Below are 139501 nucleotides of genomic sequence, written 5' to 3' on the forward strand. Positions count from 1 at the left end.
ACATGAAATAATCAACATCATCAAAAGACATATTGTTTGTCCTGTCTGTAATTGTGCCAGACCTGCAAACCTTTTGTCCATTACCATTTGGAAGGTTGAGTTTCATCCAGCAGCGGCTCAGCAGTCAGGCTAACAGCAACCAGGGGTTACAGGCTCACAGCAGGGTTCCTTCCCATCCAATCTGGCTCTATAAACCCTGAAACTCAAGAGAAATGTGCAGCAAAAGGTCTGTTTTGCAGCAGTTTGGTTCTGAAAGCTCACCATGACGACTTATTCTTGATAATTCTGGAGATCTGGGTCTTTTGGGCCAGGATCTCCATTTTTTTTGCTGGAGACCCTGCCGAAGGGGACCCCAGCTTTTCTTGTCCTCACAGAGAGGGGGCTGGCAAGTCACACCTGGTTATTCACCAAACTGTATTTCCTTCTCTGGTAATCATGTCAGGATGAAACATGGGCCCTGGTTCCCAATGTCCAAAAGCCGTGATCATGGCATATGGCACAACACCTGACTTTAAAAGGTGTCATATAAATACAGACTGTCTATTTATTCTCAGCCTTTACGGAACCAATTCAATCTCCTCATTGTGACCCTCAATAAAAACTCAAGAAGCTCTAATAAATCTCAGATTTCTGTTCTGAAAAACAATCTTAGATCTGAATTGGGTGTTTATCTGTTGGGACTTGCTGTTTATTTCCCAGTAACCTAATCAGCCTAAAGTGTCAGCATGAAAACTGATCTCACATAAGAAAACAGTTTCGTTTTAATGAAAGCTGTGAGTTAAAATGGTCTGACTGGTTTCTCTGAGCCTTTATCTCTCTGACATCAGTCCTTGTCAAGAATAACCTCAGGAATCTTTCAGCAACATTTTATTATTACCAAATGAGTCAAATAACAAAGTAAACAAATTTCCTAATCTTCCTTAAGTAGAAATTTTTGCTATATTTACTTTACTGGAGTGATTATTTTATACACCTTTTTACTTCTACTACTTAAATGTTTTTACAATTATCTCTACTTTCTACTCCTTAAATAAAAAAAATAAAAATAAGTCTCGTTGGCTTTCATTCTAAGATACATTTTTTAAGGCCTGTTGGTATTTAAAAAAACTAAACAACAAACAATAAAAAAATGTGTTTCACCCAGACAATTTATTTGTGGTTGGACTCAATAGTGCACCAACTTGCACTTCGCCACATAAAAATATAAAATAGTTTTTCAAGATGACGCAAAGTTAAATTTCACACTGTTTGCATTAGTTATAAAACTATGAAAATTATGTATAAGGAAGTTAACATCCAGAGATGTATTACTTTTAATTTTATACTTTAAGTAGTTTTAAAAATTGTACTATTACATTTTTATTTGAGTAAAAATCTTAAGTTGATTCTCTAACTTCTACAAAACTGTTTCTAAACAGTATGATTTATACTTCTACTTGAGTAGTAAACATTAATACTTTTGACACCTCTGATTATTATAGGAACTCTGATTTGTCCCATCATCAGTCAGCTGACATGTTTTTGCATTTTAAGCATGTTTAGTTGGTGATGAAATCCACCAGCTATGGTGGAACAGGACAGGTGAGCGACAGCAGGATGAAGCCTTCCTGGAATACAGCACCAGCTCCTTTATGATCTGAGGCAGCTCTGCAGCTCCTCCAATGACTGACTGATAACAGCTGAGAGTAAACACTTCATTCATTTCTTTCAAAATACGATGGAGACCAGTTATCAGACCTGTCTCCTCCCAGCATTTCCCTCCATGGTACCAAACATGCTTATAACATGTAACAAGATGTTCACATGAGTTTGTATATTCTTTTTAATTCTCTGACTTTAATTTTTTTCTGTAGAAAAAAAAAATCAATTTACAGAAAATTTGGTACTTCAAAGCTGCCATTACCCAAAATATCCACTAGATGAGAGTAATGCATCATGATTATTAGACTATTAGAACACCAAACCTTCACCACCAGAACCAACAGAACCTGGACACAACTGTTTATCCTCTGTGAACTATTAGCTCCTCCCAGAGCCTCTGTCCTCTATCACGTCAATGAAGGTGTTGAGGTGTCAGAGTCTCAGGATGAACAGTTTTCAGGACGAGTCCAGAGTGACAAAGACGTCCTCAGAGAAGGACGAATCAGACTCCATGTCTCCAGACTGAGGACTGAAGACTCTGGTCTGTATCGGTGTGAAGTGGAGTTTGATCGTCGCTATGGCTCTAAAACGTGTCGCCTGAACATAACTGGTTAGTAGAAATAATCTAAATGTATTTTTCTTTCTACTGTGTTGATGAACAAACATCTCCATCTTCTAGATGAAGCCTCCTGAATCTCAGTTTGAAACATGAACAAGTAGAAATAAATATTTCTGATTTCTCTCCAGCAGCTGCTGATCAGATCCAAACTCAGAGACCAACTTTGACTCCAGAACCTGAGAGACGAGGAAGGACCTTCATCTTCATCCCACTGGGACTGACAGCAGCTCTGATGGTTCTGATCATGATGAGGATTTGGTTCAGAGAGAAAAGAAGAACAATTCTGGTTACAAAGACTGAATTATTTCCAAGCTGCTCAGTTGTATAAATATTAGATTTAATCTTTCTGGACCCAACCAACCAGAACCAATGATCTGTTCTGTTATTCTGTCTTGAACAGCTGATGGAGATTGTTACTGAGCTCAAAGATCTTTATCTGCTGCTTTTATTCTGTTTATGTTGGAAATTATTTCATGTTTATTGATTAATTTTAATCTAAATGGAAAGTTAATATTTTCTTCACCGATAGTTCAAAGCAGTGATGCTGTCTGAAAAGATGGTGGCGCTCTAAGGTCACTGACCAAAGTCTGCTGCTCTGTGACTGTAACCTAATTTTGTCAGGTGACACAACAGTTGTGCATAGCGGAACATACCCGGCTGAATGAAGCTGAATGAAGATTTCTTTTGTGTTGTTTTTTTCTGACCAAATGAGCTAATTTCATTGGCTAGAAGCTGCTCGACTTCATCAAGTGTAGATTGCTTTGGCTTGAGTTTACCAGAAGGTCAACACATTTGCAGGGGAATGTTTTGCAGCTGAATTTTCACCAGATAAAAAGTTTGTGGAAGGAATTCAATGTATAAAAAAATTATTAAGATTTAGTGTTTAAAATTCAAAGGTAAAAAAAAAAATCTGTTTAAAATTTGGTGTACAAAAAAAGTCAAATTCCAATGAGACTTTATTTCAAATTATCAATAAGTTTCCAGGTAGACTTGATTTGGATAAATCTATCTGCATAATACTTTAAGAAACATATTTCTTCCATCAGATGATTTTATTTTTTTATTTTTTATGGTTTCAATATTTAAAGAGTGGGATTGATAATAGACATTTACATACACATATAGCAGATTTAGCCTTTGATTAAGAACTAATCTAACCAGAGAATCGTCTCCCACAATAAGATGGCTGATGGCTATTTTTAAGTACTACAAATTATTTCAAACAAATTTACATATTTTAGTTTGACATTAGTAGAAAAAGTAGGATTAGGGGGATCAAGTGAATAGACGATCTGAAATACCAGAAAAGGAAGCTTGCTGCAGAAGATTTATTTTAACTGGACTTCACTCAATGACTCAATCGGGTCATTCTTTTTCTCTTTTATTTAGAATATTACCAAAATCACAGTAGGTGAAAACCAAGAAAACACAATGGTTAAAAAAACAAAACACAATAAGCCAAAAATAACAAAATGAAATTACTCTTTCAATAATTACTACATCAACATATAATAAGTAATGAAACATGGTTATATCTGAGTTGGGAGTCTATATAAATGCATTCAATATGATGTCATTTCTTCCGAATGCATTATTTGGAAATACAGTTTTTATATGCTTTGTAGCAAAGTCAGCATTCAGTCCCTTTTCAACTACTAAAATTGCATGCATTAAACACAGTGACACTTCTACTCCTATTCTATTGTTTCAAAGATGAATTCTGGTCTGAATAAGGAAAATGAATCAGATCATTAAACATGTATCAGGAAAAGCTAACTTATGATATAAGGTGAAGTTATAACACAAATAGTCAAAAGAAGTACATATTTTCAAAAGGATGATAATCAAAAACTCAAAACCAATCTGAAAACCTAAGTCAGAAGTTGCAGAGAAACTTTCAGAACAAAATGTAATTCATAAAAGGATAGTTTCATATTTGAAACTCAAATATGGATTTAAGTAAAGAAATCATCTTATATTGTAAAAAGAAAAAGAAAATAAATGCTGCTCTGCATTGATAACGGTTGGCAGGTAATGAACTTATGCTTATTAGATTAATAAGCAGTAAATATACAATGAGTTTTGATTACCACAGCGTTTCAGACATTTTTTTAACAAGAGGTTTTAACATTTTCCTTACTGATTTGTCAGGACCGTTACATGTAGCCTCAGGGCATCTTCGGCTAGCAAATCAAGGAACTTATTCAAAAGTTTGTAGGTTAGGACTGCGGAGAGGGAGAAAGCTATTGCACTTCCAATTAATGGAATGCATCTGGAACCCTCTTCTACTACCTCCAGGGAAACACAGAATGAAAGCTCAGCAATAATTTTCATGATGAGATCTTTAGTTATTTCTACTCCAGACAATTGACTTTTCAGGACAGCTTTCAGTTTTTTGTATGGTATGCCTGTTCTGACAGATAGCCTTTTTAGAGATGGGATATCAAGACCAAACCCACTCGCATAATAGGTGACAGTACCAACCAGCAAGCTCAGATCAACGGCAGCAGACAACCCAGGAACTGGAACTGCTGCTGCAACACCTGATAAAGCTGTCAAACCCCATAAAACACGCTGAAAAATCTCTTTCTTTTTCATGATGAAATCTGGAGAGAAAGTTTGGGCATCCATGTTGTTTTTAGGAAGATCTCTCTCAAAGGCCTAAATCAGAGCATCAAAATCATACAGATGAATCTCTGGGTTGGACACCAGGAAGATCTCTGGAGACTCAATTCCAAGCTACCTGTAAAAGAGAAAAAAGGAAAAAAAAGTTTTTACACATGTACACTCATTCTGCCGTCATAGTGAGGACCACATGTTGACTCCCGTTGACTCATTGCTTAATTTGTATTTTGCTTAATTTTAATTTAATTTAACTTAATACTTTTTTGTAGCTTAATATTATCTTAATTTAACTTAATACTTTTTTGCCCTGTAAGCTGCTGGTAACCTTAAAGCTGAAGTCTGTAAGTTTTTAAAAATCACTTTTTTGTCATATTGGCTAAAACTGTCCCTATGCCCAGACAGCAGTACATGTGATATGTAACCTGTGAAAAAAACTGCTTCAATTGGTCCCGCATACTGCCTGTATTGCAATCTGGAAAGAATAATTCGGGACGAGTCAAAACAACCAATCACAGCCAGAGGAGCGTCTGATGGAGTGTCAATCACAGCTCACACACGCTGGGGTGGGGCATGAGTGAAGCAGAGAGGGTGGGGGAGTGGCGTGAAACCTGTTTTTCTTCAAATTTTCAGTCGAAGTCTGCTCTCTTCTCAATGTTACAGACTGCAGCTTTAATTTCCGGCGGGAGTCTTCCCAAGGGATCCATAAAGTTCTGCCTAAGTCAAAGTCTAAGTCTACTTCCAATGATTTACATTCATTTTCAACCCTTTCTATTCCCTAACCCTAAAACTAACCCTAAACCTAACCATTACCAATGCATACCTCACCCTAACCCTAACCCAATTGACACCTTAGCCCTAAACCTAACCATTAACAAAAAAGCACGTGAGGACCAGCAAAATGTCCTCACTTTGCAACAACTGCTCCTCAATTTGATGGTGAAATTAAAAGGGAAATTAATGAGAGACATCCACTTCAAATGTAAATTAGTGCTAAGTTTTTTCTTTCTTTTTGCATCTCAGAAAATATTGTCGATGTTTAAGTGAATAAAGTAAAACCTTTTCTTATTTTTTAAGATCTCTTCAGCAAGTTTACCATAATTTTCTCTGAACGATCAGCTGACATGATGACAAAGAAGTCAAAGGTCTTGCATCCAACATCCTTCAGGTAATCCTCTGCTTTAAACGCAGGGGTTCCAATTACAGGAAAGTCCAAGATGACATTGGGATACTTAGGATGGCGGTAATCGATTGCCTCCTTGGTGATTTCTATGACACCAGCAGGTGCAGCACTGTCATAAAAACCTTCTGATGCGACAGAAAAGCGAAAATAGGAAAGTAAAACCTCATATGTTGAGCATATTTTGGTGGGAGGTGCTGTTAAGGCACAACAAGAGTCCATGAGCTGCTAATTAGCTTGAAATATTGTTTCTGTTTACAAAAGACTTAATTTAATTACAACACCTTAAAATGTTTGATATGTTTATAACAGAAAATGTTATCCAAGAGAACAAAGTTAAAGACAGTGTTTAATATGTTGTACCTCACAATGTAACAGGTGTAGATTTATCACCTTTGTGGTGATGGCAATAATGCTGAAGATCAGTTCAATTGTTTTTATCATTGTAGAGTCATACTGGCAGCTGAAAAAGCAAGGTTCCGTTTTATCGTAGTTTTGGTTTTCTTTTTATTAATTTTAAAGTCTTAAAAAATTTGTTACAGAAATCACTGTATGACTTATGTGTTTAAGTATAATAAATCACAAATTTGATCATATTTTTTTTTAGTAACAACACATAATATTGTTTTTTTAATTTTCACACTATTTTTAGCCGTATATAATAAGAGCGAGCCCTCTGTGCAAACCAAGTACTTGCATAGTTTTCCTCTGCGATCTAGACAACTGTTGGAAAGCAGCGTAGTCCTGGAGATAACATGAAGTAGGAGAAGCTTAGCTCAATTCAAATCTCTTGAAAGGGTATATCTGAGGTTATTTTGGAGTTTAACAAAATATATAATCAAACACTTTTGAGGAGTGGTCATGAAAAAAAGGGGAGGAGCCATGAACAAACCCCTCCTTTGAGCCCCTGCCACCCCACTCCAGGGCCAAAAGTAAAAGAAAAAAAAATATTTAAATAAAAAAATAATCTGTAAATTTGAAAATAAAAATGAAATTTGCAAGCTTGACATAAAACAAACGTTGTCAAGACTCAGAAAATAGGACCCAGAATTCATTCAGACAGAACAGGTTTGTGTAAAAGTTAAATGCTTTATTGACTGCTCTGCATTGTGTGGCTCATCTGCTGGGGCCAGCTTACTGGATTCTCTGTAGAGATAGATACTCAGGTTAGTAACCACTAGACTCAAACGCAAAAGAGCAGAAGAGTCTAGAGGCAGAATCCAGAGCAGGTGACGAAGCAGATGTCAAGACCAGAAGATCAGTGAGACACAGAGGTCCGGGTACGGGTACAGATCCAAGGTTGTTAACTGCAGTTTGACATTGTGGCCACCCACCACAAGTTCCATCATGAGACAGAATCTGATCAGTTGATGACATCCAAAGCTAGAACCTTGTGAGAGTCCGGTGAAGGAAGAAACTTGATGCCAAGTCGTCTGGCAAAATTCCCGTCCATATACTCAGTATCTGCTCCATAGTCCACGAAAGTGGACAGGCTATGACAAGCAGAATGAACAGAGAATGATACAGGGAGAAGAAAATCTGGGGAGACAGATAGTCTGGCTTGGCCCAACAGGATTTCCACTTCCACTGTAATCCCAGTTTACCTCTCCACTGCAGTAGAGGCACAGTCTACATTTAAGCACCCATCCCTCTCCTCCCTGGAGAGTCAAGTGCTTCCTAGCTGCATCGGGAAAGAACCCGGGGTGTGAGAAGAATTGAATGCTCCAACATTAGCCAAAGATGTGGAAGAAGGGATTAGTAAGTGATTGTCTGGCTCTCCGCTCTCTGTATCGTCCGAGGGCACGAAGATCAATCTGAGAAGCTAAATCCTTATGCTGCTTCAGGTACCAAGGGTGGTTCTGTTGGAAAGTCCATCCTTGATCCTGTCATTTAATACATTAATGAACACGTCCATGAGCGTCTCCTCGTTCCAGGGGCTCTCTGATGCCAGCAAGTGGAAGTCGATTATGTACTCAGCAACAGTCAGATCTCTCTGTTTTAAAGACAGGAGTCCCCTTGAAACTTCCCTGCAGGGGAGAACTGGGAAAAAATTAATTCCATTAATTCCTGAGAAAAGACCCGATAAGATTTACACAGGCTGGGATTTTTTTGTCACTCTGACGTTCCCCACATCCCGCTAACAAAAAGATTACGTAAACTACTTTAGCTTGATCAGAGGAAAATGCGAAGGGCTGCAGCTTAAAATGGATCTCCCACAGGGTCAAAAAGGAGCAATATTCCGGATCACGTCTAAACAACTCAACAGATGACAGACGCGTCTCATGAGTGATAGTATTAACACCCAGTGGCGTATAATAAAGCTATTTATATGCATAAATCAAGCGGAACAATATGGAGATAGCCGGACTGCTCCACTTGTGAAAGTGAAATCTGTTGAGCTCTTTTTGGCATCAAGACAATTATTCTTATTGCCACATCGCCAGACAGGACACTGTTAAAAAAAAAGAAAAAACACCCAGTGGCATAGAATCTAAAGCTGCAGTGAGCAGGGGGAATAGGGGCAGGCAAAGCCTGATTGCGCAGATGATAAAGAATCTCTCGAACACCTGATTGCAATTGAGTCATGCTCAGCTCAACGCCCTCACACCACTGTCTGCTGATGGGTCCATGTTTGGCCAGAATATTCTGTCAAGGCACAGAAAATAGGACCCAGAATTCAGGCAGATATAACTGGATTGTTGACCTCTCTGGATTGCACTAATCATCAGCTGGGACCAGCCTGCTGGATTCCCTGTACAGATAGATACTCAGGTTAGTGACCACTAGACTCAGATACATGAAGAATGTTTTTTTTTCTTTTCTTTTGAGCAAACTTTTAGTTTTCAAGTTTAAATATTTTTCTTAGGACCAATTTTTTTAGGTATGGATCTGTTTTTTTATGAAACCAACTTTTTCCAGGTGTAAATATTTTTTGATATACTTTTTTGCCCAAATTTCGCTAAATACGAATTTTCTAAATCTTCTTATCTCTTGAAAACTTAAAGCTACAGTGTGTAATTTTCAGCGACATCTAACGTCCAGACTGCAGACCGCAGCAACATAAACATCTCCCCCCCACCGCTTCTCCCCCCCAACAGTACGGCGAGCGTTACGGGACAAAATGTCTTCCACGACGTCCGCATCACCTACCTTCTCAAGTGGTGAGGTTTGTTTACGTAGATAATTTTACAGATAGTATTTCATTAGTCTGTGTGTTCAGTACCGTCTCAGTTCATCTCTCTCAACTTGCCGTAGTTACTTTCGAGCGTAATGGGCGATCTCGCAATCGCTAGTTTGTTGGCTCTGCGCTGCCGTAGCACAAAGATGTCTGCCTCCATGGCTGCGAGACCCGCTCCTATGTAATTATAAATAACGAATTCTAAGGCAACGCAAATATTAAGGTTAAGAGGCTGAGCTCGTAGATGATGATAAATAACATAGTTATGTATAATATATTACATTTCTGACTGTATATCCCTGTAATTATTACACACTGTAGCTTTAAAACATCAGACAAATGAATAGAGATGAATTACATAATGTCATGGTTTTGGTTCTGTTGTGCTTTACTTTGTTCCATGTTTCCTGGTTTTGTTGGTTTAATTCCTGTTTTGTTGTGGTTTCTAGATTTATGTTAGTTCTCAGGTTTTTCTGTTTTCCTCTGTTGTCCTCTTGTGAGTTTTTCTTTCCCCTTGGCTTCCTCGTTGTCTCCTCTCACACCTGCTCCTCATCTGCTCATCAGCCCTGCCTTTGTCTTTGCCAGCTATATATTCATGTCTCCATGGTTCTGGTCTGTATTGCATTTTTAGTTGGATTTTTGGATTTTGCATCTATTATTTGTGTTTGCATTAAAACTACAAGAAATCACCTCAGCCTCTTTGCCTCTGTATTTGGGTCCTCTAAACCACAACCAAAATGTGACACATAATTGCATGAATCATTAAATCTCAAGTAATTCAGTCAATTCTGTAAAAAGGTAAATATTGATTGTGATAGAGAAGAAAATATGAATAAATAAAAGGTAATTATATAACAAAACTTCATCATACTTCACACAGTAAAACACTGATTTTTCACATTTTTAAAGAAAGTCTGCTGTGATACTTCCTCCTTCACACTAATGATGACATAGTAAAGTTCCCCATTGATAAAACCAAAACCCATCGCCATCCTTTTCTGTCTAAACCTCATGTAGTAAAGAGATAACCTCTATCTCATCCAGAGTCTCCAGTTCAGCTTCAGCAGCAGAAACTAACAACCTGCTTCCACCTCTGACCTCAGAGGAAATCATATTTTCTTTAATCCAACCTTCAGAAAGTTGTTGTGTTTCTGATACAGAAGCTAAACTGTGGAGCTGTTGTTCTGATGAGACAAATGTCTGCTCCATAATAAATGTCAACCTTTGATTCACTCCTACTGGTATTTCGCATAAATGGTTTCTGAATTTTATCGTCTGTGCAACTTTGTTTGATTACAAAAATGTGGACTATAGCTTCATCCTAAAAAAAATGTTTTTAAAAGGATGTGTTTATAATGTGAGATTAAGATTAATTACTGAATAATACACAATAAATGGATGATATGAAGTAACAGGATTTATTTTCAACAGTCCACATTCTAAGGACTCTGAGGGCTGCTACATCAGTACAACAGAGATAAAAATGATCTACAGATAAATTGCTGATGATCCTGTTTGAATTAATGCTGTAGTGTTTTCTACTCATTTTTTCTACATCAGTCTGCAGATTGGATCATGGAAAGACAGTTTTACATGCCGTTTTCTACATTTGTCAATGCAAACCTTCATCTCATGCAAATCATATTCAAATCACAGATCTACAGATGACTTTTACTTGCAAAGTTTCCTTTATGTTTTATCTAAGTGACTTGAAATGTCATCTGGTTTCACTGCAGCCTGTAGACTAAAGCCTTCATGCTTCGGTTCAGAAACACAGAAACACAAATGTTTCTAAAATAGGCTCGAATACAAAACGGGAAAAAAAAAATTGACTACTTAATTAATGTGGGGGATTTTAATGTACATGTACAACCCTGAAGACAAGGGTGCAAAAGAACTGTGTGATATACTTAGAAGTTTTGGTTTGACTCCATATTTCAAACAGTCAAAACACAATCAATTGCAATATTTTAGGTGTGGCCATCTAAAGGTCTAAATATTTCCATGTTTTTGTAACTTCTGTTTACTTTTAAACCATTTTTCCCACTGATCTAATCACCAAAGTAAATGTTGTAAGGAAGGGTGTTATAACTTTACCCTTCCGCTATCGCTCTACCCTGTAACTCAGTAGTTCAGCTGATTGATCATTTCTATTCTAAAGTTGCAGACACCATTGCTCCTGTTAAAGTGAAAATTGTCTCAGGGAAGATGAAATCTCCATGGAGAAATGCTCCAGCAGTGACAGAAGAGAAAAGGGAATGCCAAAAGCCGAACCACTATGAAATCTATAAAGAGACAGATATAATTTACAGCTAAAGGATGCAGGAGAATCTTTCTTCTCTGATTTTATCAACAAAAACATCAACAATTTGAAGTTCTCTGCAAAGCATTGCTTCGCATGGCAACTGCCTTCTTCTGATGAAAACAGATCAACTCAAAACGCAGACTCCCAAGCAAGGTACAAACCCAAACATTGCATGATGTAGGTTTGCTGCAACAGAAACCTTTGGTAGCGGGTCCTCAGACAGTTCAGACAGCGATCTGCTGCAACTTCATTGGGAATTCAACAACCTAACTCAGGTAATCAAAAACAACGTTGGTCATACTGAATGGATTTGAATTTAGAGAGGGAAAACATAAGCAATATTTCTATCATTAAAAACAGCTTAGCATACCTGGGTTTTGTGTGCATTTTATAAACATCATGCTCTGTCAAGTCCAATTTGGCTTATTTGATTATTCAGAATTAAGAACCCTTCATGCTCACAATGTCTTGGTCCAGTAGGTTCCCTAGAGTCTGTTTAAATTGATATTTGACATGATTGTTCACCTTTGGTCACAACCTCTCCAACTTAAGCCTCTGTTAATATGTTCAGGGTTATTTTAGGAGAAAGGAAAATAAAAAGCAGGAATTGTAGCAATAGATTAGTGATTTTTCTTTTAAGATCAAAATTATCTTAATATTCTAAGTAGGTGTGTGCTACAAAAACTAGGCGCTAGATTACGCTTATATATTATTTTTTATGTAAACAAGCGCAGATCTGGAATAAAGAATGTTTATGTTATTGTACTGAATTTAAGTAATTGAACTGTATATATTTGTATCATAATATAGTACGTAAAATTCTGTCAATAATAATGTTGCTTGTGACAATATTCACCATTGTACGTCTTTGTAAATCAAAGTTTTTGTTTTTTCCCACTGATACGTCGAATATGCAACAGCTTGTCTGTTGTAGCCATCAATAGTCAAAACTTCCAAACATACCAGGCTTTTTATTTTGCTCTAAAGGAGGTCTATGGCTCATATTTTCATCATGTTAAGGAGTTAAACTTAAATTAGGATCAGACCACCATCTTCCTAACATGTTTATAACAATATATTTGTACTTTACGTTTTCAAGAATGACCAGTGAACAAAAACATATCCCGCATTTTTTGCTGATTGACAAATTAAGGAGCTCTTGCACCTGTAAAAGTTAGTGCAATATAACACAACAAACAGCACATAATAATAATAATTAGACTTTATTGATCTCACACTGGAGAAATGTACCTCTGCATTTAACCTTCCCCTTGGCGAGCAGTGGGTTACCCCTGTGCGCCACACGGTGAGCAGTGTAGAGTTAAGCGTTTTGCTCAGGGGCCGAGAGTTATCAGCACTTTATCCTGGATTGGTAGGCCTACTCTGTCTTAAGCCACTCAGATTGAAATTTTGTTGTTTACTCTGATTTTGATTTATTGTCCATAACAGACTGTTATAGATAGTAACATAAGCATGCTTATGTTACTAGAATGGCCGACTGGGGTTCAAGGAGACAGAAGCAGAGATACAGAAAGAAGTAAAGACACAAAACACTTTTTGGGGGTCAGAAATGTAATTTTTATTTTGTTTTATGTTTATCCTCTTTAAACCGGGTCGCCGGCGACCCAGTGGATGTTAAGTAGGGGTAATAACTCAGAATGCATAAAATTCCACCGGTAAAATTTTGACCAATATAGCAGTGTTAATTTTGTCTTGTTTTTTTTGTTTAGCCTCAGTCACAATGACAAAAATCAATTTTAGTCTTAGTCATATTTAGTCGTTGCCTTCCCGATTTACTTTTAGTCTTAGTCTAAATGACGAAAATCTATTTTAGTCTTAGTCAAATTTAACTCATTTTTGTCATTTTAGTCAATGCTGTAAATAATAGAACTTCTCCACACACTGCTTCTCTTTTTCTCTATTTTATTTATATAACACTGTGCAGAATAGAACTTCTCCACACACTGATTCTCTTTTTAACATATATCCCACTGTACACAATGAACTTTTTGTTGGCTTGTTTCATCATATATAGACAATGTCTTCATCCTCAATGGTCCTTGCAGGCAGGCCTGAACGCCTAACCCACTTTGCCACTGAGTTCTCCAGGGCTTTCTGCTCTTTGGCATCAGGTTTGTATGGTGGGGGGGCTCCCAACATCTCTGCAACAGACTTCCCCTCCTTCCCCAACCTCTGATTTGGCTGTTGTGTCACTGTGTCAGATATCTAGTGGGGAGGAAGAAATTTAAACGATTAATATCCAGTGTATCAGTAGAACATCTTTCTTCTATGACAGAGAGACAGACAGATACAGGCACAGGAAGGCACACACCGTTCCCACTTCAACAGGCCCACCCGGTCCTTACCTTCTTCCACATGGCAACATGTTGCCACCTCAGATGTCGCTTGAGATTCTCTGTGTTCTTTCCTGCCCTTTTGAAGCCACAGACTCTTTGGTGACATCCTTCCTCCAGTGTTGTCCTTTGCATCGTAAACGAAATGGCTCCATACATCCAGGCGTTGTTTTAACCCAGCCCCTCCAACAAACTGTTCACCTGCTTCCGAGCCCCGCGCAGTGACTGCTAAGTTGAGCTAGGAGTATAAGCCCTGTGCTATTACTGACTGAGCGGCGTGAGGCGCTGTGGGACAGGCGCCATGTAGGGACAAACAGGGCAACAACGCGCAACCTTCTATGAAGTTCACGAAACACTTATATAAACAATTACAAATTGATTATACACAATTACATTTTTTAATGTCCATTCGTCCATGGCTCGTAAATTTTGTCTGGTCTTAGTCTCATTAACGAAAATTATTTTTTATTTTCGTCATATTTTTATTCTCTGGAAACAATTTTTGTGTGTCATCACCTCGTCATTGTCACAGGAAAAAGGCGCGTTGACAAAAATACTTGCGTCATCATCGTTCGGGTTGACGAAATTAACTCTGCAATATAGACATGTTTGCTTAGCATCTGGCCAATATTTACTTCTAATACTTATTTCCTCGGTTGTAAGCCTGCAATGTTTGGTATGGTTCTTTAAATAGTCTTCTTATCTACAAGACACGTGTCTGCATCTTTTTATGACGCGATTTGAGCAAGATATAGTCCCCGAAATCTCACCTCCGGTTCATTTCAAGTTCATTTCCTGTCAGCAGTTGACACGCGTTATGATGACTTTATACTCTCTGGTGTTATTGGTTAAGACCACTTGGGGTATTGGTTTTTGTAGCCAATGAAATAAGGTTTTGAATGAACCCAAATTGGTGTAGTTTATTTAAAGGGGTACCGCAAGACAGGCTTGCGCTAGAGAGAAACACAGACACCAGCAGGAGGAGCCATTGCATGCCGCTCCACACTGACACCAAAAGTTCAAAACCCCACAGCTCTGGAACTGTTGTTGTTAGAGGTCTGAAATTTTCCGCATTTGTGGTTGACCTGATGTAGAACAAATTTAATACAATGAGACATGCCTTTTCTTAAGAATGTCTTTTGTCATCATGTCTTTTGTTAAAAGACAGTAAGCAATTCATGGCATGGATTAGTTACATAAATAAGATAATAAATTAGTTCATATTTTAAAATTAGTCTAAGAAAATCCATGTTAAAAAGCAACTAAAAAGAGTTTGGGTTTATAATAAATCAGAGTGAGACATCACTTTTTGTCGGAGCTGTAAGTTATTTTCGTGAGGTAGTGAGTGCTCTCTATTTGAAACCCCAATTTACAATTAATACAATACAAAATCCTCCACAGAGTGCACTATACAGGTCAAAGATTATTCAGGATGGGATTTGCGCAATCTAACATCTGTCCACAGTGCACAGGCAATCAACTTGATAATTATTTTCACGCGTTATGGTTATGCACGCCGGTTCAGAGATTCTGGGTACAGGTATGTAAGGATCTATCACTGTGCCTGGGTTGTAAAATCCCAATTTCCCCTCCAGTATGCTTGCTGGGTGACTTTGAGGGAGCTCTATGGGAAAAAAATCAGTTTGCATGGCATTCACTGCATTATGTATCGCAAAGAAAACTATCCTCATGAATTGGAAAAGTAAGGATAAACTCAACATCAATCAGTACAGAGATCTGTTGTTGGATCATATTAATCTTGAGACAGCATCTGCATCCCCATCAGACCGATCTCTCTGGGCTCCCTTGATCGGCTCCATCACTTAGTGTAGTGGGGGGCTGTGGGGTGCGTCTTATGGGGCGCGGGGGCTAGTTCGGGGGTCCTTGGGTCCTGGGGGCTCGGGGGGGTGCTCGGAGCGGGGTGCCTGGCGGGTCTGGTCCAGGGGACTGTTGCCCCCATCGGGGCAGAGTCTGGGGCGCCTCGGGGGGGTCTTGCGGCGGCCGCGTGCGGTGCTCTTGGGGGGTTCCGTGGTGGCGGGCGTGGGCTACTGGCCTGGTAGCTGTGCTGCTGCTGGGTGGGGCTGGGCGCCGGGCATCGGTTCTTTTGTGGTGCTGGCCGGGGTGCTTCTGCTCTGCGGGGCGTCGGGGCGTGCCTCGTCTTTCGGTGCCGGGTTTCGGTGGTTGACCGTGGCGCTTGCCGTTGTTGCGTTGTCCGGGGGGGTGCGTGGGTGGTCGCGCCTGTGGCCGGGGTTCGTGTGTGTCTGTTGTGGGCTGGTTGCGGGCGTCGGGGGGTCCCTTTGGAGTGCCCCCGGGTCGGGGGTGTGGCTTCGCTCTGTTGGGACGGGTGGCGCGTGGTGCGGTGCATCGTGCGCGGTTTGAGAGTGGAGGGTTGCTCGGTGTTTAGCGGCGGGGGGGGGCGGGCCGTGGCCGGCGTGGCCGTCCTCCTATCGCCGGCCCGTGGGCGGTGCGGGGCCGGAGCGGGGTGGGTCATGCTGCTTTCGCGCCGGGCGCAGCGGGAGCGGTGGGGTCGCGTCTGCTGCTTTCTTTTTGCTGCTTGTGCCGGCTTCTGGCGGCTGGGGCGGCCTTGCTGCTCTGGCTCTCTGGCGTGCGCCGGGTGGGGCTGCTCTGTCCTTTGCTTTGCCTTGCGGCTGTGTTTGCTGTGGTCGGTGGGGGCGGAGTGGTTTCGTTGTGTTTTTGGGTGGGGGAATCCGCCTGGGGGCTTGGTTGGTGCCGTCGGTTCGTCCATATCGGCCTTCCGGTGTTGTTTCTGTTGGGGCCGCTCGGGCCCCCGCATGCCGGCGGTGCGCTGCCGGAGGGGTTCCTGTTCGGCGGGCTTGCTTGTCTCCTGGGAGGGCAGGCATGTTGACTTTTCTGGGGAGGAGCATCTGGGTGGAGGGGTCCTCGCGGTGTGGCGGTGGGTGTTGGGCACTGGCTTGTTTGCGGCCGTTCTTCTTCAGTGAGGGGGAGATTATTATAATTTATTTATTATTTTTTTATGTGTGGGAGGGGGGGTGTGGGCGGGGAAGTCGGAGCTTGGAGTGGGGCTCGGGATTTGCGCTTTGCTGTGTTGTGTGGCTTTCTTCTTCTTCTGATTGGTGTTGTGGGACCGGTGTCGGGGGGGAGTCGTTCGGGGGCCGGTGTCGGGGCGCTGGCGGTTTTTGGGCATTGCCCGGCCCTACTGCGGGGTGGGTCCTGGGGTCTGGGATCCCTGGGGTGCGTTGCCCTTGGGCAGGGGCCCCGGTGGGGTTTCGGGGGTTCAGGTTCTGTGGGGAGTGCTGCTTGGGGTCTGGCCCGGTGTACGCCCGGCTGTCTGCCCCTGCTGCCACGGCCTCTGGTGTGCCGGGATGCCTCGGGGCCTGTTGGGCTGGGGGGGGCATGGACATTAACACCTATGGCAAATGCTTACCCCCTCCGGGTTTGCACTCTGTAAGTGGGGGAAGGGGAGGGAGGGGGAGTAGGTATGATCTCGGCCTGGATGTCTTCTGTCGCTTGTGTGGTGAGTAGGTTGATTGTTATTGTAGGGGAGGGATTAGATCTCCGGAGGGGGGGTGGGGGGTGGTGATAGTGGGAAGAAGATCTTGGAAGGGCTTCGGGTCTGGCTCCCTGTCTTGGTCCTGGTCCATGCTGCCCCCTGGTGGGGCTTCGTCCGGGGTGGGGGCTCTGCGTGTTGCGCGTGGGCTGGCCGGCTGGGGTTGTCCCCCCCCCCTTATTTATTTATTTATTATTATTATTTTATTTTATTTTTTTTATCTTTTAATTATTATTGTTATTATTATTATTATTATCATTTTTTTTTATTTAATTTTATTATATATTTTTTTATTATTTATTTTGTTATTTATTTATTTATTTTTTTGGATGGACAGGACGGGGGGAGGGTGGTGGTGTCGGCTCCGTGCCCGGCTGGCTGGTGGGTCCTGCTGCCGGTCCCGTGCCCCCGGGCTACGGTGGTGAAACTGGTGGGGGCCCCCTCTCTGGAGGGGCTCTCGGGGAACAGGGGGGGCCTATTGGAGTCAGCGGGGGAGCTGGCTCCCTGGGAGTGCAGCAAGCATGCCAGTCCTTTGCTCCCCATCCCCGAAATGCTCCCTCTGCCTGCTCCATCACTCTGCCACACATGTAGGTTTTTGGGGAGGGGGTCGTTACTGGAGGGCCACACCTTCTGATGACGTCCCCCACCCCAATTTTATTTTGCATTTTAGACACTTCCATCTACATCATTTTCACAACACACATCTATGTAGGGCATTTTCGGGGGGTGGGGTTTTTTTTTATTTATTTTTTATTTTTTCTCCCAGGTTGGAGTCTCAACCGCACCCTCTCCCAAATACATCTCAAGTCTCCGCTAAGTGCGGAGCCCATTCCCCCCGTCCTGCTCTCCCTCCGCTGGCTGGCGTCGGGGCTCACCGGTGCACTGGTGGAGCTCGGGGCCTGGGGGTGGATGCCCGGGGGGCTGCTGGCTCATTCCTGGCGGCCTCTCCGCTGGCCCCGCCCGGCCGGGGCTTTGCTGGGGCTCCTGTCTGGGGGTCGGGTGCCCTTGGGGCCTCGGATCCCTGGGGCCCGGGACTGGATCCACTTCGGGGTGGGGCTGGGTGTTGTTCGGGGATTTTCGGTGTCGGTGCCGGTGCCGGTGCCTTCGCTACGATGCCGGTTCCTGGGCGGTGTTTTTTCCTATGCCGGTTCTGTGGTATCGGTTCGGGGGGGAGGGGAGCTGCACGGCATGGTGGGGTGCGAGTCTTGGGTCCTGTTTTGGGCTCCGGTTTTTCTGCTCGCATTTCTCCTCTTGTATATTTATTTTAATTGTAATTATTAATTCATTAATTAATTAATTAATTTACTTATTTACTTATTTTTTCTTTTTTTTTTCTTTTTCTTCCTCGGTGGGGCGGAGTGGTTGCGGGCGGGTCGGTGTCTGGTGTCCACTGTCGCATTGTGGGGGCTCCTTTTTTTTTTTTTTTTTTTTTTTTGAGGGGGGGGGTTTGGCATGTCTGTTTTCTCGGGGGGCGGGCGGGCCTGCTGGGTGGGGGTCCGGGCGGCTCCGGCGGGGGTGGTGTTGGGGGGCCGGTGTGGGCAGGCTGGCTGCTCTGATTGGGTGTTTGGGTGGGTTTTCCCTCTTGGAGGCATGGCAGAGCTGCTTTGTTCCCGCTGATCGTGGCGGGTGAGGCTGCGGGGCGGGTGGGGGTTGGAGTGGCTCTGGCCGGCGCGCGTTGGGGGGCCGGGGCGGCGGAGCTGCTCTGGCCGCGTGTCAGGGCCTGGTGCGGGCGGACGTGGCTGTGCTGCTTTGGATTCGTCCGGTGGGGGAGCGGCGTGGTTCGCTCCGCTCTGGCTTTGTGCTGCCCCTCGGGCTGCTGGGGAGGGGTGGTTGCGCCAGCTGCGGTCTGCTCTTCTTGCGGTTTTGCGCCGGGCGGCTTTTCTGCTCTTGGGTTGATTCTGTGCGCGGTGTGTTGCGTTGCGCGCTGTTGGCGTCAGTCTTGGTGGGGTGGGGTTGCGCTTTTGGCCGGGGGGGCGTCTTGGGGGGTGCGGTCGCGGTGGGTGTTGCGGCCGGTCGCCGGGGCTTGGTGCCGGGGGGCGGGGCGTGTTTCGGTGCTCTGTGGGGCTGGGGCGTTTCGGTCGGTGCCGTGGGGGGGCCGGTGTTCGGTGCCCGGCCCTACTTCAGGGTGGCCGGCTGCCGGCGGGGCCCGCAGACTCGTCCCCGCGGCTCCCCGGGGCGCCAGCATGGCGGTGGTGGGGGGGCTTCTTCGTGGCTGTCTCTCCTCCTCCCTTGGTGGGGGTCTGATTTCCGGGGCTGGTCCCTCCTTGGTGCCTTCTCTTCTGGGGTCCCTTTGGGCGCCTGGGGCTTTGGGTCTCCCGGCGCTGGGGGGTGTGCCTCTCTGGCTCTTCACAACCACTATTGAGCATTTTTCTATGGTTAAAACTTTACATGCACAAGTTCACCCTCACAAACAACTACAGGTGCTAGGCTTTAGGTACTTAGAGATTCACTTCCAAACAGAAAACCCACATTCATATCTTCAGGTAACACAGAGTACATGTCAGACTTAATAATATTACTTTAGCGATAGTTTCAAGATGTTGCTTTATTGTATATCTCGTACCGTGTCTTTTGGTTGTGCTGTTCTTTTTTTCATCTCGTTACAGGTGATGAAGCAGACTGAAAATGTTTTGTCATTGTCTCCTTCCTATCTCCTCTTTCTTTCATCTTTTGTCCTTTTTTTTTCTTTTTCCTTTTTCTTCTTCTGTTTTTCTGCTCTACTTACATTGGAGTGTCCATATGAACTGTAAAACTCCCTGCATAATTATAATAAAGCAATTTATATGCATGAAACAAGTGGAGCAGTAAGGCAATTGCCATACCGCTACACTTGTGAAAGTAAAATCTGTTGGGCTCCTTTTGGCATCAAGACAATTATTCTTATTGCCACCTTGCCAGACAGGACACTGTAAAAAAAAAAAAAAAAAAAAAAAAAGAAAATATCTTATATAACGTAAAATATCTTAATATCGTATTTTTTCTGTGGAGAATCCAATTTCATCAAGTAAACAACAGAAGCTGTTCATGTTGAAGTTAAATGTTGTTCTACACGCTTCTGCCTTGGAAGATATTCGTCTTTGTAAGTATTGCTTTGCCCAGAAAGCACTTGAATATGTGTTAAAAATAATTTTGTGTAACGAGTATAAGAAATGTCTCAGATACATTTTTGTTAAAGTTGAGCTAACTAAGTGTAGAATGTGCTGATGATGTTCAGATACGAATGTTGGTCAGTGATTTGTTTTTTCTTCTGTGTATATTAGTTACAAAATTAAACACAAGATACAAATGCAAGAAAGAAATGAAAACCAGATTTTTGAATAAAGGTTCTTAAAAGAATACAAGAAAAGCAAGCCTTGTAGGGAGAACTTTATTCATTTTGTTCTCTGTCTGTCTAGCTTCACATTATCATGTGTTGTGAGGACAGCACATCTTTCTTACTGCTGTTCAGAACAGTGTTGCCAACTCCTCAGAAAGGAAAGTAGCTATTGGCTGGGCTATAAGTCGCTAGAAGTCGCTGAATGACGTCATTGTCTAATTTGCATAATATATATATATTTTTTCAACTTTTTCTTTTTTCCCTTGTGGTCCACTAAGGACCTTAAAAATCATGCTAAAACATGAACATTTTGAACCATATTTTTTTTTTACATTACATTAACAATCTAAATGGGAAAAAATATTATAAAGAATCAATGACAATGTGAGCAAATGGTAATTATTGTTTTTTTTTTTTTTTTAACTAATAAGAATTCCCTGCACACACACAGGCCCCGTCCACACGAAGTCAAAACGAACACGAAACGCTAATATTTTCCAAAACGTTTGTCGTAAAGACGGAGACGTAAAATAAATGTCATCGTCCACACGAATGCATGAAAACGCTGCAAAATGTATGCCAGGCCTGTAAGTGGCGCTGTGGTGCCAAAGCAAAAATAGGCGACGAAATGTTGGGCACTAATATTTATACATGGTTGCCCTGCGGGTCCATTTTCGTGGTTCAGTCAAATTCAGATGCTGAACTATGTGGTCGATATTGCTCTGTTCTTCCTGGAGATATTCCAGAAGAAGAAGATTCTGTTGTAAGCCCGACAGCAGGGTGAGTAGCATGAGCAGCAACCATTCAACACAGTACGGCGCCATTGTTGTTGTGATACTGTGTCGCGCATGCGTGTTTAGAGGCGACGCTATGACGCATGCGTGTAAAAAAAAAATGCGGTTAGAGCTTAAAGATGGAAACGCGAAAACGGCGTTTCAAAATCTTCCCACTCTGAAGGCTGAATAAAAAAAAGATCGTTTACAGACCCCCGAAACGCCGTTTTCGTATGGATGAGAGGCTGGTTTGGTGAAAAATTTGTGCGTTTAGGCCAGGGTTCGGCTTCGTGTGGACGGGGCCACAGTCTGTGCTATAAGTCGCTAGAAGTCGCTGAATGACGTCATTGCCTAATTTGCATAATATATATATATTTTTTCAACTTTTTTTTAATTTAACTTTTTCTTTTTCCCCTTGTGGTCCACTAAGGACCTTAAAAATCATGCTAAAACGTGAACATTTTGAACCATTAAATTTTTTTTTTTTACATTACATTAACAATCTAAATGGGAAAAAAAGACTATAAAGAATCAATGACAATGTGAGCAAATGGTAATTATTGTTTTTTTTTTTTTTTTAACTAATAATAATTCCCTGCACACACACAGGCTGTGCTTGCCTGCTCACAGAAAGAGTGGATCATGGTCCTGTTGGTCAAGGCTCTCTATGGCAGGTTCAGCAACTGAGGGAGCTGACTCCAGAGTGATCAACCTGTGCCGTCAAACCCGGCGCATGCGCGCGGTTCTTTTGCAGTCTGGACGCTGAGGGTAACATGCTGTGTCTCTGACTGTAGCGTTGAGAGGGACTCCTGCGGAAGCGGGAGAACGGGGTTGGGACGGGGGAGGCGCCCCACGGCAGACACCAGAAAAGTCGCTAGATTTGCCGCTACTCGCTTTTTTGAAAAAGAGTCGCTGGAGGGGTCTGAAAAGTCGCTAAATATAGCGACAAAGTCGCTGAGTTGGCAACACTGGTTCAGAAAAGACATATCATCCAAGTATACAAAAAACAACTTTGAGTCATGTTTGAAACGATGCAGTTTGGTCTGTGTTCTACCCATCCAATTTTAATTTCTATATTCAGAAACTAGAGGGTGTTGGCTTTCAACTAATTTGGGCTGTACAGTTCCTAAGTTATTTGCTTTTCCATTTGGGTATGTCAAACATTTACAATATCGTATTTTTGTTTATCTCTAATCAATGAACATAATTTTTTAATCTGGGGTTTTAATGAAAATTGTGTTACAGATTGTAACAACATACAACATGTAACAACAATAAACAGTCCTAATGAAATATATAGGCCGATTCTATTTTTTGGGACTTGGCTCTGGCTCTGGCTTTGCTCTGGCTCTGAAAAGGAAAAATAAATTAAGCTATATATTCTCACATCAGCAAATGAAAAATATAATTCAAACAAACAATTAGAATGAAACATCCCTATTATTTGTCCAACATTAATCTGTGTCCTGCTTTTATAGCTTATTTTATAATAGTAGTCACCAAACTAAGGCAAAAAATATGATTTCAGTTTGAATTTAGAAGTACATATGAAGACATCAACAAAAGATTTCTCACCTGTCACGTTCAGGAAAAAATTAATTGTATTCAAAGTTCCTTCATGTGTTTTAAGTTCTATGATGTATTTCCTTGTGTCGTCTTTTGTCACATTCATCAAAGTCACGTTTAAGTTTCCTGATGATTCATTACAGGCCGTGGCAACCACTCTGCCCTCATATCGTGGATCAAGAAAAGTGCTTTTGCTTTTTGGGGGGTTTTGATTTCGGCAATAGGACATACCTTTATCAGCTTGTTTAATTGTTAGGGAGTTGTTTTCGTTTACAATGTTCTCAAAGTTAAAAGTGAAATTAGACCCAGTGTCAATTTGAAATGATTTGGAATTGTTTTTGTCCAGAAAATCTGCCAAAAAAAAAGAGAATAGACCATCAATCAACTTATAAGCTGATACATTCCAGAAAAACATTTGATCTAATAATTTAACACACAACCCCAACTTTGCTGGTGAACGTCCATCTGAGTGCTGACCATCTCATGATACCAAGGATAGACCAATACATTAACTGGCCAATGTTTTAGACAAATTGTACAGAATGAGGCATGGGTACATTTTTTTTTTCATCTTGTCATTTTCATCATGTAGATAGAGGAGGAGAAAGCAATATCAGCATAGATAAACACACACCCCAAAATTGGGGTAAATTAAATTGTCTTTTAAAAAATATTGTTTTATATGAAAATTAAAGATGGATTTATTATATAGATGCATTTCGCAGATTAATATGATTTGAGTTTTCTTTTTTTTTTCTTTTTTTTTTAGATCAAGAGTATCAAAACCCAGTTCTTGAGGATTGAATATCTGCAACATTTACAAGTGTCCCTGGTCCAAATTAATGGAATAAATTCCCTTAATCACCACCTCTGAAAAATAAACTTATACATTAACTCTTGTAAAACAGCTTGTAGGGTATTGACTCTTGCTGTGACAAATATCTCACTTGCACTGGACCATCTTGGCCATTTTAAAAATACCCGCAAAGCGTCATTATAGGCCACCTGCAGCCTTTGCAGGTTGATTTTTCTATATGTAGTCCACAGCAGTGTACAGAGAGGTACAGAATGCATAATGTATCAGAGGTACAATATGCATTAATAACCTCTTATTAACCCTTTTTTTTCTTTTTTATCTTTATTATATTGTATAGTTGGATGTGTGTATATATTATATAAAACTGTAACTGGAGCGTGTAACAAAAGCAATTTCCATCTGGGATTATTAAAGTATTTCTGATTCTGTAACCAAAATAGTTTTAACAGACTAAATGAGTGTAATTATATAGCACTTCTTCATGTCAGAGGACTTGACCAAAGCGATTTACAATACATTCAGTTATTCACCCGTTCACACATACACACTCACACACTGATGGTGGCAAACTACATTGTAGGCGAAGCTGCTAGATTGTTTTTTTGAACCAATCTATTCTTAGATTATATCCAAACTCTATCCAGCTGAAGGCAACTCTCCTACAAACTCGCACCTCTTGACTGACTACTGAGGCTGCTTAAATGCCTGTCGAAGTTCCAGGCATGTGGTATGGTGGGGTAGTGATGTCATCGATTTTGTCTTCAGATGTAATAGATTTTGGCCCCTCCCCTAAATGAAGCAAGCCCCGAACCCTCGGCTCATCTCATAACATCACTACTGAGGTGCAAATCTCAATGTTTCTGTCCCTTCATGCAGGTCGTCAGCGAGGTTTTGTCTTTGCTATTATTCAAGTTGCTCAGGAATCTATTGGATAGTCAACCAAGATTACAATTCCTTTGCCAAACTGGTCATTTCACTAAACCTACGTTGTTTTAGTTGCAATTTAGCCTTTCTTCAAATTGTATTTCTATCTCAATGTTGGACCAAACCATCATAACAATAAAAAAGAAAAGAAAAACATTTTCCTAGATCTAGCCACCCCATATTTATTTATTTACTGTTCCTTCACAAACCTAGGTAACAATATGCTACATTAAATAATGACGATTGTTTTAAAAAAAGCAACATTTTTTTTTATTTTTTAGATGTAAATCAGTCTACAGAGTAGCTGGACAGAGAACTGTGAAAGGAAGCCGTGCTGTGCTGACTTACCCTTTGTTAAATTAATGCCTGCCTGCCTATTCAGCCAGCTGAGTAATAGCAAATTGGTGTCTGCTATCAATCAGAGCCAAAAATCGTATTTTTTGTTTTGTGTTTTTAGGGTTTTCCCTCCATTTTTTTCTCACCTTTATATAGCTTCCTCCTTTTATAGTGTGCTTTGGTAGAGTTTAGAAGCAAGAACACACAATCTTGTAAAACTTGTTTCACCCAGTTGAGGACATAATCTCTCTGAAGGCACATAGAAAACTTGCAGGGAACTATTTCTAGCTACACACCCTCTGTTGTTCCTAAATGCCTATAAGCATGAGCCTATTTCAAAAGCACCTAACCAAATAAGGCCTTTCACCTTACATGTGAAACCGCAAAGTTTTAGTTTTAGGCACGAATAATGAAAGCTGTCCGTTGAATTTTGTTGATCAGAAGACTTTGTTTACTAGATTTTGAAGTCAGATTGTGTTATCTAGACCTGTCCTCAAATAGTTTTGTCATACTTTTCTTACTTACTTTAAGTCTTTAAGTGTACTGTAAAAGTCGGTTTGTCAGACAAGACAATTAAGTTAAGACAGGTTTTTTGAGTTGCACATTTCCAAGAAAGAAAATTCAAAGTAGTGTCAATGGATAGAACATGATAAAAGCAATATGTTCCAGTGGCGTAATAAAGGAAGGGAGAAAACAGCAAATGTTATATAATAATGTTTAAGTTAAAGGCAAGTCTTAACATATTGGTTTTTAATTGCTATTAAAAGCAACTGAGGGTTTCAGCACTTTTAGAGTTTTCTGGGAGCTTTTTTCAGTTTATTTGAGCATAAGAAATAAAAGATGCTCCTCCATGTTTGGTTCTGGTGTTGGATATACAGACTGGCTTTTAACCATAAGGCTTTCAAAGTCTGGGTGACTGACGCACTGCCAATTTTTTCTGTAATTAACAGAAATTTGGTGATTTCTAGACACGGGGAGTGCATAGCCAGTATTTCAGAACTGGGGTGATGGGCTAGGATTTACTCATCAGTTAGCGCAGCATCACTCTGGATCAACTGCAGTTGTCTATATATAGACCTGGTAAGACACCGATGAACAAACGGCTTGGTCCTTAGACATCCATCTGGAGAAATTCTTTAGGTTATGAAAGACAGGTGATGTTACTGTCTTTATCTGCCTCTGAAGATCCAAAAAGAATAACCTCTGTTTTGTTTTCATTTGTTTTAATATAATGTTGGAACATCAAGGCATTGATTTCCTCTATGCATTTACCTAGCGCTTGAATGGGTTCATAGTCACCTGTTGACATTGTATTTTAGAGCTGTGTGTTGGCTGCATAGGTATGGTAACTTATTTTATTTCCTTCAGATTTGAGTCAGGGGGAGCAGGATACTGAAAAAAGGGACCCAAAGATGGACCCTTGGGGAACACCCCATGTGATCTTTGTCTCTGATGCAACTTTACCTACTGACACAAAAAAGTCCCTGTTCATGAAAAGTTAAATCTATCCAGTGCTGCTTCATTAAGTCTGACCCTGTTTTCCAGGCGCTTCAGTATAATGAAGTGATCAACATAGTTGAATGAAGCACTGAGGTCCAATAATACCTGCAATGTGGTTCTTCCACTGCCTTTATACTGAAGTCAATGAATATCTTGACAAGGGCAGTCTCTGTACTGTGGTGAGAATAGAAGCCTTGACTGGAAAATGTCAAAATGGCTGATCATTGTTAGTAACTCTCTTAAGAAAAATAATCTATATAATAATATATCACTATTTAAAATGGGAACATTTATTAGGCTTTTTGGGGCGGTGATGGTTACACAATCAAACAGCTGCTTAAAGGAGTGGCCTTTTCTATCACTTCTTTGAGCATTTAAGATCCACTCACTTCCTCAAAAACAGGTTTTATTTATCCATGATCAAGGAATTGTGTTTTAAAAGACAAAAGTGATCTTGGTAGCTCTTAAAACTGTTTTCTCATTGTGGTTATTTTGCTAATGGATTGTTGCAGTCTAAGTGAGGATGGTGCAACACTTTTCTAACCCAAGAAGACCAGTTAGACTAGTTATGATTGTATGTTTTGTTACGTGGGAAACTTGACATTACATCTACACAATGATTAAAACCCTGGAGGATCAATGTAAAAAGTAAGTTAAAGATTTAGTTTAAGGTCATCCTCTTTAAACACCATTACCTGGATGACTGACATTTATATTTTTTTCCTATTGCACAGTTATAAAGAATGGCAGCATAATTTTTACAGCAGTAACAATAAACAATACTTATTTATCAAAGAACAGAGGGTGTGAAACTAAAAAGGTTTCCTGCATAATGTCTGTGAACTTTGATTTGTCTTCAGCTGTGTGAAGAAAGGTTTTACAAGACTGTCAAAATAAATTTATTTCTTTGTTTTGCCATTACTTCTTGATTGTTTTTGGAGTAAGAGGCTGTTTTATATTGCATGTATGTACAGTAGAGATATTTTCAATTGCAGGTACATTTCTGTGGCTCACAAGAGTTCCCTGCTTTCAATTAGCAAACGGCACATTTTAGTTTTCTATGGGGATTTGTGCTTTTTAAGATTTTATTTTCAATTGTTAAAAATATGTGAATGTTTGTTATTTCTTGTACCTTCAACACTGTTTGTAGAAAAATGTCAACAAATTGTGTTTCTATTTCAGTATTGGACCAAATCATCATAACAATTATAAAATAACATTTTTAAAGTTCTAGCCACCCTATATTTATTTACTTACTGTTCCTTCACAAACCTGGGTAACAATAAAAGTGACTTCTACTTAAAAAAAAGCAACCGTTTTTTTTTTTTTTTTTCATATTACAGATTTAAATCAGTCTAGGTAGCTGAACAGAGAGCTGGGAAAGGATGACTTACCTTCTTTTGTTATGAGAAAAGCGTTCTCACCATTGATGAGAACTGTAAAACATAAAATCAGTGGGGAAAAAAATAATTCCAGAATTAATGTAAGATTTTAAAATTGATATGCATGTATAAAATCAACACATTATAAATACATAAACTGTCACTTATGAAAGCTAACCAAAACCAGTCACATTTAAGTGTCCAACCACACTACATATAAAACCACTAACATTATTACAAAAATTATTCACTGAACATAAATGTTATGCAAGATTTTAACCACTTATGAGAAAACTTGAGAGAACTTTATACTTTATATACTGAATTTAGTTCAATTACACTCGGTAAATACGATATGCAAAATTTAACATGAGAGATTATGAAATGGGTTAAATAGGAAACACCAAGAATAACAGCTTACCACAAAAAGATCCAAACATTAAAAGCGTTTTTTGTAGGCTATTCATTTTATTATCAATTTTTTCTAGGAAGAGTAAAAGTAGTCAGCCTTATTTATACTAAATTAGTTGACCCTCCCACTAATGGGAAGACAGGTACACACCTTTTTTTTTTTTTTTTTTCAATTTCAAAATTTCCTCCCACTCTGCTTTGTCATGACTTATTCCTGACTGATTTATTAGCAGGTATGAAGTAACATGTCCTGTCATCAGGTAATCTAGACTCAGAGCTTCATTGCTATATTCACCTTATTTACTCGCCATTTTTAGAAAATCTCAAGGTGAGATGCAAAGAAACAGAATCCCAAATGAAACAGTGTTATTTGTGCCTTAGCATAAAAGCCAGCTCCATAGGTTGTAGAAAAGCAGTAGAAGTAGACATCAATTTGTGAGGAGACGATTAGTTTGCTGGAACATATGGTTTTGATATAACTTAGTTGGATTTAGATATACCTAATAAAATGACTGATTAAATTGTGTGACTCCTTTCCTGCCTGCACTAACTAACTAACAAAACCAGTGATTTTGAACCTTTTGTGAGCCATGGTACATTTTTTACATTTACAAAACCCTCGGGCACACCACCAACCAAAATAGATATAGTTACTAATATAGTTTCTAGATGTATTTATACTCACTTGGAAGGAAATCTGGGCGTATTTAAATGAACACAAAAGAGATATCCTGCAGGATTTCTCAGTCTCTCTCTCTCTCTGTTCTAAGTTTTTATCGCAGTGAAGTATGAGAAGCTTGGAAATAGGAGAAATGTCAAAGTAGCTTTGTTGGCCAGAATTAGGAGCTCCTGGGCTATAGATAACCAAAAACAGTCCAAAGAAAGATCATTACATTTTAGCTTCAAACTATGAGCTTGTTTCAGTTCATTGAGTTCCTCTTGCTCCTTTAAAGTCATGTCTTTTCCAGCAACGGATACTGACGGTATGGGGCCCTAACCCAGCCAAGATATTCTTTGAAAAATGGAAAGAAATAAAATGATAAATTCTCCTCAAGAGTTTTTAAATGTGTACCAATCACCTCGCACATTGCAGCAGTGTTGCCATCTTGCAGTTTCTCGGTGAGCAGGAATAACTCAAGGTTGGCACGCTGCATATTAGGGGTGGGTATAATAATTGAAGAATCGATGCATCGCAATTGTTACACGCAAAATTCATGAACGATGCGGGAGCCCCTCAGAACCGATTCACCTCCTGACTGTATGGGGCGCTGTCGGCACTGTACACAGAGGTGAAGACGGCTGTGTTGGAGTCGCTAAAGGCTGCAGAAAGAGTCACGCTGACGTGCGATGGCTGGACTTCGAGAGCGACTGACCCCTACATAACCATCACTTCTCTTTTCATATCAAATGAGTGGGAATTAGTTTCAAATGTGCTTTAGACCAGGCCGCTTCACGGAAGTCTCACAGGGAGCAACATAGCGAACATGTTCATGGAGGCAGTAAACGAATCGGGCCTAACCGGAAACGTAGCCACTGTTGTTACAGATAATGCTGCCAACATGCTAGTTGCTGTCGATATCATTGAGCTACATGTTGGTCGCTGTGCCCATGTGCTCAACTTGGCATCCCAGGCTGCTCTTAAAACTCCTGGAGTCACACGGCTTCAAAAATCAGCATTGAATCGAATCGAATGGCATCGGATCTGATCGAATCGTAACAGCAATAATCAAAATCGAATTAAATCTTGAGGTTCCTAACAATACGCAGCTCTACTGCATATGCTGTTGCCAGAACTGCACCTTTAAAAGCAACCCATTCATTTCATCAGTGCTTGTAAGCAGGTTTTCATTTCGGCCTAGCATCTCTGTGATCAGTTCATTCAGATAGCAAAATATATCAGCCAGGCATTCCAGCTTTGCACACCACTCCTCGAATGCAAGCAGCTTTGAGTAATCGGACCTCTCTTTTGTCAGAAATACTATAACTTCCTCTCGCAACTCATGCACACGGGCCAGCACTTTGACGCAAGAAAGCCACCGGACCTCCATGTGGAGTTATACGATTTTATGTTCCATTCCCGTTTCTTCATACAAAGACGCAAATCAGCGACATCTCAATAGCGTCTTCACAAAGTTCAATATGCAGACAACACCTTCTGACACAGGCGCTTTAGCTATCTCTTTGGCTGCGTCAGGACCAAGCATCTCAGTTCAGCAACAAGGTAGCCAGCTTTAAGGGCTCTCTAATTAACCTTTTTGATTTTTCCTCAAAAAAGTTGCCTGTTTCTCATTGTTTGTACTTAAGCTTTCAAAATAGGCATCGGCTTGTTTTGAACCAAAGGATGTTTGATTTGCAGATGGTGTTGCTTGGCACCATGACTCTATTAAATAGCTTATCACCACACACCAAGCACAGGGGAGATGGTGCAGCTTTTGCTGTATGGACCACTAATACTAGGACCTTCATCTGGGTCACAATTTTGTCCATGGCCATGTTCGGCATTTGCATTTTCCCCTTTCAAAGACTTCTGCATTACTGTCACTAACTCAACTTGCTGAAATCCAAAACTGTCACTGACACTTTTGTCTTTACAGACATTTGTTGCCCTCTGCTGCCACCCAGCAGAGGGAGGAACGGCCGTAGGGAAACGGCTGTTCCAACCGTTGCAGTTCCGATGTCTCCCAAGTGGTGCACGACTTTACACGAGTGATTTGAGTGAATTCGATTGGTCATTTATCAAGAGGGTGGGATTGTTGTGACAAAACGTTCGCAAGCAAGTTTGATTGTGGCCGGTTTCTGGGAAGCATTGTTGCTAACCCGTTAGCAACTGTAATGCTAGCAGTTTCCTAATGGGAAATTACTTTGGGGCAACGCTATGGACAGCGGAAACATGCAAGAAGAGGAGAGTTTTGTCTCATGGCTTATCTGCACAGACATGTTCTTCTCCTACCCTTTCACTTCTCTCTAGCATAGAAAGGACTGCTGGTTTAGTCTTTCTTAATTCCTTTCGTTTGGGCTCTATCTACCCCTGTCAGTCATGGCAGGGGTAGATAGAGCCCCTTCCAGCTGAGCCTGGCTCAGCTGGAAGTTTATCTCTATTGAATGAGGGTCCTCCTCTTTGGCTGCATGCATTTTCAATATGATGGAAAGTCAATGACAAATCTCTGCATTTAATCTATCCCCTTGGGGAGCAGTGGGCTGCCATGGTGCACCTCCGAGGGAGCAGTGTGGGGTTAAGGGTCTGGGTCAGGGACCCAGAGTATCAGTCCGTGGGAGTGGGACTTGAGCACAGAGCCCTAACCACTAGGCCACGCTCTCCGCAATGCAAGCACCTGTCCACTTTTGCTAGGTTCTCATCCAGAAGGTGTGAATTATGCAATGTCATTTTATAATTTCCTCAGAACTTGTTTGATCAGCTGGGTTTTACTTAGATAGAAAAACCTCTCTGTGATGATCGCAGCCCTGATAGCTGATCTAATTGCTCACTTCACTCACTTGCCGAACCCTCCCCATTCACTAATTATAATTCATCTTATCCACCTTCTCCTTCTGCTTTATGTACTGGTCAGCCCAGCTATCGGGGCCAGATCTCATTGGTGCTGCTTCTCATTGGGAGTCCATTGGCTCGACGGAAGTCTTTCCTCAGTGCAAGGGATATGAAAGCCTGCACAGAGATTGCCAAAAAATACATGAAGGACTCCCAGGCTGTGAGAACGAAGATTCTCTGGTCTGATGAGACTAAAGAAGAACTTTTAGGTGTTTATTCTAAGCGGTATGTATAGAGAAATCCAGGCACTGCTCATCATCTGCTCAATACAATCACAACAGTAAAACATGGTGGTGACAGCATCATGCTATGGGGGTGTTTTTCATCTGCAGGGACAAGACGACTGGTTGCAATTGAAGGATGGATGAATACAGCCAAGTGCAGAGAAATCCTGGAAGAAAATCTCTTCCAGAGTGCTCAGGACCTCATACTGGGCCAAAGGTTCACCTTCCAACAAGACAGTGACCCTAAGCACACAGCTACAATAACAAAGGAGTGGCTTGGGAAAAACTCTGCAACCACTCCTGACTGGTCCAACCAGAGCCCTGACCTAAACCCAAATGAGCATCTCTAGAGACCTGAAAATGGCTGTCCATCAACGTTAACCATCCAACCTGGACTGAAGAGGATCTGAAAGGAGGAATGGCAGAGGATCCCCAAATCCAGGTGTCAAAAACTTGTAGCGTCATTCCCAGGAAGACTTGTGGCTGTACTAGCTCAAAGGCTGCTTCTACTCAATACTGAGCAAAGGACAAATACTTATGACAATGAGTTTTTCTTTTTTTAATACATTCGCAAAAATGTCTAAATTTCTGTTTTTTCTGCCAAGAAGGGGTGCTGAGTGTTAGGTTTATTCAATGATGATTATAAAATGTATGTGTTCATATGAAACATTGTAGAAATGAGATGCTTCACTCTGTCTCATGATTCAGACAAGAGACCACACTGCCTTTTGATCCAGTCGTGGAGCGTCCTGTCTTATGACCTGATCAACTGTTCTGTCAGAACAATACTCTGTTTGTAACAATGTGTCATGTTCTGTTAATAAAACGCTCTGCAGAGGAGGTCCGGTGGGAGACAGTGTGTTTGAGTCTGGGGTTCAACTGTCTCTCCTCCTGCAGGAGCTGTATGAAAATCCATTACAGTGTATTTCAGTTCTTCTTTTACAAACCTACATTTTTGAACCCAACACTGAGTATACATTATTGAGAAATACAATTGACTTTATTGATTTTAACAAACGGCTGCAGTGAAACAAAGAGTGAAAAATGTAAAGGGGTCTGAATACTTTTTGTACCCACTGTAAGCTCTCAGAAATTTTACAGGAAACTCTTTTAGCTTCACATCCTTTGGTCTCTGATAAATAAGCATTGTGAGTTCAAAACAGATGAAAAATATGCTGCCATTCTACATAACTGCGTAATGGAAAATAAAATAAAATAGTTGGCAACAGTCCCAGTAATGGTATTTAAAGAGGAGTGCTTTAAACTAGCTGTTACTGAAAACACCCTGAGGTTGTTTTATAAAGTAGGGGGAGAAGGCATGACCAACAGAACATTGGAATTTCATTTGAGGAGAGGCTCACTTGGTTTAAACCTCTTTGATCTTAAATTTGCATTTGACACTGATCCTCCAGGGCTTTGCTCATTGTGTAGATGTAATGTCAAGTTTCCCACCGAACAAAATATATTATCATAACTAGTCTAGTCTTTTTTTTTTTAATAAACCCTTGTTTTCTTATTGGAGGAAGCATTTAGACGAACTTATAGCATGAACCCTAAACCCAGAAAAGCTTGTAGGAGGCAGGGAAATTATATAAAGGGTCAATTCTTTTAGCAACACTTTGGTTTTATAACCATCACTGAATAAAACTGATAATGTTGCTGTTTTCTTTAATAGGATCTTTATATTCTTTTTCAAATCTTTTGTAAAAAAAAAAAAAAAAAAAAAAAAAAAAAGGTAATATCTACTATCTTTCTAAAAACAATTAACAACACTGATTAGTCGCTTCAACGTCCAGTCAGGCATCCGTTCTCACTGCAGCACAGAGACTGCCGTTGCCAATGTTTTCATTGACATCCGTTAAAAATGAAGACTGGTATTATTGGATCCTAGTGCAGCATTTAACACTGTTAATTACCAATTTATTAGAGCACTTAGAAAACTGGGTTTATCTTTATAGTACAGCATTGGACTGGTTCAAATCCCAGTTGGAAAGGGACTTTGTTGTGTTTCCATTATAGACCACAAAAAATCTGATGTGGTGTTCCTCAAGGGTGCAACTTAGGCCCCTTTTTACAATATCTGCATGCTTCCCCTAACTCAGTCTTTAATAAACAACGTTATAAGTCACCGTCACCTTTATATTACAAAGCTCACTATGTGAAAGAAAGAACAACTCAGAGAATAATTGTATTTTGTCTGTTCTCGCCTTTTCATGTCATTCAACATTTCAGCTTACAGAATGGCAAACAGTATGATTTCAGTATAGCAGTAAAAAAATTTTCACCCAAGGAAAAGCACTATATATGAAGCTGCAATTGTCCCATTTAGCAGTTTTTACAAAACCAAGGTGAGTTCTTCCTGCATTTGTGACAGGTATACTTTGTGCAGTGCACACAATGCTCAGTGCTGTGGTTCTTGTTGCAGAGATTGCACACCTGGCCTGCTTATAATAACAATGGAAAAAAATAGAGTTTAGCACTCTTCTGAAAGGAAGAGTTGTAATATGAACTAGATGAGGTTATCTATGTGTGCTACGTGTTTGGTGGCACTACAATGATTTAAAGTGTAATTATTGGCTATTATATGCTTATAATAGCAATTAATAAATCTCATAGTCTCTTATAGTAATCATCCGATCTTTATAGGGCCTTAGTGGGCAGACTTATTTTCATATCCGTGGGCAAGTCATTTCCTGTAAAATATGATAAAAATATATATTTAGAGACTGCTTGATTGATACAATGTTTTTTTTTTTCAGATGATTCAGAGTTTTACCTGTTTTTAAGTTGATATAAAGACACAAAGAGTAGCGTGGAGATGACAAATGGACAGAAAACTACCAGGTGACAAAGCAGTCTGATTTGAAGTGATGATGGGACATGTGGAGTCACAGGGATTAGAGAAGTTGTAGGGTTATACAGGGGGGTGGATGTAGGTCTTTCTGCAGGGTGAATCAAAGCAAGTCAGATAACTTTGTTGATTTAATCAGAGATCAAATGAAGAGGAAGCTACCCACCTTTGATGCAGAGCCAGCTGGCTGGAGATTCTCCATGACTGTTCTTACAGTAATAGAGGCCTCCATCAGACCTGGAAACATGGTGGAAGGTCATCTGACCTTTTGGCTCAGTTTTAATGAGGGAGCCATCTTTATAGAAAGTAGCAGAATGGTGAACAGTAGAGGACTTGGTTAGACAACTCAGAGTGATGTTATCTCCCTCCATCACCGGGGTAACAGGACTATCCAGGATGACTGATTCACCTGAACACAAAGATAATCATCATCATTTAATCCATTATAAAACAGCTTCATCAACATTAACTCCACACTCTGAACCTACTGGTGACAGTGATCTGGATTCTGCTGCTTTGTACCCCCTCCTTGGACTCACACCAGTAAACGCCACTGTCGTATGATAGTGCCAGAGTGTTCATACAGGTGGCGCCCTTTACTCCGCCCCATTTGTTTCCACATTGGGAAACTTCCCCTTCAGTTGTGTTTCTCCACACAAGCCATTTTGCAGCATCGTCATCATTCTTGCAGCTCAGAGTGAGTGAATCTTGCTCGAAATGTTGAGATCTACTGGGTCTCACAGTGAGGAGGACTGTCAGATGGAGGAAAAATGAAATACTGTAAAAATAAACTATAGTTAACACATATAAAGAATGGCTAAAGTACTCCATTATAAAACCCATGTGTTCAGCAGTATGGGAGGTGGGTTGTGGTGTTTATGTCAAGAACCGAGGACAGATGGACCCAGTATTCAAGGAGAGACAGTCAGTAGATAATAATAAAACAAAAACTAAAGTGGAGCTGTGGCTCACGGACACTGCAGGCGGGGGGGCGGGGCACCGCCCAATCTCAGACACTCAGGCTTAACAGTCCAGACCACGAGTGTCCCCAGTGCTGCAGTCCCAGAGGTTATGCTAGAAGCTGATCCTGGTGAGGGACACAGAACAGACAGAAACAGGCAGGATCCAGATCAGGCAGGAACAGAGACAGGTGGCAGGATCCAGACTTCCAGGCATCCACAGGCTTCCAGGAGGGTTCAGAGTCTGACTGGAACCAGAAGCATGACCAGGTGGTCACGCACAGGAGCAGACAGGATCAGGTACAGACAGGCAGGCTCAGTGGAAGAGGGTAGCCGAGACAGGACGTAGGAACCGGAACTTGAAGCAGGACTTTAAACTGGTCTCCACCCTGGAGCCAGGCTTACTGGATAAAAACTAAACCTCCCCCCATAATGAGCCAAAAACTCAGAGGACTCCGCGGGAGAGGAACAGTGGACAGTCAGGAGACAAGACAAACACTAAAACCCTCTCTCCACTGGCAGCTAGGATCCAGGACACGAACCATAAAATAAAACTAACAGAAAGACAAGTAATGATCTGGCACTGAATGTTCAGGTTGAACTGAATATAAACTAGAGGAAACAGGTGAGAGGAATAAATTATAATTGAGGCAGGGAAGGAAGAGGGCAGGTGAGAGGAATTACTAATTAGGGAGGAGCAAACAGGCCAGATCATGACAGTTTATTTGTTTAGCTCCTATGCGGTGGATAGGCACATCAGGAGGTCCGCATATTAAATGGTCAATCTTGTCCTACCTCCTTCCTTACAACTAGCCCTAATTGGTTGGCACTTATCAGGGTGACATCTCTGACTCAAGAGTCCTTACAGATTTGATAAATTCAGTTGGACCCTCACACAGGATCAGGGAGCTTCACAATCACGACAAATATGCTAACTTGACAGATGTCCAGAAGACAGTCATCAGCATTTTTCACAGGGAGGGTGAGCCCTATAAGTATGTTGCTGAAGAAGCTGCTTGGTCACAGAGTTGTGCATGGAGGCATATCAACAGAACAGCGTAAAAGAAGCCCTCATCAATGGAACATAGATAACGAGTCTGATATTGAAGATATAGCTACAGAATTAGATAAAGGTTTAAGACTTTTATTTATCAAAGCTATCTATATATTTCATATATAGATATAGATGTATACATAGATCTAACAAATAAATATAGATTTAATGTTTAGACATAGATTTACAATCTATATTTAGCTTCTGTTATGAAATGTGAGAGAAAAGGCACTACTCATGAAGAAAGCATTGAAAATAAAAATTTTATCTTTTTTTGGTAAATTTTTTTAAAGCAAATTTTCAGATATGATATTCTGTTGGGAAAAAAAATTAATCAAGCTTTAATTCCAATCCTACTTGGAGCTATGAGGTTAAGAGTATTTACACCCTAACCTCAGGTACTTCCATAAAAGGAAACAACATTTCCAACACATCCTTGTGCAGATCTCAGCTAACAAAAAAGGAAATACTCAAACAACCGTGGTACTGAGCAGGGCTGTTTCAAAGAATATTTTGATTTCATAATGTTACTCAGGGCAATGGCCTCCTAACTTATCACCTATGTGTAATGACGCACTAATGCAGTAATTAATATAAAATGATAACCAAGTACTGAACACATAGAAAAGGATATCCCTTTCAGGAGCCTGACCTTTGTGTATAAATATTTATTTTCAATTGATCTAATGTAATATTTTTATTTACTAAGACATTGAATTTTATTTTCTTTACCTGTGAGTCATAACTATCAAAAATACAAGAAATGGAAGGTTGAATTATTTCATTCCGTGAGCTTAACTTTATGAAACGAGTGGCCAAAAACACTGCATCTAGCACAGTACTTTAAATCATACATGTATCTGTTTAATATTAAATATAGGAGAGGTGTGCAATTAACGACTTTTACAATATGAAGTAACTTTACCTAAGTATAGGAATTAGGGCAGTTCAAGGTCAGTGTTATAACTCTCAATAAGAAGCAGCAACCTATTTCATGGGTCAAAAATATTATTGTTACTTTTTAAGGTTATCTGTTCTGCTGAAAAGAATTGTGTTTCTGTGATGTTGCATTGAACAACTAAAGCAATTATATAGCTGCGCTAGACACACGCAGTCAGCCCAATCCAAATGCATCTTCTTGGGAAGGGAATGTGAAATCTGAAACATTTTATCTCTTTGCTCTAATATCCATTTAAATCTGTAAGTCAAGCCAACTTTTTAACACCCAGAATGTGTAATAAAATCCTCACTTTTTAAAAATGTCAAACATTCCTTTATACATTCATTTAATTTATAAATGTTATGCTTCTCCTCTTTTGGATTTCTTTTTTAGTTTTCAGGTATGTCATTCTGTCTTGTTGGTCATTGGTTTCTTTTGCATTTTGTGTTACATTAAGATGTGTTGCATTTTTTTAGTTACTCTGTGTTGCTCTCTCCTTTTCTCCTTTTCGCTAGCTCCCTTCTAGTTGCTTCTATCCACACCTGTTCCATATCAGCTAATTAGCCCATTCTTTGTTCTGTCCCCCATATTTACACCTCCTGTGCAGTTGCTCATTTCTGGTTTCCCTCATTGTTTTGCTTCCCATGTGTGTTTCTCCATGGCATCTCCTTGTTTTGTTTCTTTTATTTATCCTGGATTTTGCTTCTGTTGCCTTTTTTTTTTTTTCATTAAATCAGCAAAAACTCATCTTTTCCTCCTTCTACTCTGTGTTTGGGTCCATAACCAAACTCCACTCTACCTAAAGATTTAGCAAAAATAATGAATTCCTTTTTGACCGGAGTGTGTGCATGGTGGTTTATTCCATTTTAATCTATGGTGGGTAGAAAGTCCTCCACCTCTTACCCAATGAAAACATTAACATTATTCAGGCAGTTTCAATAAACTTTAGAGCAGCGGTCACCAACCTTTTTACAGTTGAGGGCTTTTTCAGGGGCACTGAGTCTCAGGAAGGGCTACCAATACTGACCTATGAATTGCAAGGATCAATCTTTATTGTTTCTTTAAATTTCTAATTTTCTTTTAGACATTTTATGTTGAAATCTCTATAAATGCTTAAATGCCATATATGATTAAATGATGAAATATTCTATAACTGATTTTTAAAAAGAAGAGCAACAGAATACTATGAAATTTCAAACGTAGTTGAGTTGTTCTATTTTCAGAAGACTCTAAGGGCACCCCTTGTGGTCCTTGAGGGCCCCTTGGTGCCCGCGGGCACCATGTTGGTGACCCCTGCTCTAGAGACTCCAAACATACATCCACACACTCTTTGGCCACCTTCTATCTCAGAGGCTTGTTCAATTAAACCAAAAACCACCTGACAATAAGGCTTAGAAATATGCAGTAAGATCCATCTGTCCATTTAATTTCTTTTCATGATTAAACATTGTGGGTTCTCTTAAACTCCACTATTGAATAACAGGATCATACCTATGTTTTGAAAATTTATGCAAAGTGAAATACTTGCATGTATGCTTAAGTCAAACCTATCTATAAAACTGTCAAGCTCAGATCTAGGTTCCTTTTTCTTTGTCTTTTCTCCCCATGTGTTTTGCTAAAAGTTCAAACGGCCTATGTTATATCCTTGACTCGCCCAGCTAGGTATTCAGGGAATTGCTGACTCATAATAGCTAGTCGGCTTCACAAGTAAAAAGCAGTCTTTAATTAGTTCATGCTAGCCAACTTGCACATTGTATTCATTGTTTTTGCAGTGGAAAAATTCCACTTGTGTTTTCAACTTTGAGCTCAACTTGAAATACTCATATAACCTGAGGAACAACAAGTTCAGGTTTAGGGGTGCGGCACTGAGCTGGAACTTTGTGGCTCTTTCAACCCAACAATTCTGAAAAGTCTATCTATAAATACAAACGCTGAGGTTTTTACTTTGCAGCACCAGAACATAAAATATGGAAACTAGGTCATCTGCAGTTATGAAACTGATTACCAAAAACTAGTTCTTGTTATTTTTTTATCATCCAAAATCAAAATGACAATGAACACGGAAAGTTTTCTTGCATCTAATAATTTGATCAAGTTTTTTTTTAAATTCATATTAGAAGAAGAAATATTTGACTTGAAGTTTCATAAATGCAGTTTGGAAATGGGATTAATTCTTCTTTCAATTATCCTTAAAACAAATAAGCTGAATTGAAAAAATGAAACAAAACCATTTTTTACATAATAGATGTATCAGAACTGAACTTCATCAGAAGCACCAGTAGCATTTTGATAAAGGATTAAATGAAATGGCTTTTCGTAAGAGCCATTTATCTTTATAGTGCTGTGTGTCTCTGTGGGGGGGGACAACTTCTAAACAGTATCTTTTTCTTATAGTTCTTTGATTGATTAAAACCAAAATTAGTTTAAAGAGTAAAGCAAATAAGAGTTCAGAAATCAGTTCCTAAAGCAAGAAAAGATTAACCTAATCTGCACCATAAAAAAAAAGATAGAGAAGGTCCTGGTAATGTTTTGCCAGGATCCATTTTTTCTCTAAATATAAACTTCTTTATATTTCTCTAATATAAATTACTCTATAATGTTGCCCGTTGTCGTCAGTGGAGGTGTCAGAACTCTCTTACCTAAACGGTCTGATAAATACGGCCCATAAAAGCAAATTATGGAAAATTCCTTTAAATTAATAGTGTAGTTTATACTGTGATCTTGCAGTGCAGTATCTCTGACCTCGGCAGGTATTTTATTGAGTGCAAACATTTTGATGAAAGCATTTTAAAAAGAAGCCACAATCACTTCTCACTCTGCCAGGATGGTAAAACTGAACAATCAGAAAGGTTAAAGCACCACGCTTTTTTTTATGAGATAGAATTAACACTTTGGATGATAAAATAAAATCCCAGCTCTGGTTCCTGTTCAGGAAATCATCAACATAGGCAGAAGTAATATAACTCTTGTCCTGCATATTCAGGTATTGACCCCGATCAGTGGAAATGCCCTGATTATTTTCACCAATACCCAACATAGCTGGATGGAAGCCTTTCCACAAGCCTCTTTTTTTTCAGTACATCTATAACAAGAATGTCTTGTAACGCCATCTTCTATTTGAGAAATACATCAGTGAGTAAATGAGCTCCAGGCTGTATCAGAGGATTTCTAACCTTGGTTGGTTGTGCAGCACAGCAGTGAAGCGAGACCTGGAAAGGAAGAAGACAAATCCTACTTTAAGATTTTAAAATCACAAAGTATTTAAACAAATCCCAATGAGAGGAAAGAAATAACTACAGGAAATAGTTGCAGGAAACGAGGAAAGCAGGGATAGATATAAAAATGTATCATCAGATGCATTATGTCAGTGATTATGGCAACAGATGTTCTCTATTGTTTTTTTCTTATAATGTTTTTTTTTTGCTTCAGAAACCCTTAACAAAAATCTATACTAGTGACCATCCCATGAATTTAAATAATGCTAGGGTAAAAAATTGAGACTGGTAGATTGTGATGCTGCAAAGATTAACAGGCAGTATTTTAATATACCTGTGATGGACTTTTAACTTCTCTATTCCTCATTTATTTGCAAATTTTTTTAAGCCAGGAAGAGACTTTGACTAGATCCCATTTTAAGATTTCTTTTCCCAGTCTTTCAGAGGTGGATGTGCAAGTGTGCTTTGGATGTTTGTCCTGTTGAAAGAATCAAGTGTAATTCTTAAACTTAAGTTTAAATTTGACTTTTTAGGGTTTTTTTTCCCTATAAGTCTTTCCATAAGGGTTTTGGGGGTTTTTTTGTTTTTGTTTTTTACAATAAGGCTCTTTGTTTAGTTTGGTCATCCATATTTTGGTCTTAGTACTCTTCCATTGATGCTTCTTTTGCCCAGTCTCTTTCTTACTGTGAAAGAATTAAGCTTTGCATTAACTGAGGCGTGTGATTCCTGCAGATATTTGAAAGTTGTTCCGGATTCTTCTGTGACCTCTTGGATGAATCCCTGATTATCTCTTGGAAGAATTTTGCTAGGCTGGATACTCCTGGAAGGTTATCACTCTCCATTTGTAGAGAAAACACTTAAGTCCCAAAGGCTTGGAAAGAGGTTTAGAACCTTAACCATTCCATTTATCCGTACATTTCTTTAGCCTGTTTCACCTTATCAGGCAGGTTCTTTTTAAAGCTACAGTGTGTAATTTTCAGCGACATCTAACGTCCAGAATGCAGACCGCAGCAACATGAACATCTCCCCCCCACCGTTTCTCCCCCCCAACAGTACGGCGAGCGTTACGGGACAAAATGTCTTCCACGACGTCCGCATCACCTACCTTCTCAAGTGATGAGGTTTGTTTACATAGATAATTTTACAGATAGTATTTCATTAGTCTGTGTAGGGTATAGATTTCAGTACCGTCTCAGTTCATCTCTCTCAACTTGCCGTAGTTACTTTCGAGCGTAATGGGCGATCTCGCAATCACTAGTTTGTTCGCTCTGCGCTGCCGTAGCACAAAGATGTCTGCCTCCATGGCTGCGAGACCCGCTCCTATGTAATTATAAATAACGAATTCTAAGGCAACGCAAATATTAAGGTTAAGAGGCTGAGCTCGTAGATGATGATAAATAACATAGTTATGTATAATATATTACATTTCTGACTGTATATCCCTGTAATTATTACACACTGTAGCTTTAAAAAGATTTTAGGGATCTGGCAATTCATAAATTAATAATTGTATCGCCTTAAACAGAGAGTTTATGTTGGACCAGATAGAACAGCAAATAACACTGATGGGAGCAATCATGAACTAGAAATAACCAACAGACAAAAAATAACTTTAAATCTAACAGTTAGATGCTGATAATAATTCAACACATTTACTTTAATTCAGTTAAATTAGAAATTTCTAAAGATATACTTACAAATCATGGGAAAAATAAATGTCCTCTCCATCCTTCAGTTTTAGAAGATGTGAATTTAGGTCAGTTTGCAGATCAAAGCGTCTTTCTTAGTCAGAGTCACGAGGAGGTTTAAAACAGATTTAAAAGAAATTTGAATTATAGGTGATTAAATAAGAGAATAAACTCCAAATAACACATTTTTACACAATGAATTTGGTGATACTAAACACAACTTTAGATCAATTTGATTACCTGCTGTTTATAAACTGTATCTGTACCTTCTCCTGTCCTGGATGAGAGTCTTTCCTTCTTTTAAAGCCAATTTGATATAAGATCATTTAATGAGAGTCGGTCCTTCAGTCATCGACAGCAGCAGGAATTAAACAGATGTTTTATAGAAAAGGGTTTTTTCCTGTCAGCTTCTCTCATTTTCAGCCACAAAACTGTGGTCACTGTGACAAAGTGGGTGAGGGCGTATGAAAGGGGTGATATACGTCGGTTGTGTTTTTTTCATAGAGTTTTAACCTCTTTAGAGTGCAGCTACAAGGAAGATTACAATTAAAAATCAACACAGATCTCTGATGATTAGTGTCTGTTTCCCTGCATTAAAGGTCAGATTACGATCAGAAAGATTATGAAGTAAATAACATATTTTTGTTATAAACTGATCTAAACCAATCTGTTACTTTCATGTTAAAGTTTTTGAGCAATTGCCATAATTGTATTAGAATCGGTTACTTTGATATAACTTCTCTTAATTCCTCTTCCTGCGCCTTAATGAACTACTTCATTGATAGAATTTTATCAAAACAATGTTTAAAATGCGCTGACCCATGACTGTAAACCATTGTAGAACTGAAACCTGCTCATGAACTGTGCTGATGACACTACTGTACTTGGCCTCATCAACAATTAGGATGAGACTCCTATTGAACCAAAGGAACCAGCTTAGTCTAGTAGGGCTTCCAGGGCTCCATCAACATCCAGGACCTCTAGTGGAAGCTGAAAATAACCTCCTTTACCACTAAAAACAATGATGGTGAATTTCTACACTCCCTCTCCTCCTCTATCACTATCTGGGGCACTGCTGCCACCATCAGGGACAAGGACAGGCTGCAGCGTATCATCTGCTCTTCAGAACCCAGAGCCAAGCATGCAAGATTACACCCGATCCCTCACATCCTGGACACAGACTGTTTCAGATGCTCCCCTCTGCCAGAAGGCTGCGCTCCATCAGGACCAGAACCTTCAACAACAAAAAAACATTCGAGCATGTGTGTGTGTATTTATATAATGTAATTTTATTTTATACTACTGTTTTTTTTAAAACTGTCATGGTGCTCTTGATAAACAATGTGCTTTTCTTTATTTCTGCATAGTCCTGTGTTCATGCGAGCTGTATGTTTATTTGTCTATGTTGCACATCATCCACAAAACACATTCCTTGGCTATAAAAACAAACTGATTCTGATTTTGGGCTAAACTTAGGAAATCCTCCATGGTTTGAAGTCTCTTTATCAAGAATAAGAACTGGGTTTTAAAAATTAAAGCTAAAAAAAACTTTCCACAACATCGATCAAATATAAATTGCCCTGCGTTTTATGTAAAATGAAGTCCTGCATAAATTACTGTGGCTTTTAAAGTGGGAGAAAAGCTGCAGCAGGTTATGAGGTTAAATATGACCTGTCCACTAGATGGCAGTATCATATAGCAGGAACAGAAGACAATAGGACTTCAGTCATGACCATTACTGATGGGAATAAGAAGAAGTTAGCACTGCCAAGGGTAGACAGAAGACCTTAGATCTCATTAATATCCTGGAAAGTATTTGGCCAATGATGATTTTTTTTTTAAAGAAATGTGGCCTTTATTTAACCAGGAAGTCCCATTAAGATTCAGAACCTCTTTTACGAGAGAGACCATGTCAAGTTATCAGCTAAATCACAGCACATAGGGCCGGATTTATCAAGATCCAATTTTGCGTGCAGTAATTTGCGCTCGCAAAGTGGAATTTTGCGCGAGGGGTTGAACCATGGTTTGCGGGTGATTTAACAAGAGCGATTGCGTAACTGGTGGAAGGTGCAAAACTGTTGGAGACGCCCTATTTAAATGATGGTTTTGCGCGTTTTGTGGTTTGCGGCAAAGTAGTTTGTAGTCTGTACAAACTAGTGCATTAAGAAATTTGAATCTTACAGTGACCCCCAACAAAAAAAAATAAATAAGTATATATATATATATATATATATATATATATATATATATATATATATATATATATATATATATATATATATATATATATATATATATATATATATATATATATATATATATATATATTTATTTATTTATTTATAAATTGGCAACCTTTATTCCCTAAGGTGGTATGTGCTGCAGTAAAAAAAAACAAACAAAAAAAAAAACAGGTGTTTTGTATTGGCCTGTGACTGTGGATGAGATCCCCGCAGCATTTGGCACGTTGCTCCACAGGCGCAGGGGGAGAACCCCGACCCCGTCGGACAGCACTTCTGAAAAAACGAGATTGGGAGATCCCAGCTCTCGCTGCAACCGTACGCTGGAATGACCCAGATGCAAAAAAGTGCAATGTTGCAAGGAGTTTTGTGATATCTGTTATTGCGTGGGTCCTCCTTGTGGCTGGCTCCAAATCCATTCGGAGTTCCCCCAACAGCTCCAAAATGGCAATGCTAGATAAACGATATGTTTTGATGATCGTTTCCTCGTTCATTCCAAAAATATTCACACGGAGGGAAAAAATGCATTCTCTGCGTCTCCTTGCTTCATTTCCATGTCTCCTTCTTGCGACAATAACCGCTGCCATGTGTGCGCAATTACGCATACAGACCATTTGCACCTTCTTTTGAAACGTGTTAAATATAGAGTCAGATACCGTTAGCAAAATTGCGTTCAAGTTTGATAAATCACTTTGCGAGTGCTAAATTAATATATTTACATGTTCTCCTCCCACAAGACGCACTTTAGCGTGTAAACGCCCCATATTGCATATTCATTGCAGAAAAAGTACTAAATGGATCACAGGCGCTATTTAGCACGTTTTAAAGATCAAATGCTTTTAGCACGCTGTTGATAGATCAGTTTGTACATTTTTTAGCGTGCGCAGTGAAATAGCTCACGTTTTAATACACGCAAACCTTTGATAAATCCGGCCCATAGATACAGTTATGGTCACCAAGGAACATTTTCATGATAAAAGAAGCAAATAATGTTAAAAACACATTATTGAGACTCTAGATAAAAACAAGAGTCGAAAAATCATTGTTTAAAATAGGGCTGTTTGGTCGGCCTGATTTTTTTCTGACTTTAGAACAATGATAGACGTTATAACGACGTTGAAAACAGTTTTTAATGTCTTTTCAACATTCTAAAAAATTACACCTTTCAGCTTTCACCAAATGTACACATTGTTTGGAAGTAAATCCTGTCATAACTTTGTTTACAGAGATTTTGAATTAATTAATAGACATGAGGGTTTCTAACTTTCGCTATTTCTGTTGATTATGCCACCCACAAAGAGCAGAATACAAAAAAAATCAGTTTTTGTTTCCAATTTAGTAAAAATTTATTAGGCTTACTAATAAAGAAGCAAAATAATTTTAGCAATATTAAGTAACATTTTGTCATTTTTAGCTGGATCCATAACCGTTTGCTTATCAGCCAGGCATTGGAGTGGAGGATTCCAGCATCTACATGTGGGACAGGCTGCAGGAGCATCATCTTCACTCCTTCTGTCGCTGCTCCTAGTGACCACAGCAGGCTGTTTACACTCCTGCTTTTATTGCCAGAGGTTGTTATTCCTGTGAAATATTCTGCTTTGGCCCATAAATAAAAATACCTTTGTCATGCTTTTCCATTGTCTTGCAAACCTACATGTTGTGAAACTTGCAAACTGTGTTGTCATTTTTCAGAGTTTGAATAAAATTTGTTTTAACATGTATATTCCACATTATTCTATAGTTTCTATTCAATTAAAAAGTAGAGAATAAAGTATCTATTCTATTCTACTTTACTATGTCTCATAGTGAGCAGAACTGGGGGAGGGCGCCGCTTCATCACAGATAATTGGGATCCAATAAAGGCTGCTTTTCACATGAAGAGCTGGAATGGTTTTTAGACTTTTTAAAATAAAATCATATTTATACAACACAAAACTTTCTGTGTTTAGTCATTTACAGTTTTTTGTTTTCTTGTTCTTGTTGATGTTTTTTTTTTTTTTTTTTAAGGATTAGAATAATCTCAGCATGACAAAAAAGGTAAATACAGAAAAACTTTGTAATGGGTAAAAACATTTATCCATTATGCTTTCCTTGCATGTTTGCTTTGTGTTCCTGTGGTTTGTCTGCACCAGAGTCCAATTTATGACCAATTAAAACAGATATGACTGAAGATATTTCATGTTGTCCCCAACAGCTGCTGCTCCTGCATGAGGGACTATAAGAGAGTCGAGGAAGGACTGGTTTAAATTCCAGAGGAGCTGATGAAGATTATTACTGAGATCACAGCTTTTCATTATGTTTTGAAACATAGAAATGGCTTCAGGAATATAAATTAATTAATTAATCTCTCTCTCTCTCTCTCTTTTTTTTTTTTTTTTTTTTGTAAAGCAAAAGATGAATCAATATTCTTGGTTTTTCTTGAAGGTTTAAATTAAGCTGGCCAGATGGTGGCACTCTGGGTCAATTAATAGAAGGCTAATACAGTCGTTGACATAATTATTAAATAAAGCTTCAAGTCTGTAAGCTTTAGGTTTATTTCAATTCACAAATTCCTTAATGCATTTTGTAGGATTTCGACTTTAAAGAAAAACAGGCACAACCAGCTGTATCAGAAATCACTGCAACAAAATAAGACCATTTTAAAGACTATCTTTAAATAAACTAACATGCTTCCTTTAAAAAGCAGAAGATCATTTAGAAATGGGCTTTTTTGACTCTTTTAATTCATTTCAGATTAAAAGGTCCTGGAAAAAAGTTTCTCAAATAAATGAATTTTGCTTCTCAGGTATTTTAGTGCTACAATTTTTTTTGTTTTGTTTATTTGTAATGTGTTTTTATAATACAAAAACATTTCAATTCATGATTATAGAAGTTACAGAAATGACATTCTTCCCGATGTTTAGTTCAGTGTTTCTTACAGTGACGTTAGGAGGGGCTGTGCTTTCATTAATGTACCATAGTAGGAAGCAGCGCATTGAAAGGGTTTCTCTTTGATGAACCTGGCTTTTATTGCAGTTTCTAACTATGGAAGAATAATTTATCCAGCGGAAGCTGGTAAACCAAACATCATTAACGCTGTTCTCTGAGAATATATGCGTAAGTTGTTCTGTTTTGCGCACTTTCTTCCGCGCCATTCCCGTCTAAACTTTTTTCTGCACAATTTTCAGGAAGCATCCTGCTCTCATTAATTCGTTTAAATGTCATATCTCCTGGTTTCTCATACAGTTAACGCATCGGAAGATATTAATTCAGCGTGATAGGCTATATATATTCTGTTTAACACTTCCTCACTGACGTTTTATCTGAACGTTTTCCAATATATTTTTCCTTTCTTTACAATAAGATAAAACATGTTATTAGGCACTTCTACTCATGTTCGAAATGGACCAAAAGTGAAACAAAAGTCATTTCCCCATCTTGTCATTACCCAGCAGCCCTTGCGGCTACTCCAACTTCAGGACAATGACTGCCTGAGTGATTGGTGGAAAAAGGGGAAATAGGGGAAATAACTACTATATAGGCCTATAGTACATGTTTATCTGAATAGTTATTAAACTCAAATACATCTTATTGAATATTATTTATTTTCATCAGCAGTTATCATAGTAGAAAAGCTTTCTCAAGAACTTTGTGATGCATTTTTGAAACAGAAGATGAGCCCCAGGTCTAATGCGCCACCTTGCTTGAGAAACCTGTTCAAAGACTTACTTTTACTTATTATTTAGGGAGCACACACATATCATCCTTATCTTACTTTATTCTTATATCTTATTTTTACCAACAATTTTATTTTTTTTCTCTTCTGTAAATGGTTGCACTGCAAGAACAACATTTCCCACAAGGGATTGATAAAGGAATTCTGATTCTGACTTATTGCTTTGGTAAAAAATACTTCTGAATTATAGGCCTACATAATAGGTCATGATGAACAGTTTACCGTCACTATCTTTGTGTCACTCGGTCTAAACTCTTATTTCCCCTTTTTCCAGCAGTCACTGCAATGTCCTATGAAGGTGGAGTAGCCACAAAGTGCTGCTGGGTAATGACAAGATGGGGAAATGACTATTAATGTTTCACTTTTGGTCCATTTGGGACATGAATAGAAGTGTTTAATAACATGTTTTGTCTCTATTATAAAGAAAGGACAAATACACTACAAAATGTAAGTGAGTAATTGTTAAGAAAAACATATATAGCCTATATTATGCTGAAATGAGATCTCAGTTTCTGCTGATTACATCAGAAACCTGGAGATGTAACATTTAAACTAATTATAGAGATTAATTCCAATATTAATTCCAAGATTACAGTGAAATGAATCAAGATTAAAGAAAGTAATCTATGCCCTCCACTAAAAATAACACATATTCAGATTTATAGTAAATCTTTAGAGGGTTATATTTTGTGTCATTTCACAGGTGTACAGGATGTTGAAGTGGAGAATCATGCTGTTGGTTCTGGTGCTGACTGGGGTTCGGTTTCCTCCCGGAGAAGGTGACAAAAAATCTAACTTTATTGGCAAACTCTGCTTAGATCTATGTTTAAAAAAGATCATATAGTTTACTGTTCTTAAACTTAAACCCAGGTTATAATTAATAGTGTTGTTGTTATTAGCGTCATTATGAAAACACTGACGTGGCATTCATTATTAGTCTCTATGTAAAAGTGCATACTAGAGACATGCAGTGTCTGCTCCTTATTATAATCAAGCTTCCAGGATATACTGTAGGCCTGAAAATTCATGTTCTTTCCTTTAATTCACAATTATTATATAAAAGTATTGGGATTCTGTGTGGTAGACCAACACCAAGGGGTTCATTATTGTGTAATGGAAAAAAATGTAGGGTTTTCTGATTCCCTGCAAAAACAGCAGTTTGTGGTTTATCTCTTTGGTTTGGCCTTCTAGCAATGACGTAGGCCTATATTTTGATAGTAGTGTGATACATGTAGAATAAATTCCTTTATATCTTAAGCTGTTTTCATTTTTCCCACTTTCCTTTCCTTCTAGCTATTGTTTCTCATCCTGTCTTTTTGATCTCATAAACCACATTTTTCTTTCCTCATATCATATTTTCTGTTTTTTTTATTGAAGTTACTCCCTCCCTCTCGCTGATTTACTTCTATGTTAAGTAAAACTTTCTCAAGTTGGGTAGTTTTCATTAATTTGTATTCCTTTGCAGCATGGGGGGAAAGTAAATACTGTACATACATGCTTGAGTAAAACATCAGTTACTGAGTGGAAATAAATACGGATTTAAGTAATTCCCTCTACATTACCAGATGAAGGTCATGTTTAGATATTGAACTATTGCTTTACTTTTAAAATATCACAAAAATCCTCCACTATACCTTTAAGTAAATCTTTCTAAAGTTGGGTAGATTGCGTTCCTTTGTATTATTTTGCAGCATTGGTGGAAAGTAACCATTTACATTTATCTCAGTCATTGTACTGAATTACTGCCTATCTGTACTTTTTGCTAAATAGTTCATAAAAGCTGAATTTTACTCAGTGGAAATAAATTCTAATTTAAGTAATGACTTCTCCGTTACCAGATGATGGTCCTGTTCAGAGGGTCATATTAAAGCACGCACTTAACTTTTACATGATTATTTGAATGTTTCGGTGTAAATATCCCAGAGTTCCACTTTATGTGCTGCTCTTTACAACATGTTGTTTTATCAAATAAAATAAATGATGATAACGTTAATGTTAACATTTGTGGTCAAAATGGGAAACTTGTGGAAAAGTTCATGTGGTTTGAATGAGTATGAAATATGTTGATCCTCTTTAAGTTTAACCTTTTAATCAAATTTATTCTCCTTGTTAGTGACAATCTTTAATGAGCAGAGCTACTGTTAGTTATCCTGATCAGATGGTTCTGAGGACTTTATCAGCCTGTGAGCCTCATACTCTGATCCATACATTCTGACTCCTGCAGGTAAACCCCTGAATGATGGAAACAGCACTCAGGACGTCTATGAGGCAGAAGAACACTCCAACATCACGCTGACACTGTCGTCTCCAGTTATCACTACCTCCAGCAGGATGTACATGGATCTGATCAATAAGGAGCCTCTAAGGTGCATTTATCGGTATGACAGCACATATCAGCCTGAGCCGTACATGGATGAAACACTAAGAGGCCGATTCCAGTGTGATCTACAGCAAGATGAGGACGGACAGATCCAATGTCTCCTGAGGAACCTGAAGTTCAGCGATGCAGGACGGTATCAATCCTTCATTAGGGTTGATGGAAGAAGCACTTTCACAAATTTGGAGGTTGTCGTCACAGGTGGGAATCAGGGAACTAAGCATGTGACCAATGATTAGATTGATTTAATCTATTGACAGCAATATAATGTTGCAATAAGGAATAATTGACACCTACTCCACCTTGTTGGGCCAAATTTATAAATTATAGACTGTTTACTATAAAAAATGAAAATAAAAGAACAATCTAGTTACTGTTACCTCAATAATATTACCAGGGTTTTATTATTATAATTTTTAATACGTAACATTTTTTTATTTTATTTTTTTATTTTTTGATTCAAATATTAAATACACCATTATATTAACAAACACATTATCAAATAATTAAATGTCCCAATAAATTATTAAAACACATTTAAAATATAGAATTAAAATTAATAAAATCATCTTCATTTGTTTAGAAAATAGATTTATTAAAACCTAATTTTAATCTGTTTTATACATCTTTATAAATAAATCTAAGGTCAAGTAATTATGTATATTTTAAGGTGTAAGCTGTAGTTGCCCTTTAAATTAGACATCTTATTTTGATTAAATCAGTTTGATGTTTTTGCTTAATCTGTTTAATTTTAAAACCCTGTAATAGTTTTCATTTTGTCAATATACCTACGTTAATGCAGAGGCTGAATCTTTTTTGGTAAAACTATACAGGAAAACACCAAAAAGTCAAAATAACCTGTGTGGGTTTGTTAAAAACAGCAAAAAAAAAAGTTATTTATTATCATTTTTTTGTTTTTCAGCTGTAAGAGAAGCAACTCAAGAAGAGACTTTAAATGCAACACAACGTGAGAGGCCTGGGATGTATGTGGCTTTTGGTTTATTTGGACTAACATTAGTAAGACAATATCATTGCACCAAGTCATTGATGGAAGGTCGCCACGGTTATCCAGCTGTTTCCATGTCAACCTCACCTCGGGTAGCTTCCCTTTCCCCCACTGATTACTTGCCTTGCTGCGAATCCCGTTTCTCTTATGTAATTTTAAAATTCAAAGAAAGGGAAATATTTCGCTGGGAGCATGGCCATTGGATATCAGATATTTTCTTCTGATCCTTTACATTTTCTTAAAAGATTTTAAGATTTTTCCACAGTGAACTCAGCTACACAGTAAGGGATTGATTTTATTCTAATTATTATTAATATCTAGTGTTGCGCCGATGCCATTTTTTGACCCTGATACAGATACCTGGCTGTGCAGTATTGGCCGATACCGATACCATCTGTTTGAAATTGATATGTGTGTGTGTGTATATATGAAGAACTGCATACTACTTGGATGGAAAATAATGGCCATCATAGCTTCGTCAAGCTCTTCCTACTTTTGTGAAGCAGGAAAAAGACTAAAACAAAGTGAATCCAGTAGAACTTTTTATTGCCTACCTGGAATGGGTGACAATAGTTGAATAAACTTTTGGCTATAAAAATGGTATCGATACCCTATTTGTTGGTACTGGTATCGGAATCAGTGCAACACTATTGATATCCTCTTCCAGTTTTTTTTATCTGAAGCCACTTTATCTAAACATGCCTGAAGTGATTTATTTCTCCTTTAATAATTTCCCATAAGATTGTATATATCTCACAAGGCAGGCTACCCAGTTACTATGTTACGGTTTTGGTAGTTACTGTAATACGTTTATTTTTTTTAAGGTTCAGTTGATTCATTGCAAAGTTGCTGCTCTCAATGGCTTTATCGTTAAGAAGTTTGTTTTTCTTACAGGTCTAATGTTTCAATCAAAACTAACAAGTATTGATCTTTCTTTAAGGTGGAAATCCATTGCCTGAATACGCTGCATGTTTTGCTTTACATTCATAGATAATATTTATCCTATGGGATAAGGATTAATGTGCATAATGTACTGTTTCAGCATAGGGTTCAATCAGAATCACCCTGCATGTAGCACCACATCAAATTATCCTGCTGCTATTTGTTGGGAATCAGCAATAAAAACAATATGGTGGGTTTATTAAATGCACCCGACCCTGTTGCCACATGCACTTTATTGGCTGAACAAACTTGCAATCCCCCCACCTTTCAATCTATGCTGAAAAAGTATGTGAATCATAAAAAAGGAAAAAAATTAAACATGTCTCTACATTTCTAATAAAAATACACGGTTACACCTGGAATGTAATAAAGAAGCTTTCTGTTTTGTTTCTCCATCCTCAGTCTGAATAGTGTATCTGTCGGGACTTGCTTATTGCCTATTTCCCTGTAACCTGATCAGCCTCATGGGGCAGAATGAAAAGAACAAAAAAAATCATACACTAAGAAACAGTTTTGTTTTTAATGAAAGCTGTTAGTTAAAATTGTCTGACTGGTTCCTCTGGGCCTTTACTGTATGTCACTGACATCAGTCCATGTCAAGAATAACCTCAGGAATCTTCCACTAATATTTTCTAATTTGAGGAGCTCTGATTTGTCCCATCATTAGTAAGCTGACATGTTGTTATTGCGTCATAAACATGTTTAGCTGGTGATGAAAGCCACCAGATGTGTGGGAACTAATGTTTCTAATAAAAATACACAAGTGTAAAATGCTTTTTAGTTTGAACCGCTATTTTTTTGCATAGCAGCTGAAGATATAAAGCTTTTGGTTGGAGGAAATGTTGTCAGAAAGCCCAGAACATAAAAACCAGAATTCAGGCGGGACAGAAAGTGGTATACTCAAAAAAGAGTTTGTGAATAAAGCGTGCAGCAGCTCAGTCTGTGCTCAGAAGGTTGCTGTCCAGAGCAGTGGAAGTCCTTTTCCATAATGCTGAGACGGTACCAGAGATCCAGGTGAGAAGAGAAGCAGCATCCTTTAGCAGACACAGCACGCATGGGAACCGAAAGATCCAGAATGGTAATTCAAGCCATGGTGAGAAGACAGGTCAAGGGTCAGCGCCAGGAGGAATCCAGGAATCAGTCCAAAAAAAAAAAAAAAACAGGCAAACAGAGCAAGCAGGCATGGTCGAAAACTCAGAGGTCTATGGGCGGAACCGGCAGAACCAAATGTTAGAGGAAACCTAGACTTGCAATAAAGCTTGAATAATCTGGCAACAAAGGCTGGGTTCCAGAGGCTTAAATAGCAACAGGTGCAGGTGGATGTGATAAGAGCTGATGAGCAGAGAGAAAAGCAGAGCAGAGCAACATGGAAATAAACCCAGCCTAAAGGTGCCAAGATCAGTACAGATGTACTGTAGCAGCAGTAAGGAGACGATACAGAAGGTTGGAACATAAAATAATCTCTATGTGACTCCATCTATTAAGCAAATCTGATAAGATGGAAAAGCTGTGTATTACCAGCCCTGCAGGTAATAAGCGGCAAACTGGCAGAAGTATCAAAATGTTTCTTACTGAATTAGAAGCATAAATCCTACGGTTTAAAACACTTTTGTAGAAGTTAGAGTAAAAGTAAAACTGTAAAAGTACAACTTTTAAAACTTTCGAATGTATAAAAGTAATGCTGGTGAAAATGTTAAAGAAGATGCGTTAAACCTTTTACTGGTTATTGCACTATTAAAGGAAAATGTTTCTACAATTCTGGATGATAACTTCCTTATACTTATCTATCTTAGTTTTATAACTAAAGGAAACAGTGTTAAATTTAGCTTTGTATCATCTTGAAAAACTTTTTATTTTGGTATGTTGCGAAAAACCAGTTGGTCCCCCCACACAGAAAATGTCTGTGCGAAGCAATTTTTCTTTTTACAATTTATTATTATTCTTTTTAGTACCAACAGGCAATGATAAATAATGATAAATAATAATAAAAAGGAGCTTAAATAAACCAAACTAACAATTCCTTTTTTTAATTTAAGGAGTAGAAAGTAGAGATAACAGCAAGTAAATGTAAGGAGTAAAAGTTAAAAGTTGTCTAGACAATATTTAATCCAGTAAAGTATAGATAACCAAAATTTCTACTTGAATAAAGTAACAAAGTATACTTTATTACTTGACACCACTGGCACCTCATAACAAAGGACAAGCATCAGCAATTAGCATTAGAGGAACAGTTGTTGTCTAGAAATCTGAAATAAAAGCCATTAAAATCAACCATTCAGTGCTTAGAGACACCTAAAAAAATCCCCCTGGGCTTTATCTCTGGCCCAGCAGGCCTCACTATCAGCATGTTAAATATTAAACAATGATGAACTCTAACACCAGGCAGGTAAGGCTGGTGATTTAGGCTGATTTTGCAGTCAGGTAACACCTCCTCTTTGTTTCTCTGTTGATGTAAAGACTATATTTAATAGATGGGTGATGGCAGTCATTTGGAGATTTATAGAAACATGTTTGGTAAAAAAAAAAAAAAAAAAAAAAAAAAAAAAAAAAGCTTTATGTGATAATCCTTGACTGGTTTCTGGTTTTAGGAAGATTTAATTCCAATTCAGAAGTTCCTTTTCTCAACTCTCCAACTATCCCTTTGTTCAGTCCATCTGCTGTGGCTCTGTGAAATTGACCTGAAAAAATAAAAATGATATGCTCTAATATAAACAAAAGGCTGGTTTATTATTTCTAGTTTTTTTTTTTTTTTTTTATATATATATATAATTCACTTAGATTTTCCACAGCCAGAAGTATGACTGTTGAGGAGAAACAGCAGTGAGTATTTTTGGGGCTGCCTATGTATAATAAAAGTAAATGTTATTTTACTGATATCTGTTCTTTTGCTGGGTTTCTGCTCTTTTACTGATTGTGCTGCATCAGCTACAGTCGACTTACTAAATCCAAACTGATTTGAAGCCTTCCTGGACCATCAGCACCACTTCCTTTATGATCTGACGCAGCTCTGCAGCTCCTCCACTGACCGACTGATAGCAGCTAAGAGTAAACACTTCATTTATTTATTTGTTTTCACCAAAGCCATCCTATTACATTAGAGACCAGTTATCAGACCAGTCTCCTCCAGTCACCTTTATCCGTGGTTTCAAAGATTTTGTAAATGCTTTGAAATTATCTGCATTTTATGTTTTTCTGTGAAAAGAAAAGAAAGAAAAAGAAAAAGTGCTTGTAAAGAAAAGTGAACTACTTCAAAGCTGCTTAAACCCGATTTATCCACTAGATGGCAGTAGTGCAACATGACTATAAACTATCAGTGCAACAAATCAGGGTATCCAACTGTTCCTTAAAAAATGAGACCTGCCATATAATTAGATGCAAAGGTTTGCATCTAATTAAAGTAAGACTAGTGTTAAATGTTTAAATCATTTCAAACATTGAATAAAGCTTTGCAAATATTCATCATGTTGGTAAGGTAAAGATAATGCCTGGTCACAATGGGCCCCAACTGTACTACTATATACAGTACACCTGCACCTACCTGCACTTTATACAAATATTTTATCATTATATAATATCTCTACAGACATACATGTATCTGTGTTTTTTTTTTTATTTCCTTCGCACAATGAATTTTCCATCTGAGGAAAAAACTAAAATCAGAATATTTCATTTTATTCTATTCTATAGAAACCACCATTCATAAGCTGCTTCTATCAGCTGCATTTCACCTCTATACCATAGGTGGCCTTCAAATAGGCTATTTGCAGCTTAATGGGTTATTATTTATATTTCTGTACATACACTTATATAAAGTGGAATAGATCAGAGTTGTGTAAGTATGTGTTCTTGTTTTTAATACATTGTGGGGCCAATCTGGGACGTTGTGGGGACGTTGTTGATCTCAATGCCTGGACCCCACGTGGGGAATTGTTATTTTTGGTCAGGGGTCACATATAGGACTATGGTGTGAATTATGTTTAGGTTGGGGTTAGGGTTACGTTTGTGTGTTTACTTGTTTAGGTCAGTTTTAGATATATTAAATAACCTTCTGAGGACTAACAGGCCTTATCGGGACTGAAGGCTGGTCCTAATCTGGTGGATCCCCTTTTTCAACCTTTGAGAGTCAGTTTGAAGTTACAACCGGGTTTACTCCACCCGGTGCCTCAGCAGAGCCAGGGCCATCTCCAAGGACAGCTCCCACCCTGGCTCCACCCTGTTTGACCTGTTGCCCTCTGGAAGGCGCTACAGGCAAATGAGGATCAGGACAAACAGACTCAAGAACAGTTTCTTCCCCAGAGCCATTGCCGCCCTCAACTCCGACCTGCACTGACGGACACTTTTCACCTGGTTGCATTATTCCCCAAGCCATTGCCCCCCCTCAACTCTGACCTGCACTGTCGGTCACTTTACACCTGTTTTGCACTACCCCCCCCCCCCCCACACACACACACAATCTGTGCCAGTACTGTTTTACATTTCCTTTTCACTGTTTACATTTCCTTTTCACTGTTTACATTTCCTTTAATATATTTATATATATTTTTTGTAACTGTTTACATTTCCTTTCCTTTTAATATATCTATATATTTTTTTTTTATTATATATTTTTATTTTATTTTTATTTCACGGTAGCTGTTATGGAAGTCCCAAATCTCATTGTATCTGTCACAGAATATAATGTCAATAAAGGCTTTTTGACTTTTTTTGACTTTTTGACTTAATGTGAATTAACTTAAGGTTAAAATGTTTTATTATTATTATGTGCACTGTAAAAAACCATGCTTAAAATAAAATAAAATCATCGACAAGGTGCAAGGTTTCTGTAAGAAACTTAGAGAATCTCCTTAATTTATAAATGTAAGTCAACGTAAAGTCTATACACCAGCAATGATGAGTGAAGCATGATATTCTTAGAGGTAAATCAAACCTAGGCAATGTTACTTACCAAGAAAGAACTAATATTCAATGCTTCATGTATTTTGTAAGTTTGTAAGTTAAAAATACAGGAAGATAATCTAGAAACAATGCAACACTCCACTTTAGTCCAACTTACATCCAAAAGAGACAAACATTGGTGTTTAAATTCTCAAATACTCTTTTACTTGGGAAGAAAATTAAAATCAACCATTAGAAAGTGGACTTCATGCATCAGTGATTATATGAGCCGACGTTCTTATTCCCCCCGCTGACACAATGCTGTTCTTCACATCATTCGTTTTTAATGTTTCTCACTCTTAGAAATAATTCAACCTCCTTCCAGCCACATTTTTTATGCTGAATAGATTATTTATATTTAACTGATCACACTAAAATCATCAAAAAATGATTTTTGAAACACCTGAATAATCATCAAATAATTCAGCTGCTGTTCTTTAACACCAGCCTGCCATGTAAAACAGTTGCAATGGCTGACATTGGATCTACTGTGGCAGCATTAGGCTGCAAATTTGGAGACATGACAGTTAAAAGGTGCAACGATGATAGTGTTCACAGTTCATAAATTAGTAGATTGAAAAGTCTAAAAAGAAGATTTGGCAGTTTTCCAGTTACAAGCTTTATTTTACAAATGACACAAAAGTCATTTGAAAATAATTAGGTCATTTTAGTTTTTATTGTCATCCATACAATTAGATCCTTCAGCAGCAAATACTTGCACAGGGTGTGTGTGTGTGCCGTTTGTGGTTTTGGTTATAGTCCGTCACCTTTCTCTTCTCAGTTACCACAGTTTTTTTTTTTCTTTTAACCACATTTTCCAAACGCAGCTGTGTTTCAATCGCCTCTTACAATAACTTGAACTGAAGCAGACGGTTTTGAAATGTGTCATCAAAGGGACATCATTTACCAGGAAGCAGTTATTCCGGAAAGGTACATTTAAGAAATCATGACATGAGCCACTGTGGCTTTTCGCTGTTTCAAGATTTCATCATCTTTACACTCAGCTACAATTAACTGTTTTAAAGAAGATATTATATCTAGGAGAGTTTAACTTCCCTGTAAGTTTTTAAACACTTTATCATAACCATTACAAAGCTTTTTTAAAGAAGGTGAAAATGTTTATCTTTTTTTATATGAATGAGTTGATACCATAGAGCGCTTCACATTATGTGTTATCAATGTTCAGTGCTTCTATTCAGGATGATGTTGAAGATAAAGTACAAGTATAACCAAATATGTTGAGTTAAATTTTACTGGGAAAATGTAGTAGACATTTGGGGCAATGCTCATGTGAAAAAGAAAACATTGAAACAACTAGAAAACTTTAGCTGTCAGTTTTACGGACATGGCTTTCTTTTGGGGCGTGGTCCTACACTGGAAATAATCAAAATCTAGATAAGTAATTTTTCCTTAAAACAAGTGCATTTTTTCTTGGATTGAGGATTTAAAAGAGACATTTTGCCAATGGATCAAGACAATTTACACCTATAATAAGAAAGCACAATTGCATTGTCTTATTTCAAGTGCATATTATCTAATTATCTTATTTTAAGAGTAAAAATACTCATTCCATTGGCAAAATATCTCCTACTCAAATTAAGGGTAAAAAACACTTAATTTAAGATACTTTTACTTATTTCGTGATAATTTTTCCAACAATAGATAAATCAGTGTTAGCAGCAGGTTAGACACGGGGCTGCAGATCCAACGTCTTTCTGCAGCCTGCAGCGTGAGGTGGGCGATAACAGCTGGCTTCTGTTGGGTGCAGCAAGTTTACACAAGGTGAATCATCTACCAGAACACAAATAGACCAGGTAAAAGTATGCTTCCATTAACCTGGTTGAAATAATGGTGTTTTATACCAATAAAACACTTTCAAAAATGCTTCATAAATAACAAATGAACCTTGAAACAAAGTAAAGCCAGTTAGCATTAAACATTAACACAATGAATACTGCATAATGTTTAACAAAAGCTGAAAAAGCTACAAAGTTGCAATTATTATTAAAGGGTACTAAAGCCTTAATAAAAAAATCTTGGTCGACAACAGATTGAGATATATATTTTTTACAGTTATAAAGCAACAACTGAAACTATGACAATACTGCCACATTTATAATTTGAAACACTAAATAGCAAATTAATTGATAAAAGTTTCTATAATGTACATATTTGACTGAATGCAGTCAGAGTATTTGGGGGAAAAATCAGGAAACCCGTGGTGTGAGGCCTAAACGTCACACAGTCCTACTACAGTCTGACATTTCAACAAATCAGCAATTTCTGTTGTTTTTCTAAACAAAATTAGATCTTTGTTCTAAACAAAGATCTAATTTTTGTTCTAAACAAAGATCTAATTTTGTGTATAAATATCTTCAGTAATGTTAACAAACTGAAGGAAAGATTTGTGGGAAATAAAGGGAGATTTTCCTGGATAGTTTTCCTGGAAAAAGATAAGCTTTGTTGAATAAATCAGATGAAATTGACCAAGCTTTTCCACAGAAGATGTAGAATGAAAATGTAAAGGCCCAAGAATGCAAAAATATCTTCTACAAGTAGGCAGGTAAGAATTGAGGAATCCCACTTGAATTTTTGTTTGTAGAGAAAGTTTTTCATGGAGAAAATGTTTCTTATCGGATAGACTTTGGTCCTTTATTATGTAAGTTATGATGAGATGAACGAGCCAATATTCAGACGACATATTTAGTCCACTTCAAATAAGACATTTTAAATGCGGTGTTGCCTTTGTCAGTTAAAATGACCTGTTCTTGTGTTTAAAAATGTAATCCTCATCTCCTTGATTAGGCAGATATAATAAAAAAATGTTTTTGACAGAATATTGCTGAGATTAGTTTGCAGACGCGTGTGCAGACACAAAAAAACAAAGATGTTCAAAGAAAAGAAGAAGATATTTACACAAAAAATGTATACTCATTTATAAATTCCAGTAAAGAATGTGGTTTAGGGTACATCCGATGGAGAAAAAAACAATGTCAGAACTGCTTGGCAGCAGATGAGTGCATTGCAAGTAAATATAGTGACGGTGAGTCAATAAATTAGTTTGATTCTTAGTCATAATGGGCGTGATTTATAAAAAAAAAATAGGACTTCAGGCTCCCTGAACAATCGGTCAACTGAAGGGAGGAGTAGATTAAGTGCAATAAGAACCATCAAAATAACACTAATTATGGTACCAGGGCCCTATTACACAAAAGCTCCATTCAGAAATCCCAGCATAAGAGATAAGGCCAGATTAGACCCAGTGTGAAGACTGAATCCTGCCTTCATTCATTCTACAAACACCAAGCCAGGCTCCAAAGCTGCAGCTACATCAAGCCAAATGCAAGCTATTGAGCTAAATGCAGGGCTGCCACTTTTTTCAAGAGACCATGACAGATTCATCAAACAAAAGTGGATTATTTAAATGCCTAAACTGCGTAACATACACACCCTTAAAAGTACCTCTCTTAAATAAAACCTAATGATTTAAGGAGCAACTTTTCCATTTCTCTCCAATAAAATACTGCTATCTAACCTACTGTAATGTTTATGTTGGGTTTTTTAAAATCTCATTTGTTTTTACGGGTCATTCGTTACCCTATTTTATTTTGACAAACCAGACGTTCTTTTACCTGTGTGATATGGTTGCAATTGTCACTCTTGACTTGCCAGACAGTTGATGTGGAATTGTTCTCATTAATTAACGTGACAACTCAAGTGCTCTAGTGCAGGGGTCTTCAACGTTTTCCAGGCCAAGGACCCCCAAACTGATGGCTAGAGGGAGCGGGGACCCCCTAATTAAATATATTGTATGAAATAATGTTCTATCATGGGATTATTAAAATATTTCTGATTCTGATTCCTGGTTGATGGGACAGGTGTTGTGAATGAAATGGTGCCCAGCTTGAAAGAGCTCCTGTGTGTCGCTGAATGTGAGCATTGATGACTGACATCTTCTGCCTCCATTTATCTGTTTACTACAGTCTGTTGAATTCATGTTAGTGTGGATTTAAAGACATTTCAATTAGTGGAAAAAATTGCAGGGGGGAATATAAAAAAAGTCTAATCAACCAAAACTTTTGCGACCCCTATGCAGTACCTCCGCGGACCCCCTAGGGGTCATGGACCCCCTGTTGAAGACCTCTGCTCTAGTGGACAAACATGAGCGAGCAGAGCAGTTACATAGGATGTGGAATTTCAGGGTTAACTTTGCCCGTTTATCTGGAAAATCCCAACTCAATCCATTATCTTGGCTTCATAAAATAGGTCTCAGGCTTTGAAAGATTGTAAATAACAAATGACCCTAGAATGACCATATGTGTTGAGGATTTGAGCACCGCTATTATCCTTGAAGTTGAGTCTTCTAGTCCCTCAGTCCCTGGTAGAGTTTCATCCTGAAGTTGGCCTCAGCGGTCAAACTATTAGAAACACAATGCATTTGCTGCCATGAACCTGTTAGGATTCCAGTTTGTGGGGCTTGTTTATGCTCTTTTGCAGTTTCCCCGTGCATCCACTAAATGTTGCCATTGTCCTTTGCTGGTCTGGAGGTTGTTCATATTCTTCTCACCTCACACCTGCAGCCTATTGGGTCATCAGTCCCTGAGGAGTATTTAAGGAGCAGACTGTCTTCACTTCGCCAGAGTGTTTTCTAGTATTGGGTACTCTAGCCACTTTGAGTTTGCTGAGTCAACTTTGAGTCTAAGAGTCTTCAGAGCTCTTCAGTCATAACCTTATTTTGCCTTTGATTCTCCAGCAGGATTTTCTATATCCTCTGGATAAGCTGGCCCTTCAAGCTTGGAAGGGAAACACTGAGAAAAGGAGACAGATCTCCTCATCTGAATGCTGAGCCCTTCAGAAACCAGGAGTCAGTCTGCTAAGTTCCTCCTCAGGATTCCCATAGTCTGCCTGTCCGCCCTCCAATGAATCAAGCCTTCTACAGACCAAGCCTCCATAAACGGGATCTCAGAAAACCTCCCCAACTACCACAGTGAGTCCAAGAAACCTTGTATTCAGACCTTCGGCCAGTTTTCCCACAGTCCTTGAACTTTTCACTCTGACTCCTCCTAGAAATTGCGGTTCACCAGACCGCTGGAACCTCCCCAAGCTGGAGAACTGTTTTACCTATCTATGTACAGTTCCTGACAATAAACTGCTAAATCTTTTTTGTTCTCTGAAGTGCTTCTGCATGTGGGTCAAACATATTAGACCCATCATGACAGAACCATGGAAAAGATTTCCTAAACCACCCAGGTGGGAAAAAGGAGACGGCCTCGGAGGGAGGTGTGGACATACTGGAGCGCATTGTACACAATGTTTCCATGTGAAACCACCACTTGCAGAGTATTCAAGGTCAGGCTCACTGGTTTGCATGTGAAGGCAGAGACCCTTACCCGCTTTCATGGACTGGGTTTACAAATGAAAGACAGTAATTCCCTGAAGGAAAATAATCTGAACTACTGAGAAAGATGATACATTAACAAAAGTGGATGTAATTGGTGGTTGAATGATGTCTGACCCTCTTCAGCTATACAACAAGACATCGACTAAACTCATCATTACTCGAACTATGCACAGACAGATATGCTTTAAACATGGGTTGGGATCATCTATATTTACTGAAACCATTTCTAGTGTCTTGCTACAGGTATAAGGATCTTTATCATCTGACTCATAATAGATCTTCAGCTCTACTGCGTTAAAAGGAGTCAACTGAGATGGTGCTGCAATCTTGTAATAATATCTCCTGCACACGAATCTTCGCAGGCTATCTGGGGGACCGCTACTATGAAAGAGACCCCAATTATTCACTGGTCACTTTTCAAGGTATGTCTGATTAATTCCTCGTTAAAAGAGAAAGAGAAATTAGATATCACAATGCCAGCACTTCAGTCCTTCACGGTGTTCGTTTTATATTTTTAGGCATCCTCTGGTCTTGATTAAATAAAGTGCATTATATCTTGCAAATTTTGGGTTATTGTTTTACTTTATATTTATTTTCAATTCAACCTTTAAACAAAGAATGTAGTATAAGGCACAGTTCTGCTGGATAGCCAAGCTCAAAGTATTTAACTTTTAAAAAGGTGCAGAATGGATGGGTGCTTTCTATGACATTAAAATCAGTACTTAGGACCTGGTCTTCACAGAATTCAAACGAGGAGTGGTAAATTGAGTATGCAACAAAAAGATTGTATTTCCAAGAAGTGGGCGTGTTGTGGGTGAGCTACAAAGATTGTGAGTGCAAAGCATGAGACATTTAGCAGGTTCTGACTACCCCATTGAAAGGAGCTAATTTGTGCTGCTGGCAGTTTGAGACTGGCTATAAAAGGAGGATGAAGTTCAAGGTAATGAGGTTGGATGTAATAGAAAAATGAAAAAAAATTATCAAGATGAATTTCACCTATTGTATCTAAAGTAGACCTAAAATGTTGCTTGTTGAAGACGAAAATAAGAGTTTAAATTAGGAGGTTAAATATCAGTCTGGACCCATTTGAGCACATAGATCCACGAGCAATGCTCTTTGCAGTAATGTTTGCAGTAATTCATGTGAATTACAGTACTCCCACCTTGTTACATTAATGCCTTGACGCCCATTGTGTTTTATGAAGCCCAATATATGATGATTAATTGCCTATGGTGCCAAGCTTGGACATCTTGAGAATACTTCCCCTCTTTTCCTCTGCGTCCATTCTAATGTGTGACATAAATGTGATCAGTCTAAAGTCATGGTCAGAGAGAAAGCATATGAACAGATTGTCTGGATGCAAAACGTTCATTTTTCTCATCCAATCACAAAACTTCATATGACATAAAGCACATTTTGTATGTGTTTTTTTCATCCAAAGATGACAATGTAGCCTAATTTAAATGAGTAATGAGGTCACTTTAAAAAAAAAATGTAAAAGGTAAATAGTAGAGATAATTGCATGAAAACTTAAGGACAAAAAGAAAAAAGTGGACGGAAAAATAAGTACTCCACTAAAGTATTGACAAAGTATTTATATGTCATTACTTGACACCTTTGGAAATATGCGGCATATATCAAGGATACATTTTCAGTACATTTAAACACGGTTTTCTTCATAAACTGAATCACATTACTTGATGACTGTCAGAGGAAACTTGCAGCTGATTTCTCTAAGAAATTAAAAGCACACATGAACCTGTTTTGGTTCATGAAATCAGAATCAAAAATACATTTTAGAGCGTCACATATAGTCCAATTCACTCCCATTCAAATGTAACTAAATACTCTCAGATACAACATAATAAATCTGGTATCAAAGTTAATAACAGTAAATTGGGAGTGCTTATTGTTAGGGTTTCTGTTTGTGGGAGATGTTTTGTGTTCTCTTTTAGTTTCTCCATCCATCTACTAGATGGTGACCTTTTTCCCCTGTTGGCCTATAGGGCCTTTTCCTGGTTACCACCCACACCTGCGGCTCGTTTGGTCATTACCAGAGGAGCATATGAGCAGCAGACTGTCACCACCTTGACGCCAGAGTGTTTGCCAGTATTGGGTACTCTGACCTCTGTGAGATTAGCTGAGTCTAACCTTTTGAGTTTTTGTCTCTCTGAGTCCTAAGATCTAACCCTTTGTCTCTTTTGTGGTCTCAGGATCATTTCCTGATCAACTGGATAAGCCTGGTCCTTCAATCCTTGGAAGGAATCTATGCGTCTCTCTGTGACTAAGGAAAATATCCACCACTTCAGTTTGCAGTCCACTTCAGGAAAACTTGTTGACAATCCACTCCGCTGCTCCTCTGGACCTAAACAAGTCTGCCTGTCCGCTCTCCAGCAAGTTATCTCCTTATCTGGTTCATCCCCACAAACAGGAACCAAGGAGCTACCATAAGTCATCTATTGTGAGTCCTTCCTGGCTATGTTTTCAATATCAACCTGTAAATCCCATGGACCTTGAACTCATCACTCTGATCTCTCTCTAGAGCAGGGGCGTCAAACTGGTGTGCTATTGCTTGGTTGGAAAGAAAACCTGCAGCCAGACGGCCCTTTCTGGAACCAGTTTGACACCCCTGCTCTAGATTTCCGGTTCACCTGACCGCTGGATATTCCCCAAGCCTAGATTCCTTGGTTTATGTCCCTCTGAGTGTCATTATGTCAATAAACTGTTCAACCTTTTCCCTGCCTCTGAAGTGTATCTGCATGTGGGCAAAATATTTGAAACCCATCATGACACTTATCATCCTTAAAAAAGAGAGATTGAGAAAATAAACTGAAAAAAAAAATGTTACCATAATTTTCGGACTATTAGTCGCACCGGAATATAAGCCGCAGGTTTTTTATGTTTAATTACCATATGGTTCGTGCACATAGAGGATTATCAGGAAAGAGGCAACTGTTTGGGGAAGCTCCTATTTATTATTTCTACCGGTACGTTTGTTTTCCATAATGAGGGTGTCACACAAACTGTCTTGCGCTGGCAATGTCCGTCTTTCTCGCAGTCATTCTGTCTCGTACCACTCGCAGTAGAAGTCTGCTTCCGGAGGACCTCCGCATTCATGTGAGGGCGGCTACCGTACTTGTGTGTTGAAGCAAATGTGACATCAACATGGTGGATGGTAAAATCAATAGATTCAGGTATTACCCTAGTGGCCGTTAGCTGTAAAAGTCCATAGATAAGCCGCATTGTTATATAAGCTGCAAGGTCGAAAAATGGGGAAAATGTCGCGGCTTATAGTCCGAAAATTACAGTAACCATCAGTGTAGGGTCCTGAATCTATATTTTGTTTATCATGGTATGCTTTATGGTAAATATTTAAGTTTTTATGTGCTAAATTTACTTTTTTGTTTTAAATGATCAAATATTCCGTGTAATTACTATACATTTTAATATTTAACTAATATGGTTATTTTATTATTAAAGTATATATTATAATTATATGACTAATTACTCCTTATGTTTAAGGCATGTTTACGTTTGACAGCTTTCTATCGATGACAAAATAATTTTTTTTTTTATGCATTAATATCTCAATGGATTTATTTGCCTACAAATCTGGACAAATGATGTTGGAAATGTTGAGGGCGCAGTAAGTAAGGATGGCTTCACTTACTTTTTAAACTCTACAATCAGATTATCCAACATTCAGGTTTTTCATTTCAAAAGACCTGAATGTTGGTGAACAGGATCCAGCGGTATGGAGCCTATAAATAGTTCTGATGTTCCTGAACTTTTCAGATTTTTATTATGTTATTTCACTTTCTATTATTTTTTTTATTTATTTTTTGTTATCTAAATCAAATCTAAAAAAAGGAAATATTTAACAGTCTAACACATTGAAGTGTATGATTAAGTACTGTCCTAAGCCAAAACTTTGCAAAACAACGTTTTTGCTGGGGATATCTACTTTTTCTGCATTAATTATTATCATTATTGCTAAAAAGAAATAATAATTCTAATTGAAATATGATGGCGATGTTTTGTGAACATAGAATAAAAAAAAAAATCACCACCTAAATAATGACTCCCCACTGCATGATAGGGCCACCACTGTGCTTTATAAGAGATTATGTACTATGACTGCTACCTTACTGGCCCACTCAGAGTTCTATAGCTGTGTGGTTTGTTGCAAACTGGATATGGGACTTCTGGCCACAATTTAACAATCTTGACCATCCTCAGTGAAGTTATTTGGAGGGTGCTTATCTGCAGAGTAAACACATGTCCAGCCTGAGCTGCTGCCTCTGCAGCTCTTAGAGTCACCATAGACCTTTTTACTCATTCTCTGATTGATTATATCCTTCCCTAGCTCATCAGTTTTTCTGGACTGCCATGTTGAGGTGCGCTGAGCAGAGGCGTAGCCAGAAAATTTTAACTGGGGTGGCCAGTCAAAAACCAATATATACTGAGGGGTGGCCGAAAGCAGATAGGCGCCAGAACCTCACAGTCAATCTACACTGTTTCAACATCCATATTTTTTTAAATAAAGACAAACTAAACTTTCCTACAGCCTTTGCTAACAAACAGACGCACATATTTAAACATCCATACTGTCTAATTAAAAGGTATCGTGGACAAACTTTCTGGGGTGAACATCTTTTTCATTACTTACCTACTTTTATCAAAAATTGTTTTGCATAAAATTAATATTTACATGTACTAATATCTACATTAAGCGGATGTTTAAGCTATTATTAAAGTAGTTACCTGTATTTATCTATGATTTCACTGAAGACTCCTAGATGACAAACGGAGACATAATTTTCAGTATATGAATTCTATATATATCAACTTTAATGTTAGTATGTTAGTATTTTGATGTGCATGGTGTTTTAGTTGTCAAGTAATTGTTAATATATGAAATAATAAAATGTTTAATAAGTTTGAACATTCCCCTTAAGAATATTACTGCCATGAGTGGTTCTAGACAGGGGCCAACGGGGGCCAGTGCCCCTGTAGATCATGTCCTGGCCCCTGGTCCCCATCAGATACGATTTCCCTAGCATCTCCGCACAGCGCAGGCAGCACGCAACAGGAAACGGGCATGCTCGCTAAAGGCGTAACAGCCGTGAACAGCGTGAAAGATCAAATGTTAGATAGATAAATAGATCGATAGATCGATAGATAGATAGATAGATAGATAGATAGATAGATAGATAGATAGATAGATAGATAGATAGATAGATAGATAGATAGATAGATAGATAGATAGATAGATAGATAGATAGATAGATAGATAGATAGATAGATAGATAGATGTTGCAGTATCTATAACAACCCAAACACACAGGATTTCAGAATTAGACATCCCCTGTTATTCATTTCATACACTTACCAGATCTGAACGCCCTGTTAAAAAACTTCACACCCATGAGTAGAAGTAATGCAGCCTGATGATATTTACACCACATCAGGTACCATTCCCTCCATGTAAAGCAGGGGGAACGGTATCTGACGGGGTTTATAGGTCCGTCACATTGCGTCCCCCCGATGTCATTTACGTTGAGTTGCAATAAATGCAAAACTCTGCAGTTTCTTGTCTTTGTCGTCCACTCTGTTCAGCTGGCTTTTGAAACACGGCGAGAAGGTGGGGGCTGGGTGGTGAGGGTTACGGGGGCGAGAAACGCAAAAGTAACTTAATTGTTACTTTTACTAGTAACTAATTTCTTTTATTGTAGAGTTACTCAGTTGGTAACTCAGTTATTTTTTGGGAGAAGTAACTAGTAACTATAACTAATTACTTTTTCAAAGTAACGTGCCCAACACTGTGCATCATTCACGGTCCTCTGTGATTTCATAATGATGTGTCATATAATCATCTTCCTCCCACAGCAGGTGAGGGAGTGTTAGAGGGTGTTTTTGGTCATATAATCGTTATTATTTTTCCCCCGTCAGCATTTCTGTGATACATAAAAAACGTGTTGAGTAAGAGAAATGACATTAAAATGTCCCCGAGTTACTTAACCTCATTGGGGTGTGCAAAACGGGAGAGCGCTCTGTGCTCTCTGAGGACATGGACATTTTAAGAAAGTTTCAGTCACTCTGAAAATCAGAAAAGGAAACACACTGAAAGAAGTGAAATGTCCATTTAATTCGGTCAACTTAAAAGTTGATGTTTTTTCAACTTAAAAAATGCATGTGTGGTTTGAAACCAATAATTTCACTTTACCTGGAATTAAAAATCACTTATCACAGAAACAATCAACTAAAGCAATTATTTTCCAAGTAAATATCTACTTCAAGTCAAAGGTAATAGTGTCACTAGGCATTTATCCTTCCACGTGCTGTAACTCATGTGAATGTGACCTCATTACCTGACTAATTGAAAATAGGTGTGAGCAGCACAGCACCACCATGAGCAAGGCAGCTGTTCCAACTAATGCAGTCTGCTCAGTTTTGGAATAACAAGGATTATGATGGGCAGGCATTGTAGTCATCAAGAGAAATTGCTCCGTTATCATATGGAAACGATTGTACAAACTCAGAGGAACTTAGCTTTAAAAAAAATAGGATCAAACTAATGATCTTTTAACAACTAAAGGTCAAGCACTAAGTTATCATGACTTATAAATCCTGTCTGTGGTCAATATAGTTGGATCAAAATTATGTTTTTATTCTTTGAAATAAATACAGTTTTACATTTTTGTCACTACTTTATTCCAAATTACATTTATACTTGTATGTAATTGTACAGATTTCATTTTTCCAAATAGAAAAAATAGATTATAAAAAAAGCATAAAACTTGTTTATGATCTGTTATAAGTTATAGTTTTACTTTGTATGAATGTAGTTTCTTTCTTTGGCTTAAGGTAAAAAATATATTTCTAGTAAATCAAAATGTACAGTTTCAACCACATCAGAAACTTAATTTGAGACAAAGTAATAAATTTAGGTGTAACAAATTACAGTAACTTTTTCAAGTTGATACAAAGTATCTTTTTTTTCAGTGCAGGGCGTGGGAGAAATTTCTCCCACGGAGCTGCCTGTAGCTCTAATTTCTCCCACGGCTCCATCAAAAACAGAAAAAGAAAAAAAGGGGGAAGGAAAAAAAGGCTGTCCTGTAAAATGGAGGGAAGAAGAAAGGCCGCTGTTGTTATCATAACAATAATCAGAGGAACAGGAACTGAGTAAAGTTAAGGTTGAACTCTTATTTCTTATTCTTATGCAGTCCTTTAGTCCGTTTCATTTTGAGTTCCTAGGCTCACCGTGGCTGCAGGAATCTGTCTGTCCTCCTTAAATTAGGACTTTCTAACAGACGTCACCGACTCTGCATAAATAAACGCAAAACAAACCCTACTTATGTTTAGATTAGTTTATGTTGTCTTTATGACTGATCATCTTTCCGGCGGTAGTTTGTTTGGTGAGTCGATGAAGTGACATCTGCGCACATCAGGAGCACGAGAAAGGATGATCAGCGCATGCGCGCGGCGCACGCCGAGTGCCAGCAGTCTTTAGGGGATTTCTTGAATGCTCTCCTCTGATTGGCTGCCCTCCGATTGGCTGCCCTCTGCTGCGTTCCTGCGCGGCCCTATTGGTAATGAGCGCTTTGAACCCGTTGGGCATGAGAAGATGTTTTATTTCTTTGCCACAGACAGAGCTCCGCTGCAGACTATATTAGAATCAGTCGTGTTCCTTGTGACCTGCTGAAACCTTGGTAAGACCACATCTACTTCCTCGTTGTAAAATCCGTCCAAAAAGTACCACATTTGTACCAATATGCAAATTAAGTTTATCATGCGCTGCAGCAGTGCTGGTTAACGCATTATTTTCGTTCCTGTTGAAAAAATCCACTTCAGTAAACATTTTTTTAGGAGTTTTCAAATGGAGGATGCATGCATAGTGAGCATGGTGATTAAAAATTAATGAGGAAGTGCATCGAATGTGAGGCGTCATGCGCTCTTTCATTCAGCCAAAGTATCTAGAAGTGTGCATTGTGTGTGACATCAGACATTGAGATATTCTTTTATTTTGGATGCAGCAGCTGGAAAATGTACATAAATCTCTCTTTTGGAGATAATAAAACGCGTTTGATAATACCAGTTTATATCTCTACTTGAAATAGAAGCTGATCTAAAAAAAATGAGAGCAATGCACTAGAAGGAAAATAGCATTTTTAATTAAGATAGCATTATTAGAATGATCAAAAATATGTTGCGATTTCACCCTTAAATGTATAAAATTGCCCTTGGATACATGCATATTAAATGTAGTAATGCCTATAGCCCTCAGGGATCCATGGATGGTTACCACATGGCTTTAACTATAACAACGAATGCATTTTAATACAATTCATTCATAAGTTATTATTACCTAATTGTGTTGAAGCTTTTAATAAAACATCAGAATATTACCCCTATTCACTGGAATTTGGAATTCCCTTCTATTCTAAAAGGTTTTTATGTGTTCTGCAAGTGACCACTGCAGATTATTGGGCTAAATGTTTAATAGGAACAGGAACCCAGCCTCACTCTTCACCTCTTTTACTGATGTTTCTATAGCCTTTGGATCAATAACATGCACAAAACCCAGATCGATCTCTTTAAAGACACCCGTAAACATCTTCTGCATTCATGTTCCTGTTTAATTTAAGCACGTGGCTTATTCAGTTGTCCTTTAGTGTGAGTCCAACCCTGAGTTTAAAGTTAATAATATTATTTCTTAGCTTACATATAGTTTTTTTTAATGTTTCCTTTTTGCATTATATTGTAAATGTAACATTTGCACGGGAATGTTTCCTCATTTCACCATCATTGTTGATATGAGCTCGTAGTTCTGAGCATCTAAATTAACTTTTGTATGTAGATTAAAGTTAAGTTTTTTTTAAAGGTGTCTTATCTAACATTTACTTCCCGTGTTAATTTTTTTAAAGCTTTGAAAATGTTGCAGTCTATGAAATAACCAAGTGCACTGGAAAAATCTAGATAAGTCATTTTTCCTTAAAACAAGTGCATTTGTTCTTGGATTGAGGATTTAAAAGAGACATTTTGCCAACGGAACAAGACAATTTACACTTAAAATAAGAAAACACAATTGCATTGTCTTATTTCAAGTGCATATTATCTAATTATCTTATTTTAAGAGTAAAAATACTCATTCCATTGGCAAAATATATCATTTACCTACTCAAATTAAGGGTAAAAACACTTAAGACACTTTTACTTATTTCGAGATCATTTTTCCAGTGTGGTGGAAATTTCAGAACAGCTGGTAGCTTAAAAAAAACTTTGAGGTTAAAATTGATCTTTTTTTTAGTTTCCTTTATGTTCTATTTTGATTAGCTATGTTGTTATTTATCTCGAGCTGCAGGGATATCTACAACCTCAGGAATACGAATATCATTTCAAAAAGTGTTTTAAAAGTACAGCTTTTAATTTCAGATTTAGGAGATTCTGCTATTTTAACTTGATCCAGCTGCTGCTGTGGCCCATGGTATCACAGAACCATGTCTGGATCAGTTGGAGTAATGAACACAGGCCTGAACTGGTTGTACTCATACTTTTCAAGCAGAAGCAGGCTACATTCACACAGCAGGTATTTATGCCTAAAGGCCCTGTACCTGATTTTATTTTAATCTTTAATAAAAAATGATTTTAACATGGTATATTGTGTGGCAGAAGATGTCATTTTATAAAATAAATTACTCATTTTTTGCATGATTCCAGGCAGTTTTAGTGCAGGCCTCTAACTTTACATGACTTTAAAGTGACGGGTGTATTCTCTAAGTGCTTTCACCAATAAACAGAGAAGCACGGCAGCTAACGAAGAGAAAGTGGCTGACACTGAATATAGGCCTACAGCAAAAAAGCCAAAAAGGGTCAGAATGGAGTAAGCAATGAGAAATATTAAAGGCATGAATGACCAAAAAGGAGGAAAGCTGGACTAGGCTGCTCAAGTTAAAGAGCTTTGCGGGACAGGCCTCGGACTGAATCTGGACTCATAAGTGGCGGTAATCCTCCTAGATAGGCATGTTTTTATTACTATTATTAATCGATGTGCATGTAATCACTTGCAAAGGGACTGGGAGAAGCATGTGTTAACTGGAAAAGGTTAGAGGCGGGGCTTATAGTTGGAGCAAAGCTGTTCTCCTATGCAAAGACCCACCCTGTTAAGAAAGGTGAGCTTCAATGATTGGCTGAAACTGTAGCCCACCTCGCATATACACCGAAAAGTGCACATGCACAGAAAAATATGACCAGAATGATTTACAATTAGGAGAACCACTTATTTTAATGATCCACTCGGAAAAAGAATATCCTCCACTGTACTTTTAAGAAAGCTATTACTGTTAATGATTCATAGTAGGGATGTGAGAAATAAACTCAAAATCACATATTGAGGCGCTATCGTGATAAAGACAAAGTTGATGATTAACCCTGTAATGGCAAATGTATCATATTTGATACATACGGTTTCTGAAATGTTTTGCGTCTGACACCTTTTGCATAATTTAATGGTAAAAACTTTGCTCAAAATTCTATTGTACACAATCAGATATACCTGATAACAGAGGGCAGAAGACTACACAAAAAATAATCTTGACTTTTCGCATAGTAATAAATTATTAATATCAAAAATGTATTTCTGTTTTTTCTTTTTACATATTTTGTTAAAAGGCCAAATAAAGACTTCAAACCAAAAAAAAGTAATTTTCTGTTTTGTTTTATTCGTGGATCGGGCTTTAAAGGGTTAAATAAATACTCTCTTACCTCTACTTTCATCTGTAACTGAATAGCTGTGACTGCCACAGTAATCGTAAACCCACAATCTCAATTACTTCTATCAAAAAAGTACAAATTTGAAATAGGGTTCTCTAGGACACCTGTTATTTAAAAAATTTGTGATTTATATCACTAAACATCCCACAGTAACCGCATTTGATTATTTCATTCGAATTTGTTAATCCCACAGAGGAAAAAAAAGGAAAAGAAAAGAATAAAAATTTAAAATAAAAAAATGTACCCCAATACTTGGAGTTTTTAAACGTAATTATTTCTAAGACTGTTTGAGTTCTGTGTTTTGGCCACAGGTAGAAGTATACGCAGAAAACTCAGTAATGCCTCTTCAAAGAAAAACAAATATAACTTTTTTCTGTTGCTCTGATCATCTCCCCAGAGTCAGGTTGTTCTCCTTTGCTGCTTAAACAGACACAGCTTTTTTTGACCAATCACCACCAGGCTCTGGACCTAAAACCATGATGGCATTTGGCTAAGAAACAATGAACTCAAGACTTTTATTAGCTTATGATTGTTTTTTATTGCTTTATTGGTGCTGGAGTTGATCCTTCTTTCCGCTCTCCACTCTGGCATAGATGATCCTCCCTTTATAAAACGCTGAAGTGTCTGTTAGGCACACTGAAACAAAAACAGATGATTATTTATCTAATTTTGACATGTCTTATTGCCACAAGTTCACTGAACTCAGAAGGAGCTCTGAACAGGAAAACTTTCTGTTTTTTCTTTTCTTTCTACCCTTTGCAGAGCCAATGTTTTAGTGTGCACTTAAAGAAACTATGTTGTGCCAGTGAGGCTTATGATCCTGACATGAACTGGAATGTTACAATGGGTGTGTTAAAACAAAGTTTTCAAGTTTTTCTGCTCTTATGAAGAGCAAATGCTTTCTTTTAACTGGAGCCCCTAATCGTCTTTTACCTCTTTTTCTGTTCCTGTTTCTGCAGATCCTGCCCCTCACAGGAAATAATTTGGTCAATCCAGGATGTGTGAATATGTCTGACAGTAAAACCACCGAGGTGTGTAGAGTTAAAGGAATAGTACACCCAAAACATGATTAGCCTTCATTTTCTACTCACCCCCATGCTGAACAACACTCTGGAGTACTTTTTTGATATCTCAAATGCATCTGGAGATCTGGGAGGCTTCTTGCTGTCTGCTGACATTCAAATAATGGAGGTCTACGGTGCCCGAGGCAGAAAGGTCCATAAAAGTCCACAAAAAATGTGTCAATATTCCTCCATACTGCTCTTCCAATGTATTCCAAGTGTCCTGAGTGGGTAGCATGCAGAATTTACTCGAAACGAAGTCATTTAGAATGTTTTTAGAGCATAAACAGTAGTGTATAGGATCGACACAGCCAGTCACACTCTGGTAATCCAGAAGAACAATAATCCAAAGCCCACCAGTCAGTCTATGTTCCACAGCAATTTAAGTAGCTGTGGTAGTTATTGCAGCCACTGGTTGTTAGCAAGGCCAACAGACGCAGTAATAAAGAATGTAATTAGTAATTTACTGGATTTTAGACTTACTCAGATTATCTTTGATGTTAATATTGTTAGATGATCTGTAGTGTAGGTTTGACGAATATTTCTCACATCACAGCCTGTTGTGGTTTTGTGTTACTCATAGATAACTGATCAACCATGCTACTTTTTTAGATTTTTTTTATGTTTTGATTTATTTTTAAATTTTAACTGTGATTTTCTTCTTACACGGGCTCTAACCACAGGCACAACGTGATCAAAATTGAGTGCCTCTCTGATTATGAAATTTAGTTTCGAAACACTGCAAATATATTGAAAAGTGGACGAATGACTGATTGAAGCTCTCGTTGTTATAATTAGATCAGACCTTGATCTGTTTATAAATGCTGATTTCAATGCAAATGCAAAGTTCTCCATTCATTCATAGGGTTTATTGATATATATTCTAATTATTAGAACGTTTTCCATTCAGTTGTTTTTATAGTAAAAAATGCAGTCAAATCCTATGAAAACACGATGCACAGATTTAAGTGATTCTCAGAATGCTATTCATTATTTGTAAGTCATTTATGTTAAATTTGTAAAGAATGAATACATGACACTGTCTCTTGTTGTAGAACATGAAGTGGAGGCTGATTTTCTTCATCTTCATCTGTGGTCTCTACGGTAAGTTTTTTCTCAATAATTCATTATTCTTTATTTTAAAGCTTATGCAGGTCCCATTAGTATGATGGAGTATTAGGGCCAGGCTAGAGTTTTTTTTCCCCTTCTATTATGAGAACAAAGTCGTAACATAACGAGAATAAAATCATAAAAAAAATTATGAGAATAAAGACCTGAAATTACGAGAAAAATTCGTCAAATTATGAGAATATAGTCGTAAAATTATGAGAATAAAGTCGTAAAATTCAGAGAATAAAATTGTAACATTTCAAGAATAAAGTCGTAAAATTGAGAATAAAGTCATAACATTAGCAGAATAAAGTCGTAAAATTACGAGAATAAAGTCATAACATTTCAAGAATAAAGTCGTAATATTACAAGAAAAAAGATTCACAACGAGAATAGTCATAAAATTACGTGAATAAAGTCGGAATATTGAGAGTTAAAAGTCCTAAAATTATAAGAAAGAAGTTGTATTTTATGACAACTCTTACAAAAAGCACTTTCTTCCCTAAAATGAGGAATGTCGAGCATCATATGAAGTTATACTTTGGCATTGGTTGTTGTATGATGACTCCATTCTTGTAATATTACAACTTTATTTTTGTAATGTTACGACTTTATTCTCGTAATGTTGCAACTTTATTCTTGTCATGTTGCGACTTTATTCCTATAATGTTAAAACTTTATTCTCGTGATGTTGCGACTTTATTCTCGTAATATCATAACTTTATTCTCGTAATGATACGAGTTTATTCTCGTAATGTTGCAACTTTGTTCTAATAAATTACAACTTTATTCTCATAATATTACAACTTTATTCCAGTAATGTTACGACTTTATTCTCATAATGTTACGACTTTATTCTCGTCATGTTGCGACTTTATTCCTTTAATGTTAAAACTTTAATAAATTACAACTTTATTCTCATAATATTACAACTTTATTCCAGTAATGTTACGACTTTATTCTCATAATGTTACGACTTTATTCTCGTCATGTTGTGACTTTATTCCTTTAATGTTAAAACTTTAATAAATTACAACTTTATTCTCATAATATTACAACTTTATTCCAGTAATGTTACGACTTTATTCTCATAATGTTACGACTTTATTCTCGTCATGTTGCGACTTTATTCCTTTAATGTTAAAACTTTAATAGATTACAACTTTATTCTCATAATATTACAACTTTATTCCAGTAATGTTACGACTTTATTGTCGAAATAGAAGAAAAAAGATCTCTAGCCTGTCCCAAATATTACATTTATACATTAGAAATCTACCTTTAATCTTTGTCTTCTTTAAGGGTTGTGTGTCATGGACCGCTCAGTGGTCTACAGAGCCAAAGAAAACAACAACATCACCATCAAATGGAGCATTGAGATGAAAACTAATTTTACTCTCATCAACATGATGTGTGAAATGTACACTGACACTGTTAAGATTGTATACGAAACAATAAGAGGTTCTCAAAAGTCTGCGGATGAGCAGTTTGCAGGACGGGTTCATTTTGACGTAGACTCTCCCAGAGAAGCAAAGATCAAACTCCATCTGTCCAGACTCAAAGTAGAAGACTCTGGGCACTACTGCTGTTACCTGAATGCTGACTATGACGACAAGGCTTGGCGGTGGCGACTTCAAATGACAGGTGAAAATAAACCACAAGACTCAGACTGTTTTTTTTATATAATAAAAAAAATTTATGAAATAAATAATAGAAAACTGCTGCTGCTTTTTTCTCCCTACAGAACAGTTTGTTCTGAATGTTACGACTGCAGGAAATGATCCATCAAGCAACACCACTGGCTACCCTACCACTCCAGGTCAGCAGATTTTAAACTCGAAACTAAGACTTAGCTGTATGTTTGATGTCCCGCTGCTCTCAAATAAAGCCCACTGTTTTAAGGTTTAATCTATAAAGAAAATCTACAATGCACTGGATGTAAAGTTCGGCATTGCTCTGCACTCTACATGTGATGTTTGAAATGATTATGCTGTAACAACAGAAAACCAACATCAAATTCCTAGTTTTTGTTAAAAAAAAATAAAAATCACCAATAGGATTGATTCAGATTATAACCAAATATGCTCACACACCCTTTGGCATAACGTTATAAATGGGATGGAGTCACAAGGGGGGCAGTGGTCCCCCATAAATGCTGATTCCCCCCAGGTGCACAATCAGATGATTTAAGCATCTCAGCACCTTTTAACCCTTGCAAAATAGTCACTGTTACGTAACACAAAGTGTCGCAATCTACCTCCTAGACGAAGTTTCTTACAAAACAAATCAGGAAATGAGAGAAAAGACAGGGTTCCCGTGGGTCCTTAAAAAGCCTTAAAAGGCATTGAATTCTTCATAATAAAACTAAGGCCTTAATTGGTATTAAAATGTCTTAAATCAGTCTTTTGTAGGTCTTAATTTTTAAAACATCATATGGAGGATTATTTGTATTACAATTTATTTTTGTAATCTAAATAAAATACTAAAATTGACAATTTTTTAATTTTTTTTGTATTAAAAAAAAAAAAGACTCGCCATTATTGGTTCCTTCCAGATAGCGGAACCAATAAAAGCGTTGTTGCGGCCGGGACATTTGGGAGATGCACCATTAACTTTTTCTCTGGAAAATATGAGCAAGTGTAAATGTAATGAAAAGTTTTCTCCATGGCTAAAACCAGGGAACATACATGAGGCACAGTGGATTTTGTGCAAGAAGTCATTCAAGCTCAGAACGATGGGAATTAAGGCAGTGGAGTCGCACATGCGAAACACGCCTCCACTTATCACCAAATCAAACATACTAAGAAAAATAGCTGAATAAAAGACTTAGCACTGGTTATGTTGTGGCTTTAAAACTGATTTGTTTTGTTCCCTGCTAAAACAAAGTTCTTAATTCAGTTAAATAATTGTTAAAATATATCTGTCATTTGTGTGTTTTTAGCTTTCTTCCTGTATGGGAAGCTTTTCAAAATTTGAAACATTAGTGCAGTGGTTTATATTAAAATAAACCTTTGGGTAAAGTTGTCGCAAGCAGGTTTTTCTTGTGTTTCTTGTGAATTTGGTCTTAAATTTTTAATTCAAGTGGCATTAAAAAGTCTTGAATTTAACTTGCCTTATTCTGTAGGAGCCCTGAAAGAGAAGAAAAAATGTTCTGAAAGGGTGAAATGAAGGAAGCAAAGGAAGAAGCAGAAGAATAGGGCACAAGAATAGGGCACATGTGTAATAAATTATACAAATGAAGTCATGAAATAACCTATTTTTTACAAAGTCATGTTCTGCAGCAGCAGCCACATTTTAAATGATGATTAATGTTACATTTGAAACTTCATACAAGCTATGCCACTGGTTCCCAGACTTCCTTTAGTCTTAAAGTCGTAGGGAAGCGGCTGTTCAAAAAGTTTCTTTTCCTAATGCAAGGAGAAAAGATTTCATAATTACAAGATAAGATCTCATAATTACTAGATCAGTATTTTTTTAATTATCAGATCTTATTTTGTAATTACGAGACCTTGTCTATTTATTTAGTTATGATTATTTGATACATATTTAGTGATCTTGTAATTATGAGATAAGCTGTCTGATTTTTTTTTTACATTCTTCTACTTAAATTTTGAAAAATAAGATCAAAATAACCCAAGGATTATACCTTGTTTCTCATTTTGAAATAGAAATATCCATAGAACAAACCATATGCAAATTCTCTTAACCTGTTAGGCTCCTAAATCAAAGTTTTTATTAATTAAACAGATTTTTTCTAACCTTAAGGTCGCATTTTTACACTTGACAACACAAACCATTGTCACTAAAAATTAGAGCAACAGCTTTTTAGTTTTTAATTTTTATGGCTAAAAAAAAAAAGTAAAATGGTGGATTTTTTTAATTATTCCAATATTAGATTTAGGACTTAGGTGATGTGTGAAAATTATTTAAAACATCCAATGTTGTTTGAGCCGTGCTAAATAGAGGACATAAAGCAATTAAAGGAAAATGTACAGACAATAAAAAATAAACGTTTATCAGATTAAATGAAATGTGCAAGTAGATTAAAAAGTGTAAAAAATGTGCATAAAGTAATTATTTACAAGAGAACAGTGTATATATGAAAAAAACTAAAAATGTGGACATGCACGACTGCGCAACATCAATATCTAGGATTTGTGAGCACAAACAAATGCTAGAAATGGGAGTTTGTTGATAACAATTAGAAAACTGAGTTTTATTCCTTATGTAAATGCTGGTTTTTCATGAAATCATGACAAGCCACCTGATCCTTGTTGCACTGGAAAAACGATATAGAAATAAATACAAACATTCTTAAATTAAGTGTATTTACCCTTAATTTGAATATTTGAATAAGATGATCTGCCAATGGAATGATATTTATATTTATATTTAAATAAGATATTTAGATAAAATGCACTTGAAATAAGACAATGCAATTGTGTTTTCTTATTTTAAAGGTAAATTGTCTCGTTCCATTGGCATAATGTCTCTTTTACCTCCTAAGAAACTTCTCAGCTGTTTAAGTTTTTACTTGCTGATTTTTTAAAGTCGTATAATGGATATTAATGTCCGGTTTACGTTTACTTATGTTAAAGATTTTGAGAGGGAATAAACTTCTTGCCATTTAAAAGCAGAGTTTAAAGCAAAGACTAACCAGTGGATGATGTTGAGTGATGTAATGGTTTCACATTCAGAAGTTAGGGAAATATTTTGACTTCATTGTGCGGGAGGCCGAGCCACCTTTATATGTAGAAAAACATAATGCTAGTTAGACTCATTTTTTGACTGCTCACTCAATAAGGTTTCACAATGACTAGTTTCAGCAGAGACAATATCAAGCTAATCATTTATCTATGTCTTTAATTAAATCTTTATAATTAAATATATATTTGATCTAGGTTGTCCTAGACCTATTTCTACTTGAAGAAATAATGCTTTTTCTACATGCAGATGCTGAAGACCCTTTAAGAAAAAGCAACCGAGGCCAATGGGGAATATTGATTTCAGTCTTTGGACTTTTATTGGTTGTGGTGGTTTTGTACTGTATAGCTCGAACTCAAAGGTAGATGAAGATCAAAATCTGCACAAACTACCCAAAGGTATGCATACAGTGACTGTCTAATTCAGATCAACTGAATTTACTCTAATTAAGGTTTCTGCTTCTTTTTTTAGGAGTGGGAACTCCGTCAGTCCTGCGTAAAACAGTTCAATCACAAAACTAATTTGATTTTTGTGAGGCAATGGGGTGGAAATTCCATCTCTCTGTTCCACCCTCTGCCTCACCTGGCATTTTTAATGAGATCACCTTCAGAGGAGTGAGTGTCTCTGTGGCATGTGCCTCTACACCCTCTATAGCTAAATGGTGTGAACTAGACATGTCAGCCTCCATGAGTTAAAACAGTTCTTAGTAATGGTGTTTATGATGCGTCTTAGGATATACATTTAGAGACTGGTTATATATACTAAGCCTTTAAACCGACCTAGGATAGCAGACACACAGATCACACCAGCTCTGATTACCTAACGGAAACTGTTTTTCACCTTATACTTAGAAGCTTGTCTAAAGTGTCGTTTTTGACAGCCATCTTAGATTTAATCTTAGTTTTCTACTTCACAACAAAATGTGATATTTTTTAGTTTTTTTGTTTTGTTTTTATGTTCCTCTTCATAAAACAGCTAACTTTTTAAATTTTGAATAACAATAAGATAGATTCTTCACTAGACTGACAGCTCTTGCCTAGATACTACAATAGCTGGGTATAGAATGCTGCCGTGCAGTTCATCATTGCTGTAGGGCGGATTTCTAGAATTAAAAGAAACTTTTTAATGAATTAATTCCGTACTTTATACAACAGTATCTCACAAAAGCTGTGAAAATAGAAGATCTAGTTCAGGGGTCTGCAACCTTTCATATCCAAAGAGCTATTTTGCCGAGAGTACGACCAAATAAAAGTTGTTTAGAGCCGCAAAATATACCATGACTTTTTCTAAAAACCCTTTTTTTTTCTAAATCTTGTATAGGAAATTAGTTGTTGCCATCTCAAACAATCAATTCATATATTCTTAATGTTAAAACATATAATTTTCAAGCTAACTCATAGAAAAATGTCTCCTAAAACATATTTCTGGTTCTTTTAATCTCATTCTTTTACATCTTATAAAAAACCCTAAAGCTATTGATACCAGTATATATTATAATAAATTATTTAGCTCTTTATATACATTTTAGCCACTATTAAGAGCTGCTGGAGAGGGTCCAAAGAGCCATATGTGGCTCCGGAGCCGCAGGTTGCAGACCCCTGATCTAGTTCAACATATCATATTGGTTATAATAGCAGACAGACAAGATAACAAAATGTACAATAAAGGAATAGTTTTAGACATACAGGGTTTCCATCCAAAAGCAAATCCCCCCCTTATCTGATATGAATTATGCATTACACACAGATCAATTGATCTTCCTTACTCCAAAAAAGCAAAGAACAAAAAACATTGTTCTTTCTAAGAGTTCGCCCCTTGTTACCACTGCTCAGGGGTCAAAGTGGATTTAAATTCATAGTGGTCTAATATAAGACATTACACAGAGAACCTACATTATTGCCTTATAGTGCCATGACAATCTGGACATAGATTTCAGGAATATATAAACTAAAATTTAGAAATATGCAAATAGATAAAAACAAAAACTTTATGAGAGAGAAATATTCCAAGATCTATGTACCTTTTCATCTGGGTTTTTATCCAAAAATACAGTAAATGGGATACTTGCTTTGGATATAATTTATGGATTCCTTTTGGTAGAAATGTTTACTATCACCTCTTGTGAGCTGGAACAAATGAAAGACGCATTTCTGCAAAAGCACAGCTTAAAGAGCAGAGATTTTAAGTGTTGAGTGCGCTGTACCGTTATAAATTTTGGGCATAACTGCTGTCTTATGTTCAACATGTTTTATTTTTCTTTTTTTGGCTTGAATCTGAAAAACGCTAAGCAGAGAAAAAGCCCTTTCTCAGCTGTATCACAAGGCTAATAAGAACTGAAAAGGCCTGAGTTGTTCCTGTACACTATTAAAGCTACCTGGTTGTGGCGTTCCATGTATGCACTTCCTGCCTGCATTTTACACCCTGCTGTTATGTGCTGTATTGTTTCAGAGGCATCTTTGCACAGTCTGCATCGGGGGTCCTGCCTGGTGTGGTAGACCCTGGCCTCTATTGATCTTGTACTGAGTGCCTGTTCTTGTGCTGCCATGATTAGTGCCTCTGTGCTGTCCTTCAGTCCAGCCTTTTCCAGCCACTGGTAGGATTTTTTGATATCAGCCACTTCTTCTATTTGTCTGTGGTATATGCCGTGCAGTGGCTTGTCCCTCCATGAGGGTTCTCCTTCCTCTTTCTTGTCCTTGCTTTCGGTTTTCTCCTGCCTGAGGTATTCACCAAGCCATTTGTCTTTGGGGGCCATCTTTCTGATGTACTCCTGGGTCTTAGTTGTTTCATCCTGGACAGTGGTCTTGACACTCACTAGCCCTCGGCCTCCCTCGCTACGCTTGGTATACAGTCTCAGGGTGCTGGATTTGGGGTGGAACCCTCCATGCATTGTGAGGAGCTTTCTTGTCTTGATGTCAGTGGCCTAGTTTATTATAGCAGCGGGGTATCTGATGACTGGTAGGGCAACTGGATAGATTATCAGTAGGTAACACCGACGACTCTGGCACAGGTGACCGGGGTTCGATTCCCGGCATGGACATCCAGGTGGACCCTTAGTCCTTTGTGGCCTACCTCAGGCATGAGTGATACCGCAAATACAAGAGCCATACTGGCTCGGACGTTGCCCGGGTTAACAAGGTCCGCGTCAGTTGCTAGGGAACCAGGGCAACTTGATGACAAATTGGCTACTGGAACAAGACATAGATGGACTAGAGCAGAAAACTTGGTACATGTATATACATATATACACACATTATATATATATGTCTATTTTCTTTCATTTCTGTACCTCTAGACATTTTGGATCTAATATTTTTGACTTTTTTTTTAAAGAAAAAAATGTTTTTCTGATTTAAATTGAGAACGTTATTATTGTTGCTTAAGTGAGACTAATTGTTGCGGGAGCTGTGGGTCACTTTTGGCTACATTTAACCAAATTGAGACTTTTTTTACTTTTTGTTGGCCTGTTTAAAGTGTGATTAACGTTTAGCAGTTTGTAGTTTTGCAAGCTAATGTCACATTATTTACATTAGTGAAGCTGCATTTCTTTTACCTTTTCTGTGTGTCAGTATTATTATGATTCTCTACTGTTTTTATTGACTCGTTTTCTACAGTTCAAGCTCCAAAAACAATGTAATTTTGTACTGGCTAAGAAATAGAAGGCACACAGCTTAATTAACAGTAAAGTATTTTAAAAATTGCTTTACTTTTTTTGCCTTAGGAAACTTTTTCAAAATTATCAGTTTTATTTTTTGTGTTTGTTTTTTTTTAATCGGTGCATTTCTGCACACTAATCTGTTTGCAGTTAATTATGTGAGAGGAAATATTTGGCATTTAGGTCATGCATCTACTGACCTTAGTAAGATTCTTCTTTTGGTTTTCCATTTCCAGTGGGTTGATTACATGTCAAACAATAGATTAGGTTCCATATAGCATTAAAACCAACACACTCACAGAGTGGTTGGTAAAAACATCTAAAGAATCAACACTATTATTTAATAAATTACAAGAACTCAGGGAAATATTTATATTGAAACTATTTTCGTTTTAACCTTGCTGAGAGCAGATGAGGAATTGTGAGTAACTTCATAAGTGATTTCTCAATACTGCATCTCAGTGGGTGATTTATGACTGTATGAGTGTAGGAGATGATGTAATGCCGAACACCTTACAGTATTACATTTTTGTACTTGAATAAGAAGATTTTTCAGATTTCCTTTTAAGTGAAGAGTTATTGTTACTGTATTTTTCTTTGTTTTTTCCACTACTGTATGTAAACTTTTGTTCAGGACAAAAATCCAAGCTCTTTCAGTTCAATAAATTGTATTTCTAATAAAACCAAATGTTTATAAAGCCTTGAAATTATATTGTGTCTAAACAAATAAAGATTTAATAAGATAAGAAGTCCAGCAAACTCCACTTATAAAGGAAGTTTATTTAACGGTTTCCTGAGCAAGTATAGTTTTATATATGCGGTGGTTCAATAAGTACTTGTTTAAGGAGACATTGCGCTGGTTCTGCTTCCTAGAAAGATGTGAGAGGTTAGTAAATTTCATTATAGGGTTAAGTTTAACCATAAGAGACAAAAACAGAAAAATCCTATTTTTAGAAAATGTATTTGCAAATTATAGTGGAAAAAAGTAGTTGGTGACCCACAAACACTGAAGATGTCTGTCCCCCACCGACCTAACAGGTCTTTAAGAAGCTCTTATGTCCTCAACTCGTCACCTGCATCAATGACACCTGTTTGAACCTGCTATCCCTCTAAAAAACATTTGTACCTCTCTACAGATATGAGATATATATCTATATATATATATAGATATATATATATATATATACTGTCTGCAGGCGAAATACAGAATTGATTCAACAAACTTTGTTAGCAATGATAGAGGTCTAACATGTCCTGTAAGTGTTCACCAAGTTTTCCCTCACTGTAGCTGCTATTTTGGCTTATTTATTTTATTTATTTGAATTAGGACAATGTACATTCATCAACATGTCAGCATAAAACATCAATGTAAATATGCCAGCATTAGCACAACAGCTAATTTGCATCCGCTGTCCTATAGCAGGTAAAAACAGTGAACATTAAACAAGACGCTACAGGAGAGAACAGAGTGGACACAAACAGATAAGATGCCGATAACATAAAATCCCAATAAAATTAGATTAACAATAAAATGAGGTTAACAGGCCCATGGAAACAGATCAATGTACCTGTGAACACATGTCTGGTTAGTTTTCAACCAATGTTTCAAGGAGAATTTAAAACGTATGTAGGTTACACAGCCCCTAACATGAGCTGGCAGTGTGTTCCATAACTGTGAGCCTCTGATGGATGCAACCATTTGGCCAAATTTGGTCCTACGCCGCTGAACATTACAGTCTCCTCTGGTTAAAGCTCTAGTGTTTATTCTAGTAATGTTTTTTTTGCTTATAAAATCTGTTAGAGGAGGATCTCCTCCAGGGTTTGTGTCCATAACCCTAGCTGGGAAACATGGACTTTTAACTCCCACGGTTGAATTTGGAGTTCGACCGTTTGAGGCTATGGACAGGTGCCTTTTAGACAGATAATGAATTCGTACAGGTGTAATGAACATAGATAACGAGTAGAGGACAGAAGAGCTAAATAAAGAGGAAGTTACAGGTCTGTGAGCCAGAAATCTTCATGTTTGTGTTTGAGGCGACCAAATAACTATAGTATTTTCCCCCACAATTTACAAATGCATTCTTTGAAAAAAATCTTACAATGGGATTTCTTGGATTTTTTTTAGCGCTCATTTCTTTTTTCATTTTGGAGTGTACCTATGATTACAATCAATGATTTCTCACATTTCTAAGCAGGATAACTTGCACAATCAGTGGGAAAATATTTTTTTTGTCCCATTGTAGGCTATATCAGCAGCTGCCCAGGGTGGCATTTAAGAGGAGAGCAAAAAGCATGAAATGAAGAAAAGTATAACCTATCTTTAATGTTTTATTTGTAGTTGGCCTAGCAACTCCTGTTAGAAAAGGGAAACTTTTTGTTTTGTTTTTTTGCGAGACTTCTGTGCACTTTATGCCCCAGAATTTAAATAATTACCCTTAGCAAAGATCTTTGAAAATTGGAAACTTTACATTTTTTATATAGATGAAGCTTGATCAAAATAAAAACTCAGTCATATTAGGCAAAATAAACTGCAGTAACTAGATCTGTTAGTGTGTTAAATTATACAGGCAACTACTCTGAGCCACAGCCAGACGGGGAGGGGGGTTGGAGGGGCAGATTTGAATGATGAAAACATCCTTTTGTTCACTTTCCTGTGGCCCTGAGTTTAACCCTCTATTTTAATGAAGTATTATTGTGTTTCTTAAACCAAAAAACATAAAGCCTATGTGGACATTTTGAACAAAATAACTGCTAAGCTAAAGGATTTATTAAATCAAAAACTATTCTTACTGTAGATGCTTATTTAGGCTTAAATGTGAAGACTCTAACAGTGAATGAGGGGCATAAGTAAAAAGAAATGGGTTGAACTTCCAATCACCTTAATTCAGCCTCTCTCTCTTTTTATATAAAAGAAATCTCCAGAATCTGTAATGTCTGTATTTTTTTTTTATTATTATTATTATAAAATCTTTAGGGCAGAAAAAAAAACTATCCAATTCTTTAGCAGCAACCCTGTACCTTGCTGACTCTGGTGCACTAGGAGGAAACCACACAACAAGATAATGAAACCTTTGTGGCTGCAGGAGAAAACTGCAAGGTCATACGCCGCTATAACCAGTTAAAGCTCACACTGCGGGGAAAAAATAAAACTCCGCGCTGATGAATAAAAATTAACCTGAAATACTTTAGACTCCAGATGGGGGAAGCACCTTCTATACCTCTATAAATCATGAGTAGTACATGTGGGTAAACATGGTTAGAAGTTTAAGGAACTTGAGACATATTTCAACGGGCAACATGTATTCTGTAAAAGTCATCTAAGCAGGAAAATGTGATGACAGGCCTAAAAGAAAGAGTAAAATACAGAAAGGAAGTAAAGTGAAACAAGAACCAGTTTGTATTTAGATCTCTGGAAAAAAATCCAATTACATTTTTTAGAGTGAGACACATTTGCTTCAAGAACGGTTACTGGGAGGCAATCCAAACATCATTAATGCTAAGTCATATCCTGCTTTGTTTTAATTACTGTACATGTCATTTTAAAACGGGTAACGATGTGACTTTTGAGATTTTTTGCCATAGATGATTAGGATCCACTTGGCAATCCCGTCATGTACCTGAAATGAAAGTGTGAGTCAACTCCTTCACAATAGTAAAGAAACACCTGAGTTTTTTTTTAGGTCTGGCTTTGTGACGGAGTTGTGTGCAGTCAGTAATTCATCATCAACTGAGAGCTCATGCAGAAATAAAAAATTACGCCATCTGAAACAAGCCATCATTTAGAGCTTTACTCTAGTCATTTTTGAGCATGGCTGTTGTCCTTAAATATTAAATACACTAAATATTGCAGATATCTAAATAATGATATGATTTGGTTCTGAAAAGGCTGCTTTATGGAGAACATTTCACAACAATGTTATGAGGAGCTCATGTTCGCAGGGAGCTCTTGATCCAAATGAAGGATTTATCCCAATATAAATGTGCTCTCAGTGTGTCCAACCTTTTTGACCAGAGGTTTTCATTTCACGAACCAAATCTAGCTGAATTAGTGATTTCAGAATGCTGATGAAGGTTCTCAGTCATCCAGGTCATAGTCATTCCGTAAAAATTAAAAAAATATCCACTGGACTTGGTTTCCAAGATTTGAAGACGTTTCGCCACCTCTCCAAGAAGCTTTCTCAATTCAAATGTCTGGATCCGCAGTGAGTTTGAGTCTTATATAGACAAAGCCTTGTATCTCTTGGAAACATGCAAATGGTTTGAACATTTCAGAATGACATCAGCAAAGTTGGAACAAACATGACGGAGGTGCAGGTCCAGCAGATTCCAGAACAGCTTCTTCCCCACCGCCATTAGACTGCGAAATGTTGTATAAAATGGGTTTTAAATTTTTTTTAAAAAGCACTGAATGTTGGAAACTGTAAATCATATTCCAGTCTTATGTTTACATTTTATCACTGCTGCACTTTAAAAGTAGAAATGTCTTGAGAGCTGTACTGAGTGAAATCTATTTTTGTATTAACTCTGTGTGTAGAAATTGTTTCTGCCTCACTTTCAACACAGCTAAAGCAGTCTTAAGGTTTAGTCATCACAAGCTTGGTTTACAAATAGTAAAAACTCTTATTTACCATCATCTTTAAAATGATGGTGAGTAACAATTATTTAATAAAACAAGACATTTTCTTTTATCCTGTCGATGCCGAAAGCAGCTTTTTTTCTTTCTGTTGGCTTATACATGTGTTTGTGCTCACCTTTTTGTCTGTTTTTTACTGTCTACATCAAACAGACCAACTAATATTTGACAAACAGACAAATCTGGCCTAAATTTGCTCACTGGATCTTGGTATTGATCCAAATTATCCCCATATTTTTATTTTAAAATAAAACTTATTTTGGTACAACTTTTTTACTCTGTATTTCTCCTTTTGTCTGAAGTTTGTACACGTCTGGGTTTTTTCTTTTCTGCTTGTGAAGTAGATCCAGCTAATTTAAAAACTTTGAATAGACCACTGACAAATGTTTTTATCCTCTACAGCATGTGGACAATTATTAGGGAAGTTGTAGCTTTTAGGATTCATTTATTTTTGAACTTCTGAAGCCCTTTTATTCAATCCAAAATATTAATAAACTTCAATATTTAAGAAAGTGAAAGTGAGATTTTGTCTTTATTAGGAGAATATCAATGTGTGCTCAATTATTGAGCAGCTAATAGTTTGCGGAATTATTATGCAAATTCATTAAAAATTTACAAATAACAGTAAGCAGGCTCCCATTTATAGAGTCTGTCAGTTTCCTGATTTGTTGACAATCAACTTTCTGTGCAACCACAGCCTCCCACACACTGTTCAGAGAGGTGAACTTCTGTCAGCATAAATGTCATTGATGCTCTCCAAACCTGTGGATACCCTAACTGGGGGTTTGTCAAACCAGCAAGGAAATCCAAAAGATACGCAGCATAAAATAATGGCGAGAAGACTGAACGCAAAAACATCGCCATCCCATATTGTGATGGCTAAAGCCATGGCCACAATTTAAAGTCTGTACTATAAATGCACCTTTAATTGTTAATCCATACACCTACTTTAGTTTGCAATAAAACTTTTTTCTTAGTTCAAATGCATGTGTTCAATTTGTAAGCGTGGACAATTGGTTCACTGAACTTTGTCATTCATATTTCTTTGGTTTAGCGTCACTAACGCCGTTACCTTCTTTTAGTAACGAGTAATCTAACTAATTACTTTGACTGTAACTATAACGCAGTTACCATTGCAGACACCCCGTTACTGCGCGTTACTCAGGTCGCACAATGAACCTTTTTTCATGATAGGACTCGTGCGCAGCTGCGTGAAGCTGACACCCCACCCACGTCAAAAAAACTCTGCAAATAGACTGAATGGTTAGTGCAACGTTAGTGCAGATTTGTGCAGAAAAAATATTGTTTGTGCTACTTTTGTTTAAGAGATATTAAAGATTATTTTTTAGGTCATCCAGAGGTGCGCGCCTTGTCATGAGAGAGGGGAGGATGAGAATGGCTGATGTATAGTGAGATTCCGTCTGTCAGTTGGGTAGGTGGGTGTTTCTGCTGGTGGGTGTTAACGTACAGCACACACAGAGAGATGGAGAGTGAGGAGGATCCAGCAGCAAACAGCGTTTTCCTGATGGAAATACCGGTGTTATGTCGAGCTGCGTTTCCCCATCAGATACGGTTTCCTCTGCATCTCCGCACAGCGCAGGCGGCAAAAGTCATCGCGCAAGCGACAGGAAACGCGCATGCTCGCTAAAGGCGCGCACCAGTCGCCCTGTGCTCGCGCCACAGGAGAACTATGGAGAGCGTGAAGGATCAAATGATAGCCTATATGGAGAAAGGGAGAAATCTGGATGGATGGATGGATACTCTGCCTTCTCAACCTACTGTATTTTTTTATTTTAAACATTATTTGATGGCCTTTGTGGCAGGGATGGAGATCCATATTTTATGTCACACACAGAGTATACATCTAGATAGATAGATGGATAGATAGATGTTGCAGTATCTATAACAACCCAAACACACAGGATTTCAGAATTAGACATCCCCAGTTATTAATTTCATATACTCACCAGATCTGAATGCCCTGTTAAAAAACTTCACATGGCCTTCCCCCCTGATGTCATTTACGTTGAGTTGCAATAAATGCTAAACTCTCTGCAGGTTCTTATCTTTGTCGTCCGCTCTATTCAGCTGGCTTTGGACACCGCGAGAAGGTGGGGGCTGGGTGGTGAGGGTTACGGGGGCGAGAAACGCAAAAGTAACGCAATAGTTACTTTTACTAGTAACCAGTTACTTTTATTGTGGAGTAACTCAGTTAGTAACTCAGTTACTTTTTGGGAGAAGTAACTAGTAACTATAACTAATTACTTTTTCAAAGTAACGTGCCCAACACTGCTAGTGAGTGATGAATGAAGCATCGAGTAATGAACTTTTTTCAACACTTTGCGTTGGAAAGCTTCATTGCTTCATGAGGCTTCACTTGCCCATCACTACTCACAGGCAACTGATGCAGTAATCCAAAAATCCAACACAAAAGTACAGAACAAACCAGAACCATGGAGATATCAGGGAAATCATGCAGGAGGAGCCAGGGAAAGATGAGGAACAGCACTGAGAACTGCACTGGGAGAGTTTATATAGGAGACTGAACAAAGACAGGACTAACGAGCTGATTAGGAGCAGGTGTGAAGAAAGGCCTCTAGAAGGAGCTAGGAACAAGGAGACCAACACAAGAGGACAACAAATAAAAACCTAAGAACTCAAATATATCCAGAAAACACAACAAAATATGACCAATAAAAATAAAACTAGAAAACATGGAGAAAAGTAAAACTGAAAAAGATAATTTCAATAATCGATTCATTACGATTAATTTAATTCACTGTTTCAGCTCTATTGCATATCATCCATCTCTAATTCTAACCTCTACAGGAAATTAAAGTTTCAAACCAGATGCGTTTTCATTTTCTTCCATCATAAAGTGAAAACATAAAGCAAAATAAGAAATCAAGAAACTATTTTATTTTCAACAAACAAGACATGTGCTGCCAAAGCAGGAAGTTTGATTCATATAACTTATGGTTTAACTCATTAGTTCACAACGACTGTTGAGTCGTGACCCAAATCTTTAACATGCACTGATGCCCACCACCCCACCCCACACACATGTGCCAGATCAATATACATTTACATACAATCACTTAGGAATTCATTTCAGCTATTAGTCTCTCTCTCTCTGCTGCATTATTCGCTTTATCCTAGACACGGTCTCGAGGAGATCACTGTCAGCTCCAAGGAATCTGTTTTTTTCATGTATTTCAGTGCAGAAAGGGTATTTTCACACAGATATGTGGATGCAAAAGGAAACATCATGTGCAGCTTTTGACAACCCGAACCTGTATCAGGATTTTTGTTATTGCCTCTGTTTCTGGTTAGACTTAAGACAAAGAATGTCCCTTCTCATGTGGATCTATAACAAAACATCTGCAGTAAAATAATAAAAATACAATATAGGCATTTTTCTGGTAGAAACCAAATAAATGATACATCACCTCACAGGAGATTGAATAAAAACAAAATATTCACAATAAGACAAAAACATTTTCACACGTCGGTGCAGGCTTGTTAAGTAAAATAAAATACAAACTCGATTGTTTAAGTATATTCAAATATATAGCCTATTAATATAAAATATTTAAGTGTTAATTGTACTAAAGCCTTTTATTTTGCTTTGTTTTTTTTGTTTCTAAATCATGCAGTTTGGTTTTTAATCCCTGCCACTGTGCTGTATTATAAGTAGGCTTATTTGCATTGAATAAAAAAAAGCCCTGTCTTTGAATGGTTGGTGGTGAAGTTCATTTATACACAGCGTTACAAGTGAGCACAGAAAGTTGTTGTCGAGTGCACGTTTTTAGAGAGGGTCTGTGAGTTTAAATGCAGCAGCTAGTTTTTACTACATGCTCAGTTCTGTGGCACAGAAATTATTAAATGAGGAGCAATAATTTGTTTCATAGTTTGAATGGTTATTTCGTAACTCTCCATAACTTCCTCCAGCTCTCAGAACATTTCTCCCATCGACTTGCAAAGCCAACTGCTCTAGCGTACTCTTAAAGGTATAGTGGAGGATTTTCACACATTTTTGAAAAGTCCTACCCTCTCCTCTTAAAGAAAATAAAAAATGTTCATGCACAACCCTGTACCCGCCTATTAAATGCATGAGAGTGCATGCACAAGCCTATTTCTCCTTATGCACGCTCAGTTTAAAAGTTTCTGTTTGCATCACTCATACAAGCTTACTTTCCAAAAGAAGATTTGCAATTTTTCCACTATGTCAGAGTCACTTTTGGTAAGTGAAAATGGGGACGAGCACATAGGACGGCCTTATGTCAACATATCACCAGAATGATTGACAATTAGGAAGACCACTTATTTTGATGATCCACCCGTAATAAGAACATCCTCCACTATAGCTTTAAATGCTGTGACATTATGGGAGAGAATAAATCATTTGTGTTTGAACCCTGTAGAGACAAGTTAAAGCTGTTTAGTTTGTCAGAAAAGGTGTTTGTTATGCGAGGCTCACAACCCACGTTGGGTCTGTCAAATAATCAGTAAAGGAGGAAATATCCTAGAGTCTGTTAAAACTTTTCCATGAGAAAGCTAAAATAGAAGTGTTTCACGGCCTGCTCACATTTCATGATAGACTGTGGCAAAATGCCTGCTTTGCATTGTCTGGGATTTAATCAAATTAACAACCATAACGGATGTCTGAAGAATATCATGAAGCTCTACATCCAGACACCTTCCAGCAGGTGGGGATCATGCAGAACAGAGATTTAAAATGGGAGGCTACCTCCAAAACGCAGGCCTTCAAACCTTGCCTACCCTTCTTCATAGATCAAGCTCCATCTGTGAACAGATACACACCTCCCTGTATACTGTAAGAAAAAATAAAATTAAAAAGTTTATAAAAGCCTATTTGAGACCAACCGCTTGCCATATGGTCGGAAGCTAGATTCATTTTGTGCATCTATATTTTTCCCAAAACGATTTGGTGACACCTAGGAGCCATCTCACCTTTCAATAACTGGTTTAGGTAACACTAAAATGATTTAAGCTTAAAAAAACAAACAACCAATAAACCACCAGCATGATGTGTTATACCTAATAAAGTCTGTAAATGATAAAAAAAAAAAAAAGCTTTCCAGAGATATTTATCTGATTGAGCACATGCATTAATTAAAGCAGTGGTGGGTTATTTCACTGTATGTGGAATAAAACATGAAATTGATCAGAAATAGACGACTTAAGGCATTTGGAACCAATATCTAGAGGTAAAAAAATACAGAGTTTAAATGTATTTGTTGAAAAGCTGACAATTTAAGCATAAATTAAGAGACAAAAGTCTCCAAACAGCTTATGCATACAGGTTATATAGTTTGATAAACAGTAATGTGTAAAAAAACTTTTACCAGAGAAAAAAAAAAACAGTCTGATAAGAATGTTTTTTCTATGTTGACTGACTGTTGTTCAGGTATTTCTTTTAGATATTTTTAGCCTGAAAAGCAACCTATAAAAAAAAAGTCCAATCAAAAACTCGATATCAAAACTGTCTAAGCCAAATTTGAGTTGATCTCGTTGAGATTTCAATTTAGCAGGGAGCCTTTTTACACACATAAAAATAAATCTTTGGAGAAATTCTGCTCGTTTTGGTGGTAAGGATATTCAGTCTCTGCTTCCATGTTGATGCTCTGGTGCTATGATGAAATGGATGAAGAGGAGGAGAAGGAGAAGGAGGAGAAGGGGAGGACCGAGGAGGATGGCTGAGCAGAAGACAGGAGCTGTTCGGACCACGCCGGCTCATCCAGGTTTATTTCAACAAATGGAATGGTGGAGCAAACTGCTACATAAAGGAGAAAAAAGGTAAGTCAGTAAGTGATTATTTATTATTTAATCTATTATAAAGACAACTATTTTTAGATTTATTAATAGAAATTTAAATAAAATCAACTTTTTCACATTTTTATTTGTTAAAAGCTTCAATTTATCTCACTATGCATTTAATTTTGCTAACTTTAAAAAATATATATATTGTTAAATGTGGAGGTTTTAAGATAAATATACCTTAAGATGCATTCTAATAAAATTATGCAGCAATCATTAAATGTTCAACATACATTTTTCCACACATACAGGATAACAATATAACAACTAGCTTTAAAAAAATAAATTAGGGACAAAGTTTGTTTTTGAGCTGTAAAGTTTTGGTGAATCCATTTGTAAAAGATATTTGCACTGAAAGGGGAAAAAGTGCTTTAATACCTGACTTATACTGATAGATTGAAACATCTAAAGGTGTCAAAATTCGAATTTAAACCCAGAAATTTGCTATTGATAGAGCTTTGATGCAAAAACTGAGTTTATTTATTTCATAAACTAGAACCTCCCAGTAGCATGGAGGGTTACACAAATTAGCCTTCTGCTGTACAAAAGCAATTAAAACTCTAAGCTGCACTGTTGTTTTCCAGTGTTTGTGTTTTCTGTAATTTCCAGGACTACGTCTAAAAATGAACAATACACATCAATTAGTGTGCTGCTTACTTTATATGAGTCAGATGAAATGGAAATGCTAATATTCTCCTTTCATGTTTAGTTCAAATATGTTTTTCTATCAGAAAGACAAATCAAGGTAACATTATTCTAACATATAAGGAAACACAAGGAAATCAGGATTTAATGGTTTCCAGATTAAAATGTACTTTTATTTGGGCTGTGTCGCAGAAGAACAGAGAAAAGCTGCAGGTCAGCTCTGAGCTTTCAGAGGAAAGCATGGAGGTGAACTTATGGTGCTCCATTATTCCTATAGAGTAGTTGATCTGACGTGGTCTCTGTTGTAAATGCCTTCCAATTTGACTTAATGCTTGTTAGGAGTCCAGTTTGTGTGGGCTGTGTTTGTTTTTTGTGTTCTCTCCCTCCACCACCAGGTGGCGCCCTCTTCTCATTGGTCCTTCCACACACCTGCGGCTGGTTGTGCTCATTAATAAGGACTGTTAAGCGGTGGACTGCCACTACCTTTACCCCAGAGTGTTTGCCAGTTTTGGGTAGTCTAGCCAAGCTTCACACTGAGAAGGGGATTAATCTCCACGCGACCCGTTCAAGTTCCCCTGGAAATTTAAGTGGCAGTCCGCTCCATTGCTCCTCAAGGAACCCCAATCTCTGGATAAACCCAAACTGACTAGATTCTGGGTAGAGAACCTTTTTCTGCTAACATGAGTCCCGTTCATCTCTGATTTTTGCAAGAAGTTCCCACGGACCCTGAACTAACCTCTGAACTTCCCTTCTCACTTCCAGTTCCGGTTCACCAGCTCTCTGAGTTACCTTGGATCAACCTTGTTGGTTATTTCAATAAACCTGTTAAACTTTTACTCTGGTTCTCTGTGGGTCAGATCTCTTTAAAACACCATGACAATGTTAAATGCAAAATAAAGAACTAAGACAAAAAGCGAAATGACATTTACACTATTGTTTATATGAGTAGCATCAGTCTGGTACGGGTCTATTGCATTGATTTTCAAAGCATAAGTCTGACTTTTAGGGGCGTTCCAGTTGAAATTACAACTTGGAGCGTGGAAATGTCAGCTTACCATGAGCTGGGGCTCTCACCAATTTTTTAACTTGAAAAATTCGATTTAAAATCTTTTTACTGGTTTTCTAAAAGAAAACGTTTCTTCTCGGAAGGCCAAAAAAATCTATATATCATTTCTTCCTATGCTCTTCTTTTCATAATTATCTATGCATAACTATTTTATTTGCTCCTAATCTGGTTAGGATGAACTTTCTGGATCTGATTTCATGTGGAGCTAAAATAACCTTCTAAGGAGAACTAAGACCACATTTTTATGATTATCATCAGTGCTTCCTGGTTCCTTGAACGAAGCAAAAAAGGATTCATGTAAACAATTTTCCTTCCAGCAGATGTCAGCATAGTTCATTTTTACATTCTTGTACAGCAGAAACAAAACTGAGAAGAATATATGGGATTAGTTTAAAAAAATCCAAACACATCAAACTAGACCAGTTTGTTGTTCTTGTAACAATAAAATTTAACAAGAGTAATATCCATATATAACATAACCTCTGGTAACACAAATAAGTCAACCTATAGATTAGACTGTTGCTGGTGATGTTTTTTTTTTTAATATATATTAAAATAAACAGTGGCAGATTGTGTCTTTGTAAGTGGCAGCATGTAAAATGGGCCTAAAGCTGAGATTTATTTGCTTGGTTCTTTGTTGTCTTTTGATGTAAAATGGGCTTAGCGTCTAAGATAGGATGTCTTTCTGTCTGAGAGATTTGTAGGCCAGACATAAAGACCTTTTTTCTCTGGAAAGGTAAAAAAGTAGACTGAAAAATGAGATAAAGGAAGATGAGTTTTAGAAAGCCTGGAGAACTAGCTGTTAAAATCACTTTAAATGCTCTCAAATGCGCTTATACGGCTGGCGGAGTGAAATAAAAGAAGAGAAAGAAAGAAGGATTGGAGCTGCAGGCATGTGCCTACTGGTCAATGTTTCATCAACATAACTCATTCATTAGTGCAAAAAGTTACTTTCTAATTATAATTTATTTATTTATTTATAATCACTTATTGCAGTTTAGAGCTGTTGACTAAGGCTGGACCTTTTCTCTTGCCTTTAAATATGTTACTGAGAAAAGAAAATCCTGAAACCCAATCAGTTCATGCTGATTGCTTGTTGACACAGATGGACATAAACTTAATGCCAAATGAAAGAGAATGAGAAGGGAATGTATTTGTAATTCTGTAATCATTCATAGCCTGACAGAATGAGATTGTAAATTATTTTCATTCACCTAAAAAGCTGAAAGGAAACAGAAGGTGTGATGAAAATAAACCAAAGTATCTGTTTTAGCTATATTTATTAAATAAAGCAGCATGTTGATATCTAGTTTCACCTTTCTTAGTGTTAATTGGAACAATCGCTTTTAGTATTACACCAATTAAATACTGAGCAACTTTTCTCATGTTTCTAATGATATCTCAGCATTTCCTCCCTTTGAGGTTGGAAAACCTCTTTGCCATAACCCTAATCTTTAGCCGCCACCACAGATTCTCTATCAGATTCCAGTTGGGACTCTGGTCACACCACTGAAATGTTCGTTCACTGAAAAAACTAACGTTGAAAATAAAAGGGCGAATGTCAATCTGTTGAGGGGAAAACCGGTCAAAACATGTCACACCTCAGAACAAGTACTACAGTGTTTTGTTTCTTGACAAATTACATCTTAGCTGTCCTGTTTTTACCTTTGCTTGCAGACACACCATTTTATGAAACTGCATATCAAAGAAATTATTTTAATGTTGAAATATCATCAACAAATATTTAATTCAAAGTAAACTTTTAGATAATTATTGTGCAACTTTTGTGAGTTTCTTTGCCACCAGAGCTCCACCCCCCTTAGTTTCCCGCTGTTTATAACAATATAAAAGTCACTCTAGTCATCACATTACTGAAACCACTAGGAAGCTCTGCAACTAACTCGGATTTAGCCTAAATCCGAGTTATTAGAAAAAGATCTTTACTTTTTTTAAGACACCTATTGATTTTAGATGTGCAGTATTTAAATTAGCTTACATGGATTGTTGTTGTTTTCATTCCTTTCCGTCTGCGGCTCCTCGACTGCATCAAAGAACAGGTTGTTGCTGCTCATCTGATTGGATTTCTTCTCCGCTAGGTCGTCTACTGACAATGAACTGGTGCTGCTGGTGGACGGGTTCTGCAGGTCGTTTGCTTCTGGCTGTTCCTGAGGAGCTGCAGTGGAGGTTAAAAAGAAACCTTTTTTGTACTTGGTCTGTAAATGTTGGCTTCTGGATGGATACAAGTGATGGTTACTGCTGGCTTTTAGCATTGTTTTCTAAGTTATAGCTAAGTAGTAACTAATCTGACCCACTCACTGGATGCTAGACTGTTTCTATTTTGTTTTAGACCAATTTAAAAAAAAAACAAAAAAAACTGAAGTTTCTCATAACAACACTGTAACTTTTGACCCAAGTATTAGGTCAGATTTATATATGAAAATATTTGTTATATCAATAAACAGAGCTCTATGTGTGTGGATGCCCAGTCCAGGCTGCTCTTTTCAAAACCTAACTTATGTAAGTTGACAGGATCAGATCCTTAAATGAGCCGTATCAGTCAGAGGGCTGCTATAGAGCAGTGTGAGCTCCACTTTAATGTAACAAAAACAAATATGACCCTTTTTGATCTCTGATGTAAGGAGACCTCCAAGATGCTGCTTTCATGGTCTAAACCAAGAAGTTACAAATCTAGCACCCTTAATGACTAAAAGTTACTAAGTATTGCTTTAATATTTAGATATTTTTCAAGATTCGTAGCCGAGTAATTTAACTCCATGACACATATTGTTGCAATTTTGCAACAGACAATTTTTATTGCATAAACAGTAAAGATAGACTGTGTCCAAATTCAGCAGCTGCGTACTTCTAAGACCAGATTTGCTGGCCGATTACATCATAGCGCGGCGCCGAGGCCTGTTTAATTTTCAAGACTCCTTCATATGCGGCCGACAAATTCAGCCTTCTTATCCTACGTAGCCTTTGATATCCCATGATTCCTTGCGTGTTCAAGCAAGCCGGCAAGCTCTGTATTCAGGGCAAAAAGGAAATGGCAACGAAAGTGGTGAATATTGTAAGTGCAGTTAAATATAATACAAGTATGTGACTAGGTTTGTCCTAAATTGATGAAAATAGTTGATTTAAATGGTCAGTAAGTCAGATATGTCATGGAGGATATGAAGTTTATAGAAATGTTTTTTTCTGTCCCTCTGCATATGGTTTTGCTGATATTAATGAAATTTATTTTACATGAACATGATTATTTCTGTGTTCTGAGATCTGAAATTTCTGTGACGATGTTACTGCTGCCGAAGTTCCTCAAAAATGAAATTAGCACACAAAAGAGTACTGAGAAGTACTAAGAAGTAGAAGCTCGTCAACCCTCAAGGTTGCTAGGCAACAGAGCTTGCGCTGAGTGTGGGGTGATGCCAGTCGGAGAAGGCTGGACCTGCTCAAATTCAGCTAACACTTTGAACTCTTTGTTGCCTTCGCAGCACCTGGGCTCAATCACAAACCTGCCCCTAAGCACTGACCCTGAGCACTAACACTCTGTTTCTGCGCCTGTCCACAACATCAAGGGACGTCCCAAACCACGTAGTGGGTAGGACAAGTGGAGCGTTCAGCCCTTAAATAGTGAGTCTGCATAAGTGCAGTCTCCCTGGAATTTGGCAGCAAGTGTAACAATGGTTTGATGATGGAGGAAACACATGCATTTAAATGTAAGTTCCACCCCTTTGCTGCATCTTCATCATATTGATGAAAAATCACAAGTGAGGTATAAGAAAAATAAACAGAATTATTTCCAAAAGCGAAGGTCCTCTTTGAAATGGTTTAATTTGACCGTATAGATTTGTTTTAAGAAAGGGCCAAAACCTCCTCCACAGAGCAACAGCCACTCACATGGGGCCTCTGAATGACTGTTTTCTTCTTCCGTTGGAGGGAAGAAGCCGTCCCATTCTCCTTTATTACCCCTACCTTTAATCAAGGCACCTTCCACAGCTGCAAATATGACTTTACTACGAGTGAGACTAGATAGTTAAGTGTTAGGGAGCGGTTTGGGAATCGAACCCGGGCTACCAACACTGGGTAATTCGGAGGACGCAGTCACCAGTTCCGCAGTTCAAGGTAATACCCATTCAATGGGACCCTAGGAACCTTTGGCAAGCAGTTGTTTCGGGTAAGAACGGTCCCTGACCGTGTAGGTCCATATTGGATTGATTCTTATAACTCCTGCGATAAATAAAACTTCTAATGCTATGGTCAAAGTAACATTGTGAATTTTGCAATTACTTAAAGGCAGACAAAAAATTGTCCTTTACATCTATAGAACTATGAGCTTTAGAGTTAAACTGCTTAACAACAGCCAAACATTGGTACCATTCTCCTCATCGGCTGCCTTCTCCTCCAGTTGGGAACTGGTGCCATTGGGTATGGGTGTGGTGGAGAGATCATCAGAGATCACATCTTTATGGGAAGGTCGATCTATAAAGTGAACACAAACATAACCAAGCATTTGTTATTCGTTTTTAGGCGATGGATGGAGGCTATTAGGTACAGACTTACCAAGGTCATCCAAGTAGACCTGCCCAAAGGTGCCAGAGGGCTCGTACACATTGCCAGAGTGTACCGGGCGCTGGAGATCAAATGAATACATCTGAAATATAAAAGGATCATAGAAACACATTTTAGTCAGAAAATACTTTTAGTATCATTGTGTGAGGCTTTCGTAAAGGAAACAAAGATTTATTTGTTGGTTTCTTACCCTGGATGCCCTCCTGAGCATATAAAGGATAATACACAGCACTATGATCACAATGATTATCAACACCAGGAGCACATAAGCTGTAGAGAAAAAATAGAGAAGTTTTACATTTTTCCCAACCAAATGATCTACAGCATATCATACAATAATTTTGAAACATTATTTTAGATCAAAAGAAATTAAAAGAAAGGTATTCTGCATGGAAGGTGCAAACTTGCATTGGTATGAATACATTTGCTCTGTTGTATGTTTATCAATACAACCACTCCAGGGTGCTTGGCAGTTAGAAACATGTAATCTAACTTTTTGTAGTTCTCCAAACTTTTGAGCTAAATCAAATACATTTACACATCTACACCATATAGATGTCTACTTTTACATGTTTATAGTTGTTCTATAAGCATTTTCTACAAGGTTGTGTTAACACCCAAAAGGTCAGGATTCTATGCTGGCTGTTCAATTTAGTTTTAATTCAGTTTATTTACGTTGAGCCTAGGGCTGGAACATTTAGTCTGATTAATCGTGATTAACAAATTATTGAAATAATCAGCAACTAATTTAGAAATTGATCAATAGTAATAAAGAGTACAGAGACTCTAAAACATGCCTTTAGCTGACAGAGCGACCCACTTAGAGCAGATGGTTAAAAAAAAAAAATAATAATAATATGTAAACATTTCGCATTCCTCTTACCCAGATGCACAACAGAGTGCCACAGGAAATCATTCCTACCTGTGGTCATCAATCTCTATAACACCTCCCTCAAGTGATTCAGACATTTATGCACTATTTTTGCACGTCACATATTACTTTACTTTGATTTACCACTTTAGTTGGATATTCACTTTATTTGGATTTAGTTTTTACATATGCATAGATATACATACATATATATATATATATATATATATATATATATATATATATATATATATATATATATATATATATATATATATATATATATATATATATATATATACGGAAGAGCTATATGTGTATATATTTTATCTCTTTTTATTCTTATTTTTTTATCTTTATTATATTGTGTAGTTGGATGTGTGTGTATATATATAAAACTGTAACTGGAGCGTGTAACAAAAGTAATTTCCCTCTGGGATTATTAAAGTATTTCTGATTCTGATTTAACATTACAAAAAAAAATTGGTCTGTCAGTATGTTCTATCCAGAACTCCTCAAGTGGAAAAGTTTAATTTCGTAAAATATCTTTTTTAAGGAACCCCTTGCTATCTGATTTTTAGTCGATTAATCGAAAAAATAATCAACAAATTAATCGATTTGCAAAATAATTGTTAGTTGAAGCACTAGTTGCACCATCTCACAACACGTCATCATACAGGGCATGAATCTTAGTCCAAGTTGGAACTACTACAAAGATTACCATTGATGAAGGCTGTCGGATTAGTGCTGTTAGAAAGGAAGAAGGTAGGAAGCGGAAGCAGGACGCCTCCTATTAATGGGTCATTTAGCATACTCTAGGGACCTCCAGACTTTACTATCCACTGCCACCCCTTTTCATGACAGTAATATTTTAATGATACCCTCTTTGATGTCCTAAGTGAGATTTATCTAACTTTTAACCGTTAATAACAAACAACTAAAGTGGCTCGACATGTTTCACAGACTACTACTTTTTGTCTGTTTCCAATTCACATTGGTGCTTGGCTTTACATCCAACAGGTCATAATCTACAGGCGTAACTTGCTGAAGGACTGGTGTGGACATGTCTGCACCACCTTTGGCCTGGAGGGGACAGTCCCCATCAAGAATTTCCAACTAACTCTGGACGGGTGCAGCAGTCTGTGTTCAAACCGTTTCCAGTCAGTGTTTTTTTTCCTCGCCTATCAGTGTATCTTCATTGGATCTGTCACAATATAATACCACTGACAGTCGCTATTCATTACAGTGATGCAACATAAAATTTATTAAGTCCCAGAGTTTAAAAGACATTTTAAGAGGAAAAAAGTGCTATGCTGTACATTAAATGTAACATATTTTAGGCTCATTTTTGGAAAAGTACAAACAACTAATGAAAGCGTTCAAAGGTTCTTTGCAAAGTTCATCACAGAGTTCTACACTTGTGACAATCCACCTCATATTTGACTCACTGGAAATGAATTTGGCGTTTGTAAAATATTTATCTGATCTAAGTGTAAAATGTAAAATAGCAAAGGTGTAAAAAGAAACACTAAATAAAAGTCGTCCTTACCCCAGGTTGGACTACCTGCAGGGGCAGCCGCTGAAAAAATAGAAAAGATTTGGTTATTTACCATGTAAAATTCATTTAATAGTCAATAATTTAATTCTAGCTTTAGTTTGATCTGCTTTGCTGTTATGGATGTCACTTAAAAAAAAAAAAAACACTTCAGAGAAAAATGTAGTCAACTTTTGGTCAACTGCCTTGCCCAGAGGCCCATTGAAGTTTGTTGTTCTCCTTTCTACGCGACTAGTAGAGCCACTAAGCTATTATTAGTAATAATAATGGTAATCACCATTATCATTGTTAATTTAATGCTGAATTATGATCAAAAGAGTGGATTTTTGGTAAAAGTGAATGATTGATGGTGGATCATCCATCACACCATCCAGTTGTAGCCAATTAACCAAAGCTGAGGAGATTTAATCAACCTAATGGTGTTTTTATGTCAAATATTTATGAAAATACCAACTTCTAGTCCTGTTTTTTGCACTTATCCTAATCTCTGGGAAAATGTATAGTGTTACTCTGTCATCACCAGCGATACTTGTCGCCATATCACCCACACCTGTGGTTATATATGACTGTTTTCCTAAATGAAGCTAAATATAAATGCCATGCTGTCATTTTGAAGTTTGAGGTTTTCTCTGCCTAACTATGGCTACCCTACCATCACGTTAAGATATGATCAAAAAGGCAGGAAGCACACACAAAAAAAGTATGAAAATTGTTTTTACATTACATTTTTATCAAAAAATGTTCCCTCCATTCCATTTGACTAGACAAACAACTTTGGACATAAATATCTCTTTAGTAACAAGTTAAATCAGGTTATCATACATATCTCTGTCTACAGTGGAGGAAGGCCAAGTGGTAAAAATCTCTGGGGATGTTTCTGTCCCCGAACTTGAGGTGGTTGTGCGTTGAATGAAACTAGCTGTATTTAAATGTATTTGTGTTGCTCCTGACGTGCAGTTAGACAGAACACCGCCATGTGAGGGGTTGTGGTTTGATGCACAGGAAGGCAAAGTAAGGCAGAGCATGAACATGCAACCTGCATGAAACTGTAGAAATACCTGCTGTAGTTGAAGGCGTAGTAACGGCTGAGTCTTTGTATATGTTGTCTCCTTCTTCCTTTGATTGTTCAAGAAAAAACACAAACAAATTACTTCGTTTTTACTGTATGTTTTACATTAAATAAATGTAATAGTTTAACATTTTAAGGCATCAGATAATCTGAAATCTTTCTCTGCCCATAAAGGTCTGAACATTCATGGTGGGCTTTGCACTATAACCCAAATTCACATTTCCTGTCTGGAGTTTTTCTAGAGCAGTAGACCTAGTGTTGGTTTGAATTAAGTAAGTTTACATATACACAGCTTTTTAAAGAACATTTGAATTTAACTTCACTTAATAAGCACCTTCTAAACAGCCACCGCTAACTTTTAGATACAGTTATGTAAAGATTTGAGGTTAAGAATCACATTCTACATTGATTTTCCTGCAGTCATTTTTATTGCATGTGATGTGTAACTCCAGGCTATAACTTGCACAGAAACAAAAAGATTTGGTCAGTAGCACATCTAGCAACCCTTTTTCAATGTCTTGATCTTAATATAGCCCACATTTTGCTTCCTCTTTTGTTTGAAAATTTAAAAGGGACCCCGCCCTTTAGGGGTCTGACTGAGGACGCTGTAACCTTTTATTTGCAGGATGGAGATGCAAACAATCAACTAGCCCTGCAGATTAAACCAATTTATACTTTAATGGTTTTATATGAAGTCAAAATTCTGCTAAAGGACACTTGTAATAAATACTCATACAACTGTTTTGTTTAAAACATGCACACGTAAACTACACTCAAAGTATATTTTTAATGTGTATTTGGACTGTATTTGTATTTTTTCTGTCTTTTATATTTGATACCATGACAGGGGCTTGAGTTTTTGCTCATTCTCAGCATTTGTGGCCTAGTTTTGTTATTCGCCTGTAGATTCTCTCTTTCTCTTGTGTTGACCTGTTTTTCTGTGCTCATGTCAGATTTTGTCACTGAGGGTGAAACAAACATGAGAAAGTAAACACCATTTCACAAAATGTTTTTCAATAAAACAGCAGAGTTTCCCTGTTTGTGGCTCATAAAGTTAGCAAAGCATTACAGGTTAATTATTGTTGACCTAAAGAGTTAAAAATGGTTGATTGAGGTCATAATTAAACAGTCATGAACACTTCTGCCAGAAGTAGCAACATGCTCTATATGATTAATGTTAAATCTAGAACTTTGTACGAGCTAAGCTGACATTAGCATCCCTGTTTATATTAAGCAAAGTTAGGCTTAAATGAACTCTTTTAATAGTTAAAGATATTTACCTTTTCTTATAAGTTTGCAGCTATTGCATTCTTTTATTTTTTGTCCAGCATTATTTTTTTTTAATTGTCAGCTGATGACACAGATGGCTGCTACATATGAAGTCTGAAATGAGATCTCGAGGAAAAAAATCTACATTATACAGCTGTTACCCTCAGTGGGGTAGTGATTATTATTTAATATTAGAAATCAATTTCATGCACAGTAAAAACAAAGAATCAGTGAAATTAAAGGTACTGCATAATCTTTTAAATGTATGCTTGTTGATACTTAAAAGAAGAAATAAAGAAGTTAAAAGATACAAAATAAACATATGGCTATTCCAGAGAAACCCAATATTGCAAACAGGTCGAGCTTGGAGAAAAATATTTTTCTGTCTTAAATCTGCCCTTTTGAGTATAATCAATATTAGAGTCTGTTAGAAGTATCCACTGAAAGCATGCCTACACCATTTCAGGTATGCATTAAATATTGTTTAACATTGTGATGATAATAATGCTTAAAATAAACTCACAATCTTTTCACACAACAGTTTTTTGTCAATACAAACCCACTGTCACTCTTAATGAGCTTTTAGCGCCATGGCTACTAGGGAGGTACTAAAATTCTTCTTCCTCTTCGTCTTTCAATTTTATTATTTAGTTGTGGTCAAAGCGCATATGTCAAATCTTACCCAGTAGTCTGCATCTTTGTCACACCATCTACCCTCATGTCCTTTTAAAAGCCATCCGTAATTCTCCTCCTTGTTATACCTCTAAACCTCCTGCCTTGCAGTTACGGCCTCATCATCTTTGTAGCAATCTACTTGTTATTCTTCCTTTTAAAAGTATGTGTCCAAACTTTCATACGTCTATCTTCATATCCACAACACCTAAAATGAGTTGATCTTGTGATGTACATACCTGATCCTATCCAAAAGCATGACTCCTTAAAATACTGCTGAGATTCTTTCTAACAGGTGGAATGTTAACATAAAGCGAGTTGGCCACTATACACGAAACATGCTGTCAAATATCATAGAAGTTCTTTTCCACTGCTGAGTTAATACTGCAATGATGCAGGAACAATTACACGCAGCTCCGATTGAGCTCATGAACTTATATTTCACTCATTTTAAACCTCAGAGGATGTTCTGGTTTTTAGCTACATCCATAAAATTAAATAAAATCAGATTTGTTACCACAGTTGCTGATGTTGTTAATTCTGATTTCAGTGACTTGTTGGCCAAGGTTGTGGATGTCAGTAGAGTTGACACTGATGTATTGGTAGCCTCATCTTTTGTCATATTGGAGCTGGTCGCCTCCATTGTTGCTGTTTTTGTCGAGACATAATCAGATCCTGTGGTAGAGACAAAAGTTATCCAAACATTTTTTAAGATGTCCCCAAATCAAGATCCTCATAATGTTGAAACTGTATAAATTTTGAAGAGTATAGGTTGGCAACGTCGGCCCTCGTGTGCCAGTGTTCTGCAGTTTTTGCATGCCTCCTCTCTTCATCACAGCTGGACCCATCCATCCATCCATCCATTTTCTTACACGTTTATCTTAAATGGGGTCGCGAGGAGTGCTGGTGCCTATCTCCAGTTGTCTACGGGCAAGGGGTACACCCTGGACAGGTCGCCAGTCCATCGCAGGGCCAAACAGGACAAACAACCATTCACGCTCACACCTAATGAGAATTTTGAGAAACCAATTAATCTAATGGCCATGTTTTTGGACTGTGGGAGGAAGCCGGAGTACCCAGAGAGAACCCACACATGCTCAGGGAGAACATGCAAACTCCATGCAGAAAGACTCCAGGCTGGGAATCAAACCCAGAACCTTCTTGCTGCAAGGCAGCAGTGCTACCACTGCGCCACTGAGCATCCCCAGCTGGAACCAATAAATGGTAAATGGCCAGACTTCCTCTAAACCTGGGGTGTTTGAGTGGTTCCTGAAAGGGGCGTGTGGTTTTCTTTCCAACCAAGCAATAGCACACCAGACTCCAGTTATCTAATCAAGAGAGTCCAATCTGAACATGATGACTTCATGAGATGAATGAGTCTGATGTGCTATTGCTTGGTTGGAAAGAAAACCTGCAGCCACACGGCCCTTTCTGGAACCACTTTGACACCCCTGCTCTAAACTTATCAACATGCCAAGGAAATAATTTGGCCTTTTGTTTCAGGTGTGTTGAAGCAGGGATGCACTCAATTGCCGACACTGCCTAAACACAGTCTGTCTATAAATCCAAAATAAATAAAGATTTCAAAACGTCCCTCCATTGCTGGATACGAAACAACACACTACCTTATCTTATCAAGTGAGTACAAAGGATTTGGGGTATTTTGATTTACATCAGGGAGTTCTCTGGTCATGTTGGTTAATTGTTTTTACACTTAAGCAACCTATTGAACTCATTGTTGAAGCATCTGGTCATAAAGAAAACTGTCAATTAAAGTTAAAATTAAAACCCTAATACCTTATACTTTGTTTTATAATCATGGTGTAATCATTTCTAAATGTTAATGTTGATGTGGAGATCACCTTAGCACTTTTTACTTGGTGACCCACAGGGGAATCTGTGGGTTATGTTATATTCTCTGTCAAGTTGTACTCAGATTCTCATTGTAAATTGGTGGAAAGCGGAAAGTCTGGTTTTGAAACCTTTTGAGTGCCAAAGTCAGATCAGCCATAGATCAGCTGAAAGCGTCTGAAACGCTCTATAGGCAGGAAAGGAGATCTCTGATCCACGTGGAGCTTGAAATAGAGCTATTCATCTTTACATTGAGTTAATAGAGAAGTTGGAGCATAATCAGGAAGTATAGGCATAATCTTTTGGGGGACTTGTGGCATGTGTCAATATTTGGAGGACTGTCAGTCATTAATAGTAGTTAATTATAGTTTAGAGCTTCCCCTTGAGAGTACTGACTTGAACCACATAAGAAATCAGAAAGGCTTGGAGCTTCTCCCAAAATAAAAATTACCCAAAGAGTGGAGACATGAAATAAAGCAAGGCTGCAAAGATAGAAAGGGTTGGAGTGACCAAAGGAATGATTTTTCCAGGTTGCTATATATGATGGATGGATGGATGGATGGATGGATGGATGGATGGATGGATGGATGGATGGATGGATGGATGGATGGATGGATGGATGGATGGATGGATGGATGGATGGATGGATGGATGGATGGATGGATGGACGGATGGATGGATGGAAAAGACACTAATCCATGATTAACAGAGCATATGAAAAACTTTACCTTGTGTGACCATGTTCTGTTCTGTTGTATTTATTTGAGCTGAGGTTTCTGCAAATATATCATAAAAAGAAATAAATAAAAAATTAAATACTGAAAACCAGGAAGAGAGATCATAAAGGTTAGGTTAATAAGAAAAGGGCAAGTAAACAATTGATGTAATGCTTTTAGTGTGTTACATTTTAACTGGATTAATAGCTCTAAACTGTGGAAACATATAAAACATTAGACTGTATTTTCTAGGCTGGTACTAGATTTGTCCCACAATGAGTGGATACCTCTAGAATATCTCGAAATGTTTCTGAATACTAGAAAGACTCAAAATGGAAAAACTTTAGACAAATGAGTCTAGTAAGTACAGGATATAACATAATAGTTGGGTTTAGAGAAGAGACAAGAAGCTACAATTAGAACCCTACGATTTGGTTTCTGTGTATCTCCTCCCATCAGACTTTCTTTTAGTTCAGTTTTCAAACTGACTACAAGCAGTCCTAATTATTTCCACTATCAAATCTGTAACATAGAAGCATGGGCTACAATTAATCCAAATAAATAAATAAATACACAACTGTAGCTACAATGGTAGTGCTCTCTATGCACTTTTAAGTATATTTTTCACTACTTTTAGTGCACTTTAACAAGTCCGAGGACTCCAACACTCCATCAACGCAATTATTTACGTTGATGGTGATAAGCCACAATGCAGCCACAGCTGCCCTGGGGCAAAATGATGGCAGCAAGGCTATTATACAGTCATGATCACCAACAGGAGACAAGATGCAGGACGCACCACCGCCACCCAGACAGATGAAGCAAGGGTTTGACCCGACAACTCACTGTTTACTGTAGAGGGAGACCCCTACCTCCTGAGCCACCATCGCCCCTTCCTCATATCCTTTAATTTAAAAACAAAGATAAAAGTCCAAGATCTATGCCCGAATTTGATCTAATCCTCAAGGACATGTGCCAAGGTAGACAAAGATTTCTAAAGAAATGTCCTAGCTTGCATCTACAATAGAAAATATGAAATGCAGATGTACAGATGCATGCATAGCTTTTACTGGTAATGGTGGACCGTCACCCGCTGCTTGTCAATGTAGCTGCTTTTCAGATGTGTGAAAAAAAACAAATGTTCGCCTAAAATGTGTGAAAGAGGTGTTAGAAGTCTGATCACATTATAATTCTATTTCATATGCTGCAAAACTTAAAGTTTCTCTGATGTTTAGATTGTATTGATATCCTGTTAATGCATTGCTCTTTAACTCAAGTTTGATATATAAGAATGTAATAGCTTTAAATCCTAAGCTGAAAGTGATGCCAAAAAAGCGATACTGTATGGAGATGAAGATGGAGCTTATAACACATTTAAACTGTGGTTGAAGTGAACACAGGCAGTGGTGGCTCAACTTTGTATTTTTATTTAGACCTTATAAAACAAACAACTGTTGTTGTAATATCTCACTGTGTCCCAACTCCCACACCCATTATGCTTCCTGAACAGCCTTCATGACCAGACATGGCGGCTGTTCTTAGTGTAACACTGCTAACCTACAACCTTACATTTTTATTTTAGTGTTATCAACTGTTTATGTCACTTTGTTTAACAGTTTAGTTATTTAGTGAGTGATAAAACAAAGGGCATCATAGTCATCAGTTAATTAGCCCCAGAGCTAAAGGTCAATATTTTTGAAATTTATAATTTTCCTTGGCTTTTTTAACTCTGGAAACATGCAAATGTCTGGTCGTACTAAATTTATACATTTAGCTATAGTTTTTGGAAGTTATTATAGCGGTGAATTATATAGCACAACTTCTCAAATCTAACATTTTTCATCTGTTTTGGGGAAATAAATAAGTGAAAAAAAATACATTAAAAAAATGACCTGGAAGAAGCTAGCCCTATATTGAGATGCCAAATATATTAAGACATTTTATTGCTTCCTCCTAAACAGAATATAAGCTGATGCCACATTTTAGCACGTGTACACTTTGCACATTAAAAATATGAAAGTTCTTCTTGGAAGAAACATAAATTTACTGCAGTGTAACTTACTTTCTGTATGAAATGCATGATTAAAATGACTAATTAATTACGTGGAAATCATGCAAATGCATATTTAAGTCCAAAAGAAGACGTACCAGGATAGCAAAGCACAAAATATGAAGTAACGTTCTTGCATCATTTCACTGAAATGAATTTGAGAAGTGAAAGTTTCAAATTAGACATCTGAGGAAGCATCTTTCTAAGCCTAATTAAAGCTTTGAGGGAAACTAGAAGACGCAGAGAGCAACAGTCGGTTTGCAATTGAGGTAAACTCACCCAGGAAGCAGAGCAGAAACAACAGCTTCAGCATCATGGTTAAAATGTTCCTCTTTGGTCTTCAGTACTTTCCTTTGTTGTTATTTTTTTAAAAGGAGCTGTAATCACCAGTGAAGCAGCAGTTTTCCTTTTATCAGTACTATTTTTCCTCTTTCTTTTATCCTTTTGCTTTGCTGCGTTTCTCACTTTTTTACTTTTTAACCCGAAGCCTCGCTTTCTCTCTCTCTCTCTCTCTCTGTATCACCCGCCCTCCCCCATCCTCTCATATCATCCTTTTATTCAGCGTTGCTCTCTTCAGCTCCGCTGTCTCCTCTCTGATGTACGTTACATTTTGTGGTTTGTAGAATTCAAACTGCCTCTGAGGCCTGACCTCATCAAGGTTTTTTGTTGTGAGGTGGAGCCACGAATAAGAACTGCATCTCATCTTCCACTATTGGCCTGTGGCCTTTCAGTTCAATTCAATTCACATCACATGTCAGCTCAAGGCACTTTAAAGTTCACCAGATCATGCAGTCAAATTGTTTTCTATCTAAGGAAACCCAGTTAATTGCTTGGACTCATTGACTCAAAGGCAATCCCTCACACTAAGCATTCTTGTAGCGACAGTGGAGAGGAAAAACTCCCTTTTAACAAGAGCTATGGCTCTGGGTGAGTTTGGCAACTGTATTAAAAAGATATCTAGGATTATTCTTATTCTCCTCTATTAATGAGGAGAAATATGGTGCTCTTGCTTTACAAAGGGTGCCCGTAGGCCTGTGGAGCGATATTTTCTCTCCAGTTGAGTAGCATTTATCTACAGTGTGTGCAGCTCTGCATTAAACCAGGGAGCCAGCTTTCTATTTTTAAAGTTTTTCTTTTTCAAAGGGGCTGCGTTGTCTAAGGCAGTACTCAGATAACTAGCAACCCCATCAACATAATCATCAACCTGTGAAGGGGACACTGAACACTCACAACCTGCAAAAGACCTGGACCTCCACTAATCTCTCTGTCCTCCTCAGCAGTGAACCCACTCGTGACCAGTCAAGCCCCCTCTTGGATCTGAACATACTTTGTACATTTATTATTAATAAATCTTTGAACTTTTTCATCTGCCTCCGAGTGTTCTGCATGTGGGTTAGACACATTAATCCCAACATGACAAATAGTGTCTAAGATAGCATTAAAGGCTGCACTTTATCTATAACCTTTAATGTCAGCATGGATGTTAAAATCCCCCACTATGATGACCCTGTCAATATTAAACACCAAATCATATAGGAACTCTGACAACTCATCTAAAAATTCAGAATAAGGACCTGGTGGATAATAAAAGGTAACAAAAAGAAGAGGTTTTCTGGCTTTGCAATTTGGAAGAGGGAAAGTAAGGGTTAAATGTTCAATAGAGTTGTAATAATTAACTGCCTTGGGTGTAATCAGTAAGTCAGACTGAAAGATTGTTGCTACTCCTCCTCCTCGCCCAGAACTTCTAGATATGTGAAAAATTAAATAACTAGAAGGAGTTGCCACATTTATGCTCACGTAATCCTCTTGCTGCGACCAAGTTTCTGTTAGGCAAAATAAATCAATGTGATTATCACAAATCAAGTCATTAACTAGCAGACTTTTTGAAAAAGAGATGTTTTGTTAAATAAACCACATTTAATCGTTTTAACTTTTCCCCAAATGGAGTTATTTTAATTTTGCTAATTTATTAGATTTTGGTTGGGGGAAAGACACTGCCTGGATGGAGTAATCAGTGGCTAACAGTAGAGAAGCTGTGTTAAACTGCGACTCTGCTTCCTGATCTGCACCCTGGGTGGTCAGGGTTTTGGTGGACTAATAAATGTGGCCAGATTCCTAGAAAGAAGAGCTGCACCATCCGAAGTGGGATGGATGCTGTCTCTCCGAATCAGACCAGGCTTTCCCAAAAAGGATTGCAAATTATTAATGTAGCCCTTGTTGTTTTCAGGACGACATGCGGCTAAACATGTCATCACTCGTCAGATCAGGGAGGGGACCAGAGAAAATTACAGAGTCGGACATTGTTTTGGTAAACTCACACACTGAAGCAACACTATTTTTAGTGACCTCCGATCGGCATAACAGGGTGTCATTACCGCCAGCGTGAGTAACAACCTTACTGTATTTAACCTTATCCTTTAGCAGATTCAGGTAAAATTTGATGTCGCCCGGCAAACATTTGACTATGGTCCCTGGTGTCTCTAATGCCACTTTTCTGACTGGAGCTGCCAATTACCAGAGTGGACTTCTCAGTGGGTGCGTTACTGAGTGGGGAAAACCGGTTAGAAACGTAGACAGGTTGGTGGTTGGTGGGTTTCTTATGACGTTAAGCCAAAATTAGAGCAAATGTCTACAGAGCAGAGAAAATACAGTAGGGCAAAAAAGTATTTAGTCAGCCACCAATAGTGCAAGTTCTCCCACTCAAAAAGATGAGCGAGGCCGGTAATTTTCATCATAGAAATACCTCAACTATGAGAGACAAAATGAGAAAAAAAAATCCAGAAAATCACATTGTCTGATTTTTAAAGAATTTATTTGCAAAATATGGTGGAAAATAAGTATTTGGTCAGCTACAAACAAGCAAGAGTTCTGGCTCTCACAGACCTGTAACTTCTTCTGTAAGAGGCTCCTCTGTCCTCCACTTGTTACCTTCATTAATGGCACCTGTTTGAACCCGTTATCAGTATAAAAGACACCTGTCCACAACCTCAAACAGTCACACTCTAAACTCCACCATGGCCAAAACTAGAGAGCTGTCAAAGGACACCCGAAACAAAATTGTAGACCTGCACCAGGCTGGGAAGTCTGAATCTGCAATAGGTAAACAGCTTGGTGTGAAGAAATCAACTGTGGGATCAATTATTAGAAAATGGAAAACATACAAGACCACTGATAATCTTCCTCGATCTGGGGCTCCACGCAAGATCTCACCCCGTGGGGTCAAAATGATCACAAGAAGGGTGAGTAAAAATCCCAGAACCACACGGGGGGACCTAGTGAATGACCTGCAGAGAGCTGGGACCAAAGTAACAAAGGCTGCCATCAGTAACACACTACGCCGCCAGGGACTCAAATCCTGCAGTGCCAGACGTGTCCCCCTGCTTAAGCCAGTACATGTCAAGGCCCGTCTCAAGTTTGCTAGAGAGCATTTGATCCAGACGATGACTGGGAGAATATCACATGGTCAGATGAAACCAAAATAGAACTTTTTGGTAAAAACGCCACTCGTCGTGTTTGGAGGAGAGAGAATGCTGAGTTGCATCCAAAGAACACCATACCTACAGTGAAGCATGGCGGTGGAAACATCATGCTTTGGGGCTGTTTTTCTGCTAAGGGACCAGGACGACTGATCCGTGTGAAGGAAAGAATGAATGGGGCCATGTATCGTCAAATTTTGAGTGAAAACCTCCTTCCATCAGCAAGGGCATTGAAGATGAAACGTGGCTGGGTCTTTCAGCATGACAATGATCCCAAACACACCGCCCGGGTAACGAAGGAGTGGCTTCATAAGAAGCATTTCAAGGTCCTGGAGTGGCCTAGCCAGTCTCCAGATCTCAACCCCATAGAAAATCTTTGGAGGGAGTTGAAAGTCCGTGTTGCCAAGCGACAGCCCCAGAACATCACTGCTCTAGAGGAGATCTGCATGGAGGAATGGGCCAAAATACCAGTAACAGTGTGTGAAAACCTTGTGAAGACTTGCAGAAAACGTTTGATCTCTGTCATTGCCAACAAAGGGTATATAACAAAGTATTGAGATGAACTTTTGTTATTGACCAAATACTTATTTTCCACCATATTTTGCAAACAAATTCTTTAAAAATCAGACAATGGGATTTTCTGGATTTTTTTTTCTCATTTTGTCTCTCATAGTTGAGGTATATCTACGATGAAAATTACCGGCCTCTCTCATCTTTTTAAGTGGGAGAACTTGCGCTATTGGTGGCTGACTAAATACTTTTTTGCCCCACTGTATCTGACCAAATATATTGTTTTATGTGCAGGAAAAGGGTCATTAGGACTCAGTCTCTCCTTTCATTCTAAATGTCCCCTTTTTTATGCCCCCTCCATGTACTTTTCTTTTTTTCTTTTCGTGTTAACATTTTCCATATGCGCTCTCTACCACCCAAACCTGCCAGTCTTCTTCCTCCTCTACCTGCCAATTGTTTGGTGTCTTTCTGTAAATCACTCTCAGTATAACTCAGTGTTCAGGAACTGAGTCATCAGCCACAGAGCAAGCTCCATATCCACACAGGATGCAACAGTAGCTCTTCTTTCTCGCCTCTCCCTCACGAACACATATGAGAGCAATCAAAAATTCAATTTACAGCTACAATCTTAACAAGGCATTTCATTTTAAATGTTCTTTACTCCTTTCATTGCTTCTTCAAAACTTAGTTTGGCTTGAAGCCAAATTCTCCACAGTGTCCATTCTCTTTAACAGGTCCCCCCGTTCAAATGCTTATTAGCACAGACAGTAAATTAGCCAATCACATGTCAGCAGCTCAGTTTACTAGATGTAGTAACTACCTTCTAAAGGTTAAAAACAGCATCAAAACGGGAAAGAAAGGGGATTCCATGCCCCATGAAGGCGGTGGTCGGATTTTCATACAGACTGTTCTGAGTGAAACTGAAACTTTTGATAAACTTAGCTTTTCAAGATGAAAATGTCTCTCACTTCATCACAGAGAAGAGTCTGGAATGGAAAAGTATTCTCAGAGCCTTAGATTAGCAGATTGAAAGGTCTTGTTGATCTCACAGGAGAGGAGTGGGTAAGGATGATGATGATAAAAATAAAAGAAATGGCTTTATTGTCCTACGGTGAGGGAAAACCTGTAGACAGACATCAAACTTGCACTCAAAATTAAATCATGCGAAAAGATCAACACATTTAAGCTGCACAGCAGATGAGAAAAGGAAAACCCCTTGGAATGGAAAATACTTTAGCTGTTAATAAGAATAGACGTATTTAGGTAAAAAGCAAATAACTAAAAAGCACACTCCTCCATAGCAGAAAGAAGCAATCTGTAAAGCACATTGAATGGGTTAGAACTGTCAAATAAAAAAGAGATCACATAAAGAGCCTGTGTGTGCAAATGATTATCTGCACTGTTGGAAGCAGAAAAGATTTTTGCAAAGAAGTTTACCAGTAAGTAGAAGATTTGTGGAAATGCTGCATGGCATGCATCTATAATCCAACAGTCTGTCACTAAACGAGCTCTCCAATAGAGATTTATACATTTTATCTACTTTTTGTCTCCCACCTGCATTATTAGCAGAAGAAATCCATATTTTCCATCCATCTTCTCCCGCTTAGTCCTTGTCAGTGTCTTGTTGCGGGTGATGCCTATCTCCGTCAGTCTACAAGCGAGAGTTGGGGTACACCATGGACAGGTCACCAGTCTGTTGCAGGGCAACACAGAGAAACATAAAGACATAGAACAATGCACAGATACACTCACAACTAAGCATAACGTAGAGCCAATTAACCTAACAGTCATGTTTTTGGACTGTGGGTGTAATGAGACAGAGACTGGATCCAAATAAACCAAGACAGGTTAGTGACGTTTGATTGGTTTATTGAAAGGGTTAATCTGATAGCTGGGCTGAATCTGTGTGGGCAAACAGGCTGCAGGTAGACAGGCGGGCAGATTGAGGGAGGCTTTACCAGTTAGATCCAGGATAGAGAGGCAGGCAGTTGAGCGGAGCTTTTCCGCGTCAGAGATCCAGAGAGAGGGGAGCAGGCAGGCCGATCATAACGACTCAGAGATCCGGGGATCCAGAGGCAGAGCAGAGAGGGTAATCAGGCAGGCAGAATCAAACAGGGGTCTGGCAGGCTTGGAATCAGGAGGCAGATCAGGTCAGAAACAGATTGGCGGTCAGGTACTCTTTTAGATGCTGGACTATTCGTAGCGGTTTGGCTCAAGATAATCTGGCACAGAGGACTGATCTGATGGGGTTTTTAAAGTGCTGGAAACAGGTGACTCCGGTCAGAGCTGATTGCGGACAGGTGGAGCAGAGCAGGTGTATGGACTGAGTGATCAGGCAAGAATCAGTGCAGAAACCATTAAAGTGGGAGGAATTGCCTCTAGAGAACCCACACATGCACAGGGACAACATGCAAACTCCATGCAGAAAGACCCTTGGCCAGAGACTCCAACCCAGAACCTTCTTGCTGCAAGGCAACAGCGCAGCCAACTGTGGCACTGTCCAACAGGCAGGAGAAATCTTAAATAAAATCAGGTCCTTATTAGTTAGCTAATTAAGCTACTTTTCATCAGCTGCGGATGAGTTGCTGCACCAAAATCCCATACCATAAAAGACCACCGATGGATGCAGCGTCAAGGAAGGCATTTACGAAGGGCCCTAACCTTCAAAAGATGAGTTCTCTTTGTCTTTGAGGAGGCCGACTATGACAGAGTCATCTCAGAGCTTTTGAAGGTGACAGAGTGAGGAGTAGCTGAAGAGGCCTGCAGAAATGGCTCCATCACAGTTCACTAGTGTTGGAAAGTCAGTGCAGCAGGATGGTACCCAACTTCTGCATTCGAGTTGGATGCTGCTCACATCATCCCTAGTTAGACTTTCCTACTTTATGTTTGAAGTGGTTCTTTATTATGTATGTAAGACAGTTATCAGGAACTTCTTGTCTTTATAATATGTTTTAGTGTTGTGTTTATGCACATAATACAGTCTATAACTGAAGGTGGGATTTTAATTGTTATGGATGTAACAGTGGGCATGGAGAATATGGGGGTACACAAGTAGAAAACACATTTACCTTGAAGATTACGTCCCTCTAACTTCTAGTGTTCAAATTCTGATGATAATAAAGGCACCATTAGTCCAGCAGGGAAAGAATTTAACTTTAATATGAAAGTGATTGCTTTGTAATTTAAAATATGAATACAAGACATTGGGTATATTGTGCACGTTCTCTGTTCAAGGAAGGAATTAAAATAAAGCTGGAAGAGTGGGAATTTAACACAAGTTACCATTACTTAATGCATAAATGCTCCATATTAACTTCACAAAAATTGCTAGAGATAAGAGCAAATGATAGTAGATTTTTTTTTTTCAAATTAGAGAATAACTGTTTAGTTTAATTAAAAGAAGAATTTAATCTGAATAAATGTAGCAAGGCTGGATAGAGTTATCAGAAGTTACACTCAAGTAAAAGTAACATCAACATTTTATTACTCAATTAAAAGTAAAAATAGTGGAGAGAGTTCATGCTGGATCAAATTTTATTTATTGTTTAGATATTATGCAGTCAGACAGACTTTGTGTAGAAGTTCAGGTAATTTACAGAATAAAATTCAAATAAATGACATGATTAACAAATTCACTTCATAATTCCAACCAAAATGTAAATTTGAAATTTCCATTGTTTAATTTACTGCCAAACAATCAAACCCCAATGTAAGCTAAAACATTTCTTATAATGCAGCCTAAATAAAGAGGAAGAAACAAAACTCTTTATTCCCTTTATTCATCATCATTTTCAGTCTTTTATGCACAGACTTAAGATCACAGAAACCAGGCAGAGGTTTTGCACCTTGGCAACAGCTCCTCTCTGTGGTGAGAGTTCGCTAGCTGTAAAGAGAGAAACAGAGAAACGATAGAAAACAATTAAGGTTCCCTGAAAAAAAATACTTTCTATTCCTACTGGATGGATGGATGAATGGATGGATGGATGGATGGATGGATGGATGGATGGATGGATGGATGGATGGATGGATGGATGGATGGATGGATGGATGGATGGATGGATGGATGGATGGATGATGGATGGATGGACGGTTTATTTTCTTTTGTAAGTTTTATTGATTTACTGAGTTTTAACTGTTTTAACTGATTAAATGTTTTAACTGATTAAATGTTTTGAAACATGCGTCTGTTACTCGGACGCCTAGTTTCTGCAGGCAGCGCCTCGGTGACCTCTACTGTAGACAGAGTTATTATATACAGTGGGGTGAAAATGAAAGAAGGGCTGTAGTGAGTATTTAGCATTATCAGAAAAAAAAATATCCTCTTTTTATTGTCATTACAAAGAAAATCTAAACTAAATTATATAGTAAGATTTCCACCTAAAATTATATATACATTTGTAAATTTGACCTTCATTTGATTCCAAATGTATATTTCTGGTCAATAAATGTCTTATTGAATGTCTAGTTCTAGAAGTTATCACTACCAACATGTCTCACTGAAACTTACTTGTAACCTTCTTCGTCTGATGAAGCCATTACAATCAAGTATCTACTTAAATATTTATCTTTTAGCGGGTTTTTCATATCTAAGAACCCTTATTCTCTGTAAAATCTTACTAACCAAGGACCTGTCTGCCCCTCCAGTTGTTCTGTTCAAATGCATTTAAATAATAGCAGCAGGAAGTTTTGCAAGCATTAACAAAGGTGGTTAAGGTTACCTGAGGAGAATATCCAATGGCCCTCAGTAGGAAAATTATCATAATTATGAGTATGATTATAATAATCATAATCATACTCATAATAACTTGATGAATTCACTGTAACACAAAATACAAAGAAAATATCAAGTAAGACAAATCAAAAACTGTCCAAACAGATGGTGCAATATCTGCAGCTACTTTTTTTTTTAAACCAGATGTTGTAAGAAAAAAAAGAACACATGACATTTTGGAATAGTAATTAACCATCATACAACAATATTCGGGTTCCATCCTCTGGATATAACTTTTAACAATCTCCACAGGAAGTGATGTGCATGTTATTGATGCTGTGGGAGAAATAATGTCGTTACAGAAAGACAAAAAGTGAGTAAAAACACCATATAATAGTGTTTTTACTCACTTTACTAAACAATATATATACTTTTTTCAGGGTTTAATTCCCACTCTTTTCTGTATTTTTGACTGTACAGTTTAGACTGAGACATAATGATTCTCACCAGCAGATCAATGTTAATCTTAGAGAGGAAAACACAATGGACAAGGTGATTAAGTGACTGACTGCAGAGATGGCAAAAGTACTCACTTTCCGTACTTGAGTAAAAGTACAGATACTTGTGTTAAAAAATACTCTGGTAAAAGTGGAAGTACTGATTAAACTTCTTTACTCAAGTAAAAGTAAAAAAGTACAGGCTTGTAAATTTACTTAAAGTATAAAAGTAAAAGTAGAAACCACTTTTTTCATGCCGTTGCCTACATTTTAAATGGATGTCTGCCAATAGGACTAGATCTCCGTTGTGTTCATTTTCAATCATCTCGTCATCCATACTACTATGCTAACGCCACCGCCACCAAGCTGCAATGATTTGCCGCGAATGAATGCCGCCGAATCTGTCGATTTATCTTGTAGTGGTGCGTCAAATGCAACGTAGATTCCCATCCAATTAGATTGAATTTGGTATTGATGACGTGAAAAATAATAACGGTAACTCCATTGAAATGATTCAAAACTAAAGTAACGAGCCAATTTTTTAAAATGTAAGGAGTAGAAAGTAAAGATATTGGTGTAAAAATGTAAGGAGTAGAAGTAAAAAGTCGCCATAAAAATAAGTAGTAAAGTAAAGTAAAAATATCAAAAAAATCTACTTGAGTACAGTAACGAAGTATTTGTACTTCGTTACTTCCCATCTCTGACTGACTGTGGCTGTGTGAATCAAATGCTGTTATTTATGTAAGATAAAATATTTCAAATTCAGTTATTTATTTTAGACCAAATAAAATTTTACATTTACATCCCGCTCGCTCCCGCCTTGAATGTAAGTCAGGGCGGAGCGGCACCCCGTGATCAATTTGCGCCGTCAATCCCGGCGCATGCGCGCTTCATTTGCAGTATGGACGCTGAGGGTAAACATCCTGCGGCTCTGACTGCAGCGCTGAGAGAGACTCCTGCGGGAGCGGGAGAACGGGGTTGGGATGGGGGAGGCGCCCCACGGCAGCAGCTGCCGCTGGAGGACAAGAATAGGAACGATACATGCTTTCACATAAGAGTCTCCAAAAGCCGCCAGTGACACCGTAAAAAGTCGCCAGATTTGTCGCTAGTCGCTTTTTTGAAAAATAGTCACTGGAGGGGTCTGAAAAGTCGCTAAATATAGCGACAAAGTCGCTGAGTTGGCAAAACTGTGGGGGTGGGGGTGGCGCAGCAAAGATCAAAGGGACTGAACTTAAACCAGGTTCACTACGGTAAAGACTGTTGGGATCTGGAGCTGTACCACCTTCCTCCAGCAGAGTGCGCCGTGGGTCTCCCGGAGCTGGAGCCTTCCAGCACACCTGAGACGCATCTACTCATCAGGAGACCTCCCCTTTATAACCAGCTGCCAGACCTTCTTTGACGCTGCTGTGTTGACCTTAGTTTGGTTAGCAACCTGAGCCTTTGAAACTGAAAGAATCTTAGTTGTCTCTAGTGAGAGATCAGATTCTTACTCTCCTCTGTTTTTGCCTCACAGGAAACCTGTCTTTAGCCTGAAGCTCTGGGTGAGCTTAACCTGCCAATCTGCCCTGGAGAGCCAAACCTGAAGATTCCTATGTGGATTTCCCTGCTGCTCTCAGTGAAGAGCTGGAAACTCTGATCAAGGTCTGCCATTCTAAGTCAGAAGCTAGACGCTGCAGCTGCTCGTGTACTCTGCTGAACCAACAGTCTCTGGACCCAACGGTTCCCTCTCTCTCAAAGAGAAGCCCGGATTCAGTCAAGGTAGAATCTGAATAATCTAAGGACTCATTACTCATCTGCCTGCCCTGCTAATCAAACTATCATCTCTGCAGACTTCAGTGAACCAGCCCGGACCTGTTCCAGATCCTGTACCTTATCTTGTGTTTTCTGAACCTTCAATAAACTCTGTTAAACTTTTACCCAGCCTCCGTTGTGTTCTGCATGTGGGCTAAGAACCTTAAACCTATCATGACAAAGACTGACGCCTCCATACATGGGTTATATGCACTACATCTGCTGGAATCTTCTCAGTGCAATTAATTCCTTTCTCGTTTGATCAGATTAAATTGCCTCTGTGAAGTACCTTGAGATGACATGTTCTGTGAATTGGTACTATATAAATTAGCTAAAGTGATCAGAACAGAACATGGCCACCTGGATTGGTGGGCTTCTGTTTCTGTTGGGATCCAGGGGTTTGCCCTCCAGAGGGCGATGTGGATCCTTCTCTGGGAGCTGCTGCTCAGCGCTCACACCTGATCCCCATCAGCTCTGTTGATTAAGCTCTCCCTATATAAGCTGAGTGAGAGCTTCCCTCTGAGCCGGATTGTTGTCCTTGCCATGGAAGCAAACCTGAGCCACCCTGCCTGTTTGACCCTGCCTGTCTGAATCTGCAAACCTGTGAGTTTGTTCCTGTGAACCTGTATCTGAGTCTAACCTGCTCTGTCTTCTCTGCCTCCCAGGAGGAAAACTTGTGCTTTTCCAATAAATATTGGACTTTTATCCTGCCTGAGTCTCTGTGAGTTCTGCATCTGGGCTAGTAAACCTGCCACATCATGACAGAACAATCCGGCCAACAGACTAGCCCAGCAGACTCACCGATGACATTCCTGAGGCTGATTCACCTGATTAGGAGACCCACTGAGCCCGCTCTGTGCCGTCTGGAGACCCCTGAGCCCGCTCTGAACCGTCTGGAGACCCCTGAGCCGTCTGGAAACCCCTGAGCCCGCTCTGAGCCGTCTGGAGACCCCTGAGCCCGCTCTCAGCCGTCGAGAGACCCTTCGGTCCGCTCTGAGCTGTCTGGAGACCCCTGAGCCCGCTCAGCGCCGTCCATGGACCTTTAAGCCCTCTTCATTCCGGTATGTGGTTTCCTCTGTTCCTGATCCGGAGCCGCAATCGGCGGCCTCCTGTGTTCCTGTGGAGCCACAATCGGTGGTCTCCTCTGCTCCTGGTGTGGAGCCAAAATCGGTGGCCACCTCTGCTCCTGATGTGGAGCCACAGTCGGTGGCATCCTCTGCTCCTGATGTGGAGCCACAATCGGTGGCCTCCTTTGCTCCTGATGCGGAGCCACAGTCGGTGGCTTCCGGTGTTTCTGATTCGGAGCCGCAGTCGGTGGCCTCCGGGGTTCCTGTTGCGGAGCCGCAATCGGCGGCCTCCTCGATTCCTGATGCGGAGCCGCAATCGGCGGCCTCCTCAGCTCCTGGTTCGGAGCCACAGTCAGTGGCTTCCGGTGTTCCTGATTCGGAACCGCAATCGGCGGCCTCCTCAGTTCCTGATTCGGAGCCACAGTGGGTGGCCCTATCTGAGCCTGTTGCTGAGCTGCAGAAGCAGAGGCGGCGTCCTCCTCGGAGCCTCCTGCAGAAGCGGAGTCGGCGTCCTCCTCGGAGCTTCCTGCAGAAGCAGAGTCGGCGTCCTCCTCGGAGCTTTCTGCAGAAGCAGAGTCGGCGTTCTCCTCGGTTCTTGCAGAAGCAGGGACGGCGTCTTCCTGCTGAAGCGGAGGTGGCGCCCTCATCCAAGGCCCCTGCAGCTTCTGAGACTCCGGTCCCGCGGCCGGCCTCTGGAGCATCTGCTTCAGCTCCGTTTCCACGGCCGGCCACCTGAAACTCTGCCCTGCTGCCGGTCCCACGGCCGGCCACCTGAAACTCTGCCCTGCTGCCGGTCCCACGGCCGGTCATCTGAGACTCTGCCTTGTCTCCGGCCCCGCGGCTGGCCACCTGGAACTCTGCCCTGCTGCCGGTCCCACGGCCGGTCATCTGAGACTCTGCCTTGTCTCCGGCCCCGCGGCTGGCCACCTGGAACTCTGCCTTGCTGCCGGTCCCACGGCCGGCCACCTGAGACTTTCCCTGTCCTCGCCCACCCTGGGTGGGTTGTTTTGAGTTCTGGACCCTGTTTCTGTTTCTGTGCCTGGCCCTCCTTGCCTGTTTTCCCCTCCGCCCGCCCTGGGTGGGTTGTTTTTTTGTTTTTGGGCGTCTGGTATCCGCCCTTAAGGGGGGGGGTACTGTTGGGATCCAGAGGTTTGCCCTCCAGAGGGCGATGTGGATCCCTTCCTGTGGGCTTCTGTTTCTGTTGGGATCCAGGGGTTTGCCCTCCAGGGGGCGATGTGGATCCTTCTCTGGGAGCTGCTGCTCAGCGCTCACACCTGATCCCCATCAGCTCTGTTGATAAAGCTCTCCCTATATAAGCTGAGTGAGAGCTTCCCTCTGAGCCGGATTGTTGTCCTTGCCATGGAAGCAAACCTGAGCCACCCTGCCTGTTTGACTCTGCCTGTCTGAATCTGCAAACCTGTGAGTTTGTTCCTGTGAACCTGTATCTGAGTCTAACCTGCTCTGTCTTCTCTGCCCCCCAGGAGGAAAACCTGTGCTTTTCCAATAAATATTGGACTTTTATCCTGCCTGAGTCTCTGTGAGTTCTGCATCTGGGCTAGTAAACCTGCCACATCATGACAGTATCTCCCTTAAACCGAGCAAGCAGACGTTCTTTTTGTTCAATGTACATATAAAACTATATGGATTGTTCTGACAGTCTAGTACTGAGACCTGGGGCTTATTATAAATCCAAATAAATAGGTGTAGCAAAGATTGCACACAGTGAGGCCCAGGAGTATGGCATCATAGGCGACTTTTGCCCATCAGTGAGTTTTAGTTCATGTCTCACCCCTCCCTCTTTATCCCATATCTCTCCGGAGAACTTTAAAATGAAGGCTTGTAGTTGCTAAAATGTTACCCTTAAGATCAAAAAACACACAAATTCAGATCCAATCTGGGTCTGCATTCTTTTTAATGGCCAGCAAAGACGACTACTGCAGTTGCTAAAAGTAACAAATACATATTTAGAAATGTTCTTAACATATCCTACTTAATATTTTTCATTTTGATATGCATAATGAGAGGGGGAAATAAAACTCCTTAAAGAAAAAGACCTTTTACCGTAAATACTCACTAGCACTAAATCAGTTTAATATAATCATATTTGCATTTTTACTTCTAGAAATTGCAGAGCTGTGTTTTTTTTACAGGATAACATATTTTCAACATGTTATATGCTTGGTGAATTCATTTTTACCCATATTTAGCTCCAAGAACATGTAATAGGTTACATTACCAGTAAGTATAGATACAAATCCATTTTCTTCTCCAGAAACAAAAGAACTTGCTGCAACTGCAAAAACATGAAGAGAAAGGTTACATAATGCAACATTTTACAACACATTTTATCCATCTTTGAGGACATAAATCAGAGCAAATATTTTTAAAACTATTTCCTAGTTTGCACCTCATACCAGTTCCATGTAAATCTTGAGATATATGCCTAGCTTTTACTGCTTTTAATGGATAACCACAGTCTACAGTAGTTGGTATACATAATCATTTACTAATAACCCTCTTCCGTCAGTTACTCTTGGACTGGCTTTATTCCATCTTTACTTTTTTCTAACCTTCCTCTTTACTGCTTTTTCAGTACAGATGCTGGATACTCACATATTCCTGAGCAGAGATAGAAAGTCAGTGGCAGTACTGAAAGAGCTGTAATGTTAACGTTTTGGGCTAAATAATGCTGGGGTTAAAAAGGCGCATAAGTGATGTTTAAGATAAGATAGCCTTTATTGATCAAACAATAGAAAAATTAACTTGTCATATCAGCTCAAAAGACCACAGAAGGTGCCAAAAGGAGGAAAAGGCAGAGTTCAGCCTAGGATGGAAGTGGTCTTTCTCACCAGTTTGTTCAGGCTCTTTCTGTCCCGCACCAGTTCACAAAGTTCATATTTACTGACCGGTACTCCAGCTCATTCCCTTCAGAAATACAGCCCACAATGGCCTAGTCATCTGAGAACTTCTGGAGATGGCAGCTGACCATGTTGTAGGTGAAGTCCAAGTTTTAGAGGATGAAGAGTAACTGAGACAGAATGGATTGTGCCCTGGGGGGCCCCGGTGCTGCAGACTGCCACCTCTGACTGACAGCCGTGCAGCTGAGGCCTCTTGTGGTTTGCCCTATTCGGGGGAGGGGGACGGAGGTGTAGTCCTTAGTTATGGTCCTTAACCATAACTAAGAGAACTAGATAGATTTTTTTTTGTTTTAGTAAATTTATGAATCTATTTTATATAACTTTATTTTATATAACTAAAATTAATTATTTTCCTTTATTTTCTAGTCTTGAAGACTCTGGAGTAATACATAAAGCCGGGCATACAGTGTACTTTTTTTCTGCCCTTTTCCAATTTTCCAGTCGTGCAAGAAATGCACGGGCCCACTTTCAGCCTGTTTGTGCATCGTGTAGTGTACAGCGGGTAATGAGTGGCGATCAGGCTCTCACGACCACCTCTGATCAGGAATAGTGAGGTCAGGAGAAAATCAAACGTGTTTGAAATGCAGTCAGCCGTCGCAGGCAAGTCTCTCAGTGCGCAAACAAGGATTCTTCTTCTTCCTCTCAGACAAAAACACAGAAGCATGGTGGGGGTGCGAGTGAAAAGGAGTTCTTTTAGTAAAATTTAAAGACCGTAGTAGCCACACTTGCTTAGCCATTTCTTTGTCGAATAAGTCACCCTTTGTTTTTTGGGAATTCAGCACAAGATTGCTAAAGTTGCCAAGGCAGTGTGTTTCACTTTAGTGAGCTTCATATTCCTGTTCTACTTGTTTGGCTTCTGGATAGACGAGTCTGAATAGCGCCATCTCACTGCAGAGCTGAGTCTAACCTGGTTTTTAGACGTACAGTGTGAGCAGGTAGATCACATCAGATTGTGAGAACATCCATTGTGAGCTGTGAACTTTTAAACCCTGTGGTTTTGTCGTACAGTGTGAGCTGTAGCTGTGTGCAACGACTGAAAATATCATAAAATATATGATCGGCTTAACTTAACTTAACTTTAGCTGCACTTACTGACAAGATAGGATTTATTCAAACAGCATTCTGTAGGATGAGTCCTAGTTCTGCATTACACTCCAGATTGTTTCATTTCCTTAATTGTTCTTTGTTAAATTACACCCAGAAGGGTAAAAACAGTAAACTAAACTTGGTTGCAAATTTATTCAATACTTGGTAAACTAATATTTTTTAGAACAATGTGCAATAAATTGTGAGTTAACAGTAGACATTATTGACGAGTATAACCCCCATCATTTGCTATGATAGCAAAGCTCAGTACAGTAACCTTCTGACATTCGCTTGGGAGAACTGAATTTTGGGAGTAAAGGTTTAATGTTTGACATCTGAGGAAGCATCTTTAAAAATTCTTTAACGAAGCTTCAAAGGAATTGCAATTTTACTTATTTAACACATTTCAGTTCTGTACATGAAAAGAAAAAGAAAAAACATTGTAGCAGCATAAAGACACAACAAAATTAAAGAGAATGAAATAGAAAATAATAGAAATATGATGTTTATGTGAAAAAATATGAAATGAATAATAAAAAATGAAACTAAGAGACGCTAAGAGGGACAGTTGGTAGAAGTACAGATAAACTCACCAAGGAAGCAGAACAGAAACAGGAGCTTCATCGACATGGTTCAAAGACTCCGGATTGGTCTCCAACACTTTTCTTGTTTGTTTTTTGTTCTTTTCTTTTTTAACAATGAGCTATTGAAGCAGTAATCCACTTTCAAGTGTTTCACAGGTTCTGACTTTTTTACCTGGAGCTCTACTCTACTCTCTCTTCCTGTCTCTCTCTTTGTCTCCCACCTTCCCCCTTACCCAATTTTATTGGTCTCCTCTGTGACGTATGTAAAACTTATGCTTTGAGGAACTTTGAGGCCTGATCTCAGCAAAGTGGTTACATGGCAGAGCCATTGTTGGCCTCTCTTATAATCTTTTGTAAGAAATATAGCAAAAGTCTGCAGAGTTGGGAAAATATCTGCTAAAAATACTGTTTTAAGTTTAGGAAAAAGTTCATTTGGATTCTTTCCTCCCTGTCAACCTTTCATTCTCCTTGTTTTATTTCCCCTTAACCTACTGTCTATCTCTTCTTTTGACATTAATCTTTTCTTTACCCCTCTTTTCCACCCTAATATTTTTTTTAAATCCACTTGTCTTCTTCTAGCAGGCACTTTCTGTAAATTACTTTCTGTGTCAAACAGTATTCAGGAACTGAGTCATCAGCCACAGACCATTCTCACCATCAATGCACCAGTAACTTTGTTTTCTGACTTCTACTTCACTAACTCCGGTGTTAACTTCTCCAAAAGAAAGCAGACTTTTAATGATTTGAAGCTATAATTAACAGAACTTAGTCAATTTTTGGTTGCTTAAGCTCTGATTTGTGTTGCTTTCTCTCTTACTATTACCCAGTAGTGAGATGCTGTTTTGTTTTAGGTTTTTTACCTGGCCAGAGGGACTGATTTGGATGCCACACAGAGTCAGCGACACAATTCAAGGAAGTATCTACTGTTGCTAGAAGGAGCGTCAATGGCTCAAAGCAATCAGCTGGATTTTGTTAGATAGGAAACTTATACCAATCTGACTGTATAATCTGATTGAATCAGTTCTATAAAGTGCCTTGAGTGGACATGGGTTGCAAATCAGCACCATATAAATACATTAAATTGAACTGAAACATAAACGTCCTTGAGATAGACAGAGAAAAGAAATTGAACTTTAATAATATTTTTGTATACCAAAAATGTATTTTTGTGAGAGAGTCAACTGCAAAGGAATGCAATAAGTGTATGTATTTAGTTTATTTTTAGTGTTTTTAGTTTCTTTTACCTGCTCTGTGTATGCACCCTGATGCTCTATCTTTCAGGTTCTTTCCCCTGAAAAGAGATCACTCAGGACAAACTCTTTAAATTACATTTCATAACTTATATGTATTAAATAACCAGGAGACATGACAATAGATTTTGATAGAATTTGTAAGTAGATCAGAGAAATTGCTTAGAGTTACAGAAGGCAGCTGATCACCTCTGGGCCCCAATTAACAGTTAAAAAGGCATTTTATACATCTCCAGTCTGCCACATCATCATATTTTACATCATACACATTAGCAGATAATTAGACACCCATGGCTCCAGCCTTATCAAAATACGCTCTCATTCCATTTACAAATCTTTGCCACGTACAAAATAAAGATTATAACTGTATATACAGACAGAGGAATTGTCCTAATTAGATTAAAACATCAGTTCTGACGCGCAACAGCAGCCCATACCAGGGTGTGATGAACTCACACATCTTCAATAATAATCCTAACAAAGATAATGAAAAAACATCAAGAAAAAAAAAGTCCTCCTGAAATACTAGGCCCATTGATATGTTACATAATTATGATCAACACAAAGTTCTAAAAATTTAAAGGTGAATACATTGAAAAATAAAATTACTCAAAGGACAATATTTGTTGACAATATATGTTGGACAATATTGCACATTTAAAGGTATGGAGGATGATCTTTTATTTCTGGGTGGATCGTCTAAATAAGTGGTCCTCCTAATTGTCAATCATTCTGGTGATATGTTTACATATGGCCGTCCTATCTGCTCGTCCCTTTAGCTATCTTCTTCTGCGCATGCGCTCTTTCAGCCATATATCTGTGATGAGCTGCGGTTTCAGACAGTCATTGAAGCTTACCTTTCTCACAGCTGTTCTTTGAAAATGGCCGAGGGTCGTAAGAGAAAAACTGTCTGGGAAGTGTATGAGAAGAAAAGAAAGGCCTCAGAGGAGGCAGATACATCCCATAATGCTTTGCGTGGAGAGGTCTCCTCGCAAAGCATTATGGGATTAGCTGTCACAGCGGCCTGCTGTCGCAATAGACAGTGGCGACATATAACAAAGGTGGCGTAGCAGTGGAGGAGAAGTTATGTGACCAACAGGGAGCAAAAAGCAGTGTTCATCTGTCCAAACGGTCAGTTAACTGAATTTGCTATAAAGTCTACTATATATTCCCCACTCTACACAGTGATTGAAGGATTTAGTGGTTCGGGTGGATGTTCAGATGCAGTAAGCTTGTATGAGCAATGAGAACAGCAACTTTTAAACAAGGTGTGCACAAGGAGAAATGGGCTTGTGCACGCTGTTGCACGTATTAAATAGCCGTTCCCTCTCAGGAGCGGGTACAGGGTTGTGCATGTGCATTTTTTTTTTTTGTGGAGAGGGCATGTCTTTTAAAAAAAATTGTAAAAAATCCTCCACAATACCTTTAAAGTTAGGTTTGTCAATTGAAAATTGAAACAACTAGAAATGTCACCTAAAAACTAGAGATTCACTGAAAAAACATTAAAATGATCAAATGTAATTTCAAAGTTCTGATTCTTTGATTTATTGATCCCAAAAAACAAAATAAGTTGGAGCATTTCTTCTGTATGTTTCCTCTAGGGTCACAGGAAAACAATGTCGGCTACAGTAGGTGCATTATGACAAAAACATTCTTTGCCTTCTTTGTTTATTATTATTTTAGATGTTCATGCACAGATTTATCAAGATTACAGAAACCAGGCAGAGGTTGTATATCTTGGCAGAAGCTCCTCTGTGTGGTGAGAGTTTGACATCTGTAAAAAAACAAAAGAGAAGAACAAGGAAACCATTAGCTCAGAACTGGAGGAAACTACTTCCTGTTTTCTGCCTGCTTTCAGCTAGCAGCTACAGTTAGGGTATAAAAAAGGTGCACCCTTTTAATTCTAACATTGTATACAGCAGGACATGAAATTATTTGTTTGAAAATCATTGAACTCTAATAATAAGTGCAATATGAAGGAAAAGTGGGGGAAAAAAGTGCTTGGGAAAATGAAGAACCCATTCATCTTGTATTAACTACTGATATATGTTTTGAGTCATCCTGAAGGAACCTAAATCATCAGTCCTCCTCCACAGTTCATGGTATTTGGTGGGAGGTATTTATTTCCAATGTGGTGTGTTTAATGTCCTCCAATCATATTGTTAGTCAAAATGGCTGAACATCTCAACTTTGGTCTTCTCTGTTGAAATGACACTGTTTCAAAAGGCTGTGAAGTCATCCTCTGAATTTCTCTTACCTCACCAAAAAATCTACGCTTGTGAAGCATTTTGGCTGTAAACCGACCAGAGGGGGTGGGATGCCTCAAAGTTAACTACCAGAATGTTTTCCACTTTTTAATTTTCTTTCTTAGAAAAGAATAATTTATGTTTGATGGTTAAGAGTTTAACTATTTCGCCTCACCTTAAAGAGGTATTACAGAGTTTTCTAATGATTCTGCCACCTGTGGCCAAAACAAAGAACTGCAGCACCTGTCATGCTCATTCTTGTAGCTCAAGCTCATACTTGACAAAGTTATTTTTTAAACTTCTTTCACCTTACGAGGAGTTGCCATTGGTGTCTGAGTTGAGCTTGATGGCGGCCCCTTATGTATATCCACAAGCTCCATATTGAATCTCTTCAGTCGTTTACTGGGTTGGACCCATTCAACATGGACATGTCATATTCGCCGAAAAGCGTGGGAACTTTGGAGCTGAGGTATAGTCAGGGAAAATAGGCTGAACACTTAAGAATCAGCGCTGAAATACTAAGCTGTGCTCATCAAATTATTTTGTAGTCGTAAAGGGTCAAATAAAAAGGGTATTTCATTAAAAGTTTAATGAAACTTATGAAACTAAACTAAAAGTTTAATCAAACTTCTAGAACTCCTGAGTTTAAATAGGTGATCATGACCAGAAGGGTTGAAGGTTCTTGGAGGAACCAGGTAAAACTTTCCAAAGGAATACATAGTTGGCTACCAGGCGTTGAAAAGTTTGTAACAGTAACAAAAAGGTAAGATAGGTCCAAGCCATGTTGGGCCTCACAGATCTGGAACAACAGAGAACTGTACCCAGTCTGAGTTACATTAGAAGTGGCATGAATCTTAGACTTATTATAATCGATGTAGTTCTGGGATTCCTGCAAAGCTATTTTCTATCTAAACAGGGTTGTCAAACTATTTTTATTTTATATTGGGCAACTTCAGGATCATCGGGTCTTTAAAAGTGCCGGTTCAGCTGTATAAACAAAACCTTTAACTGTTAAAGACAGTGCTACTTTGTTATTGTAACTGTCTTTCTGTTAATTTAGCAGTGCTGCAGCATAGGCCTATATTTTAGAGATCAATCAATACCGGGTTTTCTAATCCTGATAGTTTATACCAATTTGTGCTGGCAATATGTTTTGATCGATTCTTTAAGACACTTCTTCCTCCATCCATCCATCCATCCATTTTCTAGCACGCTTATCCCGAGTGGGGTCGTGAGGGGTGCTGATGCCTATCTCCAGCAGTCAATGGGCGAGAGGCGGGGTACACCCTGGACAGGTCACCAGTAAATCGCAGGGCAACACAGAGACAAACATGACAAACAACCATTCGCACATGCACACACTCACACCTAAGGAGAATTTAGAGAAAGCCAAATAACCTAACAGTCATGTTTTTGGACTGTGGTTGGAAGCGGGAGTACCCGGAGAGAACCCACGCATGCACAGGGAGAACATACAAACTCCATGCAGAAAGACCCTGGGGCAGGAGTAAAACCCAGAACCTTCTTGCTGCAAAAAAGGAGTGCTACCAACTGTGCCACTGAGCAGCCCACTTCTTCCTCCATTTACATGATAAAATGACACAATAATAAAAATCGATATGTTACAAAAGTTTCAAGTTAGACAAAAAAAAAAAAAAAAACATTTATAAACAAATCAAACAAAATACCAAAGGATAGCAAATAGAGGGAACACAAATATATGTACTTCCTGTGATCCTTGGGCATGGCTGCTGAATGCACCAATGAACTAGTGAACACATTCATATATGGGTCAATACCAATACAAGAATTTAAAAAATCATACTATTGGCCAAAAATATTGGTGTATCGGTCTATTTCTACTCTATTGTATGATGGTATCACTTTTTTGGCCTGTAAGGGCCGGATAATTTGCCTTGAGGGGCCGGATTCGGCCCCTGACTTTGAAACTTGTTTAAGTAAAAAAATCAAGCTAAAGTGTAAAAGTGAGAAAGAAACCTATAAGAAAGCAAAAACTTTTCAACTAAGGATCAGTAATCAGCATCTCTAGGACAGTAACATTCTGTATTTAACAAACTTGTAGCTTTTATTTAAAAATTGACATTTAAACGGTTCTGATCCAAGTATCTATGGTGGTTTTAAGTAGCAGTCTCTTCATAGATAGGAATCAGTTTCTCGCAGCCATCTGATAGCATCAGAGCCTAATAGGATGTAGATAGATGTTTTTAGCATACAGAGGTGTGAAAAGAAGCAGAACCACTTAATTCAGGAACTTGCATAAGCTGGGTCTGTGGTTCTGCGTTAATATGATGATTATAGCAGAGTGTGCAGTCATAATCAGAGCAGGTTAAGCTTACCTGAGGAAGGAATGGAGTTTTTTTCAGATGTGGTCGCTATTATTTCTTTTTCAATGTCTCCAGAATATTCATCATCTCCAGAGAATGATTCAGCGTCCTCTGATAAAACGACTGCAAAACCTGCAGAATGTGAAGAGAAGCTGTAAAACGAACAATTAAAATAAATCATGCAAACTAAGGAGGCTAACTGCCCCTTTTTTAAGGCATGGCAGTTTTTCAAGTAAGAAAAAATATGTACATTATTACTGTTCTAACATGCCTAGAGATTAAAATATCTTTGTTTGCTGGTGTTGTAAGATCTTTCGAAGCATAAACATCCAACTAATATGACTGGCTTTTAACATCACTCTCAAAGTTTTAGCTGCTGTCTGAAATCCGCAGGTTTTTATCGGAACCATACATTTCTTTATCAGCTGTGCTGTTGCACATATGCCATGGCTGTCACGGTCTTACTTCCTGTTTAGTGTTTCATTGGTTTCATTGGTTTATTTCCTACTTTGTGTTTCTAGATAGATTTATATTTATATTTTCTCAGGTTTTTCTGTTGTTGTCCTCTGTTGCCCTCTTATGTGTGTTCCTTTCACCTCGTTGTCTCCACTCACACCTGCTCCTTATCAGCTCGTTAGCCCTGCCTTTGTCTCAGTCAGCCATATTTACTCTCCCTCTGCTGTCAATCTTCGCTGGTTCTGTCATCGCTGTTGTCTTCTCACCCCTGGCTCCTTGTGCTTGTTTTCCCCCGATGTCTCCATGGTTTGGGGTTTGTAAACATTTTTAGTAGGATTTTTGGATTCCTGCCTTTGCTAACTGTTTTCACCTATTCAAACGACAAGAAATCCCCTCAGCCTCCCTGCCTCTACATTTGGGTCCTCAAACAGAAACCAAATCCTGACAGTAGCCCTGATCTATTTTGAGGTAAATACTTGAAACTGTTACTTTAACACTATATAACTCATAAAATCATAAATCTATGAGGGTGATTTAAGAATAGAAATCCTTCCAGATGAAAACAAAGTGTTAAAACAGTATGTAGTAAAACTAAAGCTTAAAGCAGAACTCAGAATATCACTGCTAGCTTGACTCTCACATTTTCTTTTTTTTTTTAAGATTAATTTAGTTCCTCAGTTTTTGGATCAGAGTTCCTTTTTTTATGTTTTTTTTTTTCCTGTGGTGTTGAATGCTGTGAAACGGAAAGATATTTTTTTCCCTTTTTGGATACTTGTTATAATGCGCAACCATAGCATTCAAAGCTAGTCTATGTTTAGTTTAGTATATTAGCTCAGTATAGTTTTCAAGAACTGCACTTCCTAAAACACTGATTGGTTAAATGATTTAATGTATTTCATCTAAATTATAGGTTAATTGTGTTTTACTATGTACTTTAACTACCACCAAATATAGAAACACTGAGGGAGTTATTTTGTCATTTTTCTACACACAAGTTTAAACAAAAACATATTTCATTACGAACATCTCTCTAGACAATTTCATTTTTTAAAGTGCAGCCTAGATAAGGTAAGCAGCAGCGATAAAAACATTGTGATGAAAAACAGTAATGTAAACACATGACTGTATAGTTACAGTTCTAAAATTCACTTTCTTTAGTTTTTTTTTTATCTATGCTGATCTATTTGTGTCTTTAAGATGTTACCTAAACTTATTTGTGGGTTTTGAATTCAAGCAAAACCAGCCTGTAATTAAAGCTTTATATATGTGTGTATATATATATATATATATATATATATATATATATATATATACATATATAGTTTTTTTTGTTGTTTCTTGCTTAATTGTAGTATAAATTAAGTATAAATTAAGATATTTACTTACAGTCACTATTAGTTCTTCCAAAAGAAAAACTGAAACAATAACAAGCTAAAATAGTCCAATGAGTAAGGTAAAGAAAGAGGAAGAGAAAAAAAAGGGTAGGGTGTTACTTAGATGCAAATAAATCTATAAAGGATCACAATTCATTATGGAGCTTTTTCAATTCCTGTAAATCTATTTTTTTTTTGTGGAGAGGGCATGTCTTTTAAAAAAAATTGTAAAAAATCCTCCACAATACCTTTAAATTTAGGTTTGTCAATTAAAAATTGAAACAACTAGAAATGTCACCTAAAAACTAGAGATTCACTAAATTTCAAAAAATGATATGAGCTCATTTATCTGGTGTTTGCTGGAAGGAGCAGCTGTGGTTTTCCAGTTAAGAATAAGAAGGCGTTTACCAATTTCACAAGTAAAGGCTTTTACTTGCTGGGCTGCATTCTTCTGGAAGGCTAAAAATACTAATGTGTGATGAAGTATTAATTGTTAGAGAATAGCTTGGGCATTGCCTTGGAGTAAATTAGCCAAAATTTGCAAAGGCTTGAAAAAAGAAAATCATAATGTGCAAGACTACAAGGAAGAAGCTCCAAATCTGTCACAAACATCTCTTATTTAGCTAAACCTGAGCTAGCTCTGTCTGAACAGTGACATCTAAACATGACTGAAGTCGTCATAGATAAGAGATTTAATTAACAAACTTTAGTGCAAATTCCTACCATTGTTCATCAAAGTTTTAATTCACGCCCCCATTTTTGTGCTTCTGCTTAGATAACCATAATAGGATAGAATATAATTATTATTTTTTTTATATTAATGACCTTTTACGCTGGAAAATTTTGAAATCTAGATGAGTCTTTTTTTTTTCTTAAAATAAGTGCATTTTTTTCGTGTATTGAGGAAGTAAAAGAGATATTTTGCCAATGGAACAAGACAACTTCCACTTAAAATAAGAAAAAACAATTGCATTGTCTTACTTCAAGTGCGTATTATCTAATCATCTTATTTTCAGAGTTAAAATACTCATTCCATTTGTAAACTATCTCATTTACCTACTCAAATTAAGGGTAAATACACTTCATTTAGGAAATTTTAACTTATTTCTAGATTGTTTTTCCAGTGTAATTTGTTGATAATCACCATATGGATGTTTTGGCAAAAAGCGAGGGAGATTGAATTTAAATGTGTTAGCCAGAACCTGTTCTTCATTGATAGATGGGTTAAGACTTCAGGAGTAGTTACCAGATCAGGTAAGGCCAGAGAGTTTTAGGATAATGGGACCAAATGTTAAAGCAGACAGAGAAGCTGCTCCAGTTGAGACGAAGGTGGATGCCTGTACGGTTTTGGAGTATCTGGATTTGGATCCAACAGAAAGAATGTGACGTAACCCTTACAGTAAAAATCTCTTTGATTACTTCCTAATAAATCAAGAATAGGATTTAACATTCTCCTTCTCACAAACAAACTTTACACTTAGTAAATTTAAAAAGGACGTCTTATTTTTCTGCTATTTGCTGACCCACGGGTGAATGTGCTTCAGGATAACCTCCTCAGAAAACGAGCTTCTGTTTTGAATGTTTTCCAGACAAACTTCCTCTAAAACATTGATTGGAAGTTATTTTAAACACTTGATCACAGCTGTTTCCATCAGGCCCAGCATAACCAGTGAATTTAAGGCAGTGACTTACTTGTTCCATCAGTTTGTTTTAGATAATTTCCTTTAAAAACAAGCAGCTATTTCTGACTGATTAAATATGTACTTAATGACATTATAATGTAAGAAAAAGCAGAACTCCGGAAGGAGATAAATCATTTTTTTATGTCTTTTTTATGTAATTTGTCTGCTCCGAAGATTCAAAAACATAAAATTGATAAAAAGAAAATATTTTTTGAGCTCTGAGACTCTTTGTCTCAGAGATCTTTGCAAAAATTCAGTTTTGAACTGTTTTATTTTAGAAAAGTAGTTGAAATTAGAAATCAAACTGTCTACCTTAGTACTTTCTTGTAAAGCCTTAAAGACGGATGGTTTTCTGCTGATCATAATCTACACTGCAAAAAATTGAAATCTAAGTAAGTTTATTTTTCTTTAAAAAAGAGCATTTCTTTCTTGAATTAAGCAGTTAAATGATACACTTTGCCAATGGAATAAGGCAATTTACATCTAAAATAAGAAAAAAAAATTGCGTTGTCTTATTCCAAGTGGATATTATCGAATTATCTTATTTTAAGAGTAAAAATACTCATTCCATTGGCAAATCTTATTATTTACTTGCTTGAATTATGCTAAATACACTAATTTTAAGACATTTTTACTCGTTTCCAGATCGTTTTTGCAGTGTATCAGCTCATTTATTTAGTGATGTTGCTAAAATAGACTACATTATTCATTATTTTCTTATTCTTTAAAAAGCTGAGGTTGGTTGGATTTTGCCAATAATTCCACTATTTCTTCTGGATTGTTACTGTCCTGCATTCTGGGATCTCTGCTCTAACACATCACAATCAGATGGACTGTTGTTGGCCAAACTGTTGCTAAAATATGCTGCAACACCAACAAGCTAATTCAGATGTAGGCTTCTTGGAGCATAAATGCATCCAAAAGAAACAAAACAGTGACCCTACAAGACTGGAGTTTAAGACCCCGATGCACAAATACTACTTAAAAAACACTTGATGAACTGTAGCAGTAACTGCCTCTTTCAGCGACCCCTCCTGTGCACAAGACTAAAGCAGACCTCACTAGAATACAATAAAGACTTTCAAACAGTTCACCTCAAAAAGACTCACCGAGAGCTGAGATCAGCAGGAAAACTTTCATCACTTCCATCATCTCTTCCTGCTCTCTTCGTCGTCTCCAGCCAAAAGCTGGTGGAAACGCTGTGCTGTGTGTCTTTATGAAGCGTAATCCAGCAGAGAGTTAGGAGATTAGTCAAACAGCAGCACAGGAACTAACTAACCACAGTGTGAACCCCTCAGCAGCCATGTGTTTTATGTAGATCGAAGTTACAGTGATGCTGAAACGCAACCTACTCTCTGTTAAAGTTTTCCACATAGAAACCTCAGATTTGATTATATTTATTTAAGATTTTACCCAATTGAACAACATAAAGAAACCTTTGATAAAGAAGCAAATAAACAACAATACAACTTTTAATCATTTTTTTCTTCTGCTGTCTTTCTGGAAACTTCAAACATGCATTTTTCTGACTTTTCTTCCTAATATATATTTTTTTACCACTCCTTTCTCCTTTTCCTAGAGAACTGAATATGTTAGTAACTTCTACTGAAGCAAAGCTTCTTTATATAGTTAGAGATATATTTTTTAAGTAACCTAATGAGATACCCTTTCAAAGCTTTGATGTGTTAAACATGCCTTTAATCAGATAAAGTTTAAGCTGTGGCTTCTGCTACTTTATCTAAAAATGTATCCGTCGTCTGTCGTTAGAGATCGATAAAGGAAATGATAACTCTGTCCTCTGTTAGATGAAAGACTGAGAAAGATGAAATTGTGTTCTGTTTTGCTGACCTGCGAT

At 38.1% G+C, this 139501-nt stretch overlaps 4 protein-coding genes and 3 long non-coding RNA genes across 7 annotated transcripts; 3 read left to right on the forward strand and 4 right to left on the reverse strand.

The window, feature by feature from the left end:
• Window positions 1–1969: 1969 nt before the first annotated feature.
• LOC119773086 lies at window positions 1970–2546 on the forward strand. Its single transcript, XR_005279338.1, has 2 exons — window positions 1970–2251; window positions 2389–2546. It is a non-coding gene; the product is annotated as an uncharacterized LOC119773086 (long non-coding RNA).
• Window positions 2547–4603: 2057 nt separating this feature from the next.
• Window positions 4604–8195, reverse strand: LOC119773089 (T-cell-specific guanine nucleotide triphosphate-binding protein 2-like). The gene is given in 5 exon segments (XM_038269910.1): window positions 4604–4999; window positions 5932–5999; window positions 6002–6190; window positions 7911–8089; window positions 8185–8195. Coding segments are annotated over 5 exon segments (525 nt in total). The 3' UTR covers window positions 4604–4921.
• A 25917-nt stretch (window positions 8196–34112) lies between these two features.
• LOC119773077 (high affinity immunoglobulin gamma Fc receptor I-like) lies at window positions 34113–43291 on the reverse strand. The gene is made up of 6 exons (XM_038269892.1): window positions 43172–43291; window positions 42941–43021; window positions 41202–41237; window positions 35564–35827; window positions 35242–35484; window positions 34113–35166 (listed from the first exon to the last, which is right to left on the reverse strand). Exons 2-6 carry the CDS (start codon window positions 42969–42971, stop codon window positions 34997–34999), a joined length of 744 nt encoding a protein of 247 aa, XP_038125820.1. The 5' UTR covers window positions 42972–43021; window positions 43172–43291; the 3' UTR covers window positions 34113–34996.
• A 4833-nt stretch (window positions 43292–48124) lies between these two features.
• Window positions 48125–53987, forward strand: LOC119773078. Its single transcript, XM_038269893.1, has 4 exons — window positions 48125–48267; window positions 49590–49665; window positions 51111–51464; window positions 52186–53987. The coding sequence occupies exons 2-4, from the start codon at window positions 49599–49601 to the stop codon at window positions 52491–52493; spliced, it is 729 nt and encodes a 242-aa protein (XP_038125821.1). The 5' UTR covers window positions 48125–48267; window positions 49590–49598; the 3' UTR covers window positions 52494–53987.
• A 16737-nt stretch (window positions 53988–70724) lies between these two features.
• Window positions 70725–82097, forward strand: LOC119773079. The gene is made up of 7 exons (XM_038269894.1): window positions 70725–70743; window positions 75280–75351; window positions 76437–76485; window positions 77794–78135; window positions 78236–78310; window positions 81445–81593; window positions 81667–82097. Exons 2-6 carry the CDS (start codon window positions 75328–75330, stop codon window positions 81558–81560), a joined length of 606 nt encoding a protein of 201 aa, XP_038125822.1. The 5' UTR covers window positions 70725–70743; window positions 75280–75327; the 3' UTR covers window positions 81561–81593; window positions 81667–82097.
• A 25462-nt stretch (window positions 82098–107559) lies between these two features.
• LOC119773080 lies at window positions 107560–112206 on the reverse strand. The gene is made up of 3 exons (XR_005279336.1): window positions 111934–112206; window positions 109617–109664; window positions 107560–107712 (listed from the first exon to the last, which is right to left on the reverse strand). It is a non-coding gene; the product is annotated as an uncharacterized LOC119773080 (long non-coding RNA).
• Window positions 112207–119166: 6960 nt separating this feature from the next.
• LOC119773081 lies at window positions 119167–120408 on the reverse strand. The gene is made up of 2 exons (XR_005279337.1): window positions 120359–120408; window positions 119167–119523 (listed from the first exon to the last, which is right to left on the reverse strand). It is a non-coding gene; the product is annotated as an uncharacterized LOC119773081 (long non-coding RNA).
• Window positions 120409–139501: the final 19093 nt, after the last annotated feature.

The sequence above is a fragment of the Cyprinodon tularosa genome, unplaced genomic scaffold, assembly GCF_016077235.1.
Source record: "Cyprinodon tularosa strain WSP-4 unplaced genomic scaffold, ASM1607723v1 ctg740, whole genome shotgun sequence".
Classification (NCBI taxonomy): Eukaryota; Metazoa; Chordata; class Actinopteri; order Cyprinodontiformes; family Cyprinodontidae; genus Cyprinodon; species Cyprinodon tularosa.

Coding starts and splice junctions, on each gene's coding strand:
- LOC119773077 (XM_038269892.1), bottom strand. CDS start 42,971: ATGGAGAGGACATTTATTTTTCCCATGATTT. Junction 35,828..41,201: donor GTGCTGCACAACCAACCAAG/GTTAGAAATCCT, acceptor TCCATCTGACAG/TCCTCCTCACTGTGAGACCC. Junction 35,167..35,241: donor CAGCTGGCTCTGCATCAAAG/GTGGGTAGCTTC, acceptor TTCACCCTGCAG/AAAGACCTACATCCACCCCC.
- LOC119773078 (XM_038269893.1), top strand. CDS start 49,599: ATGTTGAAGTGGAGAATCATGCTGTTGGTTCTGGTGCTGACTGGGGTT. Junction 49,666..51,110: donor TCGGTTTCCTCCCGGAGAAG/GTGACAAAAAAT, acceptor TGACTCCTGCAG/GTAAACCCCTGAATGATGGA. Junction 51,465..52,185: donor TTTGGAGGTTGTCGTCACAG/GTGGGAATCAGG, acceptor TTTGTTTTTCAG/CTGTAAGAGAAGCAACTCAA.
- LOC119773079 (XM_038269894.1), top strand. CDS start 75,328: ATGTCTGACAGTAAAACCACCGAG. Junction 75,352..76,436: donor CTGACAGTAAAACCACCGAG/GTGTGTAGAGTT, acceptor CTCTTGTTGTAG/AACATGAAGTGGAGGCTGAT. Junction 76,486..77,793: donor CTTCATCTGTGGTCTCTACG/GTAAGTTTTTTC, acceptor GTCTTCTTTAAG/GGTTGTGTGTCATGGACCGC.